Source organism: Acanthochromis polyacanthus, chromosome 1 (genome assembly GCF_021347895.1).
Source record: "Acanthochromis polyacanthus isolate Apoly-LR-REF ecotype Palm Island chromosome 1, KAUST_Apoly_ChrSc, whole genome shotgun sequence".
NCBI classification, from domain to species: domain Eukaryota; kingdom Metazoa; phylum Chordata; class Actinopteri; family Pomacentridae; genus Acanthochromis; species Acanthochromis polyacanthus.
The window spans coordinates 68,041,677-68,185,855 of NC_067113.1; the positions used below are offsets into that span (position 1 = coordinate 68,041,677).

At 40.4% G+C, this 144,179-nt stretch overlaps 1 pseudogene; it reads right to left on the minus strand.

Moving 5' to 3' along the window:
* Nucleotides 1-4,990: 4,990 nt before the first annotated feature.
* LOC127535032 (G2/M phase-specific E3 ubiquitin-protein ligase-like) lies at nucleotides 4,991-72,407 on the minus strand (annotated as a pseudogene).
* Between the last annotated feature and the right edge of the window lie 71,772 nt (nucleotides 72,408-144,179).

Sequence of the window (144,179 nt, forward strand, 5' to 3'; positions counted from 1 at the left end):
GAGAGCACAGTACTTTACCAAGGCTGTTCATCCCCCCATATAGCATGTTAGAAATGCAGCATTTTTTTTATATAAAGGTAGCATTGGTTTATTAATTATTGATGATCAGAAATCATGGCAATATGACGATTAGCGTGCATTTGTCCATCTGTCTGTTCGCAACATTACTCAAAAATGGATTTGGATGAAATTTTCAGGGAAGGTCAGAAATGACACAGGGACCAAGTGATTAGATTTTGGCCGTGATGCAGTTTATAATGTGGATTCACGGATTTGTTAAAGATTTCTGTCACATTGTGAGATAGCAGCACGGTGTCACTGTAACCATGACAACAAGTGACCTGCCATGACAGACAATGCGGCAAACGAATGAATGAATAAATGAATGACATTATGTTTGTGAAACATGAAATCTCACAACACATTGGCATCAGAAGCATATATATTTATTTGTCAGCCCAAAAGTAGACAAAATCTTTTTTATAGAAATGAACATCAAAAATGAGGGCTGCACAGTGGTTAGTGGTTAACACTTTCGCCTTGCAGCAAGAAGATCCCCAGTTCAAATCCCGGGGTGGGCCTGGGATCTTTCTGCATGGAGTTTGCATGTTCTCCCTGTGCATGTGTGGCTTTTCTCCGGGTACTCCGGCTTCCTCCCACAGTCCAAAAATATGCTGAGGTCAATTGATAACTCTAAATTGCCCGTAGGTGTGAATGTGTATATGGTTGTTTGTCTGTATATGTAGCCCTGCGACAGACTGGTGACCTGTCCAGGGTGTCCCCTGCCTTCGCCCGAGTCAGCTGGGATAGGCTCCAGCACCCCCCGCGACCCTAGTGAGGATAAAGCGGTGTATAGAGAATGGATGGATGGATGAACATCAAAAATGGCATCCATGTATAATTACAATGTAAAATGTGTTTTTATTTATCCCACGTTTCCAAATTTTGTAATTAAACTGTAATGGGAAGGGTGGTAAATATGTGAACACATCCAGGCTCGCTATGGTATGGGAGGCCCCTTGAGAAATAAATCATACTTGCTTTTACATTCACCATCAAACTCTCACCCATACCCTTGTATATTCTCTTACATCCATCCATCCTCTATACACCGCTTTATCCTCATTAGGGTCGCGGGGGTGCTGGAGCCTATCCCAGCTGACTTGGGTGAAGGCAGGGGACACCCTGGACAGGTCGCCAGTCTGTCGCAGGGCTACATATACAGACAAACAATCACACTCAGATTCACACCTAAGGGCAATTTAGAGTACTCAATTAACCTCAGCATATTTTTGGACTGTGGGAGGAAGCCGGAGTGCCAGGAGAAAACCCACGCATGTACAGGGAGAACATGCAAACTCCATGCAGAAAGATCCCAGGCCCACCCCGGGATTCGAACCAGGGATCTTCTTGCTGCAAGGCGAAAGTGCTAACCACTACGCCGCTGAGCAGCCCTATTCTCTTACATTTACTATCTAATCCTCTTACATTCACTATCAAACTCTCTCACATTTACTATCAAACTCTCTTACAATTACTATCATACTGTTACACATACACTAGTATTCTCTCTTACATTCACTATCAAACTCTCTCACATTTACCATCAAACTCTCTTACATTCACTATCTAACCCTCTTACATTTACTATCTAAACCCTCTCACATTTACCATCAAACTCTCTTACAATTACTATCATACTGTTACACATACACTAGTATACTCTCTTACATTTACTATCAAGCTCGCTTTAATATAATTGAAAAGGAAGTTAGTTTGATCAAACAGGAAGTCTGAATTCGCCTTCTCACATGGGTTTGCAACCCTCAAAACAAAGCCTGCATCCACTCAAAGCACTGCTAGCTGGCTAAATTGGAGTTACAAGGAGCACTTTCTTTGTTAGAACATTAGAAAGATGAACATGATATTTGTACTTATTTACCTTCTTTTTCAAGGTCAGTTATTGTTTGTGGAAGTAAATGGCAATGAGGAGGACATTGCTGTTTTTTTCACGGATACACTGAGGTGCTTTCAGAGGATTGTGCAGGAAATTGACAGTGGTGGACATGACGGCATGATTTTGGAAAGGCTATTTGGTGAGCTTCATGGTTATGCACGGACAATTTCTTTCTTTCTCTCAATTAGCCAGCAGTTAGGAGGTGACAGTCAAAGACATTTACGTGTTCTGGAGACACTGTATACATGTTTTTGTTCCATTCTAAATTCATATGAAAACTCAAGACCAGTTGAAATGAGACAAAGGGACATTTTTACTTCAAGAGTCCCACCAACAATCAGAACTGGCCATCCTGGTCGACCTCAATACAATATATTGCATGGACAGATTACCCACTGTTTGTCTCTTGGAATGAGTTGGCAAAGAATAGCTGTATGCTTTGGAATCAGTAGGAGGACACTGTACAGCCATAGACAGCAGCTTCAAATTGGACCACTGGCCTACACAGCAATGTCTGAGGAGGCCTTGACCGACATTGTTAACAGGATCCTTCAAACCACACCAAATGCAGGAGAAAGGTATGTGCTGGGAAGCCTTCGGTCACGCAACATCAGAATACAGCGCAGGCGTGTGAGACGTTGCTTGCAACACCTTGACCCCATTGGACGGTCCTTCCGTCGTCGTCATGCAATCTGCCGAAGAATTTACAATGTTCTCACTCCCAATCAATTATGGTGAGTAAGCCTATCTTGTAATATTGTATTAGACGTGGTTCTTTTGTCAGTAGCCATTTTATATTTAGCATTTTAAATGTCCTATATAATTATAATTTCATAATTATGTAGATTTATTAATGCACATATATACATACAGTATATTTAAATTGCTAATTGACTTTTACTTTGATTACAAATGTAAAGGAACACAGTATTACTGTAAAATGCAGCTAGAATATTAATTTACCTGAAGTAGTCTTCCTAAAGGATCAATAAAATCAATTTAATCTAATCTAATCCAATCTTTACAGTAATGTTTAAGGTAAAGCTTTAAAGAAGCCATGGAAGAAACACTCAAATGGTTTACTTAAGTACAAGTATTTACTGTGTACCAGAGGGTAAAAATACTTAATAAATGGTTTAAGTCGAACTTTCATTTTTTTAAGTGCATATGTATTATCAAATTATACCAAAATTGCCTAAAGTAAAAATACACATAATGCAGAGGATAATATACGATTCTAATCTTAAGTGGACATCTACACATCTTTTAATTCTTAAGGTTACAAACTTCTGCACAGTGAAGCAGACCAATATGAAAACAATACATAGGTGTACAAAATCATTTAGTGACAGGTGCCCATTACTCTTGAACTGTGATTTCTAGGCTAAAGACCTATACTGAAGTTCAATTTTTTTTCCCCTGTACTGCATAATATTGATGTAAAACAACTAAAATCAAAGCTAAAACCTTTAACATAAATTTCTCCTTTGTGAGATTAATAAAGTCTATCTTATCTTATCTTATCTTATCTTAACATTGACTCAGCCGTAAGTATGCACAGTTGCCCTTTCGTTCCTGAGGCCACAAAATTAAAGAACTAAGTTCATCATAACTTCATAATACTGAAGATGCCTACAAGACATTAAGCAGTGTTCCATGAATTTCAATTGTATTAATATGAATCTGAAAAGTTAAAACTGTCAGCATACTAAATGAGGAAACAACTACATAACCTGTCTCCAAAATGTAATGGGTACAAGAAAAATAGCACAAAATGTAATAAATGCGTAAAGCAAAAGTACCTCACAATTGTTAACAGAGTACTTGAGTTTGTATGGATAGGTCAGGAAATCACTAAATGCAGTGGTATTCATTCTATGGAGGCCCAAACTTAAGGGTTATGAAGGCAGGTTGCAGGGCATCATTTGGCTAAATATAGTAGTAATTGTCTTTTATTCTCCCCACAGGCATATAGATGGAAACCATAAACTGGTGAGGTGGAGAATGGTTTTTCATGGATGCATTGATGGCTTTAGTCGAACCATCATATATTTGCAGTGCCTCAACAACAACAGGGCATCAAGTGTACTGGAACTGTTCCGCATTGGTGTACAGAGCTTTGGCCTTCCCTTGAGAGTACGCTGTGACCACGGCATGGAGAACACAGGAGTGGCCCGATACATGCTGGAGAGAAGGGGGGTAAATAGAGACAGTGTCATAACTGGACGCAGTGTCCACAATCAGAGGATAGAACGACTGTGGGCAGAGCTAAACCGAGTTGTCTCCTTCCACTTCAGTAATCTCTTCACCTTCATGGAAAATGAGGGCATACTGGATTCTACAGATGAACTCCATATGTTTTGTCTACACTATATCTACTTGCCAAGAGTTCAGAGGGCAGCTGCAGAATTCAGAAGTCAGTGAAACAATCATGGATTATCATCACAGGGAGGACAAACACCTCTTCAGCTGTGGCAGAGAGGGGTTCTTAACAGTGCCGGTGCTAGTGCAATGCAGGACAGTTTTGCTGGAAATGATACCTTGGAAATCAGTGAAGACACCCTTCTACAGTTAGACACTGAAAACAATGTAGTTGTTCCTGTTAATGACTTTATTGTAAATGAAACTGTCATGAACAGAGTTAACGAAGCCATAGACCCACTGAATGATGATGGAAACCATGGCATACAATTATTTTTAGGCCTGGTGAATTTTCTTACTGAACAGTAGAAAAGCTGCCTAACAGCTCAAACTCCATGGGTTGTTTTGTAACAAATAGTTAATGGCTGCATTTATACAGTGCTTTAATGTGAAATGCCAGAACAAAACAGTTTGCCTCACAACCACAAATCTGATATATGCTCAACACTGTTGATCAAAAATGAGTGACAGAAAAAAGGTACAAAAATTTAAAAAAAAAAATTCAGCTAATCCCTGTAAAAGACACATCCTTAACAATATTTTTCCCCAAAAACTGTTTTTCCTGTGCAAACACCTAATCAAAGAGGGGAAAGAAAACCAAAACAGCAGTTCATATGTTCATACATACTTACCGAAACATCCTGAGCACTGCATTGTGGTAGGAACACACAATCTTCAAAAGTTATTCTCTACCAAAACCCTGTGTGTTACTCAATGCAAAGTCCATACTCTCCCTGAAATCCTCGTATGTGTCCAGTAGTGGCAACTTAAGGCAGTTAATGCAGGTGCTTGCCATAGGCAAATGGCGTCCAGGGCTGATGGACTGATCATGCAGGAAATCAACTGATGGCAGCGGGGAGAATCCAACTGGAGGGATGACACTTGCACCCGTCGCAAAAGCTAGGATTTTACCTAGTGCTGAGGGACCCACTTGCTCTAACACAAAAAAAGCAGGCAAACACCAAAAAGAAGAATAAGAATGTTCCACATTATACCATTAAGTTAAAAGTGCAATGCAAAAAGCAAAAGAAATAGATTATACAAAGAGAGAAAGGAAAATTATAGATGGAAGGAAGTAAATGGAGGAGTGAGAAAAGAAACATTAACAGAACTAGAAAGATCTCTAAAAATTCAAAAAGGTATATCATGTAAGGACAGTCAATTCCACAGAGACAGGCTGTAAAAGAAAAAAAAAAGGAAAATACAAAACAAAACAAAAAACAAAAAAACAAGAATACAGAGGAGTAAAGAACATCCAGCAGGAGTATTTACCTTCTACATCCTGCAGGTAATCCCTCCAAAATGCCACAATACGTTCCTCTGCCATTCTCTTGTTGCTTCCCACAGCAGACAGGCGGATGTGGAAAAGCTGATCCATTGCGTCAGCAGTGAGTGGAGATGGTTCATGACACATTAAAGGTCTGAAACTGTCTGGCTGAATCCTCATTGCATCTAGAACACCAAGGGTCTTCAGGCCCTCCCTAAATCTATAAAAATGACAGACAAGACAGACAAAGGCAGTTTCAAATTTAATTAATATTTGATATTACACTAGCAAGATGAAAGAGATGACTTGCTTTACTAATGCAGAATAAAAGCCACACAATCCATGATGCCATCAGAATAATATGGCAAACAGTGAAATACACCTCTGGAAAAAAATTAAGAGATCACTGCAATTTTTTCAGAAATAACCATTTTTCATTTTCTGCCAATAAAATCTCTAAATGACAATATTTCTATGTGGACTTTTGGAGTTATGTTGTCAGCAGTTTGTAGAATTAAACAAAAATGTTCATGTTACTTAAACATATACCTATAAATACCAAAATCAGAAGAACTGATAATTTTGCAGTGGTCTCCTATTTTTTTCCAGAGCTGTATGTTTAATGTCTGTAAATTCAAAATAAGTGTTCAGATTTTGCCAACACAATTTCAAATCCAGTTCAGTCCTAAATGCACAAGTTAGCAATCATTTCACAGAACTCGAGAAAAAAATACATTAAATGTGTTGTGTTTAAATATGTGTAATTTGAAAAAATTGTGAAAATATAGTTGAAATGTGTGCAAATAATCTATTTTATCACACAGTATTGAGTTGTTCACTATATATGCTGCTTGAAACCTGCTTTTTTGAGGCACTGTTACATGAATTTTGTTAGCCTAGTTTATTAGGCTATGCAGTGGCTTCATTAAAAATATATAGTACATTTTCAAATGTTTTGCTGTTCTTGTATTTGTGCATAGGAAAGTGGTAGCAAATATCACTCATCAACCAAAAACAATTTCACTGATTTGGATTCTGAACAAACCTTTCAAATGCCCCACAGACTCTGTGAACCACCTGTATGGAGGTATTTCAGGTGCAAAATATTTGAGCACCTGTAACATCGAATTTGTAGTTGTGTACATTGAATTTGTATGTGTATCAGCAAATCTGATTTCCCACACTCTATGAGTTGTGTACTTGTAAAATAATTTTTTGTATGTGTCGATTTTTTTCTTTCCACAAATAAAACACAAAAATACACATTCACAAATCACATTTACAGGTGCACAAATCACATTTACAGGTGTACAAATCCTTCTCTACAAGTCACATATTTCAACACTGACACGCTCACATTTTGCACCTACTGTTGCAGCACGCTAAGTGTAAAACATACTTATGCACCTGTATTGTACGAAGTGAAGTTGAGGTGAGAATTTGAATATGTGCAAATCTGAATGTGAACTTGTGCAATAAGTATGTGACGTAATTTACCACGAAACTACACAAACTGCTACTTACAACCACTCGAATCCTCCCCACAAGTCACACATTCTCTGTTTTCTACAGGTGCAAATCCGAAATGTACAGGTGCAAATCAGAAATCGTACTTCCGGCCCGCTGAGATATTTGGTGCAAAACTACAAAACGATCCGATCTGTGTATAAATTCTATGCTCTGAGATTGACAGACTTTTCGGCCAGTCAGGGAGAGGCTTTGCCCGCCCAGCCAATCAGAGGTTTTTATTCCGTCTGAGGTCGCTTTACCGACTTCCGGGTGTGGAATTTCACGATGGAGAGAGTGTACATAGATATATACAAACACTAGATGGCTCGTGAGCGCTGTCTATGGGGAGCGACGTCGCCACATGGCGGCCATCTTGGGACAGGGCTGCTCGATCACTCATAACATTAAAGTCAATGGAGCATGGATTTTAAAATCACTGTAGATTGCTCAATTTTCAACCGATTTTACAACAGCTTGGTTTGTTATACACGTCAGAGATGTACTTCTTTTACTGCTTACATAAGAATAATTAAAACCATTGAATTCATATAATAATGAACACAGATATCATCTTTTTTCAGCATAAATGGATGTAAATGTAATTTTATTATTTAGCATTGCACTTCTTTATTACTATCAGCTTTCTAATGCACAGATAAAAACAAAGCTCAACCAAAATCAATGCACAACAAACAGAGATGTTGTCTTTTCTTTTCATGAACCTGGTGCCTACATTACCCACAATGCATTTCAGCTGCAGGCTAACTAATCCAGGCATAGATGTATACAAACAATAAGTCTAAGGTCTCAATCAAAGTCTCTTAACAAGCAAATAAATACAACCACAACCACAAAGAATGTAATTTCGCCTAAAGATTAGGTTCTCAAAAAACATTGGTCTCAGGAAAACCTAATAATTGACAATCAGATTGTGAGTAACACCATCTTCAATGTGAGTAGCCAGGCAGAAAAGACACACAACTATGCCGTATTTTTCAAAACGAAAAGCTGCGATTTCGGAATTGAGCCCGAATCATAGCCACGTTAATAAGGTTTGTAATAAACTAAACCGTTTGTAAATCAATCAAGAATTGAACGAGTTGTGAGTGTTAAAGTGAGGAAATCATCCACCTTACCATTGACTACAGTACAGTGCGCCAGAGCAGTCCCCTGTCCTAAGATGGCCGCCAAGTGACGCCGCCGCCGACTCCATCTTGAGACATCTAGCGTTTGTATATATCTATGAGAGTGTAGGCCAGGGGTCGGCAAGTAGATGTGGCTTCGGGCCAAACAAAATGTTTGTAAACAATCGAACAGCGGGCCAACCTGCGGGCGGGTGCGCTCCGATTCAGCGAGCGGGGGGGGGGGGGGGGGGGGGGGGGGGGGGGGGCTGGCGATACCGCCCGTTGCACTTCAGTTGCGCTTCAGTGTCCCGCCCGCGGTTCACTTTGAGATCTGCATAAGCAATTTGCTAAATGTCTGAAACTGCAAACATGAATATACAAACACTATACGCCGATGGAAAGCTCAGATTCTCATGAATCCGCCGGTATAAACCATATAACATGCTTAACAGTGTTTATATAGCCTATAATATGAAGTGTGCTGAGGGCATTGTACTCACAGTAAATTCAGTATCGTGGATACGACAATGCAGCTGCAGCTGGTGGTGGAATAAGTAGTGGCGTTCGCCTGCAACCACAGATGCAGTGTCAGCTGCACAAACATACGACTATAGAAAAGACTGACTTCCCCGCACACAAGTAGCTTCTTCTGGAGAGAGATTCGTCATTGGTGTGGACACCTGTCACTCAAACATGCCCGACCAATGGAGAAGCATCCGCCCACTGTGGGATGTTTGTGTCAAAATGATTCAATCGCAAAAAACAGGCTTCAAAACTTTTTTCACTTCAATCGGAAAAAAAGGTGTTTGAATGCCAAAACAAAGTCGAAACACTCCGAACACTTTTTTATTTGCTTTGATTGAAAATAATTTTCTTGATTGAAGCTATATCTTTTGTGATTGAGTAATAAAGAAACAAACGTCCTACTCATTTTATGGCTCAAAACCAAAAATATGACTTCAATCAGAAAATATATTTTCAGTCAAATAAAAACTGAATTCAATAATGAAAAAATTTCAATCAAAGAAAAAATGTGTTCGAATGCATTTGTTTTTTCGTCTCAAATATTTTTTCTATTGGGAAAACGTTTTTTTCTTTGATTGAATTTTTTTATTATTATTGAAGTGACCTTTTTTTATTGAAAACATTTTTTGAGATTGAGGATGCTTTTGTTTTCATCGAGTAATAAAGAAACAAATGTCCTACCCATAATATGGCTCAAATCCAAAAATATGACTTCAATCAAAAAATGTATTTTCAACAAAAACAAAAAAATTTCTATCAAAGAAAAAACGTGTTTATATGCAATTTTTGGGGTCTCAAATATTTTTTTGCGTTTGAACAAGAGTTTTCTTTGATTGAAAACGTTTTTTTTGATTGAAGTGAAGTTTTTTCTGATTGAAAACATGTTTTGCGATTGGAGCAACTTTTTTTTCGATTGAAGAATAAAGAAACAAATTTACCTCCATAATTATAGAGATTAGAGCAGACCAGCCGTCCAAAACAAGAACTCCCAAAACTCTCTCCATTGTGAAATTCCACACCCGGAAGTCGGTAAAGCGACCTCAGACGGAATAAAAACCTCTGATTGGCTGGGCGGGCAAAGCCTCTCCCTGACTGGCCGAAAAGTCTGTCAATCTCAGAGCATAGAATTTATACACAGATCGGATCGTTTTGTAGTTTTGCACCAAATATCTCAGCGGGCCGGAAGTACGATTTCTGATTTGCACCTGTACATTTCGGATTTGCACCTGTAGAAAACAGAGAATGTGTGACTTGTGGGGAGGATTCGAGTGGTTGTAAGTAGCAGTTTGTGTAGTTTCGTGGTAAATTACGTCACATACTTATTGCACAAGTTCACATTCAGATTTGCACATATTCAAATTCTCACCTCAACTTCACTTCGTACAATACAGGTGCACAAGTATGTTTTGCACTTAGCGTGCTGCAACAATAGGTGCAAAATGTGAGCGTGTCAGTGTTGAAATATGTGACTTGTAGAGAAGGATTTGTACACCTGTAAATATGATTTGTGCACCTGTAAATGTGATTTGTGCACCTGTAATTACGATTTGTGAATGTGTATTTTTGTGTTGTATTTGTGGGAAGAAAAAAATCGACACATACAAAAAATTATTTTACAATTACACAACTCGTAGAGTGTGGGAAATCAGATTTGCTGATACACATACAAATTCAATGTACACATACAAATTCAATGTACACAACTACAAATTCGATGTTACAGGTGCTCAAACATTTTGCACCTGAAATACCTCCATACACCTGAAACATGAGAATATCTTCAACCAGTTGATCTTTGTCTTTAATGCATTTCAATGGCCTAAGACACCCAGCATTTGCCAAGTAATCTTGCAGCGGTTCAGTGGCATGTATCAGGTCATCTAAAGATGTACATTCGGACACCTCGAAACACCACACAATAGAAAGAGAGAAACAAATTAAAGCATAGTTTTGCAACCGAGAACACCAACAATATGATAAATTTTCAGGTTCCTTTTCACCAGTGTTTTGCTGTTAGAAAACAACAAAGTTCTGACAATTTAGGCAGTTCTTGATTCTATCTCAGTAATCAATTTCGGAGTCTGCACATTTTAGCACAGTTAAACTGGATTACATTGTGCTATTGTACTTTTGTTAGTTAGCCTTCTATCATTGAAATAAATGATGTAGAAAAAGTCACCAGAAACAATCTGAAAAACATAGTACAGTTCACAGCAAAAACTACATTCTTCAAAGTTATTATACAGTGAATAAACATCTTCCGAGAAAACAAAAACCTGGACATTAAAGCCTAGGATTTATTGCAAGTAGTGGGATTAGACTACAGTTGTTTTACCAAAGTAGACCTGCAACTGGCAACTAAAATTGTATTTACAGAGTATTTACCTTTTTAACCTTCTCATAGAGGTCAGGATCAGCAATGTCTTCCAAAACTGGCATTGCTGATGAAGTGCCACCAACAAGACAACGATATAGTGTTGGTGCAATGAATCCTGGTGGAGGACCACCATGGACAAGACTTACAGCAATGGCCTGGCCAGCAACAAAATACTGGTCTTCTCTTAGAGCTACAGCAAACATGACATGGAAGACAAAACACAGGAAAAAATATATGTCATAAAACACAAAGACAAAGCTAGCACTGAGGGAATAAATATAAATCAGTACACTCAAACGTAAAACAAAGTACATACCGGAACTGTCCAAAGCCAAGTTCAACTTTCCATCTCTTCCTTCAAACATTGGTGACAATGCCAGAGCCTCCGTAAGCAACCACAAAAATTCTCTCCTTGGGCCACTAAGATCCACAGTCTCTTCATCCTTTCCCAAGTCATCTGAGAATTTGATGCACATCTGGTACACTGGATTATAGGACGGCCGTCTGAAGCCCCGCAGAGCACCATCCAGTACTGAAGTTCGATTAATGTTGAACCTGCATCTTCGACTACCGTCAATTTTGGATGCAAGATTGAGGAGCACCTCCTGTGCTGATTCAGTGTTTGGGTTATCAGATGCTCTGTTTGTACAAGAAAAAAGAAAAAACAGTATTAAGAGATGGAAAATGATCACATTTTCAGGACAGTGTTATCACAGAGCTACGTATGTCAAATAAACATCGGTCGTAATTCCCACTTTTTGCACAATCAATGATAACTACAATTTAGTTCATAATTTTTTTTTATATAAATGTAATGGCTATGTTTAAAAAAGAAACACAGTAAACGTAAGAGTTTGCTTCTTGTTAGTTTGAAGACGTGTTTTTCTATACTTGTAACTTAGATGAAGGTCAGATCACATTTATTATCAATTCATCCAGAAAACCAGATAATTCCAGAGTTCACTGACATTTTCTTGCCACTCTATATCAAAAATAATTGCAATCATTTTCATATGAACCACTAACTTACGCATGAGATTCAAGGCTTGCCATTATGGCCTGGTTTAGCTCCTCATCATCATCAGAGAGGTCTGATGTCATCCCCATGATGGAAAGGTAGACAGCATAGTCATCACTGCTATTTGACGGGGTCTGGGTGACTGTGTCACCACTATCCAAGTCAATGACAACAGCTGCTTCTTGTGATGCAGAGGGCTGGGTTTGTGTGGTCACAAGAGCACTGGTCGCTTCTTGTGATGCAGAGGGCTGGGTTTGTGTGGTCACAAGAGCACTGGTCGCTTCTTGTGATGCAGGGGGCTGGGTAGCTGTGGTCACAAGAGCAACAGTTACTTGTAGTGTTGCTGAGGGCTGTTCGGCTCTTGCTCTTGTAAAAGGACGAATAGAAATATTCGGTGCTTTTGCAGTATCGTTTCCCCTGGCCCTTGTAGTCATATGGTAACTGGTAGATGTATGTGCAGTGTCCACCTCTACACAGCTGTCTTCTGGGTCTGAGTTGTCAACCTAAAAAACATTAAAAACTTGTATTTAGAAAACATTGGGGATAGGCTTATTGCCAAACCATGAAAATGTAGGGGCCAAATGAGACATATACATTAGTTCAAAATATCTTACCGAAAATGGAAGACTGCTCGATGGCCTCAGATAAATCGCCTTTGACTTGAAGATCTTGTGAACAATCAAGCCGCGAAGTTCCTGTCCCTGGTGCAACTTTGGTGATACCAGTGTGTTTCCACATGGCATTAAAAGTTCAATACTGAAAAAATAAAGAAAGAATAGAACTCAATTTCCAGCAATTAACATATGAACTACAATGTACAGCAACTTAATACTCCTACAATACCTGACATCCTCAGGAATTCGGTCTCTGAATGCCTCTCTTAACTCTGCGATGACCGTCCCACTGTCCCATGCTTTCCTCATTTCAAAAGCGCTTAAAATATCCCCACTTTCATGCAGCTTCCTTTTTGTTTTATGTTTGCATACTCTGTCCCACGTGGGATCAGGCAATAGGATCACATCCTTGGTGAAGGTAGGATGATTTGGCACAGTAGGCCTAAAAAAAGAGGCATCATCATTACAGTTTTGTCATTTAGCAAACTTATAATTAGACTTAAAATCAGGGCAGGACAATTAAACATTTAAAGAAAGATACTCTAAAGAGCCTGTTCTACATATAATGTGATAGCTACATATATTTTTTATCTGTAAATCAAAGGCCTGCTCAGCTTCACTGAGAGGAACATAAACTTGACTGGAAAAAGCGACAAGTCTGAATGATCACAGAAACAAATTAGACTGACCTGTTGGACAGTAGCAGTTTGAAATAAAAATATTCAGCAGTTGATGATAATTCATCATTAATAAAATGTACAAAAAGCAGCAAACTATCCCTTGGAAATGTAACATCTGGAAAGTATGAACTTAAGGCATAGCTACGACCATAGATAAAGTATGCGAAAAAGATTAGTTAAGGTCTTTCATAACCGAGTAATGTTCATAATTGGTTTTACAGCTTTTTCTCCATTGGTTTGGCTCATTTCTTGAAACTGAAATTACATTCTCAAAAGAACATGGACAAATCTCCAAACCACTTTGCAATTGTTCATAAGAATTGTATTTCTCATTCATTTTGTCAAATTGCAAATGTCTTAGTACTTGTATCAGTGTCTCAGGACATCTTTGCAAATGATTAAGTACAACTATCCCACTGTTAGCACAGTTAGCCTACATTTAGCACAATTTCCAAGTGAATAGATCTTTTTAATCAAAACAGATTGTTGATTCTCAGTCTAATGGTTGCTCTCTCCAAAACATATCAGCATCATTTCATTGTATTCATCTTCACATGCAGAACAGTCTGTTCAACTTTCAAAATTTATCATGAGCATAGTAGTTCTTACGTTAGTTGTAATTAACCAGCTTTATTTGCAGTGCTGCAGGCTACATATAATTTTCCTTTGTTTTGTGTATGTGTTTATATTACAGTTTGATATTACAGTAAGCTGTATACATTTTCTTTTTACTCTGATGTATGGTAGTAACTTTATGTATGTGAATATATTTTTTTCAATTGCTAAAACAATAAAATGACATACTTAAACTGAAATAGAGAGAGCAAAACCTTTTCTCAAGCCTCCAAAACTCTAAATACCTTTTCTGCTTCACACATTTTGCTGCTTTTAGCACTAATTTAAAGTACGTTAGCGCCTCCATAAAAACACAGTTAGCTGCTGGTCCCCCATAAAAAAAATACCTGTGTGTGTGCCCTCACCAAATTCTTTGCTTGCCACCTTTCTTAAAAACTTTTGTGGGGGAAACTCTGTGCTAACTCACCTCTTTTTAGACTTCGAAGCCCATCCTCCAAAATACTGCTGGGTCTGATATCGAGGTCGCATGACTTGATTCACGCTGACGCTAGCATTAGCTCCAACCGAAGTAGAGGCGTCTCGTTGGCTCCCGGTTCTGAAAAGCCGCCGCATTTCTTCCTCAGCGGCCGCATTGGATGCAACTGTGGATGGCTGTTGCCGTTGTTGTATTACGTTAGACACTGCTGTGACGGTTGAAGAATTCAAAATGTTATTGAGAAGGCCGATGGCTTCATTGAGCTGCTCTCTGTCCACCATACTGTCATTTCTGTCATTTTCGTGTACATAAACTTGCGCCTCTGCTGGGTATCAAAGATGATAACCAATCAGAAACACAGAATTTAGCGGTACTTCCGTTTCAAGCAAAGTCACTTCCTTTTCAAGTAAACTCTCTCACACATACTACTATTCTCATTCATTCACATACTACTATTCTCATTTATTTACATACTACTACTCTCATTCATTCACATACTATTATTCTCATTCACATACTATTATTCTGTCTGATTTGATAGTAAATATAAAAGAGTATACTGGTGTATGTGAGAGAGTTTGATAGTAAATGTGAGAGAGTTTGATCGTAAATGTGAGAGGGTTTGATAGCAAATGTGACAGAGTTTGATAGTAAATGTGAGAGAGTTTGATAGTAAATGTCAGAGAGTTTGATAGTAAATGTCAGAGCGTATACTAATGTATGTGTGAGAGTACGAGAGTATGATAGTAAGTACAAGAGTTTGATAGTAAATGTAAGAGGGTTAGATAGTGAATGTAAGAGACTATACAAAGGTATGTGTGAGAGTTTGATGGTGAATGTAAAAGCAAGTATGATTTATTTCTCAAGGGGCCTCCCATACTATGGTGTCACTACTACACTGTGTATAACAACGTGAAACGTGAGAATCACAAGAAGTATAATAAATGTCACCTCTTTCTGACTGTTGTCTAAATGAGTATCACTCAAATGAACACATTGTTTGGAAATGACTGCTTTTGAGGATGCCTGTTTGTGACTGCAATCCACTTTTCAAAAAGCAAAACGGTTTTTCCTCTACAGTGACATTATTTAACTGTCTGAAATTCATCCTGTGTCCTGTACAGACATGCGTACAACTGGTAATGCATTAAATAAGAAAAAATTAGTACAACTGCAAAATCACAATTAAAAATCACTGGGGAGAGGATGAAGTGTACCCAGCAAGGCATGATAACTTTAAACTTCTGATGTCAGCGAGGGAGCCCTTGTTAATGTAACAGCATATGTTAAGGGTGCCATCCTCGTCGCTTCGGGCCAAGCCTCTGTTCTCCAGAGAGTGGCCAGGATAATCCTCGACAGAAGCCTCACATCTGCTGGGCTAGGCTCCGACTCCAGCTCAGCCTCCTTGTATCCCCCAAACAGCCACCACTAAGCTGCTTCTCTCCTTATAAAAGGCAGGGCTCGATCCCAGGCAGGAGCAAGTGTGAGTAGTGGATCAAAGCCAATATGAACAGACTTTGCCTAATGCACAGCACTGATGTAGCATCACTGACAGGTTCATAATATGTAGAGGTCCAGTGTGACGTACAGCTAAACGTAATGGTTCAGTGACGGCTCACAGCACTGTAGTGTTATGTCATTTTCAGTTCGTGGCTGTGTTCCACACGCCATGCGTCCCACAATTTTTCAATTTAAATCTTGTTTAATCTTTGTCTTTGCTCCCAGTGTTTTGTTTACTGGCTGTACATTTGGGGCTTGGTTTTGAACTGAACTGAACCAAAATAACAAATCTGTACATATTCAAAAAATTATGTAAAAATCCACGAATCCACACCACTTAAAATCTCTCTATATTTTCACTGAGGATTGCATGATCCTCTGACCAGGGGGGTCAATGGTCCACTTGGTTTTAACCAAGACTTTGGTGAACAGTGGTGATCATGACTGAAACTATGAATGTTCTTTAATTTGGTACTTTTTCTCAGTCTGACTTGGTCCACTCTTTGTGGGCTTCTAACCACATCCTATATCATTTAGCAGTGTAAAAGTGTCTTAATTTAAAATCTTAGGTTTGTTGATGTGTGTTGAATATACCATTTTCCTTCTGTCTGCTCTCTTGATATTCTGAGATTTAGGCTTCTCAGCAGTCTGTTTCTCACTTGTTTTGTTACTCCTCTCAACTTAAACCATGTCACTGCTGAGAAGCCTAAATCTCAGAATATCAATACACTGTCATGTCCAGGCCTCTAAAACAAATCAAACTACAACAAAAACTAAACAAAGACATTGCAGACAAAGAAAATAACATTTTTTGAACCAGTATACTAATCTAGTGGTTAAGTATGGGTTAGGGTTAAGCATGTTAAGAAATGAGAGCTCCCATATTTCCTATAACACATAATTTTAACAGCATTTTTAACATGTCAACAGACATTAGCAACTTGCCAAATATAAGAGCAGTGACTGATCATTTCCATGGTGCTAAAGGTCAGGAGGCCACCAAAATGTCCTCACATCCATTGCATTTGTCAATGCTAAAATTATTAAAACAACCACAGCAAAATTGATGACAGCCTGACGTGTAGCTGTTGGACAGACCAAACATCACCGCACATTAACAAAGTCATCAACTGTAAAGAGGTGGGCCCCTAAAATCAGAGAATACTGTTGCCATGAAGGGATGTATGTGGTTTGCAACTGATTTGTGTCAAAGTAACATTTGCATGAACACCTAAATTCACAGTTTCCACACAGAACATCATTCAGTACATCACACTGCCTCCATCTGCTTCCTACTATGCATCCTGCTGCTGTCTCCTTTCATTGCTCCATGGTCCAATTCTGACACTTACCAAGCATAGGAGTACCCCACACTACCACATCACAACAACTGCCATGCTCTGTATGGACTCCTATCAAAGCCAGCATTGAGGTTTACAGCAATTTGTGCCTCAGTATCTCTTCTGTTGGACTGGAACTTGCAGGCTAGCCTTTGGTCTCTATGTGCATCAGTGATCCTTGGTTGCCTATCTCTCATGAATTTGGGTTTTACTGAGAACAGATTTTGTCTTATAAAGAAATGGATTTGATTGTTTCTACTTATCAGGTATGTTTCTAATGTTACTGGTGTTCCATCATATTTTATCAATATTTAAGTGGCACTGAAGTCGGGGATGAAACATTTCTTGTTTCTGTAACACTCATGTAAACTTTGGTAAAGCATAAATTCTCATCAAGCCTTAATGCTGTGCCAAATAAATTACAGGGATGTTTCATTTCAGGCTTAACACAGAACTAAATGAAACTTGAAACTTAATAGGTACATTTTTTTCAACTAGGGCTGCAGAAGAGAGAATTTTCCTCTACCGAGCTTCCTCTTGTTTTACAGCCAGAGTGACAAGGTGACTTTGCAGGCTTGAAACCACATCAGACACTTGCTTTGAATAACAGTTTAAACACACAACCTCCCTTGATTGTGCCACCCTAGCTTTAATTTGGGCAGTGCAAAAGACTGTCCCTGCTTGTTCTACTCTCTGTAATCATTTATGAAGTGAACTAAAAATCTCAAAGAATACTTCGGAGAATTACTGTCGCTCACAATAAGTTTGTCTTCATCTTGTTCTAGTCACAGTTAGATTCTCCATTACATGCACTTTGTCATTATACACATACTCAAATCGAGACTGCATCCCCTCTGCCCCCCAAATACCAACCTATATTCTTATCTCCTGCTGGAGAAAATAAGGCTCCCCACATAATCAAAACAAACGAATAAAACTAATATTCCACAGACAGTTGCAGTCAATAATATTATTTAGGTAATAGGTAAAACAGGTAAAACATAAGGTGTTGACCTGCCAAGCATTACTGCTGTATAAGTATGATCACACAGTGTAATAGTGAATAACTGAATTGTATGCATAGCAGTTTAACATATCACTGTGTGTTATCTATGAAGCCAGATGAAACTGATCAGTTAGCTAGACTGCAAGATTGTCTTAAGGACATTAAAACCTGGATGACTTTTAACTTCCTACTGCTAAATTCAGACAAAACTGAAGTCATTGTATTTGGCCCCAAACATCTTAGAAACTCGCTTTCAAAGCAAATAGTTACTCTGGATGGCATCACATTGGCCTCCAGTACTACTGTGAGGAATCTTGGAGTTATTTTTGACCAGGACATGTCCTTTAACTCACACATAAAGCAAGTCTGTAGGACTTCCTTTTTTCACCTGCGTAATATTGTAAAAATCAGGAACATTCTGTCTCAGAGTGATGCAGAAAAATTAGTTCATGCTTTTGTTACTTCCAGGCTTGACTATTGCAATTCCTTATTATCGGGTTGTCCAAATAGTTCTCTCAAACATCTACAGTTGATCCAAAACGCTGCTGCGAGAGTACTGACAGGAGTTAGCAAAAGAGATCATATTTCCCCTATACTTGCTTCTCTTCACTGGCTTCCTGTTAAATCCAGAATAGAATTTAAAATCCTTCTTCTGACATATAAAGCTCTTAATAACCAATCTCCATCATATCTTAAAGATCTGATAGTACCTTATTATCCTAGTAGAACTCTTCGCTCTCAAGCTGCAGGCTTACTTGTTGTTCCTAGAATTTCTAAAAGTAGAATGGGAGGCAGAGCCTTCAGTTATCAGGCGCCTCTCCTGTGGAACCTGCTCCCAGTTTGGGTTCGGGAGGCAGACACCCTCTCTATTTTTAAGACCAGGCTTAAAACGTTCCTTTTTGACAAATCTTATAGTTGGGGCTGACTGGGTGACCCACAGAGGTTCGGCTTGTGTCTTCATTTGCACAGCTGACTCCTTCTTGGACGTCCCTTCGTTCTGCCTCTAGTCATGCTGCTATAGGCCTAGGCTGCTGGGGGACTTTTCTTGACGCACTGAGCCCTTCTCTATCTACCTTTACATTTAATATGCATACCGTTATTGCAGTACATTCACTCTGTTTCCCCCTGTGCTATTTCTCCGAGTGTCCCTGGTCCCAGAGCTGGATGCTTCAGATCTGCGGTTGATGTTCCACCAGCTGGTCCAGTCTCCACCATGTCCACTGTGGGATGCTGTTGCTGACCTTCCTCCAGCCCTCTGCTTCCAACTCCCTTTTTCCACCAGTCAACTCTGCATTGCCTTCACTATACTGTTATGCTAACTTACATACTGTTTGAATTTTACTGCTAGCTATATATGGAGTATGTTTAATGTCAGAGCCGTACATCATAAGAGTAAATTATGAGTCAGTTTTCAATGTTAGCTTATACTTTGTCTGTGTCACATATCCTGTCATGCATGTATCCAAATGTGTGTTGTGTTTTCCTTGCTTTCCCACCCCTCCCTCTTCTCCCATCCCTCCCCCTTGCCCTCTTCTGTCCTTCTCAACCCGCCCGGCCAGCAGGCAGATGGGTCCCCCCTATATAGAGCCGGGTTCTGCTCGAGGTTTCTTCCCTGTTAAAAGGGTGTTTTTCCTTGCCACTGTCGCCTTTGGGCTTGCTCTGGGGGTCAGGCATTTGGGTTCTGTAAAGTGTCTTGAGACGAGTTGACTGTAATTGACGCTATATAAATAAAATTGAATTGAATTGAATTGAATTGAATTGTGTTCCACTCCTCTAGCAATCTTATTACTAGCTTTCATTGAATTAACACTCTGATGGCGCCACCGTCATCAACCATTACATTACCTCACATGCAAAGTGAAATTGTAATGCAATCAATTAAAAGAGGCAGTTCATGCAAAATGAAAATTAATGTTCACACAGACACAGAGCTGACTGGACCACTGTTAACCCAGAGAAGCTGGCATTTACAGGCAAAGTGCTGTTTGCGAAGCAGGGCCAAGGGCTCTGAAGTTTGCAGCTGATTTAAGCTGGGGGTACAGGGTGACCCAAAAGTTTGGAAACAAATGAAAAGTCTATAATCCAAATAATATATGTTATTTAAATAAATCAGTACCACAGATATATTCAGAAGAGTATCAGATCAGTGTAAAACAAACATATTTCGACATGTTCATGTTTGTTTCTTATACAAAGTTGTGAACGTTTCCACCACCTGGTTACACTGGTATCTTCTGGAATGTATCTTCATTCATGCTTATGAAGGTTCCTCAAACTGGCCAGTAAATGTTGCCTCATAGTACTTTTGAATGTTTAAAAAAAATTAAAACTGTCAGATACTTTACCATCAAGAGTTTTGAAATCTGACACTGATGGCCTGCATTTTGAAGTTATGCTCCAGCATACCTGGACCTTATGGTTCTATTAATTTTCTTCTGAGTTATTGCACTTGGCAAATACTATGCTTTTAAGTTATTTTATTATGCTATAACAAAAATGGGTAAAATAAGAGTGAATTCATGTACCCCCAACTCAAATAGACACTGCAGTTAAACTTTGTTTCCAAACTTTTGGGTCACCCTGTAGATCTGGGGCCTGTTTCACGAAGCAGGTTTAGTGAAAACTCTGAGTTTGTTAACCCTGAAATGAGGGAAACTGAAATGAGGGAGTTTTCTGTTTCACAAAGCGAGGTAACTCTAACCAGAGAAAGCGGGGTAACTCTAGCCTGTTTCACAAAGAGGGGTAACTTAATCTCTTGGTCAGTTACCGCAGTAACAGACTCTATGACTTGAACCTGGTGGGCAGCAGGTTTATCTCAGAAAACCTCGAGTTTCTCTCTGTCTCCGCCCTCTTTCAGCCACATGCTGTTTGATTTCCTCATTCATTCAGTCAGTAAGCGAGTGAGTTTTGGTGTAGAACAGCTTTTAATAACGATCCAGTGGATGAAGGATCAGCATTACTGCACAGAGAATTAAATATTCATCAGGAGATTGTTATCAGACCGAGCATAAATGTTTTTGCCTTTTTGAGCGGTACCGTTTGATAATCGTTTCAAGTCCATAATCTACATAAACAACCTAATCCGTCCTTACATTTACAGTACCAGCCGCAGTCATGCTCTCACATCCAGCAGATATTGTGTGTTGCGCTACGGTTCTTTGCAAATGAAAGTTTTTATGTGGGTCATTTCACGTGAAAACACACAACTTTCAGAAAAGTGGTTGCTGCACCACTGACAATTTTCTCAGGGTTTTATGTGCTGAAAGATAGTTACAATAGAACTTTCCATGCAAAAGTATAGGTCTCTATCTCTACTAGTTCCAAAGTTATGACCTCTTCAAATTTCTGGAATTTGGACCTAAACCCATCCCCTAAATCCTCGCCTAGGATTTTACACTTTAACTGCTTATTTCTCAGCCTCTAGACATTGTTGATGGCTGAAATTTGGCAGACAAGCTCACAGCAACCATCTGACATCACATGTAGCCTCACAGCCTCCTAGCTACTCTCTACAGACTACAGGACCTTCTAAAAATGCTTAAAATTAAGAAAAACACACTCGCGAGTAGGTTTTAGGGGTCTAAAATTACTAGAAATGTTATAAATGTTGACCCAAGGACCGCTCTGTCCTATTCTAAACAAAATTGTATGATAACTTACAAAGTTGGAGACTTCTGGGGGTATCATATAGAAAGATATGAGCTGCTAAAGTATGTACCCCACAAAAAGTGACCAATTTTGGTGAGGCCGGAAGGCGATGTGGCACAGGTGGTAGAGATCTATAAATTTGTATAAAATATCTTCCATCATGGTACTACAAGCCTACAAAATTCCGGTTTGGATTATTTCCTCCTTCATGGTCAACCATACACTTGAAGTGAACCCCTATAACCTGCTTGCGAACCTAAGTTTTCCCTCATATGAACTGAATGATGGTGGAATGATGTGGCACAGGTGGTAGAGATCTGTAACCCTGAATAAATGATCTATCTAAATTCTACAGCAGAAGTCTGTGTTAATTTAAATAGGCTTAATTATTTCACAGAACATGACATGGATGCAGACATTTAGGCTACAGTATGTGTGAATAAAACAACTGCACAGTCAAACAGCCACTTAATATTTAGGCTACTTCACAATGTAAAACATGATCAACATGAAGTACCTCCATGAGATAATGCCGAGGTCTGACCTGTTTGAACAATGTTTTTATATTTCATCTTAAGCTGCTGCCACATGCGCTTCTCCCTCGTGGGATTTCACCTCAATGAAATAACTTACTAGGCTCCCATTCAGACAGTTTTTCCCTGTAATATTATTACGATTACAAAGGACTACATTTAAACTTACGCATTGACCCGGGCAGCAGTGTTCTCCACGCCGTCTCTCTCTCTTTTGCAGCTGCAGCGGTGTTGCACTTCTTTCTAAAAACATGTTCAAACTCGCCATATGAGCGCGTTAAAAAATTCCAGTTCAAAAACGCAGCCTTTCGCTTCCCCATTGCCATGGTGACTCATTGAATCGGGGCTCCATTGATGCTGTCTTTTCAGAGTTGTGGTGCACGCGCTCCGAGTGAAACTACTCAGAGTTGATTAACCCTTACAAGGCCATGTTTCCGGAGAAGTACATATACTAAAACCACCTAATCCATAAAAATATCGATCAAGTCTTGCGAGGTCGCATTGTCGTAGACGTTCGCCATATTGAATCTCGCCCGGTACGCGGCCCCCGATAAAAGCTTCGTAAATGCGGCTTCGTTATAACGGCTCATACGGCTTTATTGTTTGAAATAAGCAAATTTGGGGCCAATGTTTGTATCTTACCATTGGTCGACTTAAACATACGGGTGTGTGCATATTTTATGTTAATTAGCAATCATAAAAATGTCAGACGTATTGAGCCGAGAATGTTCGGTTTCGGCTGTGTGTACAAGTAAGCGGGAACGAGTGTACTCGGTCCTGGCTTTTTAAGGGTTAAACCAACTCAAATCAGCCGTTGTGAAACCGAAAACTCAGAGTTTTCTCTCTCAGAGTAGATCAACTCAATGTTGAGGATTAAACTCAGAGTTTGTTAAACCTGCTTCGTGAAATAGGCCCCTGCATGTCTTATCTGTAATCACACTGTCGCAAATTGAGGACTGAACCCGAGCAGAGAACCACGCTACCGATGTAGAGACACTGTTTGAAGTGGTTTATTGTTGGGATGGTGCAGGTGGTGAGATGGCGAGCCAGAGAATGAGAGCGGGAGGGAGTGAGCAGAGGGTCCGGGGTGGAAGCTTACGGAGCCAGGGACCAGCGGTCGTAGGGGAGCAGAGTGCAGCGGAATGATAAGCGGCCGGACGCCTGGTGGACGGAGGACGGCAGATGGTGAGGAAGCCGGAGGTGGAGAGTTGCCAGGGGACGGAGGAGAGTCGCCATGGGACAGAGGAGGCCGCGCGCTGACGGTCCAGGAGGGCTGAGGCGGCAGATGGAGCCGGAGGGTGGTGGACGGATCCGGAGGAGTAGGAGGGGAACCAAGGATGAGGGCCAAGGATGAGGGCCAAGAAGAGAGTGCGGTGCTGGTGGGGTCCAGGAGGGGTTCGGAGGGATTTCGGGAAGACAGGCAGGTCAGAAGGGGATCCGGGCAGCTGGGTCTTTGCTTACTCAAGTACAACAATCTGGCGGAGTGTGGGAGGAAGTGCCGGTCTTTTATTGCAGTGGTATATAATCAGTTGATGAGCCACAGCTGCCCGGAGACTGAGGAGGGAAGAAAATTACCAAGTGGAGGCTACTTTTCCCTCATTATAAAGATAATAGGATGGTAGAGGTGTGAAATGTACCTGGCAGTTGTTTTTTTTTTTTGTTTGTTTTTTGCATATAAGCAGCAAATAAAATGGGACTAAGTAGGTAGATTTCGCATACATCTCTGGACTGAATAAATGATTAGCGTGACAAATGGCATGTCTAAATTATGAAAACATGGCTGTGCTGCCAAATAAATATGTGCAAGAGTTTGTCTACAGCTCTTGAATATTTCGCAGTACATATTTATGCTCCCAGATGTGAATTGAATAGAATATTGGCCATTCCGTTAGTGTAATTAGTATTCTGTTTGGCATGTCAATGAAAATTTTGTGCAAATGTCAGATGGGTCTCTGCTGCTGGGTAATCCCCTTAATCACCACATAATGACCTAATTAGCTCAGTTACACTCTGATCAACATTAAGTGCTAAAAGAGGAGGGTCATCCTCTGATACTTGTTTTGGATTTAATAAGAACTCTCTTGTTCCTATTTACTGTGGCTTTATGTTTGTAAATCATACAGCCTTATACTTCTCAGTTGCATTTAATCGTGTGTTTAAATACTTATACAATGTGTCACGTGACCAGATTAAGTAGGCATTACCTCCAACTTTCAATCAAGTGCAGTGTTCACCATTTGAAGGCTTTATTTGCTCGAACAGACACCAGCTTTTTATTTCTGTTCTCCCTGGAATACAGAAATTAGTTTTACATACAACTAATCTGAAAGGGAAAAAATTGTAAGGAAGCATAAGGTGTCTGATTAATTTTTCTATTAACTTGATGTGAAATTGTTAATGTAGTTAAATAGAAATGTAGCAGTGTATCATGTTTTTTCTGCCACATCATCCGATCTTGAAGTATCCAGTCGAATTGACAACATTATTCAAGTCATTTTTTACGGTTTTATTTTTGTACTTGTGCAACTGGCTGAGGGCAAGACATTAGTTATGGTTTGTTTAATGTCAGAAAAGTCAATTTAACTAAAATCCCAATCTTCTCAACCTTAACCAATGTGCTTTTGTTGCATAAAACAGATGGGGACCTGACTCTGAACACCAGTCTGTGGTAGGAACATTGTGTGCTTTTTATACCCACAGTCCACACTCCACCTCCCAGCCACTCCAGTGCAGTTTAAAACGGAAGCACTTCCTTCATACCACACAAAGCCCTCTGATACAGTCTAGCATATCAACATCATCTCTGAATTAGCACCCAAATCGCTTTAATTTAAAAGCTCCAAAGGCTGTTGTTGTGACTCGGTCTGCCTGCTAAGGACCAGTGATCAGGCAGCTTTGTCACATACATCGTCAAAAATCAATTTTGGACCAAAACTTGGAGTCCTCAAAAAGTTTCAAGAAAAAGTCTTCAAGCAGTCTTCAGAGTCTGATGCCAATAATGTTTATTCAGTACAAAAGACTGCAAGAACAAACGTGAGCAAAATCTCAAGATTTTCCTCCCGACACAAAGCAGTGCATCAATTTTTATACTTATGCATACGTCATCAAAACACACCTCCTCCTGCCCTGGAAACCACGACCCATCGTCCTAAGACCCAATCAGGGTGCCCATGAAGTAATCGTACCCCAAATTTGGAACCCACCTTTCTTTACTTCTGCAAAGTCAGCGTTATTTCTTGCTTAGGTCGACATTATTTCTTGCTTAGCTCAGCTTGCCGTGAGTTTCATCTCACATGCGCGGTTGTAGTAAGGACATGAACTTCCTCCTCCCGTCTTGTATGTGCTCATAACTTTGGATAAATAGCTGGAACTCCTCATCTTATCTTTGTTCTGCTCTTACATCTGCTTCACACATTCCATTTTATTCAGTTCTATCTTTTTTGTTCACTTTTAAACCACAACACTGTCTGTTTTACTGCATGCATCATTCATCATGTAATTAATTATATGCAAATAAATACTACTTCTGCCAGTGACGTAGTTGGTATTGGGTGAACTCATAACACCAGAACATCAAAATCTGAGATTTGACCTCTTTGGAAATGACATAGAATTTTAATGGTCAGTAACAGTAACTGTCATTTTCTCATATCAGACGAGTTTGTAAAAACTGTTGCTACACAACTAGAGTTTAATAACCCCTTGTACAAGAGTTTGTTAGCATAGTTTTATTTGCATAGTACACACATTTGGATTGTTTATTTGTTTGAAATTCTAAAGATAAATACATATTCAGCAAATTCTTTTAAAACAGCATATGACCAAACAGATATTAGGTAAGCTCAGAAAAGGTCACAGGATGCTGTGGAGACTGCAGGAATGTTTGCTGGGTGACAGACTACGATGTTCTTTATTACAACACGGTCTCACGGGGATTCGTGAAACTGTTACGTAAATTTTTTGTTTCTTTTTCGTGCGCACCAACACGATTTCGTCATGTTTTTCGTGCCGCTCACCACGAAATGTTTTTCGTGTTGCTCACAACGAAACCCGCTGTGGTAATCACAGCTGAAAGTGGTTTATACCAGCGGATTCATGACGATCTAAGCTGTCCATCGGCGTATACTGCTTGTGTGATCGCGTTTGCGGCCGCCTGCCGCCGGACATTCTTGAAATTCCTATGCAAATTGGGGAAAAAAAAAAAAAAAAAAAAAAAAAAAAAAAAAAGGTAAGTGTACCACCGGGTTATGGTTATGGTTAGGGTTATGGTTAGGGACGATGTCATGCAAAATATAGCGTTGGATTCGCCATGGTTTTACATTAAAAATATAATACACACATTCGTTTGAAATACGTTCTGGGTGGCACGAAAAGTCCGCCGTTTAAAATACATTGGTGCGCATTTCGTGGTGAGCGGCACGAAAAACATGACGAAATCGTGTTGGTGCGCACGAAACCGAAACTAAAACTTACGTGACAGTTTCACGAATCCTCGTGAGATCGGGCTGTTTATTATGCATGCAGGCAGGATATTGATGGACTTCTTGCCTGCATTACAGATTATATTAATTTCAGCACGGACAGTGTGATCCAACCAAGACATTGCACTGTTTCCTAAACAACAAGCCCTGGGTGACTAAAGACGTCAAAGCTAAATTGAACAAGATAAGATAAGACAAGATGAACTTTATTTATCCCATGGTTGGGAAAGTTCACTGTTACAGTAGCTCCAAATGAGAGACAAAGAGTTTAGAGACAGTACAGAATAAATCGAAACGCAGTGCAAAAACGCAGAGAACATTATATAGCTACACAGATGTTTTTTTGAAAAAAGACTATTTACATGAGGTTGAAAAATAAGAGTTATTGCACATAAGTGAGGGAGAAAAGTACAGCAGTAGCAGAGTTAGACCAGCTTATAATGTGGCAATGCACAGTCTGACTGATGTTGGGATAAATGACCTGCGGAAACGTTCCTTCTTACACTTAGGGTGTACCAATCTGTTGCTGAAGGCGCTTTTTAAGGAGTTCACAGTGTGATGCAGAGGGTGGGAGGAGTTTTTCATGATGGACGATAGTTTGGCCAGAGCTCTCCTCTCTCCCGTCATCTACACTGAGTCCAAGGGGCAGCCACAGACTGAGCTGGCTCTTTTTATCTCTCTGTTGAGTCTGTTTTTATCACGCTCAGAGCAATCCTCTCCCCAGCACACCACTGCATAGAAGACCACCGATACCACTATAGTGTCATAGAAGGTCCTCAGCAGTGGCCTGCTCACACCAAATGATGTAAGTCTCCTTAGCAGGTATAAACAACACTGACCTTTCCTATAAAAAGAATCAGTGTTATCTGTCCAGTCCAGTTTGTTATTTAGGTGAACACAAGTGGCCTTCTTGAGGTTATGACAGGAAGGAATTTAAGAAGGTAAGAATGAGCAAAGAGAGATTGCTGAGGGCAAGGAAGAGTACAGGGAGAAACTGGTGAATAACTCCAGCAGAATCAGTGAGGGGTTGAGTGGCCTGAGAACCATCACTGGTCATGGAGGAAGGAGCAACCAGGGGACTGGAGGCACCTGGATGAGCCAAACAAGTTCAAGATGCTTTTCAACAGGTTTGATGATGCGACTTCTCCCCACCCTTTCCCAGCCTTCCCTAACACTCCATCCTCTTAATGCCTTTACCTCATAGTCTCTTTCCAACACCATTTTCTGTTCTTTCTACTCTCTATTTACCTTCAGCCACCCCCCCCACTGCATTCACCTGGCACCCTCTCATCATTGTTAACCTGAACAGCTCTTTCTTCACCCTTTGATTTCACATGTCATGAACTCACTGGAAAGGCTGGTCCCGAAGAACCTTCACAGTTTGCATACTAGCCCCACATTGGAGTGGAAGATGACAACATCTTCCACTGCACAGGGCTTATACTCACCTGGAAGAGGCAGGCAGCTCTGTGGGAGTCATGTTATTTGACTTTTCCAGTGCTTTTAACACCATAGCAGAAATAACCTGATGGAGATGCAGGTGGATGTTCTACTAGTGATTTGGACCACCAATTGTCTCAGTCGAGGCACAGTTAGTGAAAGTGTACAAGAGCTGCTAGTGAGCAGCACTAGTACACCTCAGGGAACATTCCACCTCTGACTTCAGACATTGCTCACAATCCTGCCATCTGCAAAAGTTTTCAAATGATTCTGCCATAGGGGTCTGTATCAGTAGGGGACAGGAGGCTGTGTACAGGAGTGTGATGGACAGCTTTGTGGAAGGGTGGGACACCAACCACCTACAATTTAACATCACAAAAACTGGGGAGTTGATGGAGGATTTCAGGAAGAATAGGACCACTCAGAACTCAGTCATTATGTAGTGAACAGAAGCGGACATTGAGAATTACAAAAACAGGCCAGAGCCACCTGTTTTTTTCTCAGGAGGATGACATCTGTCAACATCTACAGACACCATGCTGCAGATGTTTTATCACTTGTCAGTCGTCAGTGTCATCTTCTATGCTGTAGTGTGCTGGGGCAGCACGATGGACTTCTTCTCCCTCTGTCTTCTCTCCCTCTTTCTCGCTTATCCTCTCTTCACTCTCTCTGTCTCTCATGCATTCTCTCTCTCTTTCTCTCTCTTTCCTGTCAGTCCTGCCTTGCCTACAGCCTGCTGATTGCAGAGATTGGATACAGCTGTGGTCATCAGCTCTCCTCTCCATAATCTTTCTATAAAAGTCAAGCTCATTTATCCACTCGCTGCCAGACCATAGACTTCCGTAACTTCACATGGAGTCTGTTTACCCATGTATTCCCGCCAGTCCCCGCTTTGTCTCCAGTCTGCTCTCCCTGAGTAACTGCCTACTTAGACTCCTGGCTGTCCAGTTTTGGCGAGAGACTTCCCAGCCCTCTCCTTCCTGCTTCTGTCCTGCTCCTGCTTCTCACTGGCCCTGCATCGGGGATACTCTCACTGGACCCCAGATTCCCTGAGCCTGCCTGTCCCCCTTCCCCCTGCCCCCCTCCTCCCACGTTAGTCTAGTCATGCACCTCGTGAGTACACTAGTTTTATTTGTTCAGTTTAGTAGTTGTTGCTTGCCTGGTTTTGGACTTTGTTTTTTGTAAATAAAGTTTTTTGGTACTTTCTGCCTGTCAGTTGATCACTGTGTCCACACTTTGGTTCTCATATTCCCTCCTGTGACATTGGCAGGTAGAATGGTCTACAGTTTACAGTCAAAAGTTTCATGTGTAAGCTGTTCTACACAAACCCCTCAGAATTTACTGCTGAGTGCACAGCTCCTGCCAGCACGAAGCTCGATGATGACAGCATTGTTCAGGATTATTGCGCAGCAGGTCCTTATCTCGTTGTGTTAATTCCAGCTGCAGTTAATCTATTTTGTTCTCCAAGGAGTGAACATTGGAGAGGAGGATGGATGGAAGTGGCATTTTGTAGGGGCTAGTTTTTAGCTTAGCTGTTAGCCCACCCCAACAGCCGTGCTTCTGCCTTCGTTCACACCACCTCCGCTTGCTCCTCTGTAAACTTGTTCTGCTCGGCTACTCCACAGCAACATGGGCTCCTGATCTTGCCAGCATAGCACTCCTCGGCTACACACTCCCAAGTAGTTGTCTACAAAGAAAAAGTGTAACTATAATTACAGCAAGTGCTGGCAATCATATACTAACTTACTGAGATTGTTGACTACTTCTGGCAGCCTAGGTGGTGTATTGTGATTAAAAAATCTGTAACTGTAACTGAACAGGGCATCACCATCAGTAGTATAGATACAATATAGTATAATTGCCAGCTTTATTCTTTACTGTTCTATCCTGGCCTTATTTTAGATTATTTAATATTATTCAATAATGTATCATACTTGTATGTTATTGCTTTCTACTTTTATGCACTGCAAGAATTTCCTTCAGGATTAATAAAGTCTGAACTTACCTTAAATATTATGCGAGTACGCAGCTGGTTCTGAAAATAATGAAGGAAAGTTGCAAACTGGAACAAAAGGTTATATTAGGGATAGCGAAAATAGCTTAGACTACAATCATCCACAGTATGCTACTGCATGTGAGTGTCTAATATAATGACTCTGAACTGGAGTTTTTGTAGTGCTCTTGGTCAGCAGCCTGCATAGCACCTTTCTATATTGCTACATAACATGGTTATTAATATTCAACCAGTTGTAAAGAGAGGCCAAATAGAGGGAAACACGACCGGTTTAAGAGGAGATGAGAACAGATGGCAAGCTGATTGAAAGGATTAGTCAAAATGATTGGAAGGCTGTTACCAATAAATGCATGGAAATACATCAAAGAATGTAAGTGTGTGTGTGTGTGTGTGTGTGTGTGTGTGTGTGTGTGTGTGTGTGTGTGTGTGTGTGTGTGTGAACAAGGTGAATGCAGACATAGGTCAGCAGAGACCAGATGATGTATGGACTGTAACAGGAAATGCATCTGCTTGTTCTGCAGCTTTGGCAACAAACACACCTTGAAGGCACAAAGCAGGACAAACACCATCTGCCATTCTTATCCTATCAAACAGCCTGGAATTGAAAGGATATGCACTCCACCGAAAACACAGCAGCAGAGGCATGGGAGGACACCTCCAGTCAGATGAACTTTGAAGATATTATCTGTATCGCATTGTTGCCAGGTTTACCAAAGACTGATTTATGGACTACTGGTTGGGTAATAAACTGTGAACTTCAGTATTCATAAACTTATTCCACAAAGACACATTTCATTTGAAAGAGGAAGCTGATTTATTATTTGACACCTTGCTGAGCAAGGCTCCAAATCACAAGGCAGTCATGAGAGCATATCTTCTTGACATCCATAAGGATGGGGAATAACAATGAGCTGGCTGTCAGTATTAACACCACACATTTTACCTATGATCTAAGTTAATGAAGCAAACACTTTTGTAGGCTATCCTTTAATTTGCTGAATTCTCAGATTTACTGTACTAAATCACTGATCATACATGAAGCTACAGTGCTCTGATATTTGACGATCCTTTGCTGACGTTTTTACTAAATTATAGTATGGCTTCCAAAATGTAAATACAGACTGTATGCATGACATACAGAACACAACCGACACCAGAAAAACATGGACAATGCAGGAGGATCACAAGATCCTCAAGATTAATAGTTTAAAACTGGCAGCATGTTGTAAAGAATGCAAGTAGAGATCAGTCAATGTGTGGGTGAATATACAATACACTTGGAAAAGTGATTTTTTTTTTTTTTTTTTTTGCTAGGTGCTGATACCATCTCCTGATGTGATGGAGAGTGTGTTGATGCAGAAACTTGAAAAGCACTATGAGACACAGCATGTACAGTCTCCCTACTCATGGATCTGGAGAGTCTGTCCACTGTTTGACTGCAGTCAGCTGGATACATTCACGGCACAATTGTATATCTGCTATTCTTTTTATAGGTATTGTACCTATGATCCATCCATGAATCATGAGATAGAAATTCATTGTTACAGTAAATGGAGGCTCAAGTGCAGGAAATGAGATTTCAGACCAGAGAGTAATTTAAAAAGCTTTTATTTACAGAACAGGAACAAGAAACAAAAACTACAACCGGAAATACACTCTGTGTGGAAATAATCCTTCCATCCAAGGAAGACTCAAATCTTCCTAGTGGGGAGGCAGACTAACTACAAGACGAGAAGAGGGTAACGTTAGCAGACCTATGGTAACACCAAGGCAGGAATACTCTATTCGAGACCAGGAACAAGCACAAAGTAACAATGTGAAGTACTACAATCTAGTGTTATATGAAACGAGCGGTGGCGTGGCAGGATTCCAGCAGCAGAATGGTGGCAGGGCTTTAAGAGGTCAGAGTCAGAGGTGACGTAGCAGTCAGGGTTTGAATCTTTGAATCAATGTCAGTTTTCCTTTTTCTTTTCAGAATGATAGGTCTGTGTTTACCACTTAACTCATAGGTCTATAAATTATACATCACAATGCACTGGGGCATAAATAGAATCAGTCTGGTGGTCTGTGCTGTGTTGCTGGCACGCAGATGACAGAAAACAGAGACAGTGGTATTGCAGCTTTCCTGTCTGCTACTCATTTCCTAACCTCCTATATTCCTATAATTTACACATGGGTATTCATCAACCTCAGACAGGCCTTTGAAATTTAGTATCAAACACTCAGACCAAAGGAAAGAGGCAATCAGTAATTTGGAGTCTGATATTAGGTTTAGGAATGAGAACTGATTTTCCACAGAGCAGAGTAAGTTTTAAAAGGAAAGTTGTTTTTTCCAAAACAACATTTGAAGAGATGAATCCAAAGCTTTACACATACTGTAGCAGGATATGTGTCCAGATAGAAAATGTAGTACAGATATATTGAATTTATAATATTAAATTTCAGATATTCACACTGTATTCTCTCTGGGACAAATCTGCAGTTCAATTCCAGTTTCAGATATCTACAGTTTAATCATGACTAATTATAATTATAGTTGAGATCTTAAATGAACCTTTACATACTCTGGTCACGTTAGACCTGTTTTGACATGTGACAGCAGTGAAGGCACCCTGAATATTATTGGTTTAGTCTAAAATTTGATGACTTTTCTGAATTCCAAAATCCACAAAAATAAATATATTTAATACTTTTGTACAGGTGTTACAAATATGACCTACTGATCTATTGAAGTGGAAGAGAGAGGGAAATGGTGGTTTTTGGGGAATCTTGAAACTGTGAAAGTGTATGTGCAATGTTTGTGTGTATTTTAAATTGCACAGTAGGGACAGACTTTAGTGGAAACCTTGACACTTTCACGAGAACTGACTGTGTTCACAGAGACAGACACTTGTTGGTTTCTGACAGCCCCGCAATGGAGCACTGAGACCTCCCGTTTAGAGCCAGAAATACATGGAGACACTCACCCACCGGCAGTTGGAGATCCGGGCTCGGTTCTGTGTGTGTTCGGCGGAGCTGCAGAGCAGCGGCAGCAACATCAAAGGGGCTCCAGCCGACTGCGTTATTTCCTCTCTTGTATACAGTGGCATCCCACTTGGGGGGTGGGGGGTGAGTTCTTGCTGTCGCAGACAACATATCTGGGACCAAATGTGACTTTGCCGTTCAAGTCCAGTTAAGATTTTGTTTAGGGAGGTTGTGGCGAGCACTGGTATCCGCCCACAAAGGGTCAAAAGTCTTCTCCCCGCACGCGTAAATCAGAGCTCCACGGATAATTATGGCACCATACACGGACGAGTAGCAATGTCTCCACGCGCGTAAGAGGCTCCTCGTGCGAGGAGACATTGCCACGTGCACGCAGAGTGTTTTTTGCACCTGTGGAGACTTTTTTCTGCTCGCGTGGGGTACGTGTTTCGCGTGCGCGAGAGAGTGTTACGCGCGTGCGACTTTTGACCCATATTTGATGCCATAGCCACAGCACCATTGCAACTCCTGAACTCTGTGTTGCTGAAGATGAGCGACAGTTCAGCGCAGGTTGACCCGCAGGGCGCGGTCAGCCTGCGCCCTGCTGTCTCCTATCTCTTGTATTGAAGAGGAACGAACTGCGCATGTCAAAGTTATAACGAGAGTCAATGGGGAAAGATGAGTGTGCCCCGGATGGATATATCTCCACTATTAGTAATTGTACACAACGTCAGACGTTTCTAATCTGACTTTTTATTACAAATTATACATTTTAGTAACTCTCTACAGGCTCTATTATCCATTTTGCTTGTTAAAAACATAGGATATACATGTAAATGTAATTTTAAAAACGTTTTATTAAAGGAAGGGCTGTGACTCTACATGATGTGAGACAGAGGGGGCTAGAGTCCCTATATTATCAGAGTAGCGACAACTGGGGATTTGAAGCTATTTTGTTTCCATTCACTCAATATGGGACGCGCAGCGCGAGGTGACATTCATGAAAGCCAGCTATTTGTGGATTGTTTACTGATTTCAAGACATGTTTTGGACAAAATATTTTACTGGCTTGTTTTGTCTGGATGTCCAAGGTTGGATTATGGCCGTTTTTTGTGGAATATTTTCATCTGTGACTAGTTATGAACCTTCAAAGGTGAGTTTTGCTGTTTACGTTATTTGTTGGACAAATGTGTTTATATTACCCGCTGTGGTAATCGCATCTGAAAGTGGTTTATACCGGCAGATTCATGAGAATCTAAGCTTTCCATGGGTGTATAATGTTTCTATCATCGAGTTTGCAGCTTCGGTCAATTTAGCAAAATACGTTTGCACATACGGGCCGCTTAAGTGTAACAGGGTTCATGCATCTCCATGCATGAAAATGGTCAAAGTCAAAATAACCACAACTGCCTAAAATCACATCAAACTTTTCTATCTGTCATTCACCCATACATCATAACATGAAAGTACATACTTGGGACTAACCTGGCACAAAAACGATGATGAAGTCGGTTACCATCCCACACTCCGGACTTTATTTTCCCACAGTTTCCTTCTTTCACTGTTACTGGGAAATCTAAACATGTGGAATCCCTTCTCCGATCGATTTGCGCACCCAAAGGCACAACAGCCCGTCATTTTTCAGGTATTTAGGAAGCGATAAAGGACCTAGAATTACTCTCTGCGGTGTAAACAACGTTAACAGGAAAACCCAGCGTTCATGAATAGGAAACAAAATGGCGCCTATACATCACGTGACCAAAATTTTTTGGACCCGTCATGTTGATATTCTGATAACATAGGGACTCGAGAGGGGGCGGCGCCCTAGCGCCCTCTATTGACCACACACCCCTGCCTGCAATATAGCTAAAGATTCTAAAAAATACAACTAGAATCTAGAAATTCTGGGGTAACTGAGCTGATGTTTTCGTGGCAGTTAAATTTATTGTGCAAGATCTGATCTTTTAAGGGGAGGAAGCAGAAAGTGATTTGGAGGAGAACGTGTCAGAGCAGGAAGACAGACATGGATGAAAACTCTGACAGCCCCTCTTTTATGTCTCCTATAGGACAACACAATCAGCTGTTCTTAACTTCCACATCAGGTTACAGGCAGGAGGTCAGAATAAAATTTCATTTAAGTGCTTCCAGGACTCACAAGACCAGCTGCTTCCTATGTCATTTTCAGTTTTGGAAAAATAGCAACAAGTCCTCATATTCATACGACCGCATCGGTCGTTTGCACCGTGCACCGGAATACGACCTATGCGGTCGTATGAACGTTTGCGCCCCTACGGGGAAAACGAACGCATTACGGGATTTAATTCGCGAAACGGCTTTTCCGTCGCAAAACGGCTTTTTTCTCACTTTCCCAACACGTTTTTAGGGTTATGGTTAAGGTTAGGGTTAGGGATAGGGACAGGGATAGTGTTAGATAAAAGTTTGTTCATGATGACGTTTCACCTGCGACTCCAGAGTGTCAATATTTACTCAACCGCCAGAGGTCGCATAGTCAAAACGTAACACTGGGTCGTAATACGGGCGTGTACAGACGACCTATGTGGTCGTTTTTTGTTTGAGGACAGGCTGAAAAATAGGGTTATCATCGTCATTATTGCTGTTGTGTTTTTAGTTCTAAGGTATAGTGTGACCTTATATCGTATGATACAGTAGCAGATATATTTCTCTAAACAAAAGTGCAGTAAAATCTAAAAAAAACATACTCTCCTTGTCCTCTGAAACATTAAGCAAGTATTAATCATCATTATTATTGTCAGATAGGCTATTTAGACATTCTAAATAGATGTGTGGTTCAAAATTTAATATAGACACTTGTTCTGAGGGAATTCCTATCCCATGCCAAGTCAAAATCTAACTACAGATATCCTGAATTAGAGTGAAAGAACAATAGTCTCCTTAGAATGTGATTTTTCATTGCAAAAGAAAAATGTCTTTACTGCCAAAGCAGTAAAGAGCTGGCGGGCCATAACTTCACTCCTGCCAGCTGAGTGAGAGGTGGTCATTGCTGAATGCATCTCTTTGTCTCTTTCTTCAGAGAAGTCCTTGAACAGACAGAAGCTAATTACAGGCAGAGCATCTGTCAGCGTATGAAGACTGAAAAGTCTTTCATTTGTATGAAACACTGTACTGAGTGTTGGATAGAATTTTAGGGTTGCAATAAATGCAGAGAGGAATTATCAGACAATTGTTTGTCATTGAAATCAATTTACAAAATCAATAGTAATTAATATTAAACAATAAAAATACAAACACTATCATCTAACAACATCTAATAACAGTAAGTGAGCTAGAATATGCATCATTTTCTGTTATCATTTGTGTCAGTTTGTTTGTCTTATGTACTGTATGTACATTCAGGACATGTCCAGTAAATGGAGTAAGATAAGGCTGTTGATACTGAATGATAAAGCCTGGGTGATGTTAACTGAAATGAATGGGTCTTATGTGTGTGAGTTGGCTGCTGCTGATGAATGACGATGATCAGTATTTCCAAGGTAAATGATGCACTGTGTGTTTTTCCAGTATGGATGACCTTGTCACCGGTTCAACACTGTTCTTTCCTTGGACCACTTTTGATAGATACTAACCACTGCAGACCAGGAACACACATCAAATTTGAGGACAAAATGTTCACTTTCTGCCTAATATATCCACCCCACTAACAGGTGCCATGATGAAGAGATAATCAGTGTTATTTACTTCACCTGTCATTGGTCAGAATGTTACGCCGGATCAGTGTACATGTCCATAAAATATCAGGTCAAACAACAGTGAAATGCGCTATCACACATCACACATCATTTCTGCTCTGAAACCTATAAACTAAAAATAATGATGAATGATTTGTATGAAAGCCAAAAGAAATATTAAATGCCATGCTTTACAAGGTTGCTTTCATTTTTGCCTGCTCAGTGAACTTTAAGTGTTGCTCAGGGATTCTGTGCAGAGAGAAAAACAGGAGAATATTTGCCTGGAAAATCCAGACTGACTTTATTTATGTATTAATTTAAATACAAATAAAGGCAGTTTGGCATTGTGATGATACGAGACGATTTCAAAAAGGAGGGGCTAACGAATGCAGCTTGAACGAGAAAGATCCAATCAGCGTAACACGGATGTGACGCACAAACAAATCGACCTTGAAGTCCATGTAGTCCAAACAACAATGGCATGCAGCCGAGAAAGCGTCGCGGTGAATGATTACTGCCGTTTTTGTCGCAAAAATCTGCGAATACATGGGGTACTCTCAAGTACAACACTTATTTTTGAAAAGGCTATGCAACAAAAGACTCCTTCCGAACGATTAGCGGTGTTAGGAATAACTTTGTTAATGTTTGTGTTTGGTTACGGGAGGTGCGCAGGTGTTTTATGGGTAATCCAGGCGCTGAAGATGACGCAGCATTAACTCCCACCTCCCGTGCTATGATTGGTCATACCAAACTTTCCCGGGAGGGAAACGCGATTCAATTCGCCCAATGCCAAACTGATTCTCCTGTATCTCCTAACATGGAGATAGGAGATTACATGGAGATTCAGTTTGGATTTTCCCAGCTAGGAGAATATTGGATAGAGTTCTCTCTCCTCAGCTAAAGTGCACACTATTTCAATAAAATCATTATTTCCCCAAATCTCTGGACTGTACATGCAGACGTGCATCAAAGGGAGGAGGGAAACACACGAAGAGTTCATTTTTCAGAAAACTCATTTTTTATTGTTTACTTGAGATAATAATAACAGTAATAACACTAATAATTTATTTTCTCTCTATTTTGTCGTGTATTTTCTACTGAGTCAAATCCGCTCAACTTCAGTTTGATTGATATTATCTCAAGTAAAAAAAAAAAAAAAAAGTTTTCTGAAAATTTATCAAAACGGAGTCATCTGTTTTTGCAAATGAACTCTTCACATGAACAACACTCACACATCAGGCACTCATCCAGACAGAAGGAGCTGGGGTTCCTATTGGTTAGCTGTGAGCTCAAATTCATAAGAAGGTCTGAAGTGAGACATGTTAGAGGAGGGATATGTCCTGCTTTGGGTTCTTGGCAAGCAGATGCAGAGGATGTGCCAGCTGTTCTGTTTTGAAAAATGACATCCATGTCTGCGAATCAGTACAGCAGAGCAGGACTAACAGAGCACGGCACCCTGTCAGTCTCGCTACAGAATATCAATCTGACTGATACAAACTGCCAATGGCACAGATGGGGATGTTTATAACCATAATCTGACATGCCATGTCGATTATTGATCCCATCTGTGGTACAGCTGTATGAATCAGTGATCATAATTATGGTGCCATGTGCTTCAAATGTTGATTATCAGAGCCCTGTAAACTCCTTTTTTTCTTTTTTGTTGCAAAAAGTTAATTATTCAAGTAGTTGTGCTGGAATTACCATCATCATGGTCTGTCATTTAATTTTGTTTCATTTGAACTATGGGCTGCTTGAGAGCTGAGTTCCAAAATGTTGGGGGTTTCAATGCTTAGGAGCTGCTTCTACAAACAGTGATGCTAACATACCCACACTGACATTGACAAGAAGAAATGTATGCATTTTATGTTTTGTACAGGGTGAAATCACCTGCGAGCTTCACAGTGGTTGAGGAAAAGACTGACAAAGAATGAGTAATGTGCTGTGGGTCAGATGTGCTGTATTCCTGCTGAACAGAAATATCTATGAAAGAGATCAATGTCTGGGATGTTTCTTATGAAAGTTCCTTGCCTCCAGGATTACAGATGAACAAAAACAAAGTGATGTTTGGCACACTGCCGTATAAACTGTTGGAGGTCGGCATAAGCAGCTTATTTCCAGTTAATTAGAATATACATTGGGGTCCATGAATATCTGAACTAAATATCCCTTTAATCCATATCCAGGAGCTATTGCAGTTTGGATCAAAGTTGTGGACTGGCAGGCTGATGTTTCTGTCCTGGAGCTATGCTGCAAAAGATTGTTCTCTGAATGGATGTGTTTTTTGCTGGAAAAAATAAAAGACTCCTTAATGAATCTGTTAAATTAAAGGACCACTATGTAGGATTTAGTGCAATCTAATGATAAGATTGAACATGGCAGTGTGACACAGAGGCCTTGTTGCAGATGACATGAAGGGTTTCATTAACAAGAACACATTTAGGATACTGTATTTTTGCCATTGGAGCTCACTAAATCCTACATATAGGTTGTGTAGACAACATTTAAACTTTATATTAGTATTTCAAGGCTATGTCGTTAACATAACAGGCTGTGTGAGACTGCAGTGCAAGCAGAACTGCAAATGTGAAGCCAGTACTCCCACAAACTCAGTCTTCATACTGTTTTCCTTAGGTGCAAATCTATTTTTATGCATCTCCACCTGCCAAGCAGACCTTGAAGATTTTGTTTATGTTCAATTTTGTCTCTATTTCCTGCTCATTTTCTTTCCAACAAGAGTAGTGTCAGGGCTGAGGGTTTGAACCCAGAGGGCAGACACACACAAAGGTGGGACAGGTCATATTTAACAGGATTTTATTAACAATAATAAAGAAACTATACAAATGAAACAGAGTGCACTAAACCTAGCCAAACTTTAGGCACAAAACTCAAGATTAAGCTAGGAATGAAGGACTAGGGTAAAACTAACAACAGGATCAAACGAAGAATAAGGCTTTAAAGATTTCACAAATCATACAATGACAGAGCAGCCTTGGCGGAGTACTGCTTTCTCTGAGTGCTTTTCTTGTTTAGTTATAGATTAATTCAAAACTTTTTACATTTCCATCTTTGTAGGATGAAATATCAGATGATAAAGAAAAATGCTGGTTCCCGCTGAGGCTTTGCAGCTGCTCGTTTCACAGGTGATGCAATGTCCCCACTTTGACTTGACGAGTTCTTCAGATCTCAGTTCCAGGGCTGCTGGCATTCCTGCTGAGGGTTTTCCTGCTCTACCCCTAATGCTCCTCTTTGCCTTCACACTGACAGTTTACATTAAAGATCAATGCAGCACCAATGTTCCAGTAATCAAAATGAAATAAGACGACTCTGAAACATTCTTCGTTCAGAAGCTGTGATGCGTAGTTCATCATCTCCATCACCCAGAGGAGGTTCAGCTGGCCGCCTACATACACATTCCCTGAACTTAACTGCATCCTTTCCATTCCTTTTATTGACGGTAGTACATACATTCAGCAGCTCGAGTGTTTCAGCAGATGATGTGACAGGAATTCTCAGACAGTTTAAGTTTGCAATTTGAATACTTAGAAATTTAAGAGTAGTGATGAGAGACTGTGCTGATCATGTCATAATGAAAAGACAGAGACTTAATTGGTCCAATAACTTAACTATTGTTAAGCTATTGTCTTATATATAGTCCTGACCACCATTCACCTGCTTGTAGGATAACACTACTTAGTTAAGGTTACTAGAAATGCTACACTCTACTTCTTCAGGGGACTTAAATCAGAGGAGGGCTATCAGGAGATGCAACAGCTCTGCAAGGCATTTTAATGTGTGTGTTAGCCCGACATCAAATAAAACATCAGTTCACTCTAACACACTGGTCCAGCATATAACAGAAGGCAGTCATAGTTTTCCCTTCTTTCCTTCTTCTTTCTTCCTTCCATAATAGCAAGGTGAATACAGTGTGGTCAAAACTTTGATGACTTTTTTATGGACTATGGTGTTTTCTACACTCAAATAAACCTGATTTACAAAATGAGGAATGCAGGTTTGAACTACCGCTCATTTCAGCTGGATTTGTTCTTCCCTCCACTATTTATGTGTTACCGTTGTCTTGCCATGACGAAGAACAACCTCTGAGCAGCAGCCTGCCACACTGAAAAGGATTTCGATGATGCAGTCAGACAGTTTTGCTGGTTTTGATGTGAATTATCCATTTAAATCACAGTGCTTGTCTCCCTGCATGCAAGTCTTCCATCAAAAATAATTTTACCCATCACATCCTTTACTTTGCTGTACCCACACTGACTGTGATTGGTTGAAAGAAATTCAAGCAAGTCAGAGCAGTTTTCTACCCAATAGCTTAAAGATAGTGAGGTGCGGCTAGAGCAACGGAATATGCAGAAACAGCACAACAACTATCCCCATTCAACATCTCACTATTGTCTGCAGCCGTTAAACCCATCCTGTGGGTGTGCTGGGAGATTTTACCATATGTCATAAATTAAATGCCCATCTATTTTTTCACTAATGTCATTACCTATGACCATTCCGATCCAGATTGGACTTTTTGAACATCTGGGCCCTGGTTCACCACACCAACTCACACACCTAATTCCTATTCCCTCATTATCAGCTCTCTGTCTTTATTGCACTGTGTACGCTAAGTACGTTGCACTGCATATGTTGTATAATGTTGTGGACATCCTGTTACCTGCATGTGTTTGCGCACCTGACCTACTGGTACTTTGTTCTCATTTTTTCTCTCTCCTTTTTCCTGTTGTTCCATACACAATATGCTTGTATACAGAGTATCATGATCATGACTCTTAACTCCAGAGACAACTCAGTGCATCATCTCTGCATTCTGACTCTACTTGAAAGTGATTTAGCTACCTGTTTTTAAAGTCAGAAGAATTTGGCACCTCCTGAACCCTCATAAACCTTTAATCCACATCATTTTTACGTACAAAGCTCCGTTTAGCACCTGTCCAATCTCTAGTCAACCTCAGCATGTCAGTGCTGATCATTTAGAAAGTGTGAACAGGTTTCTGATCAGTGGAGCTTATACAGTATGCTCTGGCTGTCTCAGCCTCTTTCTTCTCCTCTTTTACTGATTATCAATTACTTTGGTGGTTTTAGCCTTTGTTTCCTCTGGAAACAACGATGTTGAGATTTGTAATAAAGAGCAAATCTTCTCTGAAATATGTTATTTTTTTTACATCATATACATTACCAGTAAAAGTTTGGACACACCGTCTCATTCAATGGTTTTTATTGAATTATTTTCTACATCGTAGATTAATATTAAAGATATCAAAACCATAAAAGAATACATTTAGAATTATGTTCTAAACAAAAAATTGTTCATCTCCAATATTAATCTACAATGTAGAAAATAATACAAATAAATAAAAAGCACTAAACGAGAAGGTGTGTCCAAATAGCTCTCCCAAACATCTACAGTTGATCCAAAACGCTGCAGCCAGAGTACTGACGGGAGTCAACAAGAGAGATCATATTTCTCCTATACTGGTTTCTCTTCATTGGCTTCCTGTTAAATCTAGAATAGAATTCAAAATCTTCTTCCGACATATAAAGCTCTTAACAACTGATCTCCATCATATCTTAAAGATCTGATAGTACCACATTATCCTAGTAGAACTCTTCGCTCTCAAACTGCAGGCTTACTTGTTGTTCCTAGAAATTCTAAAAGTAGAATGGGAGGCAGAGCCTTCAGTTATCAGCTCCTCTCCTGTGGAACCAGATCCCAGTTTGGGTCCGGGAGGCAGACACCCTCTTTATTGTTAAGACCAGGCTTAAAACCTTCCTTTTGACAAATCTTATAGTTAGGGCTGACTTGGTGACCCTGAGGAGATCAACAGGAGTCTTCATTTGCACAACTGACTTCTTCTTACATGTCCCTTAGTTCTGCCCCTAGTTCTGCTGCTATAGGCCTAGGCTGCTGGGGGACCTCTCTGGATGCACTGAGCCCTTCTCCAACTACCTTTGTATTTAATATCCATCCATCCATCCATTCTCTATACACCGCTTTATGTGATGAATATATTTCAGCTGCAACAACTTATTTAACCCTAGCTGATGCAGTGAGGAGCATCTCATTTCTTACACAACCATGTTGAAAGACATATCCTGTGGTCATGGAAAGGATGTTAATCTGTCTCAGAAGGGTCAAATTATTGGCCTGCATCAAGCAAAGAAAACAACTAAGGAGATTTCTGAATCTGCTAAAATCAGGTTAAGAACCGTCCAACCGTCTTGTGACTGTTTAGTTTTTACACTTCACTGTCAGCAACACATTATTCATTTAATCCATCTATTACATGTGTTTACACATCTTTACAGTTCAGAATTGTTAAATAATGCAGTTTTTAAATGTGCAGTAAAGGAAATAATGAAGCTCTTGACCTGAATGTGTTATTTTTTTAATGCTGCATATCTGCTGTAAATAACATGGATTTTTTATATTGTACTGGCTTTCTGCAGATATCAACCAGTCAAATTTAATGCATTTTAATGCTATACTGTAAAAATTTAATTCCACGCCCACGACCATGAACTCAACAAATTACACAGGTTTGGTTTTTTTTGTAAAAGATGATTTATATATATATATATATATATATATATATATATATACACACACACACAGAAAGGCCTGTAGTCGCGTTAGCTTTAGGAGAGGATTTCATTATCCAGCTTCTCTGTGCTGTAATGTAAATGTATTAACTGTAGTGTTCATCATTATTTTGGACATATTCTGGGAGGTTATTTTTCTAAGAAGTACTACAACATGTGAATCAGTCATTAAACAATGTTAATGACTAGAGAGTAGATTTACTGTTTTCTCCAGCTTAACTTCAGAGACTTAGCAGATATTCAGGACTACTGCCAACACAGAACCTTAACCTTACTGTTTTAATCACATTTAGGTTTTCTAAACATTGCATTAATGTGAACCAGTGTCTCCACAGACAGTTTTATTAACTACGGTAAATGTACCACATTACACTAACATAACACCCTTCAGCTGTTTACATAAAACACAACACAAACATCGTTAGCTTAATGCTATGTTAGCTTTAATCAGGCTACGACTGAGCAGCTAGCTCGGTTAGCATCACTAATTTACATTAAAGCTAATATTTACTGGATGCTAACTCTCTTCTCTGGTCAATACACACAGAAATAAACTCCACCAACATCTGGACTGCATGGCACACATTACAGTATATCTGACACGAAAGTTTCATATGAAGTGCATTAAAAGCGGTACTGATAAGAAAATAAACATTTACTTACCGAACTTTCAGTGTCTGCTGGTAGAATCAGCTGATGGTAGAAAACTGGTTAAAACAAGCCAATGGGCAGGAAAACTGTCTGTGGAAAAGGTTCTGCTTCTCCACCGATGATTAAGTAACCAACAGTGACCTTATCAGAATTAATCCAGTCCAGGAGAGCAGAGTCTACATCCTTCAGACTGTCAGTCATTCCAGACGAACTGTCAATCAAGTAACCACGCCCCTTTGCGTTGCAAAACTTAATAAACTGTCCAATTGAGAGCAATTGTCCTTCGACCTTCAAAAAATTCCTGGATCCAGACGGTGATCCGGATCACCTCCAAAATCTAATCGATTGTTACTCTTGTTCTTCCGGACATCCTGTAAAAATTTGGTGAAAATTCGTCCATGACTTGTTGAGTTATGCTGTTAACAGACAAACAGACACACACACACACATACACACACAGACGGACAGACAAACAAACTCCGGTGATTACATAACCTCCTGGCGGAGGTAAAAACTCCGATGATTACATAACCTCCAGGCGGAGGTAAATATACACGGACCGGGAAGAAGGTCCTTAGTCATCTATAACAACTTAGGGCAGATATCGCCTTCTTGCAAGAAACTCATTTGCGAACTTCTGACCATTTAAGAATAAGGGGTGGATGGGTAGGCCAATCATTTCAGTCCAATTTTCACTCCAAATCTCGGAGGGTGGCCATTTTAATCAATAAAACTCTCCCATTTGTAGCAGCAAATGTAGACTCTGATCCGGCCGGGCGATTTGTAATTGTAGTTGGCAGAATCTATGGTTTCCCGGTAATCCTTGCTAACATATATGCACGCTAGCGGAACAAATCAGAGTCGGACCGGGGGCGGGGCAAATGACCGGGCCCTTTAAACTCAAATAATAAAGCTCATGATAACATCATTTTACAGCATACACATGCCCGCAACACCGGGGCTTACAAGCTTCAGCACCACGGAGAACGACTATGTCATTTAGAAGTCCATCAAATGGACATGAAGTATAACAAACCAAGAGAACAACAAAAACTTTAGGCCATATGGTCACTCTTAATAAAACAACACAAATTCAAAGCATTTCAGCACCACGGATAGCGACCGCATTATTTTGACACCCAACTAACTATTTCAACTCAGAGCCTGTATCAGTAGCTATAAAGTTTAGTAAAACTGGCACAGCGGCCCACATGTTCACAAACATAATTTCAGTATGAAGTACTATAGGCCTACACACCACTACTTGAAGGGCATACGACGAGCCTTGCACTCCGCGAACTCGTCCACGATGCTCTGTATGTCCATTTTCTTTGCTCTCTCATTTTCTATGGCAAGTCCACTCAGTCTCTCTTGTCCCACTGTGCTCCTCAAGTGGTTTTAATGAGTTTTAACTTGGAGAATGAGCGCTCAGGAGTTGCAACGGTGACGGGAAGAGTCAAAAATAAAAGGAGGGCGGTGCAAACCTCACTACATGTAGAAGTTACTGCTGGGTGGTTAACAAGGAACATTTTTGCCAGATGCGCAACAGGCTTTTGCTTTATCTGGTCCCTGAAACAGGTTCTAAAAGAAAGCAGCTGGCCAGGGAAGCTGGGGGCGATGTCCCGACGGTAGTGCTCACACAGCTGCCGGGCAGCTTGGTGTAACCCTTCATCTCCCGCTTGCAGCAGTGTGTTGGGGTGAATGGCCTCAAACATATTCACAGTTCCACTTAAGCTGGTGAATCTCTGGGACACTTGCTGGATGATAATATCAAGACAGGCATTGAAAACGTTCACCCGAAAGTTGCTCTCTGCATCAGTGAGGCAGTTGTCTTCAGAATGTTCATCAAAGTGACGCTTAAGTTCTCTGGCCCTGGTTGCTTCAAACTGCGTTTGACTTCCCCATTTTGTAGCTAGAGCAAGAGTGGCAGACTTAACCTCATCAAAATGCTTCCTAAACTCCATCAAAACACTGATGGCATTTTGCAGAAGAGTAGATGCTTTCAGAATGTCCACATCCTTAGCTTGCAGTAACTGTGAGGCAGCGTTTATACACTCAAGAATCTTGGTTTGCACATTAACCAAAAATATGAAATGGCAAGAAATATGATGCTTATATCCTTCTTGAGCGCACTTGCTTCACTACGCTCCTCTTTTTTGTCACTGGTCAGGGATATGTTGACGAGGGCTTTTATAATGTCTCCATATCTGTGCCTTAATGCAAAAAGCGCATCATGTTGAGATGACCAGCGAGTGGGACAGAGGCGTTTTAATGTGACACTTCTGCTCTCTGGTGTCATTAATTCACTGAGGAGCGCCCATCGTTTGACACTGTGACCAAAAAAATGGTTAGTCAGGTTCACCGACGTTATGTTCCCAAAGAATGAGGTCAGCTGACTACCTGAATATACTGAATGACCAGGTCTTTCCATCAATGGAGTTTTTCTTCCCTGATGGAATGGGCATGTTCCAAGATTGTGATGACAGGATCCATGGAGCTCACATTGTGAATGAGTGGTTCAGGGAGCATTTTCACTCATGGATTGGTCTCCACAGATTTCAGACCTCGGCCCCACGGAGAATCTTTGGGATATGCTGGAGAAGACTTTGACAGCGATCTGACACTCTCATCATCAATATAAGATCTTTGTGAAAAACGAATGCACCTGTGGATAGAAATAAATGCTGTGGTATTGCAGAAGCTTACTGAAATGATGTCACAGTGAATAAGTGCCATACTCAAAGCTAAAGGCAGTCCAACAAAATATTAGTGTGCGACTTTTTTTTTTTTGGCCTGGCAGTGTATAGCATAATACAAGGACTAAATGGCAGATAGTGCTTTAGTATCCTTGACAAAACAAGACACACCAAATGCCATAGTCATTTGCCTGCAAGAAGCGGGATGAGTAGAAACAAATAAACAAATTTCCATTCTTACAACAATAATGAGATCATACATATACTGTATATAGTGCACAAGTCATGTAGCTGGGCAATTTTAACAAGCTGTAATGACCAAAAAAATTCAATTCATTTCAATTTAATTCTATTTTTAAAGCACTAACTACAATTCAGATCATCTCAAGACACTTAACAGAACGCATATGCCAACAAAGAAAGCAAATATACACAAATCTGATAATAAAAAACAACTGACCAGCAATAAGTCAAGATTTATGAGCACTTTTCCTTTTGCCTGGTCATAGCAGGAAGTCCATTGGCTGCTGTGTTCCAGTCACACACTGTAGCAGCAGAAGCAGTTGTGAGTGTATGAAATTAAACAGGACGGGCCATGTAATTGCTCCTGCAGGGACTGCTGTGCTTCAATAACACAGCTTGTGATTGGGTTCGGGAAACAGCTGCCCTGGCGGTCTAGCGGAATAAACATGGGGTGTGGGGTCTATTCTGGTCACTGACAACAAGGCAGCACCTAGGGGAGACAGACAGCCAGATATGACCAGGGCTGATTATTACTACAGACTCTAAAGTACAACAACCCTGCTTGTCATTAACTGTAGCAGGATAATTGATTTGACATTATAGGACGTGACAGGTAGTGCTGGGTCAATTGTAGGGAGCAGCCCTCAGGTTGTACAGAAGACCCTGTACACGAGACCCTTCTACAGTAGTACTCCCACTAACACTATTTTTTCTTCATAACAGAAAATACAAATCTGCAAACTTGACTTCCACATTACTGACTAAAAATTATTTAAAGAATTTGTAAATTATGTGTAATACATGTACAGCCATGGCCATAAGTTTGGACACAAGTACCATGACGCTTGTGAATCTTAGAAAATACCACAAAATTGTCACTAACAATACAGTACACAACTCCTGAGAACTATATTAAGTTTCATATTTTAAAAAAAACATCAAAAGAGTTTGGTGTCATTTTGTTATTCTTACCAAATTCGGTTGTGAAAGTACTGCATTTTTTTTGTTATTTTCTTCTAATATTATGTTTTGGGAACAAAGTTGTTCCAATTGTTGGAATTTATTGATAATATTATATCCCTTGTTGATTTGTTGACTAATTAAACTGGTGCTGTCAAAAAATATTAGTTATGTTCTGTAATAGACATCAAAACAGACATAGTAAGTCATGCTGTGTCCAAACTTATGGCCATGGCTGTAAATGAATTAGGGCTGCCCAGACACCTCTACTAAGGTCAAATACAGATCCATGCAAGAATTCAATGAGTTTCTCCTTTGCCTCTCTCCCTCTCCTGTAAGCTCCTGCAAAGCTGGGTTGGAATTTTTTGTGTAATCTTCCTGACAAACAAGTAGAAGGACAGACAAACAAACAGCTATTAAAACATTGCTTCCTTAGTGGATGAACGTAGTTGAAGAACTATATATGAATTAGTTAATATAAGTAGAATTACGGTTCATTCTAGCTTATAAGACTGTAGGTCTTATTTTTAGTTTTCTTCACAATTTCTCTTAGAGTTCATTTTACTTGATAAATTAATAAGCTGGTAAAAATAAGTCTTATGGTAGAAGAATTATTTGCAACAGAAATCTGATTCAGAGAAGCTATTCACATCACGGTCGTACCACTGCTGGCTCCCATACCATTATATAAAGAAAAATATGTTTCTGTCTCCTGCTCCTCTCTTTAAAAAGCTGATGGCTTTGTTGCCTTCCACTGTACATCAACTTCTAAATGAACCAATAAATGCTGACGTTAGTGGCCTCCATGGTTAATTCTGACATCTTTGGTTACATTCATGGTCATTAACTGATACGCTTTCACAAAAGAACACCATTTTATCTCTTCACTTTTCCCCATCCCAAACTGACTGAGGTAGATGGCCGCCCTTCCTAAGCCTGGTCCTGCTGGAGGTTTCTTGCTGTAAAAAAAAAAAAAACGCAACGCTTTTTTGCCAGTGTTACATACTGCTGACTCAAAGGGACTTGGAGTAGTTAAGTTTCTCTCTATACTGTAAAAAAAAATGCTCCACTGAAGTCAGTATGCACTGTTTCTTTTTTTTTTTGAAACTTTTTATTTATAACATTTTTTTAAAGAAACATTTTCCGAACAAGCAACAGGGGAACCATGTTTCCAACATCAACAAAAATGATAAGGGCCAAAAAACAAACAAAACCCCTCCCAAACAAACCTTGAAATAGATAAATTAATACACACACTCATACATCACATATACGTACACACATACATACAGACATACATATTCACTTAAAAATAGATATATAAATAAGAAAAAATGAATAATAAAGTAAATTAGAAAAATAAAGACAGAGGTGAATTACAAGTCTACATCACAGTAACAGGGTATCACAATGACAGTTGTTAATGTGTATCTGTTTGAGAGGTTAAGTAAACACACTATTTTCTCCATAGTTTTTCTCCCTGGTCTTTTTGGAGTCTTATAGAGTAGGTCATTTGCTGTAGAGTATGCAGCTGCTTAACAATGCTGACAAAGTGTCACGGTTCTTGCACTGAACCCGAGCAGAGAACCACGCTACCGAGGCAGAAACAGGTTTTGACAAAGTTTATTGGAGGACTGGTGGGGTGGAGATGTGGTGAGGGGCCAGGAGTGGGTCTAGATGGAGGTGGAGGAGAGAGTCCGGGTCGGGAGCTCCGGAGCCGGGGATCAGCGGTTGTAGGCGGTTCCAGGGGGAACAGAGTTTGGCGGATGGTGGTCGGGAGGACGCCTAGCGGATGGAGGTCGGCGGGTGGAGGGAAGCCGAGGTGGAGAGCTGCCGGGGAGGGAAGAAGCCACGCGCTGGTGGTCCGGGTGCATCAGGGCGGCAGATGGAACTCGGAGGTGGCCGATGGATCCGGGAGAGCAGGAGGGGAACCATGGAGGGGAACCAGGAGGGACCAGGAGGCAGCCGTGAGGCTGCGCTCCACTTGGTGCCGAGCTGGCGAAGGAGAGAGAGGACAGAGGGGGAGAGAAAAGAGGGAGAAAGATGGGAAAAAGGTAATAGGATGCCAGGTGGGACAGGGGATGAGGAGGAGGCCCTGACACAAAGAGGGCTGTGGTAGGGCAGTTTTTCTGGAGCCAATATTTTGTGATGGTTTTTTTACTTGCTGCCAGCAGAATCTTAAGAAGGTAAGCGTGATTTGGATTCATACCATCAGGGATGATCCCGAGATAAAGAGTTGTAAATGTCACACTAATATTAAAACCTAGGATTTTTGATATAATTCCCGACACCTTCCTCCAATAGACCTGGATAATGGGGCAAGACCAAAATATGAGTGTGATCAGCCGTGACCTCTCCACAGTCCCTCCAGCAGTTGTATTGGACATCAGTTTGTTTTGATTTTTGTTTAGGAGTGATAAAGAATCGGATTAGGTTCTTCCAGCAAAAGTCCCTCCAAGTCTTTGAGTTGGTGGAGGATACCTGCGTTTTCCAGGCATTCAGCCACATGTCCTGTGTTATTTCTATGTTCAGTTCTCTCGCCCATCTTTGTTTCACATAGTCCATAGTGTCCATCTTCAAAGAGGTGAGGCCATGGTATAGCTTGCTTACAAGTCCTTTGTTGTTGCCAGAGTTATAAGCGTCCATGAATATTTGAGTGACTGCAGATGGGTTGCATCCCTTTATTGTTTTACGAAAATATTCCCATAGTTGCAAATACCTAAAGTGGTCTTGTTTGCCCAAGCCATACATCTCACATAAGTTACTGCAGCAAGGAAATTGACCTTTTTTAACGATCTTGCACATGGATGTAATTCCACAGTGAGCCCAATGCTTAAACCTCTGATCCAAAGCTGCTGGTTTAAACTCCGGGTCATATGACAGCCATCTAAGTATTTTCACCTCATTTGAGAGCTGAAACCATTTGATCACTTCCCCCGCATGCATTCAGTGAAAAGTTTATAAGCTGGCTTGTTGTCTGTGGTATCTCATTAGTTTTTAACCTTTGACCTAGTAGTGTTTGTATTGGGATGTTTGTTAAGGATAACTCTATCCAGGGGTCGGCAACCTTTAACACTCAAAGAGCCGTTTTGACCCATTTCCCACAGAAAAGAAAACACCGGGAGCCGCAAAATCCTTTTGGCATTTAAAATGAAGACAACAATGCATATATCGCTTTTTTTTTTTTTTTACCTCTATACCCTTGTTAATCAGTCATGATTAATTAATTACAAAGCCTCTAATTAGATAGATTCATTTTTTTAATTGTGTCCTACCACTAATATTTATCTTACTTGGTTAACATCATTTTTGCTCCTGGACCTCATATGTTATGTAATGTTAGCTGGAAATCAATATTTTGCGAATGTCTGTTTAACTTGTAAAATCTATTTCTCTTAAGCTAATAATTTTTCTCCGGTAAGTCGCTGCCCTATTTTCCAAGAAGACACTCCTCTGACTCTCTGACCTGCTGCCTGGATGCTGGACATGACGTTGAGCCGTGCTCTCGCGAGTAACGTCGTATTACCCTGACATATCAAACAGTAGATACTGAGCAAGACAATTATCCATAGTTTACCTTAGTACTCACGAATACCCGACACAACGCAGGACTTTGCTGTGAAGGTGGAGACGTGCGGCGGTGGTGTATTTGCGACAATAAAAAAGAAAGAAATTTGAAGGAGCGACGGCTAGGATTTAGGAATGGTGGCCCGCTGCTGCTGAATGAATGTCGAGCAAACACTGGGATCCGTAGATCAACAGGACTCCAAATGAATACCCGCAGGCCGGCGAGTGTCGGAGATTGACGGCTGGGATGCATATTTTGACAGACAAAAAATTAAGACGTTTTATTTTGATGTTACAAGATCACCATAATCTTCAAATTTATAATTAAATTTAAAAAATTAACAATCTAAAATAAAAGAAATTTTAATTAAATAGTCTGCTGATTATTTATTTTCCAAAGTTACAGGGAGCCACAACAGAGGGATGAAAGAGTCGCATGTGGCTCCGGAGCCACGGGTTGCCGACCCCTGCTCTATAGTCTTCCATTTGGCTACATAGGAGGGGTTACACCAGCACACTAGGTGTCTTAATTGTGCTGATATGTAATAATCCTTCAACAATGGTAGGGCCATGCCTCCCTCCTCCCCCGGCACCAGCAAGTGTGGTCTTTTTAACTCTTGTTCTCTTTTTATTCCAGATAAATCGTGAGATATGTTTGTTCCATTTCCTAAATTGTCTTTGGGGGATTTCTATTGGCAGTGATAAAAAATGATATAGTAGCCTAGGAAGAATGTTCATTTTAACAGCTCTTATTCTACCACCAAAGTCGAGAGGGAGCAAGTCCCACCCACTTAGATCATCAAATATTCTTTTATTGTTGCAGATATAGTTAATTTTAAACAATTGTGAGACGTCCTTAGCTAAATTTATTCCAAAGTATTTAATGTGAGATGAATTCCAGTTGAATTTGTATTTTGTAAGAACCGCCTGTGTTGTGTATAACTGAATGTCATTATCTGGGTTTTGTGTATGTTGAGGGAATATCCTGAATAGTCCCCGTATCTTTCAAAGATTTTCATTAATAATGGTAGGCTTGAGTCTGGGTCTCCAGTCGTGACCAATATATCGTCTGCATACAAGCTAATTTTGTATTCTGTTCCCCCAATAGAAATACCTTGTATATCTTTTTCCTGACGTATTGCTTGGGTTAAGAGTTCAATGAATAAGTTGAAGAGACTAGGGCTGAGGGGACAGCCCTGCCTACAACCACAATGTAGAGTTATTGAGTTAGAAAGGTGAGCATTAATCTTAATTCTTGCGTTAGGAGAAGAATAAAGGGTTTGGATGCAGCGTATGAAATCCTCACTTAAGCCAAATCTGTTCATCACTAAATAGAGGAACTCCCAACCGACCGAATCAAAGGCTTTTTCAACGTCCCGACTGAGAACTACAGCACTAGTTTTATCCTTATTAATTTGTTCAGTAATATGTAAGGTTCTTCTCATATTGTCTTGAGTTTGTCTGTTTTATATAAATCCTGCTTGATCTTCGTCTATTAAAAAGGTCATGGCAGCTTCCAGTCTACTTGCCAGAACAGTTGCAAAGAGTTTGTAATCTGTGTTTAGAACACTGATAGGTCTATATCCTTTACAGCCTAACTTATCCTTTCCTTCTTTGGGGATTACTGATATGACAGCCCGATCTCACGAGGATTCGTGAAACTGTCACGTAAGTTTTAGTTTCGGTTTCGTGCGCACCAACACGATTTCGTCATGTTTTTCGTGCCGCTCACCACGAAATGCGCACCAATGTATTTTAAACGGCGGACTTTTCGTGCCACCCAGAACGTATTTCAAACGAATGTGTGTATTATATTTTTAATGTAAAACCATGGCGAATCCAACGCTATATTTTGCATGACATCGTCCCTAACCATAACCCTAACCATAACCATAACCCGGTGGTACACTTACCTTTTGTTTTTTTTTTTTTTTTTTTTTTTTTTTTTTCCCAATTTGCATAGGAATTTCAAGAATGTCCGGCGGCCGGCGGCCGCAAACGCGATCACACAAGCAGTATACGCTGATGGACAGCTTAGATCGTCATGAATCCGCTGGTATAAACCACTTTCAGCTGTGATTACCACAGCGGGTTTCGTTGTGAGCAACACGAAAAACATTTCGTGGTGAGCGGCACGAAAAACATGACGAAATCGTGTTGGTGCGCACGAAAAAGAAACAAAAAATTTACGTAACAGTTTCACGAATCCCCGTGAGACCGTGTTGGATATGAAGGCCTCCCTCCACGATGGAGGGGGGAGTCCTTCTCTCAGAGTATAGTTAAAGCAACGCTCCAGCAGTGGCAGCAGATGTTTGCTCATAGATTTATACCACTCTGGAGGGAAACCGTCTGTGCCAGGTGATTCATTAGTTTTTAATTTTGAAATAGCTTTTCCTATTTCTTCTTTTGTTATTGGTGATATAAGTTTATTGTTAATGCCTCTGTCTAGTGCAGGTAAGTCCAATGAATTCAAAAATTTGGTGATTGTATGTTCACTAACCTGGTTTTTCTGAGAGTATAATGATTTATAGTAGTATATTTCAAATGCTTTGTGTATTCCAGCTAGACTGTGGGTTGTTTTATTTGTAACAGGGTCTCTTATTTTGTGAATAGTGTTATCTGCCTGTTGTGTTTTTGAGTCTCCAAGCTAATAGTTTAGTTGCTTTGGGGCCTGCCTCGTAGTATCTTTGTTTCATGAACCTTATGTTTTATTCAACTTCTGTACTTAAGATTTTATCTATTTGCTGTTTAACATCCCTAATTTTGTTTGATATGGAGGATTCTTTTTGTAGTATCTGTGCCTGTTCCAGGTTTTTCAGTTTTTCCTGTAGACTTAAACATTTTTTATTCTTTGCCTTTTTCAGTGCTGCTGTCCTTGTGATGACCTTTCCCCGTAGTACTGCTTTAGCTGCATCCCATAAAATACTGGGGTTAACCTCACCATTGTCATTATTATCTAAATACAAATCTAAATCTAATTCTATAGAATTTATAATGTTAGGATCATTCAACATCCTGACATTCAGGTGCCACAGTGTTTCTTGTCGTTTACCATCTATGTGTAGGTTTAGGTAGACCCCGGCATGGTCTGAGAGGTCCCTTTGCTCTATTTTGCAATATTTCAACCTGTGTAGATCTTTGCTCTACATGAAGGAATAATCAATTCTTGAATAGGCTGCATTGCGCACTGAGTAAAAGGTGTATCTTGGATTAGAACCATTTAAGCATCGCCATGTGTTCATACACACGTGGACAAAATTGTTGGTACCCCTCAGTTAAAGAAGGAAAAACCCACAATTCTCACTGAAATCACTTGAAACTATAACTCAAATAGTTTTCAATCTTTTATAGAGGTACCATCATTTTTGTCCAGCCCTATTTCATTAGTTTGTTTTTTTTAAATAATTATGTTAATCAACAATTCAAAAGTGATGGCTGATTTTGATTATTTAATTTTCAATAAATTTTTATTTATTGTTACTTTTGTGAGTTTCAAGTGATTTCAGTGAGAATTGTGGGTTTTTCCTTCTTTAACTGAGGGGTACCAACAATTTTGTCCACGTGTGTAAGGCCTAATTAACCACGCCTGATGTACGTCAGCGTGTTTACTGCATTCGCTTCGGTATCTGGCTGGGTAAGTATGCATGTGTGTGTGTATGTCCGGTCAGATATCTCTGCAAGTGCTGAAGTCAGGATAATGAAACTTGGCACTGAAGATCGGTCTAAGGTCCCCTGCTCAGTTGAGGAGTTAGAGGTCAACAGATCAAGGTCAAGGTCACAGGGCCCCTCAGTTGAAAAAAAGAGAAAGAAAAGTTTGTGGCTCTCAGTCTGTACTCTGTAGTAGGGGTCGATACCACTTTTTTTTTTGGATTCGATACGATATCAATTCTTTTTGGTCAAAATATTCGATATCGATTTCGATACTTTTCTAATATTTCAGAGATATGTTGTATTTTTTTAAAAAACACAATAATTTATGCAAATAAAACTTTAATGCACTGCTTTCAAATACATTTTGCAGTCGTACACGTCACAACTGAACAGATTTTGTTTTCAAGTGTAATACATAACAAAAAGTGCAACCAAAGTAAATAAATTATGATAATTTAACCAAAGTGCAAAAAATGCAAGAAAAATTTAAACAGAAAATGGAACCGTTGCATAATAACACTAAAAACTAGTGGTGGTGCGATATTGCAAGATTTAGTATCGATCCGATACCAAGTAAATACATGGCCAGTATCGCCGATATCGATAACGATACCGATACTCAAGCCTAACTTTCACAGTAGTAGATTTTTAAGATATTTTCTTAAAAATAAAAGTGAAAATAACACAACATAGCAATTTAAAAGAATTTAGGATCTATGACACAGAGTCAGATTTCAGCACTGTTATGTCTACACCAATGTCAGGTTCTTTGATTAAAGTAACAGATCATCAAGGGTAGCACCTAAGTTGAAAATTATACCAAGAAGCTTTCCATCCTCAAGAATGCAATATCTCTGTAACACCTGGAGGAGATAATAATGAACGGATTAGATTTCGGTGGTCAAAAGTCACTGTTACCTCACAAAACACATTTTTGACTTTAGCTCAATAATTTACAGGATTTACAGATATCTTCAATTTTTGGATATTTCTCACACTTGAATGTTTCACATTACCAAACTAATTATAATATAAGACAAAGATGACCTTCTAAATGACCAAACTCATTTTCAGCTGGCTTCAATTTCACCAGCCACATCGACATATGATTACTGACAGGCTTGTTGAATCTAAACACCATTAAACAGAACCTGTCTGGTATTATGAAGTAGCTAAAGGGTATCAAAAAGCAGCACATCGTGACACATTCTAAAGACTTTCAAGAACTGATGAGAAACAAAATTGTTGACTTCAGTCTGGAGGGTTACAAAGCCATTGCTACAGCTCTGGGACTCCAGAAAAGTACAATGAGAGACATTATCCACAAATGGAGAAACATGAAACAGTGGAGAACCTTCCCAGGAGTTGCTGGCCTACCGGCATTTCTCCAAGAGTTTGTCGACATCTCACCCAGGAAGTTGCAAAAGAACCCAGATGGACATCAGAAGAACTGCAGACCTCACTGGCCTCAGTTAAGGTCAGTCAACATGATTCCACAATAAGGAAAACACTGGGAGAAAATTGATCCATGAGAGAGTTGCAAGGTGCAAACCACTACTGACCAAAAACAACATAAAGGTGAATCTGACATTTGCACACACAAAAAAGCCCTAGAGGAGCTTTAGGACTTTTGGGAAAACATCCTGTGGACTGATGAGTGAAAGGTGGAACGTTTTGGAAGACATGGGTCCTTTACATCTGGTGTAAAGCTAATATTGCATTCCACAAGATGGACATGACACCAACAGTGAAACATGGTGGTGGTGGTGTGATGGTTTGAGGACCTGGACGACTTGTCATATATGATGGAGCCATGAATTCTGCTGTCCATCAGAAAATCCACCATCAGTTCATGGTCTAAAGCTCAAGTGCCAATGTGTTATGCTGATACAAGTTTTCAATAAATCGTCAATAAATCATCATTTCAAAATTGCATTTTGTCTTTTGTGAGTTGTATCTGTATAATATTCAAGTTTAGTTTGATGATTTGAAGCATTTAAGTGTGAGAAGTAGAAGAAAAGAAGACATCAGGAAGGGGACCGATGCTTTTTCACAGCACTGTATATGCTTACTGACATTTCACACAAATTGGTTCATCCTTTAACCATCCCTGCTGATTGGAAGGAGCCACAGGTGAACCTGGCCACTCCCACCGGGTGTAACCTGGGAATAGAAAAAAGAGAGAAAGAGCACAGCCTACTTTGCCCACAGAAACACACCATGGAACCTAGCAGGATAAAATGATGAAACAGGAAAAGCACTTAGAGAGCACAATGCTCAAAGTTGTTCATTCCCCCATATGACATTGTCAGAAATGCATATTTTTGTAGAAATGCAGCATATTTTTTTAATAGTTATTGCTGATCAGAAATCGTGGCACCGTAGAATGTGTCCATTTAATATAGATGTACCCACAAACAAAATGATTTTGTGCTGAGCACAGGTGTGTGTTATGCATGTGTACGTTATGTAGAGATACTGAATCATGCGGTCTAAATGTGTAGCAGGTGGCAGGAACTGATGGGACTCAGAAACACCCCCACAATTTAATCAATTGTTCCTTGTATCATTTCTGATGGGTAAGTCTTGAGAAGTCCACAGCGGTGGATTTGTAGTAGGATCACAATCATGTGATCATCAGCAGACAGCTGAAGTAGTGTTCATTTGTTGTCATGGTTACAGTGACTCTGTGCCACTATCTTGCAATGATAAGGAAATCCCTTACAAATCTGTGGAGCAAGACTACAAGTCGCATCACTGTCAAAGTCTAATGAGGTGGCCCTTGTGTCATTCCTGATCTTCCCTGATAATTCCATCCAAATCTGTTATTGATTAATGTTGTGCACAGTTAAACAGACTATTGTGTGTCAATTGTCACATAACTCTGCCACGTTCCTTGGCGGAGTAATTATGACGTTTTTTTTTAATAAACGAATGTCAAAAGTCAGTTTCAGTGCGACATCATATTATTCTGTAAGAATACTTTTCTGGTCATTATTTAACACTATAATTCAGGAAGAGGAGGTTTGTAACATTTCATTTTTTGCAAGATACAGAATCAATGACACAAATCTTGAGTGCCCACCCTCTAGCGGTGATAATATAAATATTTTGTGATTCAGGGATGAATAACTGACAGACGGTCTGCTCTTACATACAGCCATGGCCATAAGTTTGGACACAGCATGACTTACTATGTCTATTTTGATGTCTATTACAGAACATAACTAATATTTTTTTGACAGCACCAGTTTAATTAGTCAACAAATCAACAAGGGATATAATATTATCAATAAATTCCAACAATTGGAACAACTTTGTTCCCAAAACATAATATTAGAAGAAAATAACAAATAACTGCAGTACTTTCACAACCGAATTTGGTAAGAATAACAAAATGACACCAAGCTCTTTTGATGTTTTTTTTAAAATATGAAACTTAATATAGTTCTCAGGAGTTGTGTACTGTATTGTTAGTGACAATTTTGTGGTATTTTCTAAGATTCACAAGCGTCATGGTACTTGTGTCCAAACTTATGGCCATGGCTGTAGCATTTCATTTTGTCATTCACCACTTCACACACACATACTTAGACATCAGTGACAGCAGAGCTGCTCATTGGGATCAACTTTAGGTTTCGTGTCTTGTCCAAGTACACTTTGATATGCAGAAGGCCTTGAAATGTCAACCAGCTCTACCATCTGTGCCACAGCTGCCAGGCTGAGGATGTATGTATGTGAAGGATCTATGTTTTAGAGTTTGAACATCAAAGTTGGAATAGCAGCAGAGCTACTCCGGCTTCCATGCCTTATTCTGTCTTGAACAAAACTAAATATGGTGTAAAAAGTAAAGACAGTGAGTCACACTAAGGGGTTTAACCCGTTCAGTTCAGCATTACTCTCCTGTGGGCTGCAGCAGTCCTGACTGCCTCTGTCACTGGAAGTTTTCAGTGTGGCTACTCTGCTGCTCTTTGGCCAATTCTTCAATCTTCCTGCTGAATCGGCTCAGCAATGCCTCCGCTGTCTGTACTACATTCCCACTGACTGACAACACACTCTCCACAGGCTTTGACCAAACAGACACAGGGTAATTGAACACCAGCCCTGTTTAATTCTCTTTGTCTTCTGTGCACTCTTTGATAATTGACAAGTCACAAATTAGCAGTAAGCTGGTAGTCAAAACGGAACGTGGTCATTAAGGAGACACACTCAGTTCTGCACAGGCTAGTACCAGCTGCCTGCACTGCAGATTAAAGCTCGTAATTGATTGCATTGAAAAAAGAAAAGAATAAAAGGAAATTGGTGTTTAAATCAAAGAAGATTATGTATGAAACAAAAAAAGGAATCCTACATTTTGTTTGCTCAAGTTTGCTCAAACAACAGCTGTGGATTTAGCAGTACTTCTAGAGATTAGGAATGGGAAGTAGCTAAGTATATTTATTCAAATGCTGCACTTCAGTAGAGTTTTGAGGCACTTGTACTTGTCTTGAGTATTTTCATTTTAAGCTTCTTAATACTCCATGTCACAAACAGGCATAGGTAGAGCTAACACTACAGAAGTTTTGAAATGTTAATAATATTGAAACAGGGTTTTATAACACAAATAAAGAGACACTTCATGGATAATATTCTTTCTAATCTTTGGCATGCACACACTGTAAGACTGTAAAGTAATAGTTCATCACATACCACAGGGTATCCATCTATCCATTTATTTGTTCCTGCTTATCCAAGGTAACATCATAGTAAGATATGAGGTTATTCCAGTTGTCACTCTCCCCAGGAATGTCTTTCAGCTCCTCCTGGGGAATCCTGTGGCATTTCCAGATGAGATGTGTAATCCATCCAGCAAGGTGTGGGTATACTCCAGAAAGGACTCAAAGGTGTCCACAAAGCTTTTTAATTAGATCCCTGAAGCACCTCACCTTGCTCCTTTTGACATGAAGGGGCAATGAATCTGCTCTGAACTCAGGGTGAACAGTCCTTTTACATGTTCAGCCACAAATTCTCAATTAGATTTAGGTCTGGGCTCTAACCTGACCACTTTACAACATTCACTTTTATTTCTTTGATGGGTTTCTTGGTAGCTTTGGCTGTATGCTTCAGGTCATTGTCTTGCTAAATAACAATCTTCTCCTAGGTCGCAGTTCCCTTGCAGATGGCAGGAAGCTGTCCTCCACTATTTTGCTATACTTTGTTGCATTCATTTTATTATCTACCTTTACAGACCTTACAGGGCTAAGGTACCTTCTTTCATTTGACTTCAAATTCTCTGACATGCCTTCAACTCTAATTGAGATTTAATAAAAGCCTTTTCTCAAGAGTGGCTTTCTCTTAGCCTCTCTTCGCCTGGCGAAGAACAGGCAACAGTTGTGATATGCACAGTCTCTCCTATTTTAATTGCTGAAGCTTGGCATTTCTAGAGAAATCATAGTGGCCTTCTTTGCTAGTCTCTTTTGTGCACAGTTACTCAGTTTTTGAAGACAACATGCTCTGAGCAGATTTACACATCCATTTCTTTATGAGGGATTAAATGTACTCCAGGGGATATTCACTTGCTTAGAAATGTTCTTGTACCTTATCTCCGAATATGTTTTACAGTAATGTTTTCACAGAGTTGCTCAGATTGTTCTTTTGTCTTTATGGTGTAGTTATAGTTGATGCAGTCACTGATATTCACCAGTGACTGGACCTTCCAGATACAATGGTCTGTATACTACAGTCACATGAGAAACATTTCTGCTCTCTAGCTAAATGTGAGCAAATTTTCTCCAGAATCACTGACTACACCTTCAAGGATTTTGTTTAAAAAAAAAACAAAAAAAAAAAACACTCGTCCAGAAGGAACTGTACAGATTTGAAGAAGTGGGACTTGTAGGCAGGTATTACTGACATCCTTACAACATGAGCTTGCATCTCAATTATTACATCATTTAAAACTGAAGCGTAAAGAGTTCTATGAGTCACTGGACAGTCAAGACTGCCTTGATAATGTCCGCCAGTCTAGCCTTCCTTAATCCTTACCTCAGGTTAATTCTGGTCCAGCTCTCTGTTCAAAGGGTTAGATTCTATCTGCCTATTAGAATTTCACCCAATAGGATTCAGCAGAATAATTAAGCTGGTGTCGAGGAATACTCGCTGTGACAGAGAACCTGTCTGTGGGTCCACTCAGTGCAATAACCACGGCAGTTCGTCAATGCAACACAGGTTTATTCCCCACCAAACACCACCATACATACACAGTCTTCCTTGCCTGACGCTACACCGGACCTCGTCCGGTAAACACTCTCAGCGTCCGCCTAGCTCCACAGAACCTCGTCCGTCAGCTGCCACTCCACCAGATCTTGTTCTGTCCTCTGTCCGCCGCCCGTGCGTTCTCTGCTCTTCTCTGTCTGTCCGCCTTTTTGTCCTCTGCTCCAGCCTGCTACTGTGGGGATAATCAGGACAACCTAATTGATGCCACCTGTGTCAATTAACCTGACGCAGCTTCCACACACTCTCCTCTACACCTCTCTTCCCTGCAGCTGAGCTCTCCCACGGCCATCGCCACACTCACCTAGGTTCTGACTGCCTTACATCCAAACGTCTTACCCCTCTTATTAGGGGCTCGGGCATGGACATGCCCAGAGCCACTATTGTTCTCCCACGGGGTTTAGTATTCTTCTTCCGCCTAAAACTTTGGCTCGCTACTCCTCCTAGGGCTTTCAGAAATCACACACAAATTATATATCAGCTCATGCGGTTTTATCGGGAATGGATGGCTATGACCTTCCTAAGACATTCATTCATATTTGGCAGTCATGAGCAAAAAACTGCATTGATTTTCACATACACAATGAATGGGGAGACTCAATCACTCACACTTAAAGTCACCTGTTTTCACAACGGTACTGCTTCGCCATACTTTCACCTAGAGACTTCATTTTAGTCTTAAAAAAACCCCAAGTCTCTTCTTTTCAGGCATGTATATATTGTGACAGTGGGATTTATGGTTTTCCATAGAGAAGCCTCCAAAAACCCCTGGGTTGAGCAAAAAAAGCCCCTCCTCGAGCGTGTTCTCCTCTGGTCCTACAGTGTGCAGAGGGACGAAATCAGTCATGTTTTTTTTGGGTTAAATCGCCATCCTGGCCAAACAATACATACTACACGGACAATTCTTTCACAAACTATAGTAAACAATCTCTATATTCATATGAGTATGACATTATTCACCTGGCACATTGTTACGTGACGCGCCAGCCCTTAATTGACGTGGGAACCGCAATCACACCCCATAAGGCTCTATGCAAATTTAAGCCTCCTGCTGCTTCACACACAGCAATTTGAACACTGCCGTTTCTCGGTCATTCTTCACTCTACAGAAAAATTAAACATACCGACCTCTTCCGTGACTCATCCTGCCACTTACCAGCCGGTTACTTTTCAGCTAGCATTCACGGTTAGCCCGTCATTAGCACAACAACACGACGTCGGGCACTGCTGCTGAGAAGCACTACACTGCTGTCTGTGGCAGGCACCGTTGCTATGCTGGCTCACAGCAACCGCACAATACACACCACTGTGTCCACTCAGTGCAATACACACATATAGGAGCTGCAGCTAAACGCTGCCGTGCAGGACCGGGACTCAGGCGTGGTCGCACACACACACTCATTGGTGTGCCACACCTACCTGCTCGCTGGCAGGTAACCACAGTTGGATTTCCTCAGAGGTAAGGCCAGACTACAATACCATGATGTGTATCTGTGTTTTTTCCGAAAATGTAACATTATACTTCTGTGCTTATGTAGAAAGACAGAGACACTGTCCTTTTTGATTAATATGGGGACCTATTGTAAAGAAACGCTCACACCCAATACCTCCACAGAAGCTGCATGTCAGAAAATGAGTTTAACCTCTCAGCTTCACACAGCCTTTACAGTAACTCCAATCCAAATTTTGACCAGGTGAGATCTTCCTGTCTCTGCCTTTCAAAATAAAAGCACAGCACAATTTCAAAATTAAAGCCTGTGACGGACCAGAAAACGCCGAAATACACCTCTCCCGCGGCCGCTCTGAATGGGGGCGCGCGAGGGCCCCACAGGCGCCCGGCCCGAGCCCCTCCCGCGATTTCCGCGAGTGGGAATTGTCTAGTTTAATAAATACTCTTACTAAGCAGCCCTCTTTGTATTAGAATTGATTTATCTTTCACGTTTGTTAGCGGCAGCTTTCCTCTTATGACTGCTTGCACTTGGTGCTATTCCTAGGTTCGTTTTAGAAGTTTGGAATACTAACCTCAGAGGTAATATTTAAACAACTCCTTGGACTAAGTAACCTTTAAGAACAATTAGATTTAATGCACACAATCAACTTAACTTTTTACTACTATGCATAATAGGTGAATCATAATAATCTCATAAGACTTCTCTTTAAATGCAAAGTAGCGTTTTATTAAGAAAAAATTAGCAGGGGCACAGCATCAATTCATGATTAAACAATTAATTATTTCTGATTACTTAAAACTAAACTTAAACTAAACTGAGCGTACCTAACAATCTTCTCTAATTTATGAATTTAGGAGAGAGGGTGGACGGTGTGGCCGCAGCCGTCTCACCCGGTCTTGACCTGTGTCTGGGAGAGCTCCTCAGTCATCCAATAGACTCGGTACAATGTCTTCTTTGTGGGCGAAGAGTGTTCTTCCTCAGCAGGGGGGAGAAGAGAGGTCCCGATGGCCAATCGTCGGTCTGGCAGTTATCTGTAACAGCAGCTGGAATGCAAGTGCAGGTGTCTCAGCTGTCTTCTCAGTTGGGTGGTGGTGGTGGAAACCCCCCGTCTTTCCAGGCTGCGGTGGGTCACTGGGTCCTCCAGTCCCGGGAGGGAAGCAGCCCTCTGCTGCTGCCTCCTACGCCTCTCTGGATGCTGTTGGTTCTTCCCTCTCTCGGTCTCGTTTGGATAACTGCAAACCTCTTAGGACTCTCCGTCTGGCAGAGTGTGGTCTTCACGTGTTGAACAAAGTCAGAATAACTTTGCCTCCAACGATGTCCTCAGGGAGCTCTGGAGCCTAAGTCCAGCGTTGCTTTCATGTCTTCTAGACAAAGAGTCCGGTGAAAGCTCCTCAGCACTTTGGCTATGCTCTCTGGTTCAGCTCTCTGGCAGCTCCGGCGAACAGCATCTCCGAATGCAGTGTCTCTGACTCTCCTTCTTATACTCTTAGCTCAGCCTTAGCTTAGCACACACACATGCACACACATTTCTACTCTTGGTACGCTCAGTTGATTGACTCTTAGGTTTAGACACCGTCTAACTCTTGTAACACATACATCAGTTATACAGAAATCATGTTCTTTTCAGCAAGTACACATCTTCACATTCCGTTGTTAACACATACACTTTGCTTGAGACATGCTGCCATAACCATATTTGGCCCTAGGCCTGGGCCCTTCCGGGCGCAGTGGAATTCTCCAACTTCCCCATTTCTGAGGAAGTTGCTGCATTCTGCTGCTTTTCCTGCACAAACAGCTCAGCAGAGATTACTTCAGTCTAAAACTCATTCAGTTACATTCAGTTCCAGAATCACCTCTTTTAATCATTCTTTCCTTGTCTAAACATATAAAAAATCATTTTAATCATTATTTTCATTACATCAACAATCTAGAATATATCTGTTTCAGCAAGCATAATCACATGGTTAACTTATAATGTTTCTTCACTAGATCTTTATTTGTCTGCTTAAAACTTTTGTTACCTTAAGACCTGAGTGCTCTCTGAGACCTCAACCCTTGTACCCCACTTGACAATAAACATTATCTTTTCAAGTGCATGTAAACTTTTGTTCACAATTGTATATGTGTTTTATTATTATTACAAGTTGCTACTACAACACACTTATTTCTGATACTCAGCTTTATCATATTATGAATAACACAAGAGATAACCATTTTTGGGGTTATCCAAGTTCCCCCAGTTCTCCTGTGCCGAGATCAGCAAGGAACTTAGTTCACTGGCAGCATATGTCCCCAGACAGTGATAAAGTGGTCCATGTTTTTACATAATATAGAACACATATTATGGCAGACCTTCTGCCATAAACTGTATAGTTGATGTGAGCTCCTAATGCAGGATCCACAGTGGGTTGTGAAACAGCTGATTCAAATGTGTGGAGTAAGTCAACACATTTTACATGTTTAAGTAATCTGGCACAGTGCCTGCCCAGCTTTTAAAGCTAACAATGCTAGCATGCTATAGTTGGAGTGCAACTGTGTCAGCATAAATACACTTCTGAAAGTAACTCTTTGGCTCACAGAACTTTTACTTAACATTCAACAAAAGGTTTGGATGAATACATGAACAAACACTCATAATGCATTTGTAGGAGAGGGGGGGGGGAGGGCCTACGAAGAAGGGAGAGGGAAGGGAAGGAAAAAGAGGGAGGGAAGAAAGAAAGGGGGGAGGAAAGGAAAAGAGGAAAGGGGAAAGGAGGGAAAGGAAAGGAGGAAAAAGAAAAGGAAAAGAAAAAAAAAGAGAGAAGATGAGAAGGAGGAAAAGGAAAGGGGAAGAGGGAATGAATGAATGAATAAATAAATAAAATAAAAAATATATAAAGGGGAAAAGGAGGAAGGGAAATAAAGGGGGGGAAAAAAGGGAAAAAAAAAAATAGGTGCTGGGTTTGGGCACGGCCTTGCGGTGGGGTGGTCGTGCCCCTCTGCCCTGCCCCCCCGTGTGGTTTCTGTGTGTGGGGATTGTCCGGTTTCAATCACTTGTTTTGACAATTGTTATGTTTTCTATTATTATTGTAATGAGGTAAATAACTGTTATTATTCATTGATCTCCTTATCTATATCACTATCATTATCAGCATATATATTATACATCATATATGGAATATGCGCGAACACACTCGCACACACACACACACACATACACACACTCCCTCCTTCATACACACAGAGAACAGCTATTTCTGCTTTCATTTCCATTTATTTTTTACCTTTCTTTTCTCCCTGTTTCGTCTTTGTTGTATATATAATCGTTATTACTCATTATTATTGTTTGCTCTCTACTTTGTTTAACACTATCTTCTATATTGTAAAAGTGACCTGTTTGTATGTCTTTAATGTTCACTGTTGTAATAATAAAATTTAAAAAAAAAAAAAAAAAAAAAAATAATGCATTTGTTTACTTATATTTATTACTGCCTGTTTAAATGAATGTCCGTAATAGTTCACATTACCACTTGTCTGGATTGATATGTACAGCCTCCCCTCTGTCCTCTTTTTGGTACTAAATCTAGTCCATATATGGGAGAAGGGTAATAGTTAAATTTGTCTAGCTGACTGCCAGCAGTGAAAGGGTTGGTTCAGAGATTTCTGGAGGTCATCGACCTCCATTACCAGTCGGACCGCCTCCAATCATTACTCTCCATGGGCTGCAGCAGAAGACTCTGCCTGAGAGAGATAGGGAGAAAGATAGAGGTGTTCTGTCAAATAGTCACTGGTGAGAGAGTGCAGCTACTGTTCCTTGCAACAGTCATCATCTATCATTGAGCAGCACATGAAGGTTGAATAATGAGTGAGGACATCTCCATTTCTGGGGCTGCACAATGGTTTGGTGGTTAGCACCGTCGCCTCACAGCTAGAAGGTCCCCGGTTTGCATCCTGGCCTGGGACTGGGATCCTTCTGTGTGGAGTTTATATGTTCTCCCTGTGCATTTGTTGTTTTTTACTGGATTCTCCTGCTTCCATTCACGTCCAAAAACATGCTGAGGTTAACTGGTGATTCTAAATTGTTTGCAGGTGTGAATGTGAGTGTGATTGTTTGTCTCTATATGTAGTCCTGGTGACCTGTCCAGGGTGTCCCCTGCCTTCACTCTAAGTCAGCTGGGATAGTCTCCAGCTCCTAACGACCCTACAGAGAATTAAACGGTGTATAGATAATAGATGGATAGATCTCCATTTCTTTTCAAAGCCCACAGGTCTGCCTCTTGCTCTTGAAAAGTTCCTGTTTACCTTTAAATTAATGGCTGGTCCAGGATTTCTACTGTAGCTAAAAATAATCAAACACAAATGATGCTGTAACTGAACTAAGACTGAAGCACAGCATGCGAGGTAACCTCGAGAGACCTGATGCAGTATTAACACACATATTAAAAATACACTTGATCACGTTTAAAAAAATGTGCTCTTTCATCTTTGATTAATTACACAATGCTGTGTCTTAATGGTGGTTAACACTTCCACCTTTCTGGCCTTTGCAGGATCTTTCTTCATGGAGTTTACATGTTCTCCCTGTGCATGTGTGGGTTTTCTCCCCCCACCACCACCACCCACGACCCTAATGAAGATTGAGCGGTGTATAGACAATGGATGAGATTAGATTAAGTGCATTTTGAAGTAAATTTGCTAAGTACAGTGTTAAAACATATTCTCATATTCTGTACACTATTGAAAGTATTTTTTTAATAAAACAGTGCATGATTTGATTTGATGTTTATTAACTTCAATATCAGTACAAACTAGACGAGCCCTCAGTAGAGGGCAGAATCACGCCCATGCATGATACTCTGTATCAATTTTGATCATCCTACGTATATCCCTTCCTACTTGATCTGCTGACCTCTAACTCCACAACTGAGCAGGGGACCTTAGACTGATCTTCAGTGCCAAGTTTGATTATCCTGACTTCAGCACTTGCAGAGATATCTGACCGGACTTACACACATACATACTTACCCAGCCAGACACCGAAGCAAATGCAGTAACCCCGCTGACGTACGTCAGGCGTGGTTAATAAATTATTTTTTTCTATATTTTTTCTGTCTTGTTTGCCTTCATTACATAGGAACACCTGAAGAGAGACAGACATGAGAGACAGAGAGAGAGAGAGAGAGAGAAAGAGAGAAGGGATAAGAATAAAAAACCAGCTGTGCTAAGAACTCTGTCTGTACATTGTACATGTGCTGCACCAGGTGAACAAGGAGAAAGACCTGAATGTTCAGTCTTTTAACACACTTTATGTGATTAAAATATTTTCAAGTGGAGAAGAATGTACTCATTTTTCAGATGTCACTGAACAAAATGTAAAAGCTTACTGATGGCCCTCAGCAGCTGGACAGAATGATTGGCATTAGGAAAACTGCAAAATAGGAGCATATATTTCATTTAAAAATTAATGATAATTTAAAGGTGGAGCAGACTTATATGATGAAATACATTAGATATAGAGATCTAGAAACTCTCTGCAGTTTGGGTAGAGAAGAGCTACTAGTTAACTTATGACTCAAACATCCAGCATTAGTGAAATTGCTAACAAGGCATTTACATGAGATCATACAGGGCAGTACAAAAAATAATGTTGCAACTTTGAAGGCTGATTCATGATTGTCATGACAGCTAAATGAATTTTTATTTTAAGAATCATTTTGAGGATCAATGTTTCACAGACTGACTGTGAACAAGAAAATGTAATCTTAAACTACGTTTATCACATCGAGGGATGAGTGACTCGACAAGTTTCAAAGCAGAGGAAAGCATCTTGTCCATGCTAAAGCAGAGTGGTGTCAGCTGCAGATTGATGACCTGAACTGCTTGATGGATGGAGCTTCAGCACTGCAAAACAACCACACTTCTCTACTCACAGATAGCAGTATCATTTCATTGAGACCACATGAAACACAGAAGATAAAGTAAAGCTAATACCCCTCAGATTCCTAAAGGAAATGCAAAAGCCCAGATTGTTGAAAATTCTGCAGACTTGGTGATTTTAAAGTGACTTGTATACTTAGCAGTGCATTGCCTGTGTGGATGTGCACCAAAAATGAGTTTATTACATTAATCCTAGACACCCTTCAGACGAATTCATATACACATGAATCTATAATATGAATCATTGTGTAATTAAAGTGGAGTGGTGTATTTACTGTCACCAACTATAAACCCATGAAATGCAAACAGATGTTTTTTTGTACAATGTCGCAGCACTGAGCAAAACTTAAAATGACCAAAATTAATAAGACAGGCTAGTTAGCTTATAATTTTAAAGTTCAATACAGATTTAATAACAGGATCGATTCTGTTCAGGACAGAATTGCCATATAACAATATGACCAGCTGTAGATGACTATGTACCTGCGATCATGTTGTCCCAGAATCTCCATGCTTGCTACATCTGGCAAACTTCTGAGTGATTCATCAAGCAATGAACCAATTTGTGAAAATGATCACATCAGATTTGAAGCTCAGGTCCTGTGCCAGAGGCTGGGGAGCCTGATTGTTCTGCACAGTATCTTAAGTGTTTGGTGGATTACATTCTTCTGGATGGAAACCACAGATGTTGTACCTGGGATCTGCTGCTCATTAGACTGATCTTTTTTAGCCACTAGTAGCCACCTCTCTATCTATTAATGTTACATTCCATGGACAGCCTTGGTCTTCAGTGATATCTCCTCTTTTCTCCTAACATGCCACTGTTTTCTGCTGCCTAGGGAACTCTTTAAACAGCTTACCCTGGTGGGCTGTCATACTGATGCATTCATGAATGCATCAGTATTTCACCCTGGATAGTGGCTCTGATGCTCACTAATTTTAGGCATTTGGGAAGTCATAAATCCCCTGGCATACTGAACATGTTAGTAATACAATGCTGTTCAAAAGTTTGGGGTCATCCAGACAATTTCATGTTTTCCATGAAAACTCACACTTTTATCCATGTGCTAACATAATAGCAGAAGGGTTTTCTAACCATCAATGAGCCTTTCAACACCATTAGCTAACACAATGTAGCATTAGAACACAGGAGTGATGGTTGCTGGAAATGTTCCTCTGTACCCCTATGGAGATATTCCATTAAAAATCAGCTGTTTCCAGCTACAATAGTCATTTACCACGTTAACAATGTCTAGACTGGATGTAGATAAGATAACGATAAAATAAAGATATTTTATTAATCCCCAGAGGGGAAATTCAGGTGTCCAGCAGCTCACAGTGTGCGACATACATTCAGATTCATCAGAAAGAAAGAAAGAAAGAAAGAAAGAAAGAAAGAAAGAAAGAAAGATAATAAAAACAGGATAAATAATAGGTTAACAGCTACTATTCAATAGTAATAAAGTGCACATTAGCAAGATCTGTTATACAGCCTTATCGCGGTTGGTACAAATGAACCCCTGAACCTCTCAGACCTGCAGCGCATAGAAAGGAGATGTGCACTGAGGCTGCTTTGCTGAGCAGTCACAGTTTCATGCAGGGGGTGCCTGCTGTTATGGAGGATGGACTTCATCATGCTCCTCATTCTGTTCTCCACCACTTCTCCAACAGAGTCCAACCCCCTCCCCATCACGACACACACCTCCGGACCAGCTGGTCCAACCAATTCCCCTCTTTGACCGTCATACAGTTTCCCCAGCACACCACAGCAAAAAAATACAGCACTAGCCACCACTGATTGATAAAAAAGGTACAGCATCTCATTACAGACATCAAAAGATTTCAGTCTTCTGAGAAAGAAGAGTCTGCTCTGACCTTATTTGTATGCTGCATTAGCATGCACTGACCAGTCTAGTTTGTGATCTAGTTGGACACCCAGATATTTGTAGGTAGTGACCACCTCGATACTCTCACCGTCGATCTGAACTGGTTCATGCTGTTCATGCTTTTCGCCGGCCAAAGTCCACTATCATCTCCTTCATTTTGGACGTGTTTAGCACCAGTCCATTACACATACTCCAGTGCGTGAAGTCCGAGATGACCTTTCTGTATTCCCCTTCCTCCACACCCCTCACACAGGCCACCACAGCCGTATCATCAGAGTATTTCTGGATATGACATGATGACAACTGTTAGGCAAAGTCTGATGTGTAAAGGGTGAAGACGAAGGGGGATAACACAGTTCCCTGAGGAGCTCCGACGCTGTTCACCACAGTTCCAGAGACTGTATTTCCCAGTCTTACATATTGTGGCTCTCTGTCAGGTAGTTCGTAATCCATTTAATGGAAGTAAGCTCCACACTCAATTCCTCAAGTTTGTCTCTCAGTACCATTGGCTGAATGTTGTTAAAAGCACTTGAGAAATCGAAAAACATCAGCCTCACGTACCCCTGAGTACCATCAAGAAAGGACAGGGTCTGGTGAAGCATGTACAGGATGGCATCCTCCACACCTATGTCTTCTCGACAGGCGAACTGTAAGAGATCCAATGCCCTCTGCAATTGTGGCCCCAGAAGCCGGAGAAGGAGCTTCTCAAGGATTTTCATGATCACCGATGTGAGGGCCACTGGTCTGTAATCCTTGACCCCAGATGGCCTACCGACCTTAGGCACTGGCACAATGCAGGATGTCTTCCATTGACTCAGCATCCTCCCCATCTGGAGACTCCAGTTGAAGAGCGTGTGCAGAGACACCGCCAGCTCCGCAGCACACTCCTTCAGAAGCCTTAGTGGTATTCCATCAGGACCTGCTGACTTGCCAGGATGCACTCTTCTCAGTTTCGTCCTCACCTCATCCACAGTGAAGAAATCCCTGTGGGGAACACCAGCAGCAGAGGTGGAACAGCCGCTGAGTGGAGCAGAGCAGTAGAGCATAGCAGGAGGCAGCAGCAGAGGTGGAACATCCGCTGAGTGGAGCATAGCAGGAGGCAGCAGCAGAGGTGGAACAGCCACTGGGTGGAGCAGAGCAGTAGGCAGCAGCAGAGGTGGAACATCCGCTGGGTAGAGCATAGCAGGAGGCAGCAGCAGAGGTGGAACATCCGCTGAGTGGAGCATAGCAGGAGGCAGCAGCAGAGGTGGAACAGCTGCTGGGTGGATGTCATAGAGGGACACAGACAGAGTCAAACCTACTGTAGAACTGGTTGAACTCGTCAGCCATAACTGCATCACCTGATGTCACACTCCCCTTCTCCTTATATCCAGTAATGGCTCTTATGCCCTTCCACACGTCCCTTGTGCTCCTCTTCCAGAGCTTTCTCTCCAGTCTTCCCTTGTACTCTCTTTGGGCTTGCCTCAACCTTCTTTTCAGGTCACGTTGTACAGACCTGATCCTGTCTTTCTCCCTTGTTTTAAAGGCCTCCTTTTTCAGGTTCAGTTGATGCTTGAGGCCGCTTGTTATCCAGGGCTTGCTATTTGAGAAGCACCAAATTATTTCAACAGGGGCCACCACATCTGTGCAAAACTTTATGTAGTCAGTGATGACACTTGCTGCCTCATCCATGTTGTTACCAGACCTCTGTGTATCCAGACGTGTGTTCCAGTCAGTAGACTGGAAGCAGTCCCTCAGAGCTTCGCTGGTCTCCAGGGTCCACTTCCTATGAGATTTGGTGGTGGCAGAGAGTCTCATTACACAAGGTCTGTAAGATGTCTTGAGATGGATTAAGTTGTGGTCTGACTTGCCAAGTGGGGGGAGGGCCGTTACACTGTAGGCGTCTTTCACATTTCACATTTATGATTCATTTAAAGATATCTTCATTGAAAAAATGCTTTTCTTTCAAAAAATAACATTTCTAAGTGACCTCAAACTTTTGACTGGTAGTGTATGCCCAGCGATAAATAGGACCTACCTGCTGATCACAGTAGACACTCACTCAGATTGACTGTGTTACTCTGTATTTGGTGAAAGTGTAAATATGTAACTGTTCCCTAACAACATGATTGCACTGCACTCAAGTGACCAATAAAATAATTGCTTGTTATAGAGTTTAGTAGATGCAGTAGTTATGACTGAAAAGTCCACAAAATATCTGCAGCTGATCCAGAACACTGCTGCTGGAGTCCTCTCCCAGAGCTTCCAGCTACAATAGTCATTTATTACATTAACAATGTCTAAGACTTGATTTGTCATTAATTTAATTTAAGCTTCATTGAAAAAAGATGCTTTTCTTTCAAAAATAAGGACATTTCTAAGTGACCCCAAACTTTTGAACAGTAGTGTAAGTTCATTGACAGCGCTGAGAATGTGTTGTAATGCCTTGGAGACAGGGTTAGTCGATCAGTGTCAGGACTAACTGTGGCTCTGCTGTTTAATGTTGCTACTCTTTTAGCCCTTATTTAGTACAACTATAGGTGTGTGTGTTGTGTTAACTATCACTGCTCACTATGTTTTTCAAATGATCTACTTTTATATGGTGCCTTTTAACATTATCTAGGTAGCAATTTGGACTTTAGTGTCTTTAATTTCTTCAGTTAAAGGATTGAACCACCAGTAGTAGTAGACAACCCATTCTACCACCTCAAGCCATCACTGTCTGCACCTTGCTAAAGCTACAAATAACTATGCATAGAAACACATTGGTGCATTAGCCTGTTGTATGTGTTCTATATTTGACACAAAAGCTAGCACCATATTTACTGCCACAGTTAGGGTAACTATGAAGGAGACCTTGGAGTTGGATTTATTTCTTCACACAAATTTGGGACAGGGATGCTGGCTGAATTTAGCCAAACTTCAAAATCGAAGCAGAAGAATACAAGATAATTAATAATAAAATATGCTGTAGTACCTTTTAAAATGAAGTTACTGACATTAATCACGTGAAGAAAGCATTACTGTGTCTTTGAATGGTACAGTCCACTGTTTTACCGACAAACATTTAAGAAATATCAATGAAAAGACAACCTTTAATGACATAATTTAGACATTATGGATTGTTAAAACATGTGCTTGTGCATAAATTGTACATTGCCAAATTGCTCTTTTGTACTCATCGTTAGCATTAGAGTTCAACCACTTGATGGAGACTGGATCAAAGGAAAACTTCAGCTGGTTTGATTAGAAAGTTAGAACCCTGAGTCTTGTTCCTGATGGCAGAGGTTTGTGTACAGAAATGATGGGATGTTGACACTTCACTATGATTTTTGTTGCTTGCTTCCTGACTATGCTGGTACAGGCTCTATATGGGTTCATACTCTAACACACTAGTTATGTTCATAGACATTTTGTGCAAACTGATAAACCTGTTTTTCAGTTACACTGTTATTGTACCATACAGTGCTGTCGGTCTGTATTTAACTCTGGGATTGCATATGGATCAACAGCATGATCTGACGACTTACTCCACACAGCCTTTTTCACCCCTGTTGCTGTGTTTTGCATAGATTGTCAGTGTGTGTTTTACAGCATAGAAGGTTGCATGTGAACACCTGACAAATATCGATTAAGACAATGGTTTTATTGTGACAGGAATTTACACGTTATGGTAAGAATGCACATGACTGAAAGCATAAAGTGGTAACATCCCAGAAAGTAGGAAACATCCCAGTCTACAGTCTTCACTGACGTTTACCAGTCCATTCACAATACTGTGCTGATGCCAGGTTTTGCCGTCAGCCAGCAGCAAGCCTAATGGGAGGGGCTGTGTGTGGATTGGATGCTCCCTGGTTGTCAGGAACAGAGGGGGCTGGGAAGAAAGCTTTCCATTCTTGTGAGTTACCATGGGATACCCATACCAGGTCACAGACACTGCAGTCTCTCTGTGTGCCTGCACACACTTCATCACGTTAATACAGCCAAGTACTGCTGTGTTTAGTATTCTGTTATTGTAATAGTGGTGTAATCCTCCCACACTGGGTTTCTCCACTATCACTGTAATGTGGAGGTAAATCCAAATCATTTCTTTATACACATACATATACACATACACACACACACATGTGGGATAGAAATGTAGAGTTATAGGAGTCATATGTGGGGAAAATAGTTACACCCATAGTTACGGATGGCAGTGGGCTAATTTTAAAACACAGCTATTAAAAGAACCAAAGCACTGCAGTGAGGAAGTTCACATGGACTGACACCAGGAGAAACTGCCAATAATGACAACTGCCATAAGGGTTATTCAGTTATTTATGTATATACAATTATGTTTAGATTTTAGCTTCTAGCCTCTGCGGGTCTTTGCATGATTTTGAACAAGCTGACACATTAACAACATCCATAATATATGGCAGAAGAATATAAGGATACAGAAGAGTGTGAGTGTAATATACTCACACTGTATGAACTGGATCAGTAATAATACGCTTGACTATAAATATATACATATTATTGTTGTTGAAGGTATTGACATACAACATTTACATTTTTTCTTCTTCGCTTAGTTTCCACATTTTCTGTGGTTTGTTTATATTAAAATAAAATCATGGTAATAAATAACAGGCAACATAGGAAGTAAGTCATTTATGAATTGTCAGGTGTTTGATCTTTGTATTTCCAACACTGAAGATTCATTAACAGTAAGGAAAACTATTAATTACAATTTAAAAACCTTTCAAAGTATGCCTTATGTGTCACCATGAAGTTCTGTTGTGCTTTATATGTTATATTTTAGTAAACAATATTTTCATAAGCCATGTCTGTGTGGAACCCTGAATCTTAAAACCTCCACTGTTAATAAACTCTGTTCAATCCGTCTGGTTTACTGTTTTTACAATCTTAGAGTAAGTCATCACAGGTATGCCACCGCAAGACTAAGTAAGCCACACACAGTTCAGCAGCCTGTACTTCACTCTGAGAGATCAGAAATCAGAGATTACAAGATATTCTGCAGTGACTGACGTATCATAAGAACTAATCCTTCATAGTGTCATTACCACAGCAATGTTACAGATCAGTGAAGCTATCAACCTGCCAGTGATTACTGAAAAGTTTAAATGCTTCTAGATATTCAACAATATTAAAGTATAGGTTCATATATTTTTGTCTGTCTTTAAACAATAATGAGGCCCCTCATATGAGTCTTAATAATGTGTTTTAGTCAATGTTTTAAAAGTAATTGTAAACAAAATTGTTTTTGTCCCTTCCCTCTTAAAAAGTCTGCAGTTTAGCTGAAGTTAATATGATGCATCACGACACAGGTGAAACACAATGTGAAACTAGAAAAACACTCAGAGAGCACAGTACTCCACCAAAGCTGCTTAGTCGTATGATTTTCAGTGGATGAAATCTTTGAACAATTCGTGGTCCGCAGTGGTGGATTTGTAGTAGGATCATAACCATGTGATCATGTGATAGCTGCTGGAGGCAGAAAGACTCTTGAACTGCAGCTGGCAACTGACGTAGTGTTCACTTGCTGTCATAGTTACAGTGCCACTATCTCACAATGACAGAGAAAACTTTAACAATCCATGGATCCGGACTATAAGCTGCATCACTGCCAAAATCTAATCACTTGGTCCTCGTGTCATTTCTGACCTTCCCTGAAAATTTATACAATATATAAATTTATTTACAATATATTCATTAGATTTTAATAATCTTGTGACAAAGTGGCTTGGTGGTTCACATTGTCGTCTCAAAGCCAGAAGGTCCTGGGTGCATTTTTGAGTTCTATTTGTATGTTCTTCCTGCGTCTGTGTGGATTCTCACAGGTACTCTGGCTTCCTCCTACAATCTACAAACATACTGAGGTTAACTGGTGATTCTAAATTGTTTGTAGGTGTGAAAGTGAGTGTGGGGTCTCCTCCCAAGCGGACATGTTTGGAAAACCTCCAAAGGAAGTCTCCCTCAAGACATCGGAATCAGAAGTCCAAACCACCTCAACTGACTCCTTTCGATGTGAAGGAGCAGCAGCTCTACTCCGAGCTATCTCCGGATGTCCGAGCTTCTCACTCTATCTCTTAGGCTGAGCCCAGCCACTCTATGGAGGAAGCTCATTTCGGCTACTTGTACCACTGATCTCGTTCTTTTGGTCACTACCCAGAGCTCATGACCGTAGATGGACCAGTAAATTGAGAGGTGAGCCGCAAGGGGAAACAATCCACCAGTTTACGGCAGAGAACCATGGCCTCAGACTTGGAAGCGCTGATCTGCATCCCTGCTGCATCACACTCGGCTGCAGTGTGGTTCTGTTGTTGACAGCAACAGAACCACATCATCTGCAAAGACGTGATCCTGAGGTCTCCAAACCAGACACCCTCCTCACCCTGGCTGTGCCTTGAAATCCTGTTCATGAACACCACAAACAGGGTCGAAGACAAGAGGCAGCCCTGACTGAGTCCAACACCTACAGGAAATGTGTCTGACTTTGTGCCAAGTACGCCAACACAGCTCTGACTTTGGTTGTACAGGGAGCGAATGGCTCGTATCAGTGAGCCTGGTGCCCCATACTTCTGCAGTACCCCCCACAGAGCCTCTCGAGGGACATAAGCCCTGCCTCCCCTTCCTGAGGAGTCAAACGGTTTGCCAGAACTTCCTTGACGCCAACTGAAAGTCCTTCTCCATAGTTTATAAACACATACAGATAAAATGCAAACTGTTGGTCTCATAGGGACAGAGGGATGTACAGACTTTGGCAACCGGAAGGCTTGGTACAGAAATGTGCATAAACTTGGACCAACCGGTGCTACTTAGGGTGTAGCTGACAGGCACAAGGTCTAAAATGTAACTATGTCATGGTGGAGTTAAAAAAGAAAATAAAAAATTACATATCAATTATTGTACTACTGATAATATCCAATTTGGCTTCGCAATAGAATAGAAAAGAAAATAATAGAATATCCTTTATTAGTCCCACAAGGGGAAATTTGCAACTTCACAGCAGCAAAGTGAGTTAGAAAAGCAAGACAGTACATCTTTAAAACATAAAATATATACACTATCCCACATGAATAAGAAAAAACAAGAAAAAAAAACAACTGTTGAATCTTATGACTCAGAGCTTCACAGTTGCTTGGAGTTTTGTTTACATTTACCACAACATAAGTTCCTGCTTTAGAAAACATTTCAGAAAAGTTTTTCAGTCAATTTGTTTGGGATCTGGGGAGTTTAGAGGCCAGGTCAACACCTAGGGCTCTATGTCTTGTTTTTCAAGCTATTCCTTAGCAGTTTTTGAGTTGTTTGGGCTATGTCATATGCAGGGCCGGCCCTAGGACTTTGGTGGCCCTAAGCAAGATTTTTTTTGTGGCCCCAAAACATGCACAGGGCAACTACCAAATCACATGCACAGCCTGTAATTGGGTTAAAACACACATGCACATGATTAACAGCAAATATTCAGCCCACTCCTGAACTTCCTTTTTGGAGCCATGATGCCATCTCTAGTGCTACTGCTTTTCCATCTGTGGCTTCTCCAGACCAGTGTAATCGATCAAGTTTGAAACAATGCCGTGGTGTCACAGTAGCCTAACTTACGCACAAAGCATGGAGTCCCTTGTCCCTGCTGCTGGCCTCTGATCCATCTCCTCCCTGACTCTGCTCTTTCTGTTATGGCAATAAACATAAAAAATGTGGTAAGAAAAATTCTGAAATAGCATTAGGAAGAGTAAAAATTGCAGTAGAATTTAACCTCAAAATCACTTTAACCCATAGATACATATTTTTTTCTCAGCCACTTATATATTTTTTTCACCTCTGCAGACCCTGCATGGTCAACATTACTGCTGGCCGCCGCCTCTGGTCCATCTCCTGCCTGACTCTGCTCTTTGTTATGGAAATAATCATTAAAAAATATCTGAAAATCAAAATTCTGAGATAGAATTAGAAAGAGAAGGAGTAAAAAATAGTTGTAAATGTATACCATAGATAGCCTATTCTTTTTTCTCCTCCCTGACTCTCCTCTTTTGGGACCAAAAGACTTAAATACATGGAGAGCAATTGTGAGCACATCTTCTGCCCAGAAATGAAAGAGGACTGGGTTTATTCCAAGAATAAACTAATTAGCAGTAATGTAATGGAGGCAACCACATTTGAATTATTGTTAACTAGCTTAGCATATTGATATATTGCCACGTTTTACCTTGTCATCATTTAGCTAACAAGTCTAACATTGTTTGCATCCAACAAGGTCACACAACTTACACGGTTTGTTTGGAAAGAACTGTGTAAAGTTTTTTGCTTCTTGCTGGCTCTGGCTGGTTTGCTAAACATTACTCCAGACGCACGTTCAGCACTGCTCAGCACAGCAGCACGTCTCCTGTGGAACACCTGCGTTAGCATGCGCTCATGGTGCATTCAAAGACGGCTCGGGAAAACACATTACTGGATGCTAATAACGGGTTTAGCTGTTGTAACGGCTGAAAAAAGTGCGGGGGGACAGAGGGGACAGATGTGGAAAGTGCGGGGGACATGTCCCACGCGTACCCAGCGTCCGTTACGCCCATGAAAACAGGGACAAAATGCGAATCACACACTTATTGTGGTGTGGCCCCCTCTAGTGGATGTAGCTATAAACAACGGCATAGAGTGTTTATGCCAGCGGCCGGCCCTGGTCATATGTCATGTAGTAGTTAGGAATTCATGTAAAGAAATGGTAGAAATAAATACTTAGATGAAATTAAAGTAAGAATTATCATCAAAAACAGCAACCAAAATGTATATTTGTTTATTGTATCACTGAGAACATATTTGACGTTTATTGATCCAAAATGGTTTCCCCTCCTCTCTAATCCCTGTACAGAGTCCTGCTTTTTTTCTGTTCCATTTAAATAAACAAATTTCATATTTCTGCTTATATGTAATATGTAGTTGCTGTTTTGTCTTTTTCTGATGCCTTTAATGATGCAACATTTCGATCGATTTAGTCCTGCTTCCCTATGAAGTAGTTTTATTTTCAAGTCCTTACGGTATAATTAGAGTTAAATGTGGACTGATCTACACTTCTAGAAAGCCTCTTAACCGAAGATAGGTTCTACAAAGTGTTTACAATGTGTGTCACATTCACCCGTTCATGTACAGGGCAGCACTGACAGGCAGCTTAAGGTTCACTTTCTTGCCCAGCAGCACTTCAGTGCATGGAGGAATCAGGGCTTGACCATAATTATCTCAGAGTAATGGATAAATTTACACAAAATCAAAATCATGGGCTCACTAGGATTAACTGTTTCATTTTGGTTGCAAAAGTTTAAATTGACATTTTATGAATACTTTTTTTCCCCTCACAGCCTTTCTACCAGGTATATTTAAAAATTGTCCTTGAGCACAGTTCCTGTTGCTGTTGCTTTAATGCTGAGCTGTCAATCATCAGGAAAGCTATCAACAAAACCTTAGTGAGACCTACCCAGCTGTGACTGCATCTTATCATCAATAGCACATACAGACTCCAAATCCTGCCCTTTCATTTCAATGACTGCAGCTTACCACAATGAAATGGATGACAAAACACAGTGGGCTTGTTGAAGTGACAAACAGTACTATAATAGATTCACTAGACTCTGTCAAAGACAGCCATAAGCTCACAATGATAAATACAGAGAGGCCAACTGGATGCAGGAGGATATAGCTCATTCCACTCAGGCAAAACTGTATACCTGGAAATGACATAGATTGTATATCTCACTGAATGGCTAATAAAACAAGGACACACAATGCAGATGTTGAAGCCTGAGGATGGTGAGGATGATATATGTTCATGAATAATGTGAAAAATCAGAGTATACAAGCCGGTCCATGGGCTAATATTATTTTACACAACCATGCTAAATCATAATGACATTTCTGCTCTACCTTGTTCTTAAAGGTTACATGTCTACATTTTGTAATGAGCATAAGCAGCATATTTTATTAGGTATTTACATCACACCCTCATCCTCCAGTCAGTAATTTTCTGTTTAGCCTATGTCTTATCCTTCCCTTGTTCAATAGAGATTCAGCTTTTCATCTCTTCTAAAGCACAACTGGTACATTTAGAACAGACTGTCTAAAGCATTCATAGCAACAAGTGGAGCTAGTGCAGATAGTAATTAGCACGTTTTCAGCTTTAAAGCCTTGTTCATACAAGTCACTTTATTGTCAGATTTACCTAAGTACTGTCAGTATTATTTTTATCTTATAGTTATAATTCGATTGCCTGTGATGCATAGTGTAGTTTACTTAAACATGCTGGTAGTTTCCACATTAGTCCATGTAAAGTCTGTAAAATTACAAACAAATCACCATGAATGAATCTCAGAAATAGGTATCGTGAATTCTGTGAACAAATTAACTCATAGTGTGTAACATATGTGTGTATACCAATTCAAATATATATTTATAGTCAAATAACTCTCTGTCAATAACACTTGTATGGCTGCATATTTGAACAGAAATTGTCTAGTTCATGATTCAGAGGTGTATTTTTGTTCACTTACATTTTGAAATTGCATTATTATCAGATGATGTAATTGTTCTCTTGTCTTTTTTATGTTTGAGATGTTCAGAGAGGATCTTAAGCATTAGAAAACTTAGAACAAATTACAGATTTTAAAACAAAATATGTTCCTTTTAGTTAGGTGAGGGAAATGTGAAAGATCTATCAGGTAATAACAATAACAAGGTAACAACCCTTCTGTTATGCTTTCCATCACAGAAGGGTTAGAGTTAAGAGTTATCACCACTGTAGGTACATCATTAGCTTCTCAGCAGCAGGCCCTGGAAGGCTTGTAAAGGTAAAGGAAGAAATGAACGCACCCTGACAGAGCTTGAGCAGTTTTGCAAAGAAGAATAGTGTAAGATTGTAGTATCTGGATGTGGGATGCATACTGAGAGCTATTCACTGCAGCCAAAGGTGCATCTACTAAATAGTGACTTGAAGGAGTTGAATACTTAAACAATTGCTTTTTTTATGTTTTGTACTTTTTTAAGAAATCGCATCACTTTGTAGAAATATTTTCACTTTGACATTAAAGAATGTTTTTATAAATTCCAAATTGATGATGATTTGATGTTCAAAAGTAATAAAAGAGGGACACTTCCATGGTGGGTGTATATTTATTTATTTATTTATTTAGTTACTTACTTAAAATTGTAACTAAAACTGCATTTTAATGACCCATTGACCTTATTACATTACTACCATTACTGGACCATATTTTGTACAGGAGAAATATTCGTGCTTGAAATTGCAATTTAAAATGAAAGAGCATGGAGTACTGAATGCCAATTAAGGCGTAAGAGCTTAAGTGAAGCCCAAATGTCATTTTAAATGTAAACACTGAAAAAAAGCTAAGTTCAATTGCAGAAAAGACTCTTGAACTGGTAAAGTGTCAGCTAAGTGGGATTCCTGAAAACATCTGAATTATTAGCAAATACATAAAGCTTTTAATTCAAGAGTGAAAACCTGTCACTGGAAATGTTTCACGGGGAATATAAATGGAGGTGACAGATTAAAGTTGTGTTATATATAAATAGATGCTATGTGTTATATAAATAGCATCTATAAGCAGTAAAAGTAATTCAAGTGTTATTAATTACTAAACACACGACATTCAGGCAACATGTAACTTCATTAGAATTTTGAGTGGCTCCCCTTTTAGAATTTTAAAACTGTAACAAGTAGCTAATTAGGGCAAAGAGTGGTTTTTGTATTGTTGTTTAATGCATACACTACCAGTCAAAAGTTTGGACTCACCTTCTCAATTAATGTTTTTCTTTATGTCCATGACTATGTACATTGTAGATTCTCACTGAAGGCATCAAAACTATGAATGAACCCATATGGTATTATGTAGCAAACAAAAAAGTAAAAGCATGTTTTATAGTTTATATTCTTCAAAATAACCACCCTTTGCTTTGATTACTACTTTACACACCCTTGGAATTCTCTGGATGAGCTTCGTGAAGTAGTCTCCTAAAATGGTTTTCCACCAGTCTTGAAGGATTTCCCAGAGATGCTGAGCACTTGTTGGTCTTTTTGCCTTCACTCTGCTGTCCATCTCATCCTAAACCATCTGAATTGGGTTTAGGTCAGGTGACTGTGGAGGCCAGGCCAGGAATGTTAGGAATAAACTGAGATTACAGACACTTATTATCATCCCTTTCCCATTATTGTGGAGCTTTTTTGTAATCTGTACAATTGTGGGATAGTATGAATAAAGTAGCGTAATCAAATTTTGTAGAGTAGCTAAAGATTAGTGAGTGATTAGTCAAGAATTGACGAAGGAATGACATACACTACCATTCAAAAGTTTGGGGTCACTTAGAATGTCCGTATTTTGGAAAGCATAAGTCTTGAATAAGTTCCCAGAGATGCTGAGCATTTGTTGGTCCTTCACATAGGTTCTAGATCTCAATCTCAACTGAGTTTAAGTCAGGTGACTGTGGAGGCCAGGTCATGTGATGCAACACTCCATCACTCTCCTTCTTGGTCAAATAGTCCTTATGCAGCCTGGAGGTGTGTTTGTGGTCGTTGTCCTGTTGAAAATAAATGTTGGTCCAACTATACACAAACTGGACGGGATGTCATGTCGCTGCAGGATGCTGTGGTAGCTATGCTGGTTCAGTGTTCCTTCAGTTTGGAATATAATCCCCAACAGTGTCACCAGCAAAGCACCCCCACACCATCACACCTTCTCCTCCTCCATGCTTCATGGTGGGAACCATGCATGTAGAGACCATTCATTCACCTTGTCTGCTTCGCAAAAGGACATGGCGGGTGGAGCAAAAGATGTCAAATTTGGACTCATCAGATCAGAGCACACATTTACACTGGTCCAATGTCCATTTCTGGTGTTTTTTGGCCCAAACAAATCTCCTCTGCTTGTTGCTTTTCCTTAGTAGTGGTTTTTTAGCAGCTCTTTGACCATAAAGGCCTGATTGGTCAGTCGCCTCTGAACAGTTGATGTAGAGATGTGTCTGCTGCTAGAACTCTGTGTGGCATTTATCTGGGCTCTAATCTGAGCTGGTGTTAACTTTCCATTTCTGAGGCTGGAGACTCAGATGAACTTTTCCTCAGCAACAGAGGAGACTCTTGGTCTTCCTTTCCTGGGGCAGTCCTTGTGTGAACCAGTTTGGTCGTAGAGCTTGATTTTTTCTGTGACTGCATTTGGAGATACATTCAAAGTTTTTGCAATTTTCCAGACTGACTGACCTTCAGTTCTTAAAGTAATGATGGATTGTCGTTTGTCTTTACTGAGCTGATAGGTTCTTGTCATAACATGGATTCTAACAGTTGTCAAATAGAGCTGTCAACTGTGGACCAACCTGACTTCTGCACAACACAACTGATGGTCCCAACCCCATTAAAAAGGGAAGAAATTCCACAAATGAACCTTGACAAGGAACACCTGTGAAGTGAAACCACTTCAGGTTCTACCTCATGAAGATAATTGAGAGAAAGCCAAGGATTTGCAAAGAATCTACAATGTAAATAGTCATTAAAATAAAGAAAAGCCATTTGACGAGAAGATGTAACCAAGAGTGTCCAAAGCAGTAACCAAAGCAAAGGGTGGCTGTTTTTTTATGAATCTATGATGTCAAATATGTTTAGAGTTTGCAATTTCTTGTTTCCTACATAATTCCATCTGTCTAGCTTCACAGTTTTTATGTCTTCAGTAGGCATCGACAATGTAGAAAATAGTGAAAACAAAGAAAAAATATTATATATATATATATATATATATATATATATATATATATATATATATATATATATATATATATATATATATATGATGTGTATAATGTGAAGGTGTGTCCAATTTTTTGATTGGTAGTGTTTTCATGGCTGAATGTATGCATATTGGATTGACTGGATTGGTCATGGTTTGTATTTATATGTTATTAAATCATGTTCACAAATTTGCCAAAGAGGTGCATGCAAATCTGTTTGGACAGTTCATATATCAGAATAACAAACAATATTAAGTCAACATTAATATGAACAATTACTCGCAAAATGATCTGCAAAAAGAGAATAGTTTGCATGGAACTGTCTGGAACAGCTCTAATCATCTTTAAATTTGCCAACACTGTTGCTGACAATACTTTATAATGTCAATTTTTGTTAGACATTTGATTGGAGATGTATTCTTGCTTTAAGATTTAAGTATCATTTATTTATTCCCTTCTATTATTTTCACATATTGCTTTTTACATCTGGTAGTGTCAGGGTCCTCTCCTCATCCCATCCCCACCTGACATCCCTAAAAGCCCCTTTTCCCTACCTTTCTCCTCTGTCTCTCTGCCTCTCTGTTCCTCTGTCTCTCTGTCTCCCCTTCGGTCTCCCATCCACTCCTCTACCTCTCTCTTCCCCTGCAGCATGGCACCTGAGTGGAGTTCGGCTTCTCAGCTGACTCCACTCAGGTAATCAACCACATCCACGGATCAGGGGCAGCTGGGAGACATCTCGTTGATTACCACCTCTGCAATAAAGACCGGCTCATCCTTCCACACCCTTCCAGATTGTCAAACCTGACTACCACGTTAGTTTGCTCTCTAGCTGTGCTGTTTTCTCCTGTGTGTTTTAAGGGACCAAAACTAATATGTTTTTCTCCTTTCTCTTTGCCTAGAGGATCCAGCTGCCTGGATTCCCTCCTGCCCTGCCACCCAAACTGCGACCCACTCTGGTTCCCCGCCTCGGCTCCCTCCTGCTTCGAGCTTCCCCTTTGACTTCCCCCTGTCCGGGCCTCCCTGACTGGACCTCCGGATCCCCCTTGATCGGACCTCCGGACCCCCCCTTGGCCGGACCTCCCTGACCGGACCTCTGGACCCCCTTGGCCGGACCTTCAAGTCTCCCTGACCGGGCCTCCCTGGCCGGATCTCTGGGCCTCCCTGACTGGCCCTTCCTGACCGGACCTCTGGATCCCCTTGACCGGACCTCCCTGACCGGACCCCCCCTCTGCTCACCTGTCCCCAGCTCTGTCAGCCCTTCCCTGATCTCCACCTCACCTCACCCTCCAAGAACCCCTCCTGACCTCCCTCGCACTCCCTCACCCCTTTCCTTAACAAAGTCCTCCACAACCTTCCTCGGCCTCGACCATGTGCTCTCTGTTTAGGTTCTTCTCTGAGACCGTGACAGCTAGTGTCTGGTAAAGTAGAATGAAAGCAATGAAACAGTGTCCAGAGGTTTTTGATACATGCATCATATGAAAATGCTGCATGACTGTACATTTCTGATGATGACATATGCATTTTTTAAATTTAATTTTGTTCTTTTTTTGAACAAGAAAAGAATAGCAGGATCTCTCGTTGCATTTACTCTGTTTATGCTCTAATATGTCTTCTTTTTAGGCTGCTCCAAATCATCATCAGAATAAGATAGGAGTCAGAGCTCTTTCTCATGTTGAAGTGGAGAGCGGCATTTTTTTTGTATTTTAAAGAGGCGTAATGATCATTGTGGTCTTTCATCTTTGTTACTTTTAGGCTATGAATCTCTTGTGCTACTAATGTCTGTGTCATCATCTTTGAATTCATGATATTAAGAATAAAGGCCAGGGCAAAGGATATATGGACTGTTAAGACCAGCTACAATAGAAAGTTTAAACATGTCCTATACACTATGATTTGAATGCAAGACATTTACTTTTAATTTAAAAAAACAAAAGACAAAAAAGGAAAACCATTAAATACCATGACTTTGCAGTATTGATATCTTGATAACAATAGTATCACAAACAAACAATTTACCATGTGCTTCATGACATAAAAAATATTGAGTTTTCTCGCTTATCGGATTAGTAGAGCTTCATGGTTTGTTAGCAGGTCTTGAGTTAAGATGGAAAATTCACTGGGGTCGAGTGACTAATTGCATAAATGCACTTGTTATTTTATAGATTTAACACGAATGCACATAATACCACTTATGTGCTGTGTGCTGTGAATAGCAATGAAGGCAATCACATTTAGATTGAGTTGCTCTCTGGCTCGATGCAGGATGTTATTCTGTCCCTGTCCAAATGCTGACAGATTTTCTTTGGTGTCATTTTCTCAATATCATGTGTACATTACGAATTTAAACTGAGCCAGTGCAATGGCAGTCTCTGTCTCTGTCAGGACTCTGGACAGTAAGTTCAGTTTCACTCTAATGTAAAGGACAGGCTTTTCATTCTTTTCAGTTCTGTGCAGTAGAATGAATACATTTTGCAAAATGATTTTTTAGAGGGGAAGTAGACCCTTGCAAACATGTCTGGTTCAAATTACACAACAATCTTAAGGAGTAGTGGTCTGATTTGCAAGATGGACAGTGACATGACACTGTTCTTTTTGCTGATGCAGTTGATCCAGAGCTGTCTTAAGTTGGTGCTGATTGTGTTTCATGCCCAGCACTTGGAGGCAACTATAAGTATAATGAAGAACTTAGTATAGATGAGAATGTTCCTGCTGTTTTACTATCACAGATATTAATTTCTACTAATTGTTCCTAGTTTGCAGATCTTTTCCTGAAATAAGCCAGAATTGACTTAAAAAGAAATCCCACAACACCATAAGACTGCAGGTCCTGATTGTAGATAATGCATGAACAAGAAAGGTTTCACACCTGAATTACTGTGCGCACCTTAAAACGGAAGAAACATTGTCTTGTTCTCTGGATACCGTGTATAATGAGAATGGCAATAAATTCAACCATGAACCTTGAGAGAAAAGAGAATACCATATTGCATCACACAAATCAGGGAACTGAAAATATAGGAACATGGGAGTTGACAACAAATGTACAGGTTCTATCTGTGCAGCTGAAGTGAACTGACCCTCACATTAATGGGAACCAGGGAGGACCTGTATACATAACTGTGTGCCTTCTTTGTAAAGGAAATATGGATTCTTTTTTCTTTTTTCCTGCTTTGGTGCTTATTCAGTTTGATTCTGTTGCCATCTTGTTCTTCATCTTTTAGTTGAGATATATTTGATCCTAATTATTTGTCTAATTATAAAATTAATACAATTATTTGTCTGTGCATGTAGCATGGCAGCTACAGTTGTATTCACTGTGCAATGCTGTAGTTCCCTGACAGGCACTGACAGCACTATGACAGTAAAGTGAACAGCTTTGGGTCACAACATAATTACAAATCACTCCATGGGGTTGACTGAGGCGTGGATTTGAATCCATGGACAGGCTGTTAACACACAAACCCCTTGCATGCAGACACAATAAAAGCACCCTCACTGTTTGTTAGATTTGGAGGGTTTGTTGTTGTTGTTTTTAGCAGCTTTGTTCACAGATACAGTGTAGATGTACACTACCAGTCAAAAGTTTGGTCACATCTTCTCGTCAAATGGCTTTTCTTTATTTTAATGACTATTGACATTGTAGATTCTTTGCAAATCCTTGGCTTTCTCTCAATGATCTTCATGAGGTAGTCACCTGAACTGATTTTCACTTCACAGGTGTGCCTTGTCTGCATAGTGGGGTAGTGGTTAGCACTTTCGCCTTGCAGCAAGAAGATCCCCGGTTCACGTCCCGGGGTGGGCCTGGGATCTTTCTGCATGGAGTTTGCATGTGCTCCCTGTGCATGCGTGGGTTTTCTCCGGGCACTCCGGCTTCCTCACATAGTCCAAAAATATGCTGAGGTTAATTGGTTACTCTAAATTGCCCGTAGGTATGAATGTGATTGTTTGTCTGTATATGTAGCCCTGAGACAGACTGGGGACCTGTCCAGGGTGTCCCCTGCCTTCACTCGAGTCAGCTGGGATAGGCTCCAGCACCCCCTGCGACCCTAGTGAGGATAAAGCGGTGTATAGAGAATGGATGGATGGAAGGTGTGCCTTGTCAAGGTTCATTTGTGGAATTTCTTGTCTTCTTAATGGGGTTGGTACCATCAGTTGTGTTGTGCAGAAGTCAGGTTGATCCACAGTTGACAACCCTATTTGACAACTGCTAGAATCCATATTATGAAAGAACCAATCAGCTCAGTAAAGTAAATGACAGACCATCATTACTTTAAGAACTGAAGGTCAGTCAGTCCGGAAAATTGCAAAAACTTTTAATGTATCTCCAAATGTAGTCGCAAAAAACCATCCAGTGCTACGACCAAACTGGCTCACATGAGGAAAGGAAGACCAAGAGTCACCTCTGCTGCTGAGGAGAAGTTCATCTGAGCCTCAGAAATGGAAAGTTAACACCAGCTCAGATTAGAGCCCAGATAAATGCCACACAGAGTTCTAGCAGCAGACACATCTCTACATCAACTGTTCAGAGGAGACTGACCAATCAGGCCTTTATGGTCAAAAAGCTGCTCAGAAACCACTATGAAGGAAAAGCAACAAGCAGAAGAGATTTGTTTGGGCCAAAAAACACAAGGAATGGACATTGGACCAGTGGAAATGTGTGCTCTGGTCTGGTGAGTCCAAATTTGAGATCTGTGGTTCCACCTGACGTGTCTTTGTGTATCGCAGAAAAGGTGAATGGATGGTCTCTACATGCATGGTTCCCACCGTGAAGCATGGAGGGGGAGGTGTGATGGTGTGGGGGTGCTAAAGTGTAGCACAGATAACTGAAAAGTCACAGAGTTTGGAAGAACTCTGGTGCTGATCTGTTCTGTTTATGCCTTTTGATGTAAATGACAGTTATTTGGAAGTAATTCTGAGGAAGCACTTCTGTCCCTCCAGTGTTCAATTGATGATGGTAGTTTTCTTTACTTTCAGTAGTCATTTTATGTGTTGTGACTGTACTATGATTCTTGTTGAATCGTTTGGATTCCCAGATGTCTCTACCTACTGTAAATCATGTCATCAATGTGGAACCTTCTGCCGGTACCAAGAGTGGAAAGATGACCTCCACAATTTCAATGACCAGATACTCCTCATTCTGCCTTTATATTTAACCTTAAGGAACATGCTACAGGTATTTTTTGATCTACATTAAGTAATTTTTACACCGTGAGGCCTTGGCATCAAAGGACATGGGAGAAGTACTCCACGAAACATTGAAAGATGTCATACAAGTGGTAAACTACATCAAGTGGAGTGCAAAGAACAGCCGATGTTTTCAGAAATGGTGCCAAGATCTGGGAAGTGAACATTTGCAAGTGTTGTATCACGCTGAGGTGCATTGGCTTCCCAGGGGTAAAGTTTTGTCCCGTTTTTATGAACTACGAGCTGAAATTACTGCATTTCTCAGCCAGAACAACTCTCCTCTTGCTGACGTTTTTAGTAGCTGACTGATATTTTTGAACACTTGAACATGTTAAATGTGTCTGTGCAAGGAAGAGGACACAACATTCTTGAACAACGAGATAAGATTGATGCCTTCAAAAAGAAGATCTCCTTGTGGATAAACCATGTTTCTAACAAACGACTGGATATGTTCCCAAATGCTTGTTACGAGCAACAACAGCTGGACGGGCGGGGAAAAAGACACCGCGGTCAAGCCAGCCCTCACTGCGAAACCCTTGGTCAAACTAGGCCTCAGTCGGAAAAGCGGTGCGCGCATATACTAAACAGTACGTCAAGAGCGATCTTTTTAAAACTGTCGTTATTATTCAAGCGCATGACATCCGCTAAGAATCACTTCAGTCGGAAGTGGAATTTCAGAATAAAAGCCCCCTGAAAAGCCATATTTTTTTAGATATATCATGTACATTAGGATTAATATTTCTCCCAAACTGCCTGTTATTATTCAACTGTTCCACTCCAGATTGACACTACTCCACCTCAAGAAGACACCGAGTGAAAATCAGGTCGATCTGATGTGGAATTTCAGAATGAAAGCCCTCAGAAATTTGCATTCACATTTCAAACGCCAAATACATTTTTCAATGATTAATAGAATTTTAATTGTCATTTTTATGGTTATCTGCTGTACTTTTTTTTTTTATCGTGAAAACAACAAATAATACAGACAGAGACCAAGTCATTTAACTTGACAAGTTACATAACAGAAAACAGAAAAGTAGAAGAAGTAGAAAAATACAACATACAAAAAAAGGGAACGTGCTTTTTTGGTGTGTATCATATGTGTCTACATGTGCGTGCAAGTGGTGTGTGTGTTGTTGTTGTTGTTGTTGTTGTTTTGCTGCTGTACATTCAGTTGCACAAAAGGCAATCCCAGCTGTTGTTTTTGGCCTTTTCAAGGTCTTTTTGGTCCATGCCCAGGCACTGCTCATGGAACCACCCTTGGCAGGAATCACATTGTATCTATAAAATAAAATAGTGTAAATGACAACAAAATAAAAGAAATTAAATGCAGAACCATATTCTTCCTTAACAGAAAAAAATAATAGCTCACCCAATTTGTTACATCGGGTCCAGTTCCAGGAGGCTTTGCCATGGAGCACAAGGCACAGTTATTGGCAGCGTCAAATACTAGAATATAAAATGAGGAAAAAAAATAGAATATCCAGTTGATATGATGTTTTTGTAGTTCGTGTAGATGTCATTGAAGTAATACTTTCTAATAATTTCAGGTAAAAGTACAGATTTCTTAAGCATACTTACTTTAAAATGATCTGAGTAATTTATACTAAATTAATGGAAAGAATCTGTTTTAATTTCTCGTGTTTTTACTCTCTGTGGGCAGTGTCGTGTCTCTTCAGCTGTTATGCATCATAACTTGACACACTTGCCTCATTGATCACTTATTACATACATATACATGTATTTTTGGATAGTAGGATTGTATGATAATTTTCTGGCAATAATCAAGAGTTATTTCAATTATTATTGACCAAACAGGTAAAAGTTGGTATTCACAAACACCAGAAACAAACATGTACAAACATGCAAATGTACTGTACAAACCTGAGGATTTCAGTATTTGGAGACCCATTTCTTCCCTTTCCCGTGCAATCTCTTTTTTGGATGTTCCAAAGCTGAAAACTGGAACAGCTGAAAATGTCTCCATCACTGCCCTTGCCATCTACACCAAGAAAAAAAATATTATTCAGAGTATTTACATCTCTGTTTGTATGGGATTTATAAATACCACAAGGAAAATACTCTAACAACAATCAGTTTTACGAAGACATTGAGTTATTTTGAATTTTTATATTGATTATACAAAAATCAGTGTAAATAAAAATGCTTTACAAATATTCAAACTGAAAGCACTTACCATGACAACAATCACCCCACAGCTGCTGCTGTCTTTCTGAGTGGGATGGGTCATCACTCCACCTTTCCATTTGAGGTCCACCCAGTCAGTTTTTCCAAATCTTGTCCTTCTCATTTGTAGGTACTGCCTGTGGATAATTCATGGTTACATTTAACAGAAATCAGTATTTGGAATAGATGTAGTTGTTACATTTTCATTATAAGAATTTAGAAAAAACATGCTCTATTGTTACATTATTGTTGGGATATAAATGACGCTAGGCTTGCAAACAATTTCACAGAGAAAACTTGAGCTGCATAGCTTTGCTGATGTGACAAACCTCAACCAATCATACATAAAAGCTCAATTTAGCCATCTTCCTTTTTTCTGCCATTGATACCGCTGTCAAGCCTGAAAATTGACCAATACCTATTGTTTGCAACAGTAATCAAACTGCCAAACATCCTGCATATATAGTGACTTCTATTAGGTTTAAGACTGCAGTATTATTACTATGATTAAAATATTACTTTTGTTCATTCTTTCTGCAGAGGGTCCCCCTTACATCAGTATCATGTAAAAAGAGTGAGTGGAGTGCCAACATAATTACCAGGTGCAAGGCCCTTTATTCAGCACAATGAGAAGCAGATGTTGTGCCCACATTATTATGTTTTGGCCAAAAAAGTTGTTAATACCTGAATTTCTTTGCTGCTAGATTGGATTCATCTTCCTCTCTTGAGCTTCTTAAAGGATCCACCAGGTAGACTGTTTGTGTGACTGCATTTATGTTCTGAAAAGAAGATTTAATTGCACAGAAATTAATTGAATAAAAATATGTAAGATTAGATCTTATGAATGTAGTATTATGTATGTCTAATATTTCAAATAAAATTGATCATACTAACCACAAACTTCCAGTGTGCGTTGGCTATGTTGACAAATGAAATAATGCCCTGATAACTGCTAAAATTCACCTGTGAAATAAATATTCATTGTATTAGTCGTTACTCGTTAAAATTGTTAAAACTTTTCCTGTGAAATTCGCTGGTTATGATTCTATATGTTGGATTTAATGATGACATAATTGTACTGATTCAAATATCTTTAATGTCACATTAAAATGTGTCTAATGAGATTACCTTGGATAAGCCTTGCCGGGCAACCTGGTCTCTGTCTCCAAACAAGATTATACCTGTAGTGTAGTGATTGAGATTTTTTATTTTTTTTCCAATCTGCAGGCAGTTCCCAGAAAGGTGAAACAGGGCTTCGATGACCTATGTAGTTGAATCAAAATAGAGAAAAATATGATAGCTTTGACCATTAAAATTAACATTTAAATTATTTGGAAATATAAAAAAGGGAAAAATTTACCTCGCCTGTTAACCACTGGTGAGGTCTCAGTGAACAGAGTTCTGTGTGTCTAATGATTAGATGACCTTTGGTCAAGCAGGGGACCACTGAAACCACAATCTCTGTGGATTTTTTTTTCCACAAGTCAGCGAACTTCAGATATGTAACACAAAGATGAACAATATAGATTTTGCATTATTATATCAAACAGGTTTAAAAAATAACTGTTTTCCTTGTTTTTTTGATACATCCACCTTTGTCATAAGCTTTTAAATTCCAATTAAAGTATTTTAATTAAATTATTGGTTATAAAATGAAGGGAAAGGATGAAGGAAATGCAGCCTAAATTTACAGTATATTTCAGAAATTACTGATTTAAATGCAAATACATCAGTAATTTATGAACATACACTGTTTCAAATTCATTTTGAAATCTGATTTTAATTTATTTCAATGTGCTTACCTTTTTCTCTTGTGGAGAGGACCCCCTTTTGACCTGCTTTTGAGGGAGACTTGAGGTTTCATTGTGCTCGAGGTCATTACCTTGACCTCTTCTTTTCAAACTTTGTTTCAGCTTTTTCTCAGAGTCATCACTGGAAAGAATCTTTGCACATGCCCTTTCTATTGCTGTGACGGTGGATGTGTCATTATTGACCAGGTGAACTGTGAGAAGTCTTTTTTTTATTCGCTGGCATTGAAAGTCTCTGATTGTTTCAACAATTACTTCTGCGCACTGTTTCACTGGGAAGTTAAAAATGAAAGAACTCACCGCGGGTATGGCAACAGATTTGTTTTCTTCCACAGCATTCAAAATGTTCCACAATGTTTTTTTCAGCTTCTTCTTCGCTGAAAAAACAGTTGATGCTGGTGGGTTATGATTAAGATGTGGGCCCACAGCATGTATAATTTTTCCACAGGGTAGGTTGCCAGCATCTGTAACAACTACATTACCTGTCTTTAAGGTTCCAAACTGGGCAATGTAGTTGTCACATTCTTTCTGAATGGCAGGCCCTCCAGCTTCACTCAGGGAATGTGCTAGGCCACCTCCATGCTGCAGTCTGCTGTTCGCTGCATTTACGACAGCATCAGCTGTGAAGGTGGTGAGATCAGCCTTCCAGACACACACTTTAAAGCTTCGTGAAAGCTCGAAGCTTAGCCTCTTTCCCTCATGTGGTGTTATTTTTTCAGAAGTGATATCAGAGATGGATCCACTTCCTTCTTCATGGTGTTGGGACGGCTGTTGATCACTCTGTGCTCCAAGCGGACCAAGTACGAAGATAGAACAAAGATAATATGATTTTAGTACAAAGATAATATGTAGATTAGGTCCTTTATTGTTTAAGAAATTATTTATTATTTGTTCTTTTAGTAATCCATTTTACTGTCTAACTGTCATGCATGAATCAAAATTTTTATTCGATTTACCTAAAATATTTCACCTAAAAAAGTGGTGGGGAAATAAAAATCATAGCTTGTAAAATTAGGTTTGAAGATGTGCTTCCTCAGCGTGTCTTGTAGTGTACTTGATAATGCCTGATGGTTCATGTGAGTTCCATTTCCTACGCCTTTGATTATATCTCTTTTGCTAATGTAGACAACCCATTGGGTGGTTATTCTGTCCAACTACTAACTAACTACTAACTACTACTACTACTAACTAACTTCCTCTCTAAATGTTTCTCATGAAATGAATACCACACAAAGCATTATTGGTTATTGAATACGACAACATGGACATAGCTGGCTGGTTAACACCGCCTCTAAGTTCTAATTTCTTTTCTGATTGTGCTGATCTAAGGTCCTCAAAGAATTACAAATATTACAACAGCATTGAAAGGAAAAAAATTAATGAAAACAATTCTTCTTCTTAGATATTTCCAAAGGAAAATTACTGCTTACCTTCTTGGCTTGTCTTCTGAAGGTGAATGGCTTCTTGAGGCCTGTCACATATTTCCCCCTCTTATTTCTCTTTCGCTCCTTCCACCTCTCCCTTTCCACTCTGAATCTCTGCAAAAATAAAAAATATTTTTTCATTGAGGCAGTTAGCATGAACATTTTTTACTTTCACAGTGTGTGTAGACAAAGAATAATTAATACTTCCATAATTTAAAAACATATTTTCATACCTGCCTGCGCAGCAACCTCTTTGTGTCTTGAAAGTCCCTCAGCAATGCAGTGTGGCTGCTTTGGTACTGCAACACAAAGTCATCCAGTCTGGTGATGTGTTTAGACCCAAATCTGATGTGTTTTAAGTCCCACTGGCTCTTCTCCACTATGCCTTGGGTCCTGTTATCTGCTGATATATTCTGGAAGGAATCACACATTCAGATATATGTTGATGACATTAGCAGCCAAACAGGATGTAACCAGAAAAACATTACATTTCATGAGACTTTCCAGTTACCTGTCTTTGGATTTCTTGTAAGGCAGCATATCGCTGGGAATAATCCTTGTATGCCTTGGTGTGTCCATGTTGTCCAAGGTCGCCTTTGTAATGAAATAAAATTAACGTTTTTTTCATTAGCTCAAAAAAAATATATGTATACGTATACATCAACACCTTTAAAACTGTTTAAAAATGACTGACCAAGCATTATCCCAGTCCACAGTCCAGCATATGGGAGTATGTATTTAGTGAGGTGAATCATCAGGCCTTTGCAGAAGTACAGGTTGGCCTCACCGTCCTTGTCCAGTGGTGCTTTGGATACCACTTGCCTGTACCGTTTAGCAAAGTTGTTGCTGCTTGGTATGTCCTGCAGTAAACCATGACACTGGCATTACTTGGCAGAAGGTGTCTCAACACTGTCTCAACACTATCTCAACTACTATCTCATACAGTGAGAGTAAAAAGTATTTGATCTCTTGCTGATTTTGTTGGTTTGCCCACTAATAAAGACATGATCATTCTATACTTTTAATGGTAGATGTATTCTAACATGGAGAGACAGAATATCAAAACAAAAATCCAGAAAATAACTTTAAAGAATTTATTTTAATTCATTTGTTTTTCATTGAGGTAAATAAGTATTTGATCCCTCTATCCAAAAGCACTTAATACTTGGTGGCAAAGCCTTTGTTTGCAAGCACAGCGGTCAGACGTTTGTTGTAGTTCACCACAAGGTTAGCACACATATCGGGGGGAATTTTGGCCCACTCTTCTTTGCAGATCCTCTCTAAATCATTAAGTTTGGTGGGCTGTCGCTTGGCAAGTCGGACCTTCAGTTCTCTCCATAGATGTTCGATTGGATTGAGATCTGGAGACTGGCTGGGCCACTCCATGACCTTAATATGGTTCTTCTTGAGCCACTCCTTTGTTGCCTTTGCTGTATGCTTCCGGTCGTTGTCATGTTGGAAGACCCAGCCATGGCCCATTTTCAGCTTCCTAGCAGAGGGGAGGAGGTTGTCCCTCAGGACTGCATGGTACATGGCTCCATCCATCTTCCCACTGATGCGGTGAAGTAGCCCTGTGCCCTTGGCAGAGAAACACCCCCAAAACATAATGTTTCCACCTCCATGCTTGACGGTGGGCACGGTGTTCCTGGGATCATAGGCAGCATTTTTCTTCCTCCACACATGACGAGTAGAGTTTAGGCCAAATAGTTCAATTTTGGTCTCGTATGACCACAGAACCTTCTCCCAATCACTTTGTGTATCTTTGAGGTGATCATTGGCATACTTTAGGCGAGCCTCCACATGTGCCTTCTTAAGCAGGGGTACCTTTCGGGCACTGCAGGATTTTAATCCATTGCGGCGCAAAGTGTTGCCAATTGTTTTCCTGGTGACTGTGGTCCCAGCTGCCTTGAGGTCATTCACTAACTCCCGCTGTGTGGTTGCAGGCCGATTTCTCACTGTCCTCATGATAATTGCCACCCCACGAGGTGAAATCTTCTGTGGAGCACCAGACCGAGGTCTATTGATGGTCATGTTATACTTCTTAAATTTTCTCACAATTGCACCAATGGTTATTACTTTAATACCCAGCATCTTGCTAATGTTTTTGTAGCCCATTCCAGATTTGTGCAGGTCAACAATCCTGTGTCTGAGGTCCTGAGAGAGTTCTTTGGTCTTACCCATGTTGGAGAGTTTGCAATCTGTCTGATTGTCTGATTCTGTGAACAGGTGTCTTTCATACAGGTGATTAGTTAGAACAGGTGTCTTCAATTCAGGTAACACGTTGATTGGGAGTGTCTAACTGGTCTGTGAAGGCCAGAACTCCTAATGCGTACTAGGGGATCAAATACTTATTTCCCTCAATGAACAACAAATGAATTAAAATAAATTCTTTAAAGTTATTTTCTGGATTTTCGTTTTGATATTCTGTCTCTCCATGTGAGAATACATCTACCATTAAAAGTATAGAATGATCATGTCTTTATTAGTGGGCAAACCAACAAAATCAGCAAGGGATCAAATACTTTTTACTCTCACTGTACATATTTATAAATTATTTAATTTATGGGCCATAAGAGGCTTATTATTATGAGTAGAATTACTTTTCCACAATGACCAACTGTTCTTTTTATATTTCCTTAATCAATGGCATAAACATCAATTTACTTTCATTCCTTATTTTCTGCTTTAAATTATTATTAATTTTTATACAAATGTAAATATGCACTTACCTTCAAGTCATCCTTGATAACACTCGACTTGGAAGTGTCATCAAACTGTATCTTATATCTCTGAAGCCATGTCTGGAGGTTTTGAAAATGCTTCTCCACATTAGCTGCACTACAAGGACTACTGAAAACAACAGCAGCACTTTGCACCATATCATCCAGTTCCTCCAAAGTGCTTGCTGTTGTAAACAGCCCAAAAATGTGCATGGCCAAGTGGTAGTGTTTGTTTGCACTGTAGGGCACAGACAGAGAGACAGACGGTTAAGTTTGGATTCATAATTTAAGAAATGAGTAAAAGCAATTAAAGTAAAGTGATTTTTTTACAGTATATCTAAACTTGCACTGTGGATATTGAAAAATACATTGTCAGTCTTTTTAGAATCACTGAATATGCATCCTCCTCTTTTTGTAGCAAACATTAATAATAGAATACATTAATGTTCCAATTCCTGCTCTGTCTTTATGCTGATTGTAAAGTCTCAGTCATTGTATGTGTCAATTATAAATGTGACATTTAGCTTATTATGATGACACTCAAATTATGCTTACTATTTTCTGCACATCTCCTTTGCATTCTTCATTACGTGGCTTAGGCACCGATGAAGAATGGGCACAGCAAAGTCTGCTTTGGTTCCTTGACCATTTGCAATGCGATAGTAGTGGTTGATGGCATCATTTAGGCTTTTCCGTCCAAAAGACATGGATATGGCCTGCATCAGCACCATTGGCCCATCACACATCAGCAGGATGGGTGACTTCCTGCCATGGCGTCCATACAATCTTGACACATCGGTCAGGAATGCCTCAAGGAAGTAGGTCACTGAGGCTGTGGTGTGATCACAGGTTAAATATGTTGCTACTGGTATAGGTGACTTATTTTTGGTAGGATTCCGAACCACTATTTCATAGACATAAAAAGGGGGAGACCCCTTTTCTTTGGTCTTGATGCTCCCCATAGCATCAAGATAAATGATGTCCTCTTGGCATCTTTCTTGATATATTGCGATGCTTTGTGATGACCACAGCATCACACCTTTGGGTTCGAGGAACAGCTTCTGCAAAATGCTGTCCACAGAACTTCCTCTTCTCTCCAGCATCAATTGCAAGCTAATAAGCTCATTGCTGTGTAGCCGTTGTCTCTGCTTGAACTCCCACGAGATGTTTTTCAGTACCTGTGGTGTTGGTGCTTCATCGCGACATCCGGAGCCCAGAACATCTTCATCAAGTTTAAGAATTCGGTCCGGGTACAGTGCTTTTGGAAGCTGCCTTTGTAGGTCCTGGCTGACTTTTATTCTTTCTTTGTCCCTGACAGGTCTTCTTCTAAGCTCACAATAATTGTGAAGGCCATGCCCGCCCTGAAATTCCACTTTGGCTTTAAGATCTGTGTGGTTTTCAATTGCAACTGTAACTGTAACTGGACAGTCATCAAAATTGCAATAACCCAGACACGAGAAGTGGGGGTCTGATCGTGTAGAGTCCAAAGACTTAATTTGGTGTCTTTTGAAGGCAAAAGAACAAAAAGGCTGTATGCTCCTCAAGCCTTTGGAAATAATATTTGTCCAATTCAGTCCTTGAAAGGTTCTTTTATTCCTTTTTTTTGGGAGAATTTCCCAATCCTTTTTGTCAACAAAGAAGTAGGAAGGATTGGGGGGTAGTGCAATTCTTATGAGACCATTGCTGTCAGAGTCACTTGTGGTCAACTAAAAAAATTAAATGCACTATATTATACCAAATTCAACGTCTTTTGGAAGAAAAAAGGATTTTATAATTTACTATATCTTAGAACATATATTACTTGCATTTATATATTTCATGGTACAAAAAACAAAGCTGTACAAACTTGTATGGGAGCTGTAGCCTGGTCTTCATCAGTTCCTGGACTGCTGGCCTTGGACTGGAGAGGGTCTGTGATCAGCTGTGGCTGCTGCTTCAGTGGAGCAACAAACATAAAGATAAATCTATAGAGGTCTTATAAGAATCTTTGAATGTTTTAAGAGGAAATGTACACATACTTACATCCTGTAATCTGTGTCTTTTGAGAAGTCTCAACCGATTTGTGGTTGTGTTTGGAAGCTCAAGAGCTTTACACATTTGTCCCCAGAAACCTTCACTTTTTGAGACATTCTTGTCAAACTTTAACCCCTGTTTTTGTAGATATTGTTTTTTTTCTAACAATATCCTGCGTTAGAACGATTTTGGTTTTGTTCTATGGGGAAAAGCAAGACACATTATTACTAACATTTTAGGACAATTGTTATGAACACACGTGTGCCATATAAAGTTGAATGATAAATTTACTCACCCCAAACAACCTGAAAGTGCACACACTAGAAAAATGAAACATGCATGTTGTTAGAATGACAGTACATGTGTCTATTTAGTCGAAAGCCAAGATTTAACCAAAACTGAATTAACAATAGAAACACATAGGCTAAATAATTGACCCAGGAATAGCCATTTAAATTAATTGTCACTTTAACAATCTGAATTAAGTAAATGTGATGACTTTTCCCCCCCAAGGATGGAGCCAACAATGATCCCTGATGTTATCACGTGCTGTGGTCACACTGTCTGAAGAGTCATTAAATCTCTATCAAACAAAATAATCAACTTAAAATATGTAGCCTATGCAGTAAAATGATGAAGATGAAATTATCGTAATGAACAGCTTGACCAGACACACACACAAAAAAACATTACACGATGTCATTACAATTAGCCAAAACAAAACTTTACTACTTAAAACGGTTCAAATGCGACCTCAGTAGGTAATGGAGGAGCTGTCTGTAGTCTTAAATCATTTCTAACTTTCAAAGGCAAAGCCACAAGTATAAAGAGCTAAACCATTTTTTTTAAACTTTAGCCTACTCACCCTTGCTCTTTTTTTGGCATCTTTTGCCATCATTCTCCGTCTCTCCACGATTTTTTTTGTTGTTTTCTTTGAAGCGCTGAGGCCATCAACGTCTGACGTCAAGTGCCCGGCCACAACAAGTGGCAATTAAGAGATTTTAAAATAAAAATTCTTCTACACACGTGGACAAAATTGTTGGTACCCCTCAGTTAAAGAAGGAAAAACCCACAATTCTCACTGAAATCACTTGAAACTCACAAAAGTAACAATAAATAAAAATTTATTGAAAATTAAATAATCAAAAACAGCCATTACTTTTGAATTGTTGATTAACATAATTATTTAAAAAAACAAACTAATGAAACAGGCCTGGACAAAAATGATGGTACCTCTATAAAAGATTGAAAACTATTTGACCAGAGTGACATGATTAACTCAGGTGTGTCATTTAATTGACATCACAGGTGTTTCCAAACTCATAATCAGTCAGTCTGCCTATTTAAAGGGAGACAAGTAGTCACCCTGCTGTTTGGTGAAAAGGTGTGTACCACACTGAACATGGACAACAGAAAGCGAAGGAGAGAATTGTCCCAGGACATCCGAAAAAAAATGATAGACAAACATCTTAAAGGTAAAGGCTATAAGACCATCTCTAAACAGCTTGAAGTTCCTGTGACAACAGTGGCTCATATTATTCAGAAGTTCCAGACCCACGGGACAGTAGCCAACCTCCCTGGACGTGGCCGCAAGAGGAAAATTGATGACAAATTGAAGAGACGGATGGTTCGAATTGTATCCAAAGAGCCCAGAGCAACCTCCAAAGAAATTAAAGGTGAACTCCAAGGCCAAGGTACATCAGTGTCAGATCGCACCATTCGTCGTTGTTTGAGCCAAAGTGGACTTCATGGGAGACGACCAAGGAGGACACCACTGCTGAAAAAAACTCATAAAAAAGCGAGACTGGAATTTGCAAAAATGCATGTTGACAAGCCACAAAGCTTCTGGGAGAATGTCCTTTGGACAGATGAGACCAAACTGGAGCTTTTTGGTAAGGCACATCAACTCTATGTTCATAGACTCAAAAACCAAGCATACGAAGAAAAGAACACTGTCCCTACGGTGAAACATGGAGGAGGCTCAGTAATGTTTTGGGGCTGCTTTGCTGCATCTGGCACAGGGTGTCTTGAAAGTGTGCAAGGTACGATGAAATCTGAAGACTATCAAGGCATTCTGGAGAGAAATGTGCTGCCTAGTGTCAGAAAGCTTGGTCTCAGTCGCAGGTCATGGGTCTTCCAACAGGACAACGATCCAAAACACACAGCCAAAAACACCCAAGAATGGCTGAGAGAAAAGCGTTGGACTATTCTCAAGTGGCCTTCTATGAGCCCAGATCTGAATCCCATTGAACATATGTGGAAGGAGCTGAAACATGCCATTTGGAGAAGACACCCATCAAACCTGAGACAACTGGAGCTGTTTGCTCATGAGGAGTGGGCCAAAATACCTGTTGACAGCTGCAGAACGCTCATTGACAAATACAGAAATCGTTTAATTGCAGTGATTGCCTCAAAAGGTTGTGCAACAAAATATTAAGTTATGGGTACCATCATTTTTGTCCAGCCCTATTTCATTAGTTTGTTTTTTTAAATAATTATGTTAATCAACAATTCAAAAGTGATGGCTGATTTTGATTATTTAATTTTCAATAAATTTTTATTTATTGTTACTTTTGTGAGTTTCAAGTGATTTCAGTGAGAATTGTGGGTTTTTCCTTCTTTAACTGAGGGGTACCAACAATTTTGTCCACGTGTGTACATTTTTTTCTATCATTTCTTTATTTAACAACAATTAATCACAAATAAACAAGGCACAGAGGTATTGTATCACAGGTGTTGAGCAAATCCAAATAGAGAATTGAAAGAGGTAATTAAAAAAAAACATACAAAATAAAAATTATGATTATAAGGGGACTGTCTATATGACATTCAATTTTTCAAATAAAGAAAATAAGTAAAGGGCTCGCCTATCCATAACCAATTTCAGCGATTTTGAAAAGATTGAGAAATCATTCTTCCAGTGGCTTAGACATGGTCTTGTTTTGAAGCATCTGCACTTTTGAATGAAGAATTTCCCAACAGCAATAAAACATTCAGAATAATTTCTAATTTCTTATCTTCCTTAAACACACCAAACAAAAAAGTATCTTTCTCTGTCAGGGAGAAATCTGTGTTGTTGTTTTTTTTTTATTATTGTAACCAGCTCCTTAAATTACTCCAGAAGAGCTGTACCACATTGCATTGAAAAAAAAGAAAAGAAAACATGAATCAGGTTTTCAACATCCATGTAACAGAATACAGTTATTTACATCTAAATCAAATCTCAGTCTTAAAAATACTTTTTCTCTACTGTTTCTCTCTTTCGAACTATTTCTTTTCGTTTTCTTTTAAAAGTTTGAATTGGACCTCTTTTGCTTTGGGAGGCACCAAAAGATGGAATATATTTCTTCCTCACATGGATCTTAATCACATCAAATCGTTTCAAATTACACAAGCTTTTAATTTGATTTGGATATTACTCATATAACAACGCTCTTCTGATAGCTTTGTTATTACACTTACCATCACAAAAATCAAGCTCCACAATGCACAGTTGACTCAATCTTTGGCAGACTTTTGAATTTTGAATATCTTATTCACCATCCTTCTTAAAGAGATCAATCAATAATTATAAGAATTTAGTTTTAAAAGATAATTTCACCCTAACAAAGGTATCATATTTAACATTTTGTATTCATTGTCAAAAAAGGGGGGTGGTGCTGCTACTTCTAAAAATACTGAAAAAATAAAACATAAATTACAAAATAAACTAAATAAAGTCATACTTTGAATGAAAAGATAACCGTAATAAAAACACAAAATGGCACACAATTGTAGAGAGTCAAACTTTATTTGTAAATGACATCATAACTGTCCAAGACTGATTTTCAGCCATTTTGGCCTGTTACTGTGAAGAAATAGAAAATATTTTTTACAATCATTTCAATTCTAAGAAAAACAAATTGCTCACAATAGCCGAGAAAACGACCTTATACGATTTCAGTGAAATGCAAAAGTTCAAATGGCTTTTATTCTGAAATACCAAATGAGAATGACAAGATTTTTAATAGATGTCTTCCACAGGTGGAGTACTATCAATCTGAAGTGGAAAGGTTGAATAATAACTCGTAGTTTGGGAGAAATATGGATGTTAATGTACATATATCTAAATAAATATGGCTTTTCGGGGGGCTTTTATTCTGAAATTCCACATCAGATTGACCTGATTTTCACTCGGTGTCTTCCTGAGTTGGAGTACTATAAATCTGAAGTGGAACAGTTGAATAATAACTGGCAGTTTGGGAGAAATATGGATGTTAATGTACGTGATATATATATATACAAATATGCCATTTCAGGGGGCTTTTATTCTGAAATTCCACATCAGATTGACCTGATTTTGACATGGTGTCTCCTTGAGGTGGAGTACTATAAATCTGAAGTGGAACAGCTGAATAATAACAGGCAGTTTGGGAGAAATATTAATCCTAAAGTACTTGATATATCTAAATAAATATGGCTTTTCAGGGGGCTTTAATTCTGAAATTCCACATCAGATTGACCTGATTTTCACTCGGTGTCTTCCTGAGTTGGAGTACTATCAATCTGAAGTGGAACAGTTGAATAATAACTGGCAGTTTGGGAGAAATATGGATGTTAATGTACGTGATATATATATATACAAATATGCCATTTCAGGGGGCTTTTATTCTGAAATTCCACATCGGATTGACCTGATTTTGACATGGTGTCTCCTTGAGGTGGAGTACTATAAATCTGAAGTGGAACAGCTGAATAATAACAGGCAGTTTGGGAGAAATATTAATCCTAAAGTACTTGATATATCTAAATAAATATGGCTTTTCAGGGGGCTTTAATTCTGAAATTCCACATCAGATTGACCTGATTTTCACTCGGTGTCTTCCTGAGTTGGAGTACTATCAATCTGAAGTGGAACAGTTGAATAATAACAGGCAGTTTGAGAGAAATATGGATGTTAATGTACATGATATATATATATATATATATATATATATATATATCGACTTTCATTCAATATATATCAACTTTCATTCAATATATATCAACTTTCATTATATATATCGACTTTCATTCAATATATATCAACTTTCATTCAATATATATCAACTTTCATTATATATATCGACTTTCATTCAATATATATCAACTTTCATTCAATATATATCGACTTTCATTCAATATATATCAGCGTTCATTATATATATATCGACTTTCATTCAATATATAATTTCCTAAACGGCATGCCATATATATATATATATATATATATATATATATACAAATATGCCATTTCAGGAGGCTTTTATTCTGAAACTCCACAGCAGATTGACCTGATTTTGACATGGTGTCTTCTTGAGGTGGAGTACTATTAATCTGAAGTGGAACAGTTGAATAATAACAGGCAGTTTGGGAGAAATATGAATGCTAATGAACATGATATATCTAAATAAATATGGCTGTTCAGGGGGTTTTTATTCTGAAATTCCACATCCGACCAATGTGACTCTTCACGGATGTCACATGCTTGAATAATAACGGCAATTTAAAAAAGATCGCTCATGACGTACTGTTTAGTATATGCGCGCACCGCTTTTCCAAGTGAGGGCTAGTTTGACTAAGCGTTTTGCAGTGAGGGCTAGCTTGACCGCGATAATTCACAGAGGTAATGTAAGCCTTTCCCAGTTCTGGTGCAACGATGTGATGAGAGAGTATCCCTCCATTGCTAGTCGAGCAGTAAAAATCCTCCTAACATTCAGCACCACGTACCTCTGTGAATGTGGCTTCTCAGCTCTTGTTCAGCTGAACACAAAATACTGAAATAAACTGAACATTGAGCATGACCTCAGAGTTGCTTTATCATGCATACAGTCAGATTTTGAGACTCTTGTAAAGGCCAAAAAGCATCCTCAGCTAAGCCATTAGAACTTCATGTAGTTCTAAAAGTAGCAGTACTTTTGTTGTGACTTTTGTTTATTTGTAAGTGCTTAAAAGCACACTATTCTTTCAATATTGCACACTATTTTTTTCAATATTGGCTTCCAAATGTAGTTAAGCCCTTTGAAAAAAATGTTTTATTGTGTTTACATTTTGAGATTTTGATCAGAACATTAAGCATTTCTTCACTTTAATAATTTGTTATCATTTATGATAACAAATTATGTTGTCATTTATGTCTAATGGTAGTATAATGTATGTGTTGACCCTTTTCCTACCTCCTGCAGAAAAGAAAATAGGCCTAGCTTCTGCATTGATCCACACATTCCAGTGTCTAAAGGATATTCCTGGCAGTGGCTTTGTGAGTACTTTTTTTGAAGCAAAATTACTTAATTGTTCTAATTATATTTATTGATTGATTGATTCGTGAAAATTGAATGTATATGCGAGAAGCACAGCCACCTTGGCCCATAGCACTTAACTACACTTTAGATACCATAATAGGTAGTGTGACAGCATGTTTGGCAGTTATGCATTTTAGTTTGGTAATTGATGTGTCTTAGATGTGTCTTAGCATTTCAGGTAGCGATGTTAGTCTCTAGGATTACCTATTAGCCTATACATTTCTGGTTTGTTACTTTTATGCTTATTGTAAGGCGCTCTGGATTAAGAGTGTCTGCTACATGCCTAAATTGTAAACTCGGCATTTTTGACTCAAGGGCTGATGTGGGGATTTTTTAAATATTTTCTCAGGACACATGGTTTTCCAAGGGGCGAGTCGGCAGACCAGCAACAGGGTTCTTGGAAGAAAGACTCAGGAACGTCCGGAAGATGTTGAGGCGCTCATCTGGGCATGGGCCACAGAGGGAGCAGGAGCCTGTGCACAACAGACTAGTCATTCCAGGTAATGCAATGTCCCAGGTTTGCCTCTGGTGTAGAATGTTGCAAAGCTGTCGGATTACGAGTAACAAAGTGTTATCCATGGCATTCTTGAGCAACCGGGGGCCACAAGCAGCCCCCAACTTCATTTAATGTGGCCTGCATTTTAATATTTGAATACTACCGTATTGGCCCGAATATAGGACGATATTTTATTCTAGAAATCATATTCTCAAAAATGGGGTCGTATTATAATCGAGGTCTAGACATTTTCTATTGTTATAATGGTCGTCCTGTAACCGGAGGGCTACCGATTCGATCCTGCGGCCTGGAGAGCTCATGCTGAAGTGTCCTTGAGCAAGACACTGGCTGTATCCGAAAGCTCAAGCAGTATGGATAGTAGTAGGTGAAGTAGTACGTCAGTTATTGGATTTCGAGCCTTTATCCAAGGCGCTTCAAAGAGAGAGTGCATCACATTCACCCATTCATACACACACATTCATACACCGGTGGCAGAGGAAACCATGCAAGGTTGCACACCGGGAGCAATTAGGGGTTCAGTCTTGTCAACAGTGTAATCTTTTGTGTCTTACAGAAAGCACCATCACTGGAGATCAAGCTGTACAGTTGGCTGAATGGCTGAAAAACAACACACAGTCCCCAGGTGGAGGCTTATATGTGGGACACATGCCAGTTCAGGGCAGCATGGATCCGTGACAACGTGGAGTCAACAATTCCCAAAGTCCTGGAAGAGTTCCCCAGGCTTACCACTCCAGGCATGGTATGTCAAAACTCAAACACCCGGTCGCCTGATGACTTAAGTTCAGTTTCTGCTGGAGTCTGCTACAGTAACTGAACTACTGTCACAGGACTATGAATCATTTCACCGTAAGGTAGTTCAGTTTGTGAAATGGAAGCCTGGCTCTCTTCCAGAAGGGGACAGATTTAGCCAGTATGGAGGATAGAAACTGTCACTCATTGCTTAGCCTTGAACCCCAGGCTTTCATTTACAGCTCCAAAGGAAATCCTGGAAAAACAGGCTGCAAAATCTGGTGTAATGGTGGCTTGCCGTAGAGATTTGACCGGCAGATTTCTCCGCCCCATGCCAAAAAGGAAGGCCTATTAGATCAACTACTCATTGCTTAATCCAATAGTTTTCACAAGTCATGCTGTATAAAGCCTCCATCTTTTTAGAAGTAGTGGAGTTGGTTTGTAAATTTGCCCAAATTCTGTATTTAAAATGTCATTACTTTTTAGTAAAGAAACTGCACTTTTTAATTATGCACTTGGGATATTTTTTATTATGCACTAGATATACTTGTGTGTCATATTGTCTGTTGTCTGTTGTCATATTGTCTACATGACCTTTTTTTTTTTTAAATTTGTCCCCTTCTTTTAGATCGCACAAGACTTTTTGATCCTCTATGGAGAGGCAGCCCTGAAACTCTTTGAGACTTGGATTCCTTTTTATGCCAAGAAGATCATCCGTCTGGCAAAACTAGAAAAGAAGCTCCCAGTTCCAGAGGACAATATCCAACAAGGTAAATTACTTTGTCCCCGAGAGTAGTGGTTCAAGGCCGTGACCCCCAAATAATCATATTTGAGCTGGTGACCCCCCAATTCGTTTGACTCTTTTCCACAGATAAAAACTGTGTAAATAGCCAGTTATTTTCACAAATTTTGCCTCTTTATATTATTTGAGAGTTTTCCTGTGTTTGTAGCATGGTTTGTTGATTACTTTTGACGCAGTAATCATCTTTTTCTTTGTGAGTCTTAATATGTCCTTATGTCCACCTTTAGCGGAGGTCGCGCCTCCTTGCTTACTATTCTGATCTGAAAATAGCATATATATCGCATTAAACCATACTGTAACTGTGCTCCTGCAGGTGCCACTGCCAGAGGAGAATTTGCTCTGACACTGCTGCCCTACCTGCTTCCTTCTCCCGTCCATAAAGAGGGCAGAAGATCCATCCATACTGCTGTGCACGAGTCCCTGAGATCGTTCATTGACATTAAGCCTGTAAGTAATTTCCCTTAGAGATTACATATAAATTCATTGTGAGATGACTCCACTGGAGTATTTTGAAGTCTACAATACTCCAAGTGTTTCTCAAACCTTTTCATGTCAAGGACCCCCAAATTGACACTTATTTGACACTTGAATTTGGCCACTTTTGGTTACATTTGATCCAGTCCAAAAATGTATTTGATTAATTTTGATGCAGTAATGAACCTCTGCACTAGCAGAAATACTTACAGTATGTCTGCTTTCTTTCCTTATTTTCTTTTTCATTATAGTTCGGGACAAACATGGTTGAATATTTGGAGCGAGTCAGGTCCAAGGCGCACCCGTTTGTGCTACTGCTGGGTGATGGGATGGTCGTCTCTCAGGCTTTTGCTGTCATCCTGGGCAAGGCTATTGAGAGTGAGACAGCTCTGGCAGCAGTGGATACGTGCTTCAAGGCGTACTATGTCTTCGACACAAAATATCCGAACCAGTGCAAGCCGACCTGGAAATTTTTCCAGCGGGTAGTCTTTGATTTTGAGAGAAAGGTTACGCCTTCAGTGAACTTTCTCAAAACTCAGATACTCGCATGCAGGTAGATTGACCTCCTATCTTTAGGTCATTCACCCCACAGCGGGTATCTTTGGTTTTTTTTTCTTCTGTTATATGCTTATATTTCTGTTCATGCTTATACCCCTCAGGGTGGGTACTACTTACCTTTTATATCACGATGTTTTTGTAATTGGCCTCAGTTGTGAATGTGTTTAAAATGTGTAAATTTTAAGATTGTTCTCCATTTCAAAATTTAGCTGTTTTACCCAAACACATACACACCATGGAGTTGTTGAATTCTTCATTCTTCATGTTGAATTGAATAAATGTTTTATATATTTACATTTTGGTGTGAGAATATATTTGATTAATGAATCATACTAATAATAAATAAGATATTTTAATGAAAAATATAATATCGGTAACTAATAATAATTAAAATAATACTGAAAAATATAATAGTAACTAATAACAAATAATTGATATAATAATGAAAAATATAATTTTATTAGTGAAAAATAATAATTATATATTAACAACCCAAATTGGGTTTAAATAACCCAACAAGGTGGTCTATGTGGACCCTTATTTGGGTTAAATGAACTACCCAATTTGTTGGGTTAAATAAACTAAACAACCCAATTTTTGGATTAAATGAACTCGCCCAACTTGTTGGGTTAAATTAACCCAGCATGTGTCAGCTCCAATATGTAACCAGTGTTGGGTTGGGAAACTACCCAATTTGGGTTGAAAACTACCCAATGCTTTTGAGAGTGTATGTGAGTGTTTTAGGACAGATCATCTATGTTGGTCTGGTCACCAGGCCTTTGTTAAATTAGGAGTACTAATAATTTGTTTCCTTTGTGCAGGTTCAGTGAGCCTTGGCAGCAGTCCAATCTGTGCTGGTGGTTTCAGGAGTCCCCTTTTTCGTTGGTGTGTTGTGTCACAGGTGTGGGATTATTTTTGGACCCCTTTTCTCTTTTGATTTTCTGATTTTTGTTTTTGCCTGCCGCCGTGGTAAGCCAAGCTATCCCTTAATATTTAAGTTGAGTGTTTCTGTTTTATTTTAACCTGGTGGCCTTGACCTTTATTTATGATAAGTTAATACTGTAATTAAATAAAGATAATGTTATATTCACATCTCTTGCCCAAGTGATTACGAACCTGTGTGTGTCTTTGAGAGTGTTTAAGTGATTCTGGGTTGATTTTAGTGAATAGAATGTCCCAGGGTTGAAATTCCCCTGGGTGGCATTGTTGCAACATCCACCTAAATCCTAGCCGCTGCGTGTTTTATTCACGTGCTCCGACACGCATCTTTCCCTCCTCCCTCTTCTCTCCTCACGCCACATTCGGTTCATCTTTTGTTTAGTGGACTATGTTTGATTGATTCTTAATTCTTTGTTTTGTTATATTCATTTATTTGTTAAATGATTTACTTTATATTCTATGTAGTACAGTCTCCACATGTTTTGTTCTTTGCCACAGAACGTGACAATCTGCAATAATTTTTCTAACTGGATTTTATTTTTTACTTACTCATTCACAGTGCTGCCAGAAGTGGTGGCAGTGTGAGTGATGTAATTGTAGCCTCTACAGGAAAATACATGAAACTGATTAAAGGACCTTTTCTTTTTCTCTACCTCTAAAGAGAGGTCAGAGGTTTGGGTCGCCTTCCAACAAATCCTTGAAGCTGGGTAGAATTCAGTTTGTCTCTTAAAGACAGCTCAGTACAACACTGACTTGCCATTACAGAGACTTTAACCCCTGGCTGAAGGACAGTCTTTCCACCAATTAGGCCACTGTGCCTCCCAGCATCTGAATCTGCTCTTAGATCTCATGCACTCTGCTCCCCCCTGTGGTTTGCCTTTATGGCTGTCATCAAAGTCACTCCACGGTCCACAGAGAGCTGCTGAGCTTTCTGACATCTACTTCATCATCCTTCAAAACCTTTTCCTTTCCTTTAATACCCGATTGAATTGACAACAGGAAGGAAAACATCTTCCTTAAATAATTAGAAAAAAAGGGGGAAAATCTGTGTGTTTTCCAGAGACTCCCAGGTTTCTTGCAAAACAAATTATTCTTTAATCACTGTAACAGGGAAACTGGAGATGATGATGGTGATAAAGTACATGCTGTGAACCCGTTTAATCCCAGATTTTTTCCCTGCAAAACAAGTGCATGCATTTTACTCGTTAGGCCTCCCTAACACAAAACATGCATGATTTTTTTCATTTCATGTTGATTTTGTTCATGAAAATGTAGGTTTTATACTTGGCAACAATTTTTACTGGTGGGAAACCAGTCTAAATTTACACAAATTCTTCAGTTTGTCCTATTTACACTTAAGAGTTACTGCTCATTTTTGTTAATGAGCCGTTAAGCATCAATAAAAACACATTAAAGTGTAGTTTAGAGTTAGTTCTTGTGTGTAAAGATCTATAATTATTTAGGATATGATGGTAGATTTCAATCGTGTTTTGAATAAGTTACATTAATGTTTGAAAGTTTGGATGAAAAAACGTATCAAAAGTATAGGTTTGATTGGAAAGATCCTTACTGCATGGTTTGACGGGTTTCATAGTCTAATTTAGTCTGCTTCTGTTTCAGTAAAATTGCAAGGTTCGAATGAAGTGGAAGTGCAAGTTGCATGCTTGTTCAATGTCTTTTCAGACATTTAGGCATTACCGTTTAAAGCATAGTCATTAATAAGAGTCAGAACTGTCATGTCTATGACTCTTGCATTTGTACATTTAAGTTATTTAATGCATTGAAAATTAATTGAGCATGTTTTCACAAGGATATGTACATAGAACTGGTGGAACTGAAGAAGCACAAGCAGGATGTTGACTTTTTAAATACTCCATTTGCGACTTAAGGAGTTTCCAGAGTCTCCAATATTCAGGCATTTAAAGGGACACGTTATAAAACCAGGAGGATGTAGCATGTCCATCTGAGAACTGTAGCTACCATACAAATATATATTCATCATTTAGTGCATATAAAAGTAGGACATCATGCAAGTGGTTCAGACTTTTCTGATGACATTGTATCAACAGAAAATGACAATTCCCCAGGCATGAACACTGCTGCCCTTGAAGGTGAGGATCCTGCTCAGTCTCAGAATACAGGCACATCTGCTTCTGAGGCAGACCGTTGGTGGGACACAAGCCACTAAAGAGCCCCGTTATGCCACAGTTTGCCATCCTTGTTTCTGAAGACAAAAACTATTCTTTGTTTCTGACATTGCTCCTCAAGAAATAGTTGATCATCTGACTAATAGATTCCTTGCCAGGACCTCTCATCAAAGAAAAGATAAGAGATACTACATAGGTATCACATCTCTCTCAATAAAGCTATGTTGAATGATTTGGTGAATGCTATTATGGACACAAATATTATTGTCAATACAACAGCAAAAGGTGATGACTACTAAAACTAAAAGAAGAAAAACGTATTGAGGAAAATTCCATAGTGGTAATGCCATTTCAATATGTGGTGGAGCCTGGATGCTCAGTCGGTTATGCCCACGTGTTCTATATGATCCAGGAAATGTTCAAACATACTGACATACATTGCAGAATTAAAGAAACTGACATCTCACCTAAAGACATGAGCCATAAAGTTGGGTCATTTTTACCAAGAAAATGACTTTTTGTCTTCCACAGAGCAGTCATTGCAACTGCCACTGCTTTTGTACGTTGATGACCTAGAATTTGCAAATCCACTAGGAACTGTGCGGTGTATTCTGGGTGATTGCTGGATTACCAGCTAAATATCTATCAGCACTCTGCATGTGATTCAGCTAGCAGCACTAAGCAAGGAACATGATCTTCAGAGCTGTGGTTATCAAAGAGTATTTTGTATTTTTTTTACAAGACCTTTCTAAACGTGTATTTATTCAGGGTCTTGGTCAGTCAGTTCGGGGCACCTGTTTCATGTGATGTCTCTGATAACCTGGCAGCTCATGCATTGGCAGGCTTTAATCAGTCTTTCAGAATAGGATATATTTGTATTTTTCTGGACCACTTCCATTACTAAATTCAGTCTCATGATGTGGGAGGTAGTGAATTTATTCTGAGGAAAAAGCCAGTCATGTCCGTGATGCACAGGATGTTAGGCAAGGGAATCGTCAAAGTCAGTTTGGTGTCAGAGGTCCTGTTCTCTTTACAATTTACATCAATAATATCTCATCCACGATATCAAGCTATTTTTCCCATCTATATGCAGATAACACAATTCTGTACTGCTTTTCTGTCAGAAGACTGACATGACGCTGAAAACCCTGGAATAAACCTGCCATGTTTTATGATTTAGTATAGCATAGGATACAATTTTCTAAACTGAAATACAGTTTTTGTAAAACAGGTTATACACCTCATAAATAACTCAAAACGCAAAACTGTAACTTCCACTTTAACCGTCTACTTAAAGTATCATAAGAAAATAGCATTTACACTGGATGAAGCAAAAGCAGTCTTCGATTATGTGGTGAATACACACTACAAAGCAAATCAAACATCGTGATTATGGGAGCTCACTTCTACACATGAACTGAAAACAAATTTTCTGACTGAATCAACACCGCTCCTCCTGCTCAGCCTCTCATTGCTCTTGTGATGATGGCCAGAATATAGAGGAAAACATTGATGATGTCCGTGTACAGGTTAAGGGCGGTGAAGACGCATTCCTCAAGACTCAGATAATACACAGTCTGCCATCAATCCTTGCACCAAACTTTTGAGCAAGTGCAAAACGCACTGTTCCCATTAAAATTTATCAATGATAAAAACACTAAAAACATGCTCTCCTCAAAAGCTAGAGAATTCCCTGAAAACTATTTAAACATCACCACTCTGACAGAACATTGAGAGAGTCTGAATATAAATTCAGTCTTTCCTCCAGCCCACTGCTTCCAGCTGCCCGTTTCCACTGATCTGCTCTGCATCACCCTTACTACATTTGATATGTTCATCTACACACTGTTTGAATTTTACTACCAGCTATATATATAGTAAATTTAATGCCAGAGCCTTACACAATAACAGTAAACTTATGAATCAGGTTCAGTGTTAGCTTGTACTTTGTATCATCTAGCTTATCATACATGTATTCAGTTGCGTGTTATATATACATTGTCCTCCACCACCCTCTTCTCCCATCCCTCTCCCTCCCACTCCCCTACCCCTTCTACCTCTTCTGTCCCTCTCAACCTGCCGGCCAGCGGCAGATGGCCCATATAAAAGAACTGGGCTCTGCTCAAGGTTTCTGCCAGTTAAAAGGGAATTTTTTCTTGCCACTGTCACCTTAGGGCTTGCTCTGGAGGTTCAGAATCAGAATCAGCTTTAATGGCCAAGTTCGTACACAACATACAAGGAATTTGGCATATGGGCTCTGAAAAGCGTCTTCAGACAATTTGAGCTGTAACTGCCGTCATATAAATAAAATTGAATTGAATTTAATAAATATCTGGGCATCGATCTGAACCAAACACTCACATTAAAATTTCATATTGAAACATAAGTCTACAAGCAATGGTAGAAAATTGGAAAAATTTTTACATAAACAGAGCCACCTTTCTTGTATTTTGCAGAAACATAGCAATCAAAGCAGTCTTCTTGTCTGTCCTAGATTTTGAAGATGGCATCTACAGAAACACCTCTATGTCCACTCTGAAAGCTTTAGATTCAGTTTATTACTTTGCCCTCAGATTCATGGCCTGTGACAGCTATTCCACTCATCGCTGCTCATTGTTCAAAAAAGTTGGCTGGTCACCTCTTGCAGTAAGGTGAGACAGGCATTGGTTCTGTTTATCTATGAAGCACTGATTGGCAAAATGCCACAATATATTACTCCCTTGTTAAATTCATCCCAAAATAACTATTCAACATGCTCAAGTGGTTGGTTAACACTTGAAGTCCCATGTGCCTACTGTTACGTGCAGCAGCCTGCTCTCTCTCTCTCTCTCTCTCTCTATCCCTCTCCCTCCTTTCTCTGCCTGCTGCCTACCTGACAACAAGATCCGGGGGAACAGCTCCGTCTTAAGGAGTTGGAAGTCGAAATGCGTCTAAGGCAATATAAAGGATAAGGAAACTGAAAAAGAACTGGCTTTGCGAAAACTGGAGGTAGAAGGACAGCTTTGCTTACAGGAGCTTGAGTTGAAGCAGCCTAGCGAGTTTGATGTTAATAAATGCATTTGTTTGGTCCCTCCTTTTAGCGATAAAGATGTCTATAAGTACTTTGTTTTGGTTGCGCGTGTCACAAGCACATTGAAGTGGCCTAAAAACATCCGACCGTCGCTTTTACAGTCGGTGTTTACCAGCAAGGCGCAAGAAGCTTACGCATCCCTGTCACTTGAATTGAGTTTGGACTACAAGGCAGTTAAAACAGCTGTGCTGAGGGCATATGAATTGGTGCCCAAGGCATATCGCCAAAAATTTCGTCGACTTTAAAAAGGCTGACAATCAGACTTTTGTTGAGTTTGGGCCTGAAAAAGAAACCCTATTTGATCGCTGGTGCCAATCAAAAAAAGTTGAGAGTTTTGATGATCTGCGCAATCTAATATTGTTGGAGGAATTTAAGAACTGTTTACAAGACAGAATCGCTACTTACGTTAATGATATGAGCAAAAAGTATCCACAGTGTTTGATGTGGCAGTCGTGGCTGATGAGTACACCGTCACGCACAGAGAAAACTGAAAAATCTAACTTGTCCTTTGAACGTGGGGCTTCTGTTGCCAGGTCTGTGGCTTTTCCGTTAAAATCGAATCCTCAGGGTGAGATAAGGACCGTCAGTAAGGAAGGTGACACTAAGGCCAAGCTATTTTGTTTCTATTGTAAGAGGCGTGGCCACACCATCAGCCATTGTTTTGCTTTGAATAAACGGAATAAGTCTCCAAAAGCTGTTAATTTGTTGAAGACCGACGTTTTGACTAGTCAGCAGCCAGTGGTGCCTGCAGAAGTTTTTCATAGGGGTGGCTTGGTGGGGCCACTTAAAATCTTGGGGTGCCACACCAAAACTAAAAAGTCATAATTTAAGGAATTTTGTTTTACTAGTACTATTATCACTGTCTATTACTGCCGGGGGCAAAGCTGTGTTGGCGCTGTCCAGTGCTGAAAGCATTGATGAGGCTCAGGTAGCCGGGGCGCTGTCTAGTGCTGAACCTATGGAGTCACCGGTGGTTTCAGCCGTGTCTGACGTTGAAGATGTTGTTGATCTGTCGAGTACTGTTGTCCAAGGACGGTTGGAAAATTCTGAAATGTTGTTGAAGCTTTTGATGAGTGTTTACTACATTTAACTCGGTCACAATGCGAGGATGTGGTCAATATAATAAAATCTCATAATTCTCTGTTCTCAGATGTGCCGACTCGGACCCACGTGCTGCAACATGACATCGATGTGGGGGATTCCCCACCAATAAAGCCGCAAGCGTATAGAGTGAATCCCAATAAGCGCCTCTGTTTACAGCAGCAGGTAAATTATATGCTGGAGAATGGGATTGCAGAACCCAGCTCTAGTTTGTGGAGTTCGCCATGCCTCTTAGCTGGTAAATCTGATGGCTCTGACTGGTTTTGCACAGATTTCCAGAAGGTGAATGGGATCATGAAGCCGGACTGCTATCCTTTGCCCCGAGTTGAGGATTGTGTTGATCGTGTCGGCAGTGCCAATTCTGTAACAAAACTCGACTTTTTAAAAGGATATTGGCAGGTGCCGCTGACTCCTCGGTCAAGTGAAATCTCTCCATTTGTGACCCCTGACGCTGTCTTGTAATACACCGTGATGCCATTTGGTGTGCGTAATGCACCTGCTACGTTTGAGCGTTTGGTAAACACGGTCTTGTCGGGCTTGAGAGGGTGCGAAGCGTATTTAGATGTGGGTTTATTTGAGTTTGTGGGATGATCATCTGCAGCAGCTTCAGGCGGTATTTGGAAGGCTGTCTGATGCCAACCTCACACTCAATTTGGCAAAGTGCGAGTTCGGTCGGGACACAGTGACATATTTGGGAAAAATTGTCGTGGGCAAGTCACGCCGGTGCATTCTAAAGTTGAAGCGATCCTGTCATTACCTGCTCCGGCTTCACGTCGTGAACTGCGCCGTTTCTTGGGGATGGCGGGGTATTACAGAAGCTTCTGTAAAAACTTCTCAGCTATTGTGGCTCCGCTCACCGACCTATTGAGTCCAAAGACTCGTTTTCATTGGTCAGGCAGTTGTCAGCGTGCGTTTGACTCTGTAAAAGCCTTGCTCACTCATGCCCCAGTCCTGGCTGCGCCCACATTGCGGGGACGGGTGCTGTCCTCCTTCAAGATGGAGATGATGGAGTGGAGCATCCAGTCTCCTATTTCTCGAGAAAATTTAATCTGCATCAACGTGTGTATTCGACTACTGAAAAGGAGGCTCTTGCACTTACACACGTGGACAAAATTGTTGGTACCCCTCAGTTAAAGAAGGAAAAACCCACAATTCTCACTGAAATCACTTGAAACTCACAAAAGTAACAATAAATAAAAATTTATTGAAAATTAAATAATCAAAAACAGCCATCACTTTTGAATTGTTGATTAACATAATTATTTTAAAAAACAAACTAATGAAACAGGCCTGGACAAAAATGATGGTACCTCTATAAAAGATTGAAAACTATTTGACCAGAGTGACATGATTAACTCAGGTGTGTCATTTAATTGACATCACAGGTGTTTCCAAACTCATAATCAGTCAGTCTGCCTATTTAAAGGGAGACAAGTAGTCACCCTGCTGTTTGGTGAAAAGGTGTGTACCACACTGAACATGGACAACAGAAAGCGATGGAGAGAATTGTCCCAGGACATCCGAAAAAAAATTATAGACAAACATCTTAAAGGTAAAGGCTATAAGACCATCTCTAAACAGCTTGAAGTTCCTGTGACAACAGTGGCTCATATTATTCAGAAGTTCAAGACCCACGGGACAGTAGCCAACCTCCCTGGACGTGGCCGCAAGAGGAAAATTGATGACAAATTGAAGAGACGGATCGTTGGAATTGTATCCAAAGAGCCCAGAGCAACCTCCAAAGAAATTAAAGGTGAACTCCAAGGCCAAGGTACATCAGTGTCAGATCGCACCATTCGTCGTTGTTTGAGCCAAAGTGGACTTCATGGGAGACGACCAAGGAGGACACCACTGCTGAAAAAAACTCATAAAAAAGCCAGACTGGAATTTGCAAAAATGCATGTTGACAAGCCACAAAGCTTCTGGGAGAATGTCCTTTGGACAGATGAGACCAAACTGGAGCTTTTTGGTAAGGCACATCAACTCTATGTTCATAGACTCAAAAAGCAAGCATACGAAGAAAAGAACACTGTCCCTACGGTGAAACATGGAGGAGGCTCAGTAATGTTTTGGGCCTGCTTTGCTGCATCTGGCACAGGGTGTCTTGAAAGTGTGCAAGGTACGATGAAATCTGAAGACTATCAAGGCATTCTGGAGAGAAATGTGCTGCCTAGTGTCAGAAAGCTTGGTCTCAGTCGCAGGTCATGGGTCTTCCAACAGGACAACGATCCAAAACACACAGCCAAAAACACCCAAGAATGGCTGAGAGAAAAGCGTTGGACTATTCTAAAGTGGCCTTCTATGAGCCCAGATCTCAATCCCATTGAACATATGTGGAAGGAGCTGAAACATGCCATTTGGAGAAGACACCCATCAAACCTGAGACAACTGGAGCGGTTTGCTCATGAGGAGTGGGCCAAAATACCTGTTGACAGCTGCAGAACGCTCATTGACAAATACAGAAATCGTTTAATTGCAGTGATTGCCTCAAAAGGTTGTGCAACAAAATATTAAGTTATGGGTACCATCATTTTTGTCCAGCCCTATTTCATTAGTTTGTTTTTTTAAATAATTATGTTAATCAACAATTCAAAAGTGATGGCTGATTTTGATTATTTAATTTTCAATAAATTTTTATTTATTGTTACTTTTGTGAGTTTCAAGTGATTTCAGTGAGAATTGTGGGTTTTTCCTTCTTTAACTGAGGGGTACCAACAATTTTGTCCACGTGTGTATTTTGGCCCTCAAGCATTTGAGGTATGTGGGCTCCGCTAGTGCGCCCGTTGTCATGTATACCACAACCCTCTTGTGTTTATTAATCAGATGCGAAACACCAATCAGAGGCTCATGCGCTGGGCACTATTCTTATGGTCCGTCAATGTGGAGGTCCGGCATATCAAAGGCCAAGAGAATGTCCTGGCGGACGCATTATCTAGATATTAGGTAATGCATGAATGAAGTCCGCGGTGCTCTGCCCCCATTCACGTTTTTAGGGTGGGGGTGTTACGTGCAGCATCCTGCTCTCTCTCTCTCTCTCTCTCTCTCTCTCTCTCTCCTTACTCTGCCTGCTGTTTACCTGAGTGCAGTTGACACTCAGGTAGGGAGAGGAGGAGGGGATAAGAGAAACAGGAAGTGGAGAGACAGGGCGGCATGGCACATGGGCACAGACACCTGGTCAGGTAAGAGGAAGTTTTCCTTCCTCCTTGACTTTTCTTTGTTTCCCCAATCAGGTTTTTACCATGCCCATGCGTGTTTCGGTGCTGGGGTTTGTTGTGTTAGTTTGGGCTGGAGATTACTGGCAGTTCCGTTATTCGTTTTTTTTGTTTATTTCAGGTTTAGTTTCCATTTTTAGGTAGTTTAGGGGGAGACGCTGGGAGCGACGGCCCACTGCGTAGTTGGCCCAGCATCTTCCCATTTTGTTATTTTCGGTCGGGGTCTCCAGCCCTCTTTTGTTTCCTGTTGTTCTGTGTTTCTGTTGTTGATCACCTTGGGTTAAGCAAATAAAGCTTGTGGGTTTAATTGTAATATTTCTGTGTGGCGTCTTTCATATGTTCCGGCCTCCTACACCTATTGAGCCGTGTGCTTTCTTGTTTGTATAGGGGCCGTAACACCTACACTGAAGTTGATAAAAATGCTTTTCATCTGCATATAGTTCGGACATCTTACAGAAAACATTAAAGCTTGGTGCAGCTGTATCTGTTCACCAGTTTAAATCCATGATCCATGATACTGCTTTTGAATGTGTGTTAGGATTCTGAAGGTGAGCTCAGATGCAGAGAATGAGCAGGCATGCAGAGGTTTTGTCAGGGCTCCCTCCTCACCCCTGTCCTTCCCACCTGACATCCCAAATACCCCTTTTCCCATCTGTTCCTCTCTCCTGTTCCTCTGCCCCCGTCTCTCTCCCTGTCTCCCATCCGCTTCTCTACCCCTGTCTTCCCTCTACAGCTCGGCGCCTGAGTGGAGTTCAACTTCCCAGCTGACTCCACTCAGGCAATCAACCATCTCTACGGCTCCCGGACAGCTGAGGGACATCACTCTAATTACTCTCCTCAGCAATAAGAACCAGCTCATCCTTCCACTTCCTGCCAGATTGTTGAACAAAGACCTCACAGTCAGTTCGCTCTCTAGCCGCCTGTAAAATCTGTTGAGTTTTGACATTTCTCTTACGTTGTTTCTCCTGCCCCTCGCCTAGATCCAGCTGTCCGGGATCCCCGCCGTCCTCCTTCCCCTCCGGCTCTCCCCAACCCATTCGTCACCGGTTTCCCCTCACTGGATCCCCGTTCCTGCCTGGATCCCCCGTTCCTGCCTGGACCCCCCGACCTGCTTCCTTCCCAACCACCCGGAGACCCACAGCAGCAAGCCTGCTGCTCGTCATCTCCCGGAGCCTCCAGACCCACCTGGCCAAGCCCCCCACTACACCAGCCGCTCCCCGCTCCTGCACCCTGGTTTCCCCCCACCGAGCCACTATTCACTCCTTCACAATAAAGCACGTTCTCATTCCAACCAGCCTTGGTAGTGTGGCTCTCTGCTCGGGTCCGACCCGCTAATCCGTGACAGGTTTACGCTTAAAGGCTTTATTGTAGAGAGATAACGTCTCAAGGTTTCGGCTCATAGGCAGAAGACTAACCGGAAATACTAACAAAGAAGGAAGGTTAGCGCTTTACTGCTACTAGAGGCTGAGAGGATTAATTGCAAGGACAGAACTCCCGGTGGGTAACACCCAGGCAAGAACTGGAACTAAAATTCTAATCTACAAGAAAACAAAGAAAGGGAGAAAACAACTAAAGGTGAAGCCACTAGGCTTGATATGACTAACACTCGAAGGAGTGATAAAAACAAAAACTAAATAGACGTGCTATATGAATCAAAGCTACAACAAACTCAAAATTTAGGGATGCTCAGACTGGGTTTCGGCTGGTGTGGGGATCAGGGGAGGGTTGCAGCGACAGGGTTGGTGGAGATGAACGCTGGATGGACAATGGCGAAGGTAGGTGGCTTTCCAGGTGGTTGCCGACTGAACCAGGAGGTGAACGGAGGAAGCAAAGGGGGCGAATGGTAGGAGCTGGTGGAACGGGGACTGCAGCAGAAGAAAAACCAGAATTACTAAGAGCACTCAGGAAACTTAGAACAATGACTGTACGCACAAAAAACGGTTACAGGAGGTTTCACGATCCAGCACTGAGAGGTGAGTGGCGTCTGTTCTTATGGCAGAAGGAGTGAGGCTGATTGGCTGTGTTTCCACGTGCTCCCAGTCCGGCAGTTGATTGGAACGAGCGACACCTGTCACTGCAGTCACCAGGTGAGGAAGCCTAAGAGGGAAAAAAGGGAGGGGAGGAGGCACTAGCCAGAGCTGGCAGCTGCCAGCCTAACAATGTGACCGTTTAATTTGTGCTTCTTCTTTGTTGTCTTGTTGATTGTCGCCTTTTTAACCTGTTGACTGTACTCTCGATGTCATTGAGGGCTTGCCCTCAATGATTCCTTGAGATTTACATAAAGGTTGAATGAAAGAATGAATGAATGATTGAATGAATGAATGTTGGGATCATGAATGATCATGATGTTGAATTTTTTTAATTTGGAGGTTTAAAAGTGTTCAGTTCATCCCATGTATATAAAGTTCTGAGTGTTAAAGGAGAAAAAAGTGAAGAGTTCGTAGGAAGGAATGCAATCACCTCTTCTCCAGAGATGTGACTATCTTCACATTTGACACGTAATGACTGTTAGCAGGTTCTTGGGGAGTTGAGAGACATCTCCAAGAGATTTGTGAGTGGTAATTTTGATATAAACCTCTGACTTAGGTGTTCCATCTGGATGAAGGTTTTTGGGTTAACCATCTTCTCACACAGTCTCTTACCAAATTTAGAGCTTTGGGATTAGCCGGATTCTCTGTGTGTTGCTCTGGAGTGCAGCTTGAATCCTGTCATTCTGCTCCTCAGTCCACTACAACTCATTTAGATATCTAGTTATCTTTCACATGACACATTTGCAGTTTACAATGATAATAGTAGCAGATTGAGCATTAACAATCTATTTTAACAGTGGTTTCCTGATTTGAAACTGAAGTTGAGGAAAGCAACCATTTCTACATGATGATAATTTTTCTTGCTGAAAGTTGTCTCACGCTCAAATGATCTACTATAGCTACCAAACAAATTAGGTTGTAATTCATTTCTTCTGTTGGTTAATAGCTTTCCCTCACTGATTTATCTTTTAACAGAGACTCAATGTTCACTGCAGGAAAGGTATGAAAGTCAGAGTGGTGGATGGGAGTGTGGCACATCGAACCTTTAAGCAGAGGACTGTCATTTTGCCCTTTGACTACATCATAGCTGTAGCAGAAGGTTACCAAAATTTGACTCAAAGACTAAAGACTTAGACTGAGTGCAATCCAGGATGTTATACAGTCACTCAATATCAATGTTCAGCGTGGTGACAGAAGTGATGTTCCATGATGTTGCATACGACAAGGGCTGAAGGGTTTTTCCCTTTGCAATGACTTTCAGATGAGTCATCATAATGAAAAGCTTGTCCTTTCCCACAGCCTCCTAATGCTGCCTCAGACTCCTCATGACCTCTAACTACTCTCAGTTCATTTGAGATAACACATGGGCTATGAAACTGATTAATCAGGTTCATTTGTCATCAAACACACATTAAAGGGCATTGCAAGATCAGAGGTAAATTCGTTTGTGGTGACATCAGCTGTACGGCCTATGACTGCATCCATGCTGGATTGACTCAGTCACCTGTCAGGCAGCATCATTGCTTTAATATGTCAAAGAAATTTAGTCGTGTTTAGAGTCTGAGCTAGAATGTTTTATAAATTTTGTCATTAGATAGAGTGTGGCATAAGATCATAAAATATATTCCCTCCTACAAATATGATTTGCCTTGAAACACATGAATTTAAGATTAAATTGTTGTATTCTCCGATGAAATAATCATGTGATGCCGCAAAGACATAGATGTTAAGCTCATCTTGAAATGGGTCACCAGAGGGACAGCTTAATTAGCTTAACGTACTAAATCCGGAGATGAAACCTCAGTAAAAATGACACCTGAGGAAGTAATAATAAGGCAGGATTATAGGAAAATTTTCACAGCTGAGTGCTGAGAACCTCATATGGAAATGAGGAAAAGACCATGAAATATAATACAGAGGGAAAAACAATGAACCCAAGCGTGAGCAGGAGGGCTGTTGGGGGAGCATTGCTACTGAATGACTCTATCATGCATAACAGCTGTGAGGGGCAAAGCAAATCATTTGCAAGCATTCTAACCCCTCTCTGCTAGAAGCCATGCTGAGAGAGGATCACAAAGAATGACAGTGTAACTGGAGGGAAGGCAAAAAGTTTCTACTTCATCACCGTTTATTTCCATAAGTTTATCTTCATCAGTGGCGTGCAGAGACATTACCTCTACCTAATGTAGGCTAATAATAAACTTACACAAACTAAATATTCAGTTATAGCATACTGATCATATGCTGTACCAATTCACCAAATAACTTTGGTTATGTGTTCATCGTCATCACATTATGTTGATTATTCGATGATTAGTATGGGTAGCCTGGAGCTTGTTAAGCAGGCGGGCTAAAAAGGAGAGAGTGTCTCCAGGTGGGTGGTTTCAGAGTGGCACAGGTGTTCTGGTTAGAGAACAGGCAGCCAGACTCTCCAGGTTATTGATATTTATTGCTGGACAACTCAAAAGGCTGTTGTACTATAGACAGCTATGGCAGATAGCTGTGCTGTGATACCTGTGGCTGGCAGTAGAGGGCCAGGCCGGGACTGTGACAGTCGGACAATTGAAAAAATTGAAGTCTTGATTTCAGCTGTGAAATTCAGATGGTAGGGTCAGAATTTGAAAACATGAAAACATGGATCCATACTGTCTTGTATCAACCGTCCAGGCTGCTGTGGGTGGTGTAATAGGGTAGGGATATTTTCTATGCACACTTTGGGCCCCTTAGTACCAATTGAGCATCGTTTTAATGACAAAGCCGACCTGAGTATTGTTTTTAACCATGTCCATCCCTTTATGACCATAGTGTACCATTGAATTTTGGTGGTTGGAGGACAGACACAGTCTCAGTGGAGTTAACTGAGTTACTAGAGGGTGGCAGCAGTAAGGCAACTACAGAGAGGTGTGTAAGACTACAACTCTGCATCCTGGTCTGAACTCTCTGTCTGAGTTCTAAAAAAATGAGCCATATTCCTAGAGTTGAGAGCTGCACCAGCCAAAGTGGGATAGATGCCATCTCTCCTAATCGGACCAGATTTTCCCCAGAAAGAGCTCCAATTGTCTATGAAGCCCCCGTTGTTTGCCGGACTCCACCTCGACAGCCAGCATGAAACGATGACATGCGGTTAAACATGTCGTTGCTGGTCAGATCAGGCAAGGGTCTAGAGAAAACTAAGGAGTCCGACAGAGAAATTACAATAGCAACAAGATACGATGCACTACGACATGGAAATGGAAAACTTGAATTTGTTATTGGCTTGTCAGAAAAAGTGAGACATGGACATCCTTGCTTCCAAATGATACACCAAGTAAGATATAAATGTCAGCAAACTTTCCCTTGCCCTTCCTTTACCACAGGATAACTCTTCTAACATGGTTGTTTAAAAACTGAGAAGCTCCTCACTGCATCAGCTAAGGTTAAATAGGTTGTTGCAGCTGAAACGTATTCATCACTGCAGTAATTATTCAATGGAAGGCTCTTACCTATTTGCTTAGTTAAATCCAGGTGGCAACTTTTTTTCTGGCCAGGCAGTGTAAATAGAATGAAACTGCTTTTGTATTGTATTGTTTGTGCACAACATCAGCTGTCTGTGACCACCAGGATCCACAGGGAAGATGATGAGGATTAGAAAGGATTTTTGGCTAATTCTTAATCAATTTCTGCATTTCCACACAGAGGAAATTTGGTCTCTGCAGTCCAGATTTAAATTGATACAATCAATGTTGACCACAAAATATTAGCATACAACCGGTCCAGAGAGAGCTTGTGTGTTTTCTTCTTTCACAGTAATCTATAATCGCCATTAGTGCTGATTGCATCTTACCACAGGGAACTGAAGACTTAATCTCCCTGAATTATCTTTTAATGTTCCTTATCAGGTGAAGAGAGGCTGCCTCAGTTGAGTGTAATAATCATGGAGTGTATTTTTAGCAACAGAAGAAAGGTTTCCTATCCACAGGGAAAATCCGTCACTTCATTTTTTTCTCTAGTAAAATGGTTTCTTCTCAGTGGCAAGGTAATTAGCTAAAGTTATCAAACAAAATGATTCATTTTAATTTAAGCTTAAATGGGGCGGCTGTGGCTCAGGTGATAGAGCGGGTCGTCCAATGATTGAAGGGTCGGCGGTTCCATTCCCGCTCTTGCCTAGTCATGTGCTGTTGTGTTCTTGGGCAAGACACTTTACCCGCCTTGCTTCCAGTGCTGCACTCACACTGGTGTATGAATGCGTGTGAATGTTGGTGGTGGTCGGAGGGGCCGTAGGCACGGATTGGCAGCCACGCTTCCGTCAGTCTGCCCCAGGGCAGCTGTGGCTACAAATGTAGTTTACCACCACCAGAGTCAGAATGTGTGAGTGAATGAATAATGGATCCATTGTGAAGCGCTTTGAGTGCCCAGAAAAGCACTATATAAATCTAATCCATTATTATTATTATTAAATGTAATGAAGGCAGACCATAAAAAAGGTGTTAAGAATATTCATGTCTTCAAGCATAGATTTTTTTAATGTGGATGTGGAGGTTTGGTAGAGCAAATGCTTGAATTATTAGGAATATCTAGCTGCACACATGCAAATCCTGGCAATTTGTAGCTTGTCATGCTTAATGAGTACAATAGATCACCTTTACTGTAACTGAGCATGACCTAGAGCATGAATAAAATTGCATCTGATTGAGTACAGAGAGCTCTTTACTGTTAGTGTAGACTTAGTCAATGGAAAATGTGCTTACCCTGCTAATTAATCAATATAATGCAAATGGCTTAATATGGGTGGGAAAAGTATTGTTTTATCTTTATGCAATCTAGCATGTACTGCTGCTATATAAGATCAGTTTTACCCTAATCGGCTCCTATTAGCAGAATATTATTATTTGCCTGTGTCTTCCAGGACCATTTCAATTCACTGCTTTTTCCCCCTAATCTGCTAAGGTTTTGTTAGGTCGTAGGGTGGGGGGTGTGGGGGCTTGCTGTAACTGGTTGTGGATTGTCAGGCATCAATGCATTACCTGATGCCTCACAATCCATTGCTCAGTTATCAGTTGCATTGCTATCTGATTTGTAAGATTTGATATAATTCATAGAGGTATACATTACAACCATAATTGCCTTGGCCCGTGTTTTGGCTAAGTGCACTGACCACAGAGGGCATTTTATAAACACTGGCACTGAACAAAAAAGGGCTTAAAAGATTACTACATTCCTCAAAAAAGTTTGGATTTATACTAGAAATTGTGCACATTAGTAGAAATTCTGCACATGAATACCAACATTTTAGAGAAAGTGGAAATTGATGGTGTTCGTGGCAAATTGTAAAAATAAAGGCAATGACGTCCTTTACACAACTTTATCATTGAAAAAAAATATTGCCATTCCATTGTCACACAGTCAGTATGACAGACTGTGTGTAACTACACACCACAAAACAAATGACATTTTGGGAAGATGGAGAGCAATTATTCCAGTTGTAGGTATTTCTGATGCAGGAGCTACATGTATCTTTTGATCTGTTGTCTTTTTCTTCTGTTTCAAACTTCCAACCAAAGACTCTGTTTGTGATCCAAGTGTTTAACCACACTGTAAGCCCGCATGTTCAAAATATTGTATTTTCTGGCCTATTGAGCACACCAGAATATAAACTGCACCCACTAAATTAAAAAGAAAAAAGTTTTGTACATATATAAACCACACCTGACTATAAACTCCAGGTGTCTGCATTGTAACGAGATATTTACACAAAAAGATTTTTTAACTTTTAATTAAATAAATGCTTTTTCCTGAACAGTGCCTGTAACACGGCAGTAACATGGCAGTAAAAGGCATTGAGTCAGTTCACGCTGCCGACTAACCAACATTTCACCATGGATTCATTGACGCCAAGCGTATGTGCAGCAGCTCTGTTTCCTTCTTCGACAGGGAGCTCGATTGCCTTTAACTTAAAAGCTGCAGCATACACATTTCTTTGTGTGTTATTCATGATGAGGGTGTGTGTATGAAGTGCAAAATGACTGATCTGAAGAATTTAGTGTGAGTGCATTTGATTCAATTTGAACAGTTTCACTGGACCACTGTGACCTGTTCGGTGATTTCATTCTGATGTAACGAGGCTAAACGTATTGACGGCATGAAGCTCACCTGTAAAAATCTATACATTAGCCGCATCGTTGTATAAGCCGCAGGGTTCAAAGCATGAGAAAAAAGTTGTGGCTTATAGTCCAGAAAGTACGGTAATCAAATAAATTAGGTACTGTAAGCTCAAAAAATGCCCAAAAGTTCTACTGACTTAAATATATCAAGTTCGTGGAACTAGATCTTGCTTTTTGAGTAAATTTAACTCAAAAATTTTTGATTGACTTTACCCGTTATGGTTCAGCGGCCTGTGGGCGGGCCGTTTTGATATCTGCATAAGCATTTTTCAAAATAGAACGACACTGCCAACTCGATGATAGAAACATTATACACCGATGGAAAGCTTAGATTCTCATGAATCCGCCGGTATAAACCACTTTCAGATGTGATTACCACAGCGGGTAATATAAACACATTTGTCCAACAAACAACGAATATCCATCCATCTGTTCTCTATACACAGCTTTAACGTACACAGCGCGACTCACATTTGTGGGTTCATTATTACACACAGATGAAAATATTCCACAAAAAACGGCCATAATCCAACCTTAGACATCCAGACGAAACAAGTCAGTAAAATATTTTGTCCAAAACATGTCTTGAAGACGGTATATAATCCACGAATAGGTAGTTTTCGAGGAAATGCACCTCGCAATGCGCGTCCAATATTCCCTGTATTTCTCGTCATATTTTTATTTACAAATAAAATATTAGCGATTTTTTTGTACTGAAAATGGCTGGAATTGACTGTACCTTATAGGGCTACCTATTTATGTTTGAAGTAAGCATAACTTAAAAACAAAACTTAAATCCAGCTTTCAATAACTATGTAATTGCATATTAAAAATAATTATTTTCACTTATTTTTATTGTTTCACCATGTGTCTGATGTCAGTAAGGTGGTAGTGGCTGTGGTAGGGGTTGGTATGAAAGCGTGCAACCTGTTTATTTGAGCTCTGCCAGGATGAGAAGACTATCAAGTAATCATAGATTGTTCAAAGAATGTTCAAGAAAGAATATATGTGTCGGAATAACTACGTATTAAAATTAAATTATGCACTCGTTTTATTAATGGGGCACCACCCTACGAACGTAGGGAATTAAGAACAGACGATTGCTTGATTTAGTTAAACAGTCTAATATCTGAATGTCGAGAATTCCTCGAAAAAGTGACCCGTCAGACACACATAAACGCAAAAAGACTGTAATTTCGGTCTAAATGGAGGACATTTATTGACTAATCTAATAACAACACAGTGATTGATACAGTGACAAATATAATGCATACATGCATGAGTGAATAAAGGCTGTGTGTGTGTATGTAAGGAGATGGGTGTATGTATGTGTGTGTGGATGAGAAGATGGGTGTACGTGTGTGTGAATGTTTTAAATCTGCCTTGAACCTGAGATTATGGTACTGAGTAATCAGACCGCTGACGAGATGATGAGGTGATTAAGAATTTGGAATATGAATGACTGGTAAGTGGCTAAACACAGTTATTAATATTAGACCAAGTTATTGTTATTGACATCAACCAATAGCTCAGAACACACGTCAGCTGGTCTTATTTGGTTGAAGAGGGGTCACCCAAAGCTCAGGGGCTGGGACGTGGTTGCGAGTCGCACGGAGCTTATTTGGTTCCCGAAGGGAGACTGGCTGAGACAGCCGTGCCGCTGGATGGTTATGGCAACACTGCTGCATCCTGCTCGCTTCAAACTTCGAGTGCCTGTTCGGGTCTGGCTCGACCCAGTTCGGTTGGTGCTCAGCTGATGGTGAAGAGAGCCGGAACAGCTCTTTTCTTTGGTTGATGAAAAAAATAACTTGACAAAAACTGAAGGCTCACGTTCTATTTCTGCCGGCAGGTCTGGCAGAGGCACAGAGCAGATGTATGGATGAAGCCGCTGCAAAACCGGAGGAATAAAAACTGAAACGGTACCAAATTGGTTCCTATTCAAAATTCAATCGCAGATAAAACAAAATGAGCTCTGTTTGTTGAGAATGAGCAAAAATATCTATTCTTGAACAAAAAGGAGATGATTAAAGAAGTCGGAGTTATCAGAGGCCCGCTCTGATGATCGCAAGGAAAATTTCAGAGTAAAGAGAGAGAAGAGGTGCGCCTTAAAAAAAAGGAAGATTCTCTTTGACATGGTTCTTGTAGCGAGTCAGAAGAAGCAAGAGGGCGAACAATGTAAAATGGCTTTTTATATACCTTTACTGACCATAGAGGCAGAGAGCTGGAAGTTTTAGGCGCGATTTCCTTTGAATCTGGGGGCCTCCCCCGTTTGAGACTTCCCCCTCCTCCTTCTAAGCGGGGGGAAGATGAGCTCTGGTCAGAGTTAATTAAAATATAAAAGAACTACGAAATTAAAACGTGCAAAAGCGATCTGTTTACTCTCCTACCATGATCCTTAACTCTTATTTTAATACGATCAAAGATAACATGCTACAGAGTATACCAGCAAACAAATATAGGCGTTACTAGTTCATAATTATGTGTTTGTGTGCTTTATCTACTATTATATGTACCACAGTGAAAACAGAATAATATGCCATACACATAGTGACAAATAGAACAGTTTTCCATGTCTTTGGTAACCTGGATAAACAGAACTTTTAGGATTAAAACAGTGAAATTACTGATAATGTTATGGCATTCCGACGTCAATAAATGTTGAGCTGTGGAAGAAATTGGGTTAGAAAGACAATAAATCATAAGTCCGATAACTTTTGATATCAGCAGCCGAGAAACATCAGAGTTGGACCAACATGTATAACCAAGTTATTAATTCAGCTTTGATAATCTCAAACTCACAAAATATATTTCAGAAATATGAGTTTGGAAAGCGAGTCCTTGTGGGCAGCAGACAGAGAGGGAGCGTCTTTCTGCAGCCCCTCCGGGGTGACGGGAAGGTCATTAATTATTTACAACCTGTTATCTGATGTAGAGAACCAGAGACAGAGCAGAGCCTCAGAAGAGGATCTCAGTTCATCAAAGCATTCCGGAGTTAACAAAACAGTCCTTTAAATGGTAATTTGAAAGGTGTTAACGTTTGTATCCCCTCCAGCTCTCTTTGCAGGAGACCTGTGTGTCCTTCTGTGAATGTAGAAACACAAGGAAATATACATGTCCCAATTTAATGCAGAAATACATGTGAGAGTCTGCAAAAAGTAGATTTTCTTAACCAGGGTCAGATGTCATCATAAATGAATTTATGAGGTTTTTGGTGTAAGGTGGAGATGTCTCTGGGCCATAAAAATCCTCTTTGGAGCACTCTGTGTATTTTCTTAGCCTATCTGGGGGGGAGAGAGCTTGTTTTTCCCTGAGGTGAGATCTCCTAAGGAATGTTGGGCCTCTTGATATGGACGTCGCCTACATATGATGGAAGAACTAAGGAAGATTGGATTTCAGAAGCTCAGATTAAAATTTAAGTGAACCTTCCAGGTGAGTTCAGGACAAGTGTTTTCATTTAGTGAATTAGATGAACAGGATGAATAAATAATATTTCACAATATATCTCATTTATATACATGTTATAATGATAAAAAATATATTATAGTGCTTCACAAATTAAGTACAATCAATCATCATTAAAAAATAATTGCAAACATAATAAAAACAACAATAACACTGAGATCAGGAACAAATGGTCTAAAAATTACACTGAAAGCAGGACTTAGAAACTAAGACATTAATGGAGGACATAATGTAATTATTGTTTCATCTTTATTGTCTTATCTGTATCATTTGTATATTCATGTTGTTTCTCTACTAGAGAGCTGAGCTACTGTAGATGTAGCCAGGGATCAGCAAAGTATCTCTGTTTCATATACACACAGTGGGTGGTGCTAATGTACCAAATACCCTGTTTCTGCTTACTGCGGTTTAAATAAAAACACACAGAAGGAAAGGAGGACGGTGCAGGTGGGGTTTCAAACCAGTACAATTACTGCAGCTAGATGGACTTATGCACTTGTTTTAACCGGAGTCTGCATTACTGGACTCACGGTAAGTGCTGAAAATTGTTATTTATTCATTTATCCTTCTTTTTCTTTTCACTTGTTTGTTACTGAGAGCTACAGGTGTTCAGACACCTGCTGCTCAGTCACGTGATGGCTGTGAGTTCAACGAGCACCTCATCAATTCAAACTAGCTAGAGCAGACCTGGGCATTGTACGGCCACATACGTATAGCATCAAATTTGGATCAAAAGTAGCGCGCGCGCAAAACACTCTCTCGCGCGCACGAAACACGTCCCCTGCACGAGTGGAAAAAAGTCTCCACGGGCGCAAAAAACACTCTGCGCGTGCGTGGCAATGTCTCAGCCTGCGAGGAGCCTCTTACGCGCGTGGAGACATTGCTACTTGTCCGTGTATGGTGCCATAATTATCCGGGGAGCTCCGATTTACGCGTGCGGGGAGAAGACTTTTGACCCTTTGTGGGCGGATACCAGTGCTCGCCACAATCTCCCTATGATTGGCTATCTGCGACAGCAAGAACTCACCCCCCACGTGGGATGCCACTGTATACAAGAGAGGAAATGACACAGTCGGCTGGAGCCCCTTTGATGCTGCTGCCACTGTTCTGCAGCTCCACCGAACACACACAGAACCGAGCCCGGATCTCCAACTGCCGGTGGGTGAGGGTCTCCTACACTCTCTCGCGCGCGTGACTTTTGACCCAAATTTGACGCCATACATACGGCCCTTTGGTTGACTCTGACCAGCCCGTGTAAGGTTAACTGGAAATTACAAATTAAACATTTTCTAATTTCTGCACATGCTAAAAAAAAGAACGGTAGATGCCGAATGTAGGGTTTTCAACAAAAATTTCAGGCAGCACAGAATGTTGTTGGCTGTGTGCTCAATGTCCAGCACACCAACATTTAGCAGACCTGTTTTCCTCTGCACTGATGATTCCCCTAAATGTTCACACCAGTGCCCAGTCAAACAGAGGTAAGCATGGGCATTGTGGCTGCTGGTCCAGAGATCAGTAGTGAGGTTGATAACCCCACCATCAGCTGCCTTGAGTGACTGGACCACCTCCCCTCTCATTGCCTCATACAACTCAGGCACTCCAGTCCTACTGAAATGGTGCATTGACGGGATCTGATACCTGGGCTCTAAAAAGGCAACAAGAGAGTTGAAACCTCTCCTCTCCACCGCAGAGAAAGGCTCAAGGTCAGTGCAGATCATTTTACCAATCAACTCTGTAATTTTTTTTGACCGGGGATGGTTTGCAGGGAATGGCTGCTTTGCAGCAAATGCAGTGAGTATTGGAGAAGAGGAGAAGAAGGTGAGCCCTTAGCAGCACCCAGCAGAACACCAGTGTCTTCAGAAGAAATGTTGCCAGCAGAAGTGGAGGAGTTGGAGGTGGCTGACACAGCGGCTTTCTCATGTGATTTAACAGATGGTTATGTAGAGATGTTCTATTGTAATGTTTTGAATTCGTACCTCTGTTTATTTTGGACTTGCAAAGCTTACACATGGCTTTGGAGGGATTATTTTCACAAACAGTAAAGCTGTCCCATACAGCAGAGACCCGTTTGGTTTTTGGTGGAGGACCTCCATCACCAGATGCAATGTTGGGCTCAGTGGGGGCAAGATGGGTGTTACCACTGCTGCTATCGCGAGGGATATTGCCTGATTCAGTGTCAGATGAAGTACCCTCTGTATCGCTCATTGTATAAGAGAGACAGACAGGCTTTTGTGTGTTCAGCTATGAGTACTGTGTATGTGTGTAAGTGGTCTGTAAAACTGTATATTTTTTAATGATCTGTGTGAACTTGGCGATTTATGCAAACATCCAGTGATGGCAAATGGGGAAATAATATGTCAACTTTATTCACTTCTTCATTTCTTCTAAAAGCAGTGTGTTCAACACGAGCAATTTTTACCAACTGACTTTCTGTCACCAGCCAAATAAATAGCCAGCAGACGGCTAAAAAAAAAAAAAAAAAAAAACCCAGACGGGAGTGGAGGCAGTGACCGATGCGAGACGAGCCATTTACAGCTCTGTCTTGTCAAATGCACCACATAGACCTACGTCAATAGAAGCGCGCTGAGAAAAACCTGATCGGAGTGGAGGCAGTGACCGGCAAGACACGAGCTGCTTTCAACTCTGTCTTGTCGAATGCACCTTGTACCTACGTTATGAAACAAGTTCACCAAGTAACTTTAAATATCATAAAAACAAAAATAGAACCGAGCTGAAGAATACTGAGAAGTACTGTTAGCACCGTGAGCTGGAGTCATGTCAAGCAAGCACACAGAGATCGCGTTGTCACTGTCTGAGTGAAAGCGAAAGACACTGCTTCTCTGGCTAGAGCCAGTCTGTGTAGGAGGAGCGGGCGCTGTGTGTGACTGGCCAATCACAGAGCGTGACAGAGTGAAGACAGCAGCAGTTGTCCAATGAGGATTTCCCATCAGCACGAGTACAAATAATGACGGACAATACTCGGGCTATACTCGGATTCGGCAAAAATGCATTATCTGTAACGATTACTCGTTTAAAACGAGTATTTGGCTCACCCCTAGTTTAGACAGCTGTAGATGACTGAAGCCCTTGGGAGATGACCTAGGACTGAACGGGACTTTTGGGATCCAGGCTGGAAGAGCACAGAGCAAACAGTTAGCAAAGGGAACTAGACGAGCCCTCAGTAGATGGCAGAACCATGCCCATGCATAATACTCTGTATCAATTTTGATCATCCTACGTATATCCCTTCCTATACAAATGATGCAATATGCAAGAAATGTGCTAAGTGACCCCTGTGTCCTTGACCTTGATCTGCTGACCTCTAACTCCACAACTGAGCAGGGGACCTTAGACTGATCTTCAGTGCCAAGTTTGATTATCCTGACTTCAGGACTCGCAGAGATATCTGACCGGACACACACACACACACACACACACACACACACACACACACACACATACTTACCCAGCCAGATACCGAAGCGAATGCAGTAACCCCGCTGACGTATGTCAGGTGTGGTTAATAAACACTATGAGCAGAGCTAAACTGGAACAAACTACTAACTGCGGCTTGCTCACAGTCCAGCATCGAGTGGTGAGCATTGTCTTCTTATGCTGCAGGGTGTAGGTGATTAGCCAATCCACCTGCCAATAGTCTCAGGGAAGGGAGAGGGAGAGCACTGCCACTAACTGCAGCCAGCAGCTGCAGCTGTGACACTGGGGCTGGGAAAACCCCCAGAAGTACATACCCTGGAATAGGTACTCTTTTCTAACTTAGATACGACCCAGGTTTTACAAGGACAGATCTAGTGTTTGGAACATGCACAAAGGTTTAGGCCAAACAAAAGTGGTCTACAGATCCCTGCATTAATAAACAGCCTATTGTTGTAAGCCAAACACACTTCGCACTGCACGGCCGCAGCACCCTCCTGTAGATGGATAATGTGCTCGTTCACAATGCAAAAACTGCTCAAGAAAGTCTCCAGAAACACAACAAAGGCACTGGCTGGGCATTCAAATGCTCCAAAAATTCAAATACAACAATATTAGACAGGTTTTCATGTTGTGACTGATCACTGTGTGAAACATATGAAACTAGAAAAGCACTCAGAGAGCGCAGACCTCCGCCAAGGATATTGACATTCTCACAGAGAGGAAAACAGGAAACCCATGCAGTAAAGGATCATGAATTGAACCTGTGTCTCTGACACAGCTCTGTTTACAAATCACCTTCTTAACCAGTTGAGCTATCTGGACACCTTGTTCCAATTTGTTGGACGACATACTAACCTATGATGTTTTTGTCATATTTTGGACCACATACTAAAACATACTAAAAAATTCAAAGTGATCCAGAATCCAGGATCCTTTCGGGATTGCCATCAAAATTAAATCAGCTCTTCCTCTTACCATAGTCTACATCCCCTCAAAATGTCATCTGAATCTGAGCAGGCGTTTTTGAGTTATCTTGCTAACAGACAGACAGACACACAAACGCCGGGTGTCACATAACCTACTTGGCGGAGGTAAATATGATGGTGGCAGTTGTAAGAGGATACACTTTCTTTTTCAGTGAGCAGAAACTCCTGTACTGGCTAGTAGGTAAATGTTTGCCTATTACAATACAGTGTCATAGATCAACAGTGTAATCAGGTACATGATTTCAGGTTCAGGAAGCAATTAAACTCCTGGATGGTGTTGAAACAGGCCGTCTTGATGACAGACGGCTAGCACGGAGCTTAACACAGCAACCTGTTGCTGCTCATCAAGAAGCAATGGATGATCAGTCTCTGAATCAGAGTAAGAGAGCTCAGAAATGTGAACTGAATTGTGACATCAGAGAACTGCAGAAGGTGACAGAGCTACACACGAAACTCTGTCACAGAGTTAATCACCGCACTGAAAGAGACAGTGAAAGTCCAGGAAACTTTTAATTCCTCAGTTCTAACTGGTTCTGCTGGCATAGGAGCACAGTCAGCCCTGTTTTCATTTTGCCCCACTGACAACTGATAGCTCCTGCAGCAGTTGAATGTTAGGCAGGCTCTTGCTCTGAACCAGGCCTGAAGGAAGACCAATGGAAGCAGGTGAGTAACAGAAGGCGACTGGGAGGAAAGAAAGAAATTCTTCGGCCCCTACCATCTCATCCGGAGCTGAGTCTGGAGAACCACTTTGTAGTATTGAGCCCGGACTCATTCCATGACCAACAGCCTTCTGCTGCCCCCCACCCCCTTACCATTACCTGCCTCCACCATGATGATCGGGGACTCCATCGTCTAGGGACTCACTCATCTCTTACGACACCTTTGCTGCAGTCCGCCGTCTCCCCAGAGCCCTGTGGTGGGCCTCAACACACAGCTTCTAGCCGTACTTGAAAAGCACACAAATGTGTGCACTACAGGGGCTCACATTGGCAGCGACAACAAGAAACATGAGTCTGAAATTATGAAACAACATTTTAAAACCTTTATGAACTCCCTTAAATAAACTGGAAAATAACTCTGCAATCTCTTGACCCCTAATCACCAACAAAAGAGGGCCAAAAAAATCAGTCATCTTTTCTTCATCAAGTCATGGCTGAAAAAAACTTGTTAATTTTCAGTTTGCATATAATAACCATTAGAATGCACACGAACATATAAATAGAAACTAGAACTCACATATTCTTAGACTAGCTTGTATAATCAGTTTTATTTTATCTTTGATTGTTTAAAATATATTGTAAGGATCATGGAGGAGTAAACAGATCGTTCTTTTGCGCGTTTTAATATTTTTAATCCTTATTTGATCCGGTTTCATCTCTCCCCTCCCAAAAGTCAAAAGTGGGAGGCACCCAGATTCAAAGGAAGCCGCGCTGAACCCGTCAGCTTCCCCACCTCCGTTTGGAGAAATCCCCTAAAACCAGCCATTTTACGCTTTTTCTCTCTCTTGCTCTTACGCTCTCTCTCTTACGTCTCTTCCATTCTAACTCCCTATCCGAAACTAAGTCCGAGCGATTCTTTGTTTTTCCTTTGGCGCCTTTTCTTTTTTCTCTTTACTCTGAAGCTTATCCTGGTTACAGAGCGGGCCTCTGCTAACCACGACTCTTAATCATTTTTCTTTTAATCAAAGAATAGATATCTTCGCTCACTACCTGAACAAATAGAGCTACATTTTTGTTTGCCGACGATTTTTGACAAGAACCAATTCGATCCCGTTCCAGTTTTATTCTTCCCGTTGTGCAGCGGCTCCGGTCACAGGTCTGCTACTTTTTCCAGCTAAACCTGCCGACCCATAGAGCGAGAGCCTACCTTTTTGTTTATCAAGCTATTTTTTGGTCAAGTCAACTCCAGAGAAGGACGAACGGTTCCTGCGTTCTCTCCACCATCTGCTGAGATCCACCCAGCTGGCCCAAACCGAACCAGAGGCACTCAACAGCATCGTCTTGGCAGGACGCCAAGACGTTGCCATAGCAACAGACTTCATGACTCGGGAAGCCCCCAAGAAGTTGAAGTTAAGTTCCGTACAAGGCACGTGGTCCCAGCCGAACCTCTGAGCAGCCATTCTCCAACAAAGTAAGCCAGCAAACGCATTGGTGTGATCTGAATTATTGGGTTGACATCTTAAAATAGCTTGAAATCTTCCTTAAATAGCTTCCAAAATCTTCCTTTTAATAACTCCGTTTGGTCACTTGTCAGTCTTTCATTTTCCAAATTATTAATCATATCGTCATACCTTCAGCGGTCTGATTACTCAGTCCATAATCCTAGTTAGAAATGCAAATCTGAATAATTAACACACACAAACAAACACACACACACACACACACACACACACACACACACACACACACACACACACACACACCTATTATCACCTACACCCACACACACACCTATTACCTCACACACAAACACCCATTATACTTATTACTGTATTAATCACTGTTTTGTTATTAGTTTTAGTCAATAAATATCTTTCATTTAGACCAAAATTACCGTCTTTGGCGTTTCTGTGTACAGACTGGGTCACCATTTCTTAGAATTACGATATTCAGATATTAGACTGTTTAACTGAATTAATCCATTATCAGTTATTTTATTTCTCTACATTTGTAAAGTGGTGCCCCATTTCATAACGAGTGCATAATTCATAATTCATAATTCATATTTCCTACACAGACAAGACACACGCCATGCTTGCAGTTATTCTTGGTTTGTCTTACTTTCAGTTATAATAAATTATGTTATTATTTTGGAAACCTCACTTTCTTTTGTCATGGCCTTTGAGCCAGGTTATGACACTACTCACAAACATGGACACATTAGATTTAGCTATGTGGTGTATACAGTCTGAACTTCAAGACATCATCTGTCACTGATCCAGCTCTATGACCAACACTGTGTATTTTTTAGTAGTCTTAACCACTCTATACAAAATACCACAGAACATTCTATTTGAAAATGATAAACCATTCATCACCAGCCATCAAGGACCATTACAGTTTTTTATGATTGCATAAACACTAAAAACAAAAGAATCACATAATTATCAATACCTTACACTAAAGGAGCAAAACACAGGACCAGATTTTCACCACTATAAACACAAGGTCAGCCTCACACTTTTTGCAGAACAATACACAGTCATTTGCAAAACACTAAACACACTTGTATACATTAGACACAGATGTATATCATGATGTCACTTCCTTGCAATTCCACAGCACTGATGGACAAATCACTACACCCATGAGCTATTTGGTTAAACACCCACATCAGGTGTGCAAACACATGATTGATTTATTGTAGACACACCAATCAGGTTTGAGCACTATAAAAATGCAACAGGTGAGTTCACCTGCTTTCCACCAAAATGGAAGCAGCCAGAGGAAGACGAGTGAGGATGAGAGGGGGAATCCATGGAGGACGAGCAGGAGGTAGAGGCAGAGGTCGAGGAAGAGGAAGAAGAAGACCTGAAGCAGGAGAACACCCTCAAAGAAGAAGAGGACCAAATTTGTCTAATGAGATTCGAGCAACACTAGTTGATCACGTCGTGAATCATGGATTGACGCTGAGGGAAGCTGGACTAAGAGTTCAGCCAAATCTTAGCAGATTTACAGTGGCATCTGTCATAAGGACATTTTGACAAGAAAACAGGTAAAAAAAAAAAAGTTGTCAACAGTTACAGTGATCAGCTGCTTGCTGTATTGTATGCACCATATCGGCACTTTTGATACCTCTTCCTGTGTCATTTTACAATAGCTTACATGTATTTTTTTTCTACATAGGATTGAGGGCCGAGAACGACAAGGAGGAAGGGGCCCTATATTCACACCAGAGCAAGAGACAGAAATCATAAACATGGTTTTGGCCAATAATGCCTCTCAAAAGGTACTTGATACAGTTGTTTCATGTGAACTTGATGTTTTTTCAAGATGCGTGCTATTGTTGTCAGAGAGACCTGATGGACATTATTGAAAATGGTGTTGTCACTAATAATTTTGTCTTGAAGTTCTCTGAGCCTAATGGAATTCAGAGAGAATCAAACAGCTGCGGCATGAGTATGTGGAGGTATGTATTGTTCACTTTAACATTGTGATGTTACATACTGCACACGTAATCATTTTTACATGTAAATTTACTGCATACTAGACCTATGCTGAACTACACAATCTTGTCTTTCACTGTATTTCAGAGAGTTTTACAGGTGGATGCTGAGGAAATCCCACATGAATTTATTTACATCGATGAGGCAGAGTCCACCATACTCTCCATTTCTAAACCCCATCAAAGAATTTTTCTCGGCATGGCGGTGGAAAGTTTATGATCTCCGGCCCCAGACTCAGATGCCCCTCATTCAGGCCATGGAAGAGGCTTGTGACCAAATTGACACTGCAGCTGTGCAAGGATGGATCCGTCATTCAAGACACTTCTTCCCACGTTGTCTTGCCAACGAAGATATTGTCTGTAATGTAGATGAAATTCTCTGGCCAGATCCAGCTAGGCGAAGAGATGTTTAGTATTTAATTTATTTTACTCAGATTTCTTTTTGTTTTCTTCATTTTTTTAACATATTTTTAACCTGTACTGGTAGTACAGTATTTTTATTTGTCTATTTTGTGGGTTTACAGTGTTGGGATATGTTTTCTTGTGATTGTCTATGTTGACTGAATGTGGTTATGGAGCTCCGGACGTCACGTGACTCCGTTTGTTTACGCCGCCATGTTGGCAGGAAACTCCACTTCAAAATGAATGGCGCTGGTAGAAAATTTACGCCGTCTGAGTTTACTTTTCATTTTAAATCAGATGATATTATAAAATATACAAACAAACTGGACAAACTAAACATATCCGATCCATATCATGCCCGCGGTATCTTATTTAAGAATTTTGAGACGGTCGGAGCGGACCTTTTACCGGACCTGCGGTACCCTGACATCTACAATTACCTGATAAATTTTCCTTCATCCTACTCCGGTGAATCTCTTAACCCTTTAAGCTGCAGTCAATTCCAGCCATTTTCAGTACAAAAAAACGTTAATATTCTATTTGTAAATAAAAATATGACGAGAAATACAGGGAATATTGGACGCGCATCGTGAGGTGCATTTCCTTGAAAACGACGTATTCCTGGATAATATGCCGACTTCAAGACATGTTTTGGAAAAAATATTTTACTGGCTTGTTTCGTCTGGATGTCCAAGGTTGGATTATGGCCGTTTTTTGTGGAATATTTTCATCTGTGTGTAATAATGAACCCGGAAATGTGAGTCGCGCTGTGTACGTTGAAGCCGTGTATAGAGAACGGATGGATGGATATTCGTTGTTTGTCGGACAAATGTGTTCATATTACTCGCTGTGGTAATCACATCTGAAAGTGGTTTATACCGGCGGATTCATGAGAATCTAAGCTTTCCATCGGCGTATAGTGTTTGTATAATCGCGTTTCAGACATTTAGCAAATTGCTTATGCAGATCTCAAAGTGTACCGCGGGCGGGACACTGAAGTGGAACAGCGTATAAAAGCCTTGAGGGGTAAGAGAAATTACGCGATCAGATATAAAGCTTAGGAAACGGATTCTGTACATGATACAAAGTGGTCGCTACATAAGCGGAATCCATTGCCTGTGGGTTCCCACCGCTCCGTTTTCTTCTGCTCGCTTCTTGCGCGTTTTATGGCAGTGATCCACCTCTGTCGTCTTTCAGGATCTTTGGGAATCCGATAAAATGCTCTCCCCTTTGCTCATCCTCGGCTGTTCTGGCATCCCGGGGCGCAACAACTGTCCACCATATGGTGGACTCTCTGATGCCGACGCTGAAGAACGTTTAGGAGTTAGCTGGCAGAAGTTTAAACAGCGCGCCTTCCTGCCAATATGGCGGTGTTTTGATTTCGACTGTTGCATGCCGGGATTGTGTGACGTCATCTCCCGGAGCTCTATATGAAGAAAATTAAATCATATTTTCAAAAGTCTGCAGCATTGATCTTGTGATGTGTTTGAATTTACTATGTTGTATATTTGCACTTTCTCTGTGTACTTCACTTACAGTAATCTATTCACTGAGAGGTCCAGAGATAGAATTGCCAAAGGTAGAATTGAGATTGAGATACCAGAGGTAGAACCTGCCACCTGCTGGCATAAAGTGGCCACTACATCTAAAAAAACTGAAATTGAGTAAATCCTGAATTTGGTTATTTTCAGTGGGTTACATCCTCTCCCCCTTAATCTGCATGTGTCCTCACATGCTACACCCTACACTACTTCAGAGGTCAAAGATGTTACATGGCATAGGTGAGGTGTGGTATCTAAGGAAAGAGTTTGGGAGAAAGCTTGGTCTAACCCAGTCAAAATGGAGTGCATAATAGTCACTAATGGGTTACCTAAAGTTGGGTAAGTCAGCCTTTTGGGAGCCATTCTATCTCTGGAGGATCTCCTCAACCCTGTTTGTTCTTCATGCTCAGAATCACTTCCCTCCTGTTCTTTTCCACACTCATTTTTATCCATTATCTGTAGTTCACTTTCTATTCCATTTGTGATGTCACAGCACCCACTCGGATTACTGACTACAGCACTTGAGGGGCCTTCCTCACCTCCATCACCCTGGGATGGGTGTTCTACTTGACTAGTCTCACTGTTTACATTATCTGGGACCTGCTTAAATTGAAACTCAGGAGCTTCTGGGTTTAGTGTTTGAGCATTTAACCTCAAGTTGGCTTCCTGGCTCTCTGAGACAGATTCATTTTCCATGTCTCTCATAACTGATCCCTGAGCACGAGTTATCTCCTCAAGTCTTTCCTCTCCTTGTAAAGTGCTTTGTCCACAGTCACGTTCTGTGGTTTTCTCCTCATCTAAGGGTTGGACATAAGGAGAGTAGTATTCAACATCATCATCAGTATCAGGCATTTCTTCCTCATTTCTGACTTCAAAAGCATCAGGGAGCGGTGAGTCGGCTGGTTTCTGTTTGAACTTTGGAGGGCGTACCTCCTCAACAGTGGAGGGAAGAAATCCGCATGGGAGAAGTAAGTCTCTGTGTAACACCTTTTCAGGTCCACTTGTGTTTTCTGGCACCACAACATAGACAGGAGAATCTCTGATCTGTTTTACAACAGTAAATATGGTATCACTCCAGCGATCTGAGATTTTATGCTTTCCTCTGATGCCAACATTCCTTACAAGGACACGATCTCCTGTGGCCAGAGTGGACTCTCTCACTTTGTTATCAAACCTCTGCTTGTTCTGTAGTGCACTCTTTTGACTATGTTCAGTAGCTAGCCTGTAACTCTCAGTCAAACTCTCTATCAACTTCTTGACATACTCAGAGTGAGAAAGTCTACTACGTCGGCCCGGGCTCAGGCCAAAGGCTATGTCGATTGGAAGCCTTGGCTGCCGGCCGAACATCAGCTGGTAGGGGGAAAAGCCAGTGGTGTCATTTTTAGTGCAGTTATATGCATGTACAAGGGGCTGCACAAAATCCCGCCACCTGACTTTGTCTCCCTCTTCGAGGGTTCCCAACATTGCCAGGAGGGTCCTGTTGAACCGTTCCACGGGATTGCCCCGTGGATGGTAGGGCGTTGTCCTTGTCTTTTTTATGCCAAGCAATGAACACAAGTCTTTGATCAGGGCTGATTCAAAGTCGCGACCCTGGTCGCTATGCAACCGCTCAGGAAAACCATAATGAATGAAAAAGTTGTTCCATAGAGCTTTTGCCACTGTCTTTGCTTTTTGATCAGCTGTGGGAACTGCCACTGCATACTTTGTAAAATGATCAGTTATGACCAAGATGTTCTTGGTCCCTTTCCCATCTGGCTCTAGGGAAAGATAGTCCATACAAACTAATTCCAAGGGACGACTGGTCTTAATATTTACCAGAGGAGCACTTTTTTCAGCTCAAGCCTTCCTCCTGGTACACCTCTCACAGGTTCTGATCTTTTCATTTACGTCCATAGCCATACGGGGCCAATAGAACCGGGTGCGGACTAAGTCCAGGGTTCTATCAACACCCATATGCCCTACAGCATCATGGAGACTCTCAAGAGCAAG